Raw genomic sequence first — 144,179 nt, forward strand, 5'->3', positions numbered from 1 at the left:
AAAAAAAGGCTATTTATTAATGTAAGTTAATTTGCCTATTAATCAGTTTAGTTATAGTATATTATGTGTAGGTATAGAAGTTAGAGTGGGGATTATTAGAAGGCTTGCATAAGGCATATGCACATGTTAGTAAGTTCATGTGCATTGGTAAATCATGGAGCATTGAGTTGGCTCCAAAAGCAAACTAAAAGAATAGATATTCGACTCCCAACAATAGGAAAATTAGGTGCAGCACAATCTCTAGTACAACTTTGTCTATTAGCTATTAATATATTTACAATGTTGTAATTGCTTTATAATTACTTAATTATTGATCTATGAGGATCGGATTACATAATTACTACTAAATACTATTACCGGACTCTGGTTCCTCTTTAATTTGAGTCTAATCTAAAGGGTGCAGCTATAACGACTCCTCATTGTTCATAGCTTATCTTCTTCTTATGCCCTATTCAGTACTGCCTGTAAATTTTGCTCCTCATGATACTGCAACCACAAACAAATACAGCACGATGAATTGGTTGTCAAAGATCAATTTTTAATAGCTCCAAACAATGACCCCTACCGAATTATTTGAACCAATCTCAAACAATATCCAAAATTACATGGCTCGAACAAAAATTGACCCAACTCAAGCTAAAAATTAGTAAGTATATCATTGATAACCAATCATAATAATCTACTTATGAAAAAACGAATATGACCTGGGCCAAAATTAAACAAGGTGAGTAAATCACCAAAATTTGCCCCAAAACACTGTGCCTACGCTAATTTCATCCTCTTATAATAAGCAACAATTGCAAGACAAATTATAGGTAGGAACTTTGGTAGTATAAATACACGCTTGAAGAGAAAAAAAACGTTGAATTCAATAGGATACACAAGTTATTAACGGGACCAATCATTCGGAACAAAACCCCATTGTTTATAAATCGTGTCAAGATTAAGTACTTGCTAAAGCTAGGATCTGAGGAAAAAAAAGTATAACTGGTATTGCCAAAAAATAGAATGGACATTATTCACAAAACAATTTGACTACCATTATTATTATTATTATTATTAGAGCACATATTCACAACCAAAAGTATCTAAATTAAAATTGGATCGCGTGAGGCATTATGTTTGATGACAAATTGATAATTCACAGCAACTGCTTACATAAACATTATGCTTAATGAGAGTTCTGTAGTCTGTACAGGGTTAGGCTCATCATTAGCGAACAACATAGCATCATAATCTTCTACTAAGATGAGAGCAAAGAATAAAATTGGGTAATTTGATGACCTTAATTTTTAGACCTTTGCTACTTACTATGTGAGTATGTAGTGTCGAATCCATAAAACTGATTTGAGAAAGTTATATGTTACTACCACTTTCATCAAACACACAGAGAACACTTATACACTCCATATCACTTGCTCTCCCTACCAACTTTACTTCTCTTTCCCCCTACTCTTTCTATCACTCAAGTCTTTATGGTGTTGCAAATTTTAAGTCTTTCAATACTTTTGTTTATTGCTTCCTGGTTATATAATTGACATCCTGAAGTGCTCCTTATCTCTTTGTCTTCTTTCTCTCACATTGTTACTGTCACATATTGGGCCCTATCTCCCTCTACTCCTTTTGTTCCCTCATCATCAGCTCCTCCCTTACCTCCTCTTGCTTCCTATTCTTCTTTCTTCTATTGTGGTCTTGATATTTGAGTTCGTCCTAATTGCTCCCTCACCCTTTCTAGCACCTTTTTTTCATCCCTCCTCTCATTTATCTTATATGCCGTGGTTATTAAAGTTCGTCCTAATTGCTCCCTCATCCTTCCTCATCGCTCCTCTTATTTATCTTATATTATTATTAAGATATTCACTTTTATAATTTATATTTTTGTCATGTCATTAAAAAGATATTATGTTGTATAACAGTCTCCTAAAAAAGCTGTAATTGTCACTACTTTTCTCTGCCTAGTTTCCTTGACGACCTCGATCTTTCTTTAACATCTTAGCCATCCATTTTTTTTTTTGCTCTCTTCCTCATTCCTTTCTCATTCTCTCCCTTTCCTGTTTCTCTTGATCCTTATTCTTCCCCCCCCCCCCCCCCCCGCCCGCTCTTTATCTCTGTCACACTCTTAAATGGTTTTAACATTTTTTTTGTAATCATAGTCCTACGCCCATATCACTTGATTTTGAGAAAGTTATATGTTACTACCACTTTCATCTAGCACACAAAGAACACATATACACTCCATATCACTTGCTCTCCCTACCAGCTTTACTTCTCTTTCCCCGTACTCTTTCTATCACTCAAGTCTTTATGGTAACAAATTTTAAGTCTTTTAATACTTTTGTTAATTGCTTCCTGGTTATATAATTGACCTCCTTAAGTGCTCCTTATATCTTTGTCTTCTTTCTCTCACATTGTCACGGTCACATATTTGAGCCCTATCTCCCTCTACTCCTTTTGTTCCCTCATCATCAGCTACTCCCTTACCTCCTCATCGCTCCCCTTATTTATCTTATATGGTTATTAAGATATTCACTTTTATAATTTATATTTTTGTCATGTCATTAAAAAGATATTATTTTGTATAACAGTCTTCTAAAAAAGCTGTAATTATCACGGCTTTTCTCTCCCTAGTATCCTTGAGGACCTCGATCTTTCTTTAACATCTTAGCCATCACAGTCACCTTTTTTTTTTTTGCTCTCTTCCTTATTCCTTTCTCATTCTCTGCTTTACTGTTTCTCTTGATCCTTATTCTTCTCTCCTCCCCTCTCTCGCCCGCTCTCTATCTCTGTCACACTCTTAAATGGTTATGAATTTTTTTTTTTTTTGTAATCATAGTCCTACGCCCCACCTGACAAATAAATTCAACCTAAGAACACACACACACACACACACACACACACACACACACACACACAAAAAACAAATTAAAATTACCAATAATGGTGCAAAATACTACGAAGAGCAAAAGAAATTGAAAAAATGAAAAGAGTGAAATACTGAAACTGCTCCAACTAAACAAAATGACCTAGAAAATTAAAACATCATATCAATAAAAAAAAGAATCATGCCCACATGAAATTAAACCCACCCAAAAAAAAAAAAAAAAAAAAAAAACAAAAAAAGAAAAGCAAATAAATTCAACCCGAGGGAAGGTAGAACTCTGAGCCCAAACACTTCCATCAATACCCAGAATTGCAGCAGCAATAAGATAGTGGTCATTCAGAATAAATTGTAACTTGTAACTGTGAGCATAAATACAGCTGATTTCCCTCTTTTACAAAATTCACAATCAAGCAGATACTAAACAGAATCCATTAATTAGAGATATTTTTTACACCTCCAAGTCAGCAAACCATGTTAATAGTGTGCATAATAATTTCCTCTGTTCTTTTTTGGTTGCGTTACCCTAAACTCCTGGATTCCTTATACCCAATCTCTCTCCTCAAGGATTATAAATTTCTACCAGTTTCTCTACCACATCACTCAAGGCCATGAAGGCATGATCCAATCCTTAGTACTACCATAATCACCATCCTAACCCACCTGCACCATCAAAGACTAAGAAAATAATCCTCATCACTACCATAATCACCATCCTAACCCACTTGCACAATCAAGAACTGAGAAAAAACTAACATTTCAAAGGATCAATCTCAAATCTTATGAATCATACTAAGGCTTACCTCTAATCAATCATTAAACATAGCAAATTAAAGGATAATCAACTATCATCAAACACTAACATCAACCACAGTCAACAGTTTGACGCCCCAAAATTAAACTAATTTAAAAAATTCAAATGCATAAAGAGATGAGTACCACATTCAGTATACAGAACATATGCTTTTTTATTGGATAAATATCAAGTGTGTTTAGATTTTATTGCTATTTTGGTAAGACTCCTACTACATAATATCCACCAATTGCCCTTAGCACAAAACCAATATGCGGATAAGATTACAAAAGGTGGAGCAGAGAAATGTGACTGAGATTGACAAGACTTACGCTATTTTTATCAACTTCCCTGATAACATCTTCAAGGTAAAGGCCCTGTTCTTGACAGGCTTGTTGGAGCTCATCAATGGTAATACATCCACTGCCATCCTTGTCAAAGTACTGAAGGGCAGCAACAAGATGTCCCTCACGCTCGAGCTTGTTGAGATAAATTGTAGCAACTATAAATTCCCCATAGTCAATCGTACCACTATTGTCAACATCAGCCTGCAGAATATAACATGGTTTAGAAGAATGTACATGTCTAAGAAATAGAAGCTTAAACAAGAAAAGTGATGTCATAATTAAGAACTTGCCTCTCTTCATCGTATCTCAAGCTAAACAAAAGAGATGATTTCGGATAACTTTGTTGATAATACATACAAATATATTGGAAAGGAAGGAGTAATCTTTAAGATTATACACTAATATAGTCAAAATATTATTTTAAGGGATGCCCATGTGAGAGAGCCTAAAGAGAAGCTAATTACACCAGGCTCACCGCTCACACAAAGTAATAAAAAAAGAGTTTTGACCGTAGTCTTAACTCTTCAACACAACATATTTATCAACAGTAGCATCGTTTAACAATACTATTTCTACTACAACTTGTCTTCCGACAATATAACAACAATTTAAGAAATTAATGACAAAATAACAACAATAATCATGAAATCAAATTATACCAAATTCCAATTAATTAAACTAAAATAAAACAAAACAATCAATTTAATTGCAAAAAATACAGGAAATCTCACCCATACCCAGATCTTTGACACTTTAGAGCACTCATATACAGATACCAATCGGAAACCCTCGAATTTTTAATCGAATGGAATTGAAAAATTCCCCAAACTGAATAAAGGAAACCATGGGAATGAAGAGATACCTTAGTAGCAAGTTGCTAAGTAAATTTCCCCAATCAAAATTCAGTAAAAATAAAACCCCAAAAACCCAGAAAAATCAGAACCAGTAAAAAATTTACAAAACTCACATCTCTTCAGGCATCCCAACCATTGTTGGACCCATCATCGTCTTCTTGCTCTAAATTCCAAAATCCACAATCTACAAAATTACACAGCAAAAAAAAATGCAGAAATTAAAGAATCTCAACGATTTTCACACAAAAAATAACGATCAAAGCATAATCTCAAATTGGGAAGAAATAGGGAGAATAGAAACTTGGGTTTTTCGGGCTAAGAATACACTGTGAGCCTTGCTTGAGCTATCACATGTCTCGATCTGCAGCAAAAAAGAAAAATGCAGCACAATGACACACCACACAAACCCACATAAATCAAATTATATCAATCTAAATGCTACCTGATAAATTATTCTGATCTGAAATCAAACAAATGAGGGAAGGATACCTGAAGACCAGCTGTAGGAACAGCAAGAAATGTGAGCCAAAGATTCGTCAGAATTTCACTACTCTTTCATAAAAAATAGTCCAAAAATTACATGTAATCCACCTAAGAACCCTAATTTGACTAAATCAACGATAGAGTGAAATTAAACCCTAGATGGTGAAAATTAAATAAGATTATTGGGAAAAAAAGAAAAAACATTATACCTTAGAAACTGATTCAATGGAGGAGAGAAAACTCAAAGTAGGCTTCAATGGAGAACTCAGAGTGCGCTTTAATGGAGAACTCAGAGTGCGCTTCAATGGAGGAGAGACAGAAATTTGAGGATGCTTATTAGGAGAAGAGTGAAGATGAGAGGACTCAGAGGAGCAAAAGCACGAGAGAGAAATGGGACAATCCAAAATAGACAAAAGTGAAAGGACAATCCTACCCCTGGAATTTTGGTGCTCCAGCAAGGGAGACAAAGGGCAAAGGCGCCATTTCCCTGTTCCTAATGAATAGTAAAATTGGAAGCAACTTTGGTGCAACAGTAAGTTGCTTTGGGACTTTTATAAGAGTTAAGGATTTATTTTTTCCTTTTAGTTTGCTTTTTTGCATGTATCGGAGGGGAACGAAGATAGTTCTGCTAGTTCTGCTGTCTCCGATTTGCACGAAATTTGGGATGAATGGGTTACATATGAAAATTCTGGTTGTGATGTTATTGGTGCAAACTTGGTATATATCTTAATTTTTTATATATATTAACTGTTTGATGGTTGTGCTTTATGCTTACTTTTGTTCTATTTTTTCAGGTTTATTTTCTTGTTCTTGTTGATGAACATTATGTGCTGTTTGTGATTGATCATGGCAATGAATTGGTTCATTATGTTGATAATATCATTTGGAGTGATGAGACGATTACATATTTTCAAAATTTGACTTTTTATCTGGTATGTTATTGTCTATTTTAAAGCATATTTCTATTTTAATCTGATTTTTTTGTTGTTTTCAATATTCTGTTTTTTTTCAGTGTTCTGAATTTGGTGATTTTCTTGCACGAAGAAATCATCCAAAGAGTGAAAAAGTCCCTTTTTACAAGTTCAAAATTGCCGATTTAGTGTGGCGGAAGAGTAAGGTTGATAATAATGACTGTGGTGTGTTTATGATGTGTCATATGGAGATTTTGTTGGTGATACATCGTTTTCTGTAGATGAACTTAGAACAGTGAGTGATCTTGAAACTGATCTGAATTAATTCATTTGTTATTGTTTATGCTAATGTTTTATACATATTAATGCGCCTTTTATTTTCTTGTTGTGAGGTTGCTGGGAGGAAATTTTTACGTGCTAAGATTTGTGCGAAACTTGTGTTATGTGACATGAACGAATCAAGATCTGAAGTCTTAGCAGAAGTTGAAAAATTTAATGAGAAGAAGAGCGATCTTGCGTATGTTGCTGAAATTGAAGAAAGGAGGAAGGCTGCAGCAGCGGAGAAGAAAAAGAAGAAATCTGAAACTGCTCCTGCTGTTGACACTGCTCCGAAAGCAAAACGGACTACAAAGGCTACACAGAAGTACACTCCTTCTAAATTTTAGCTAATTTTGGAAGTTGTTATTAGTTAACTACTTTTGGAAGTTGTCATTACTTAACTACTTTTGGAAGTTGAAACTAGTGATAAATATTGACACTTAAACTAGTGTTAATATTTTCAAAATGTTTGTACAAATTTTATTTTATATATATATATATATATATATATATATATATATATGATTAAATGTTGGTAATCTATTGTTCTTATTTTTATTTATTTATATTTCTGATTATAATTTTATAAGTGTATCATATATCATCATACAGAAATATTGTTTATTTAAATGAAAATTTAAATTTTATCATATATATATATATATATATATATATATATATATATATATATATATATATATATATATATATATATATATTACCATTTTATTCATTTTAAAAACGGACACTTTTGTGATTATTATTGTCACTTTTGTGAATATAAATATCACTTTTGTATGTCATACGATTCGATTTACGATTCTACCCGATTCTACATATTTCTCTTAACTAGCGAAAACATTATAAGTTTAAGACATGCCTACAACGTTATTTATAAGTATATATTGTCAATTATTGGTTGTTTAGTGGATAAACAACTATTTTCTATTAATAATTAGGCTTTAAACTTAAAATTTAAAAATTTTCAATTAAATTTGGGTATAACGTCTTGATTATGCATGTCCGTAGAATCTTACGATTCTACGATTCGATTTTACGATTCGATTCTGAGAGGCCCTTCCGATTCAAAGTAGAATCCCGATTTTAATAACCTTGAGTGACATATTTCTTTTGTGAGTAAAAAGTATCACTTTCGTGAGCAGATGCATCACTTTTGTGAGTATTATTGTTACTTTTGCGAGTATTAGTGTTACTTTTCTGTAAATGCATCACTTTTATAAGTGTTAGTGTCACTTTTGTTAGTAAATTCATCACTTTTGCCAGTATATGCATCACTTTTGCGAGTATATGCATTACTTTTTCAAGTATCAGTGTAACATTATATAAATGTTCATAATTCATGAGCAATTCCATATCACAAAAATAAACTCACTACAAAAAATTATGTATGAAAGTCAATAGTAGCATAAAACAAAAATAAACTCACTACAAAAAAGTTTGCAATTGTGTTTCATCCAAACTCACTACAAGTTCAAAAAAGTCGCACATTAGGTGTCTTCGATCCAAACTCTGAATTTGGATCTGGTAATGGTTTTTGCTTTGATTTCTTCCCTTTTTCAAGTGCTCCTTTTGCTCTCTTGCTTCTCCCCTTTGTTACAGCTCTCTTAGGGTCTTATATAGTGGGTATGGTTGTACTTGTTGATGAAGCAGTAGTATTATTGTTACTCTGAGCACTCTCTGCCACATTAGAATTGTCATCACTTGCAGCAACCTCCTCTGTAAAAGCATCAGCCGCAAGTAAGTCTTCCACCATTTTCATACAGCTTTTGAAGTTTTCCTCCATGAATGCTCTTGCCTTTTCATTTTATTAACTCTTTAAGATTAAGTTATAATATTTTCTCATCATTGTATGTCTCCATGGTGTATATGGGAGTTTTGGATCCTTTTTTTCCATTCTATTCCATACTTCAGACTTTGCAAGCTTTGTCCATCTTTTGCTAATGTACTTCTCTGGAATTCTTGTAATAGAATGTAGATGTAAAATTCTGAGGCAGTGATAGCATAGCCAACCAGAAGCTTCAAAATTCTTGCAAGTGCACCATATAGTTTGGCTCTCATGTATGTAACTTACGTGTTGGGAAGACCATGGCTTTTCTTCTAGAGATACTTCATAAAGAATAATGTTTTCTTCAGTTCTCCCTAGAATTTGGACTGTGGTCGCCATTGAGTATCCAAATTCCTCTTCGAAGTCTCTAAACAGAGACAATGTGTAAACCTGTACATTAGAGCAATAACTTACTACCAGTCATGTTCTTTTGCATGTATCATTTTTATATTTGCTTATGTTGTTTGTTTTCAGGTCTTAGATATATGTAATAAAGGAATATAGAAGTACCTGTGCAGCATGCTTTAGCATTCCGGATAGTGGCAATGAAGTAAAGGCTATTGATTTGCTGCAGGTAAACTCATTATACTTCTCATCACTTCTCCATCTTTTTATGGTTCTTACAAAGATGCCATAGAATTCTGTCAGTGTTGTTGATTTATTAACTCTGAATCCTACTGCATGGTTCGTACTTTCACTTCTTTGTGATGAAAGAATTCCTGCCGAGAAGAAATCTTTACTGAGTGCTGGACACCACTTTTCCTTTAGATCGTACACCCTTTGGTACCATGCATGATTAACCAAATCAAATTTTTGTATCATTTCTTTCCATCTTTCTTCAAATTCTGTTTCTGTCACACATCCCTTCAAGCATTTGTTGAATATTTTTTTGAACTCATTATCTCTTTTAAGGGCTCCAAATCGTGTTATTGCATTTTGTTCTAAGTGCCATATGCATAGCATATGCCTTGTGTGTGGCAATACCTGCATTCAGAATGTGATATGTCACTAAACTTGAACACTTATTCTCACTACAATGATATTTTTACTCACAAAAGTAACATTTATACTCACATAAGTGATACTTATATTCATAAAAGTTATGAACACAAAAATGACTCAAAATGAGACTTGAAGCAGTGAATATGATATTCAAATAGAAAAAGTAGTACCTGCTCAATTGCAAGAGCCATAGCCTGGTCTTGGTCAGTGAATATGGAGGTTGCAATTTTGTTCTCCATAGATTTTTAAAGGTTTCAAGCAACCACACAAACGACTCTGTTTTTTCATTGCCTATGAATGCACATGCAAACATCCAATTTTTCCAATGGTTATCTATTCCAACAAAAGGAGCACATATAAGGTTATACTGATTTGTTCTGTATGTTGTATCAAATACAAGAACATCTCCGTATATTTTGTAATCCTCTAACATCATTGCATCTCTCCAAAAAATGTTGGAAATTCTACCTTCTGTGTCGAATTTCACTCTAAAATAGAAGTTAGGATCTTCTTTTTGTTCTTCGATCAGAATGTTCACTAATGTCTGAGCATCTCCGGCCTCTATTTGTTCCATTCTTAGTCTTGAGAAGAAATTGAGGTGATCTACAACACTATGCCCCAAGTTTTCTTCTCCATTAGCTTCTGTACACATGTAATTATATGTGTCCATTGTTGAAAGTCCAGCAGATTTCATTGTTTTAATTGCTTCTGCCTTTTCTATTGTTACTTCTCTCTCAGATCGATGCAAATAATGCCACTGCTTTCTTGTTAGTTCATGATTATGCTGTAACACATGTGACACCACCTTAAATTTTCCATCATCATTCATTTTTGCTCTTAGGCTTGCCTTGCAGTTAGTTCTTGTAATGGAGACTTGTCGTGGTTTTCTTTGTTTTAAATCTTTGTTATCTTCATCAACCATTAGAACCATATTTGTCTTCTTTGCAGCAGTATGTCTTTTTCCTTCCGCAGAACACACATAGTATTTCTCTGTGACTATACGTGTGTGTAAGCGGTACCTTGTTGTATGCTTTCTTATTGAAAATCCCACTGCAGAAGCATGTAGACTGTACAAGTCATAAATTTCTTGATAAGTGTCTCTTTCCACTCCAACTAATGATCCTTCCATATCTAAACCAGTGGTATCTATTGGTTTTGGATTTGTATCTGTGCATTAGTAGAATAAGAGATATTAGTAACTTCTGTATTAATAAAGGTAACATTTGTAAAGATATTAGTAACATTCATGAATGAATACTCTGCAGCCCACCTTGCTCAATGCTAGTGATTCAAAATCTAAAATAATGTCAACCATAGAGTTGCAATTGAATGTAATGTGACTTTTATATCTAAGCACTGTTAGTGATCTTGCATTTGAGAGAAGGCATAATATAAATCAGAGTAGCATCATTAGCATGTAATATTTGTTAAGGAAGACTTCTAAATGCAAGGATTTATCCAATGACAGAACTACAGAAGGTGTTTACTAGAAAATAAGTTCAAGGCTGAGTGATTAATGTTCAGTTGATTCACTTGTTAGATTAATCTGTGTTGGTTGAAGGCAGCATCTTGGATCAATGTGTTTAGCTACGAGGTTCAGTCCTGTCCACTGGTTGACAGTGGCTGTAATGGTGGCTTGTTTATTGTACTGAGTTCTTTTAGTCGATTTATTATTTTATAGAAGAACACAAACTTCCAGGCCTTTGTATGGCAGACTTAAAAGTAGGGGCAGACTTAGAAGTAGAACATGAGCTAGCAATGGGAAAAATTTTCAAATCTTGGCCTTTTGTTTTATATATTTCATGTTACTGCAAGGCATATACTTTGCATTTCATTGATTGTCGTTCAGAAACAACATATGTTTAAGTTTAGCTTCACACCTAGACCACATTTTGGGATAACATAACAGAATTTCTCTTATACTATATTCTTAAGAAGTTTATTGCAGCAGTGAACATCACTTAGGTAAAAGCCTGATTGAAATGATCTTGGCCTTTGATATAGTCAAATGACTTTTCAAAAGAATTTTTCTACCTTTCAGTTCAATAAGAAAATGTCATTGCTTCGCATTGTGAGAATATGCATATAGTCTGTTATGCGTGATGGTTTTGCAATTATTCACAATATATGTAACTTTTGCCATAATATATGTAACTTTTTCCATAATATATGTAACATTTATAGAATTTTACCTTCATCTTCATCTACTGGTTGTCCTTCTTCATCTAATGTGTTCGGAATAACTTGATCTTCATCGTCTAATGTATTTGAAACACCTTGATTTTCAATATCTGCATTAATTATTGAAAATTAAATCAAAAATTTAAGCAAAAACAAACAATAGGTTAGTATTTGTTTAGATTTTTACCTTGTATTTGAATTTCTGGAACTTTTGAGTTTTGAATGTTATCATCATTAAACTGATCGAGATCATCAACGAAATTCTCTGCTTCACCTTCTCTGAATGTTTGATTGAGGTCGAAACTCCATGTTTTCTCTGGATGTTGCGTTAATGGTGGTTGATTTTCTCTTTGTAATTGCAGAAATTCGCGCATTAGGTTTTCGTAATTGGACGATCTGCAGGTTTCCGGCATTGTTGATCGAAAATTGGAGTTTTCTCTCTCCTCCATGGTTGCTTGGTGAAGGAGTTTTGAATCTGGAAAATTGGAGTTTTCTCTCTCCTCCATTGTTGCTTGCTGAAGGAGTTTTGAAGGAGATGTTCGTTATTTTGGAAAAAGGAAAAAAAAAAAAACACTGTTCACACGTGCGAAAATCCGTTGTTTAGTATTTTACTGCACACCGGTTGTATGTAAAAGTTTTTGAACTAGAAAATCGAAACTGTGTTAAATGCTCAAGGGTCAAGCCGAGCCCATGTCCTAATGTTTTGACCTCGAGCTGAGCCCAATATTTCAGGCTCGACGAGCTTCGAGCTCAGCTTGGGCTTACTACAGTCGAGCCCAGCCTACCTCTTTTGCTGAGGTTCCGCTTCAAACTTATACCACTTGTTCCTTGGGAGTCTTTGTTATTTGGTCGATGTGGGAGAAATGTAGTATGTAGGATCGTTTCATCCCCAATCCACAAACATTGTGGACTTTATCAAGTACTACATAACGGAAGTACAGTGGTGGTGGTGGATCGACAACAATGGTAGGGCTGATTTCGTGGGCGTCGGTAGCGATTTGCTAGTCGAAGATCGGGAATCAAAAACTGTAACAAGGAAATTCTTGACGATGTGAATCATGAGATAATGGTTATTAAATCAATAATCAAACCAACAATCAGCAAATTAAGCAGAATTAATTGTGTAGTTCTTATAATCTTCATAAAAGATTGAACAATTTGTATGATATTTTAATTTCGAAAAAATTGATGTTTAACACTGAAATCAGTATAGAAATAAAATACGGAGTATACTAAATTGAAGAACAAAAAACAGAAACAAATAAAATGAGAAACTAGAAAAATTACCCAATTGAATTGGAGATTAAATTGGGAAGGAAGTTGAAGAGAGAAATATTTTAGATGAGGATTTTACGCTGTAATTAGTTACTACTTCCTCCGTCCCCAAAACTTCGACCATTTTAGCCTAATTTTAGTCCCAAAATGATTGACTCATTTGCACTAAAATGTCCACCAATTTACAACAATATTTATGCAAAATTAGCTTCCCCATATCAATCTCGTTGAGTTTTGACCAAATCAATCTCGTGCTCATCTAGGTTACGAGTTTGAAACAAGAAAACTCAAGTTGAGTTTTGACCAAATCAATCTCAATTTGCTCAAGTTAATTAGTATATATTTATTAACATTGATTTGCTTTGAGCAAAATAATAATAATAATAATAATAATAATAATAATAATAATAATAATAATAATAATAGAAGATTTTAATAATAATATGTAACACCCTAGAAATTCTTTTCTTTTAAAATACCCGTTTTGCCCTGTTTAAGACTTTAAATAGGAAAATCTAAGACATTACCGCCACCGTAAAAACGGCTAAGACAACTATCAAAGACACACAACGAAAGACTATTTTTAAAAACATTCAAAACGACTCAACTTAAAAGTCAACCAAAGAAAGTAAAGTAAAACAAAGTCAACCTACAACTTAGAACCATTTTAGGCCCTTAACAAAACCGTACCAATTCAAAACCTTTGCGTTAGTCTCACAAACATAATATAATAAAATAATGAAAGCTATAACACATCATAAACTTATAGAAACTAGCATGATTCGCTCTTCACTCATGCCCATCATGAATATGCTTCATCACCTGAAAAGCTTCTCTCTACTTGTTTCCACTACTCTCCATTAAAAATGGGTCATCATAGGGCCAAGGTAAAGACAAGGTCAACAAACACACAAACACACAATCAGCAAAGCTGAGTACATAAGGGTAGTTAAACACACTAACATGCTTTTACCTATCAACACACAACTTACCTTTTTGCACCTGTTTTCAAACACACAACATACAACAAAACTTCTCAATTAAGTAACTAAATAATTTATTTAGTTTTGATTACGCATCGAACGGGTTTCCCCCCAAACCTGCCCCAATAAAGGGGTACTAACACAGGAGCTAACAGTGCCAGTATAAAAGAACCACTCGTAAGTGGCGGAAATCCTGCGCATAATGATAAAAGGAAAATACAGCGTCCTGTACTCCAAGTAGAAATTATGGTTAAATATAAAACCCCATAACTCCCCTCATATGTTCATACTCAAGGTGTACACGTTCCAAGAGTTTTGGTGCGTAATTTACTTTCACTTTATGTTATTTACATATTGTTAAACTTGGTGATGACTCTCAAACCATAATCATACAATCATAATAATTATTCAAACAATTAAACATTCCAATTTAATTCTTGAATAATTAGTGACCGCATAATATTTAATGTTGAACCCTTTTTAAATCTACCTCAGTGTCAAAGACACCTTAAACGCGTAATGCGCCAAAATTCCTATCCCTCGGTGTTAAAAACACCTTAAGTGCACTAAGACACCAAAATATAATTTATTCCTCGTGTACATAGACACTTACATAGCTCCTTTCATCATGCTTATAGCATCAATAAAAATTATATGAACCATAATAAAATTCCCTTTTAATATTCCAAACCAAATTAAACATTAGTTTAATTAAACATGCTTTCTATCATACCATAAATAAAAGCGTGGTTCATATTCAACATTCCAAACGATTATTTCCAAATCAATAATCCATCACAAATAAATCATGCTTTATAATTCAATCATCAGTAACAACCCAATCACAATTTCCAATCATAGTCTAGCATGATATTACTTGGAATTAATTAATTACATCTAGCATGCCACTATATCATCAAAAATATGCTAAGTACGCGAACGTACCTTGAATACGATCTTAATATCGCCACGACTAATAGAAATCACTCACTTCAAAGTCTCCTACAAATTAAAATCATAATAGAGCATTAAAATCCACTCTACACAAATTTCTAGCAATATATACTCTTATTAAACCACTCATAATTTAATTAAAACAAGCTGAAATTTTATTTAAAACCTCATACTTTAATCCCAATTAATGGGTAATTAAAATTCTTTAAAGAAACTTGATTTTTAGCATTCTACCAAAAATTCCAGCAATATATATTAATAAAAACTTGCTGTAATTATGTTTTAAAACCCTTAAATTAAAGGTTTAAACCACCCTAAATCATAATCCTTCAATAATCAATTATTTATGAATCTAGGGTTTCAAAATTGGGGCTTTTTAAATAGAATTGAAATATGAAAATTAATTTGCACCATATATAATATCAATCATCATAAAATTAACACAAAACCCTTAATTTATAATTAGATCTAGAAGTTAAACAAAAATAAAAACAAAAGATTTAATTATTTTTTTTCGAGAATAGGGGTGGCCGGACAGTAGGCCGGCACCACAGCCGGCTGCTGCTAGCCTGCTGGTGGCGCCGCCGCTACTATCGGCTGGCACTGGTGGTGGCCGGCGGCCCACTGGTGGTGGCCGGCGGCCCACCGGTGGTGGTGGTGGCCGGCGGTGGTGATCCGAAAAAGGGGAAGGGGAAAAAGAAAGAAAAAGAGAGAAAAAATAAAAGGAGAAGGGAGAGAAAGTTTACCTTGGGTTTTCTCCACTCTGGGCAAAGTTTAATTTGCCCAAGTGTTGAATATTTATACCCCTTTCACTAGAAACCCTTCTTATCTAAACTTTTCCTTTTTACTCTTCCTAATCCCTTTCCTAATCAAACTTTATTAAAATAAAACTTTCCTAAATTATATTCCAACTTAATAAAATAATTAATTAAATAAAACTTTCCTTTTATAAAATATTTCCAAACTTGTTTAAAATAAATAATTAAAACATCATAAATAATTCATTTCAAATTATTTATATACCCCCCAAAATACTTATTTTAAATAAAATACGTATAAAAATATGGGGTATTACATAATATTATTAATAACAACAACAACAATAATAATAATAATAATGACACTAATAAAAATAATAATAATAGTAATAACAACAATAATAATATAACAACAACAAGAACAATAATAATAATTATAATAATAGCTAATAATAACAACTTGAGTTGTCTCGTTTCAAAGTCGTAACCAATGGGCACAAGTTTAGCAAGCTTTAAGTAACTCACCTCGTTAATTTTTTTACCATTACTAATACTTAATATCATTAGCAATGACTATCATTACTATCCTCACCTCGTTGAGCGAACTAATGACTATCATTACTAATACTTAATATCTTTACACCACAACTAATATTATTACTAGGGGTTTTAATCGAGTTGTGTAAGTCGAGAACAGCTCGGTCAATGTTCCGTCAAACTTGACTCGATAAGCTCATGAGTAGCTTGATAACTACCAAGATTGTGGTTGGACAATATCTAAACCCTGTCTTATTAGTAATTACCTATGTTGTGGTTGGACATTACCTAAACCCTGTATTCATGGTAATTACCAAGATTGGGGTTGGACATTACCAAGAATGTGCCATGGGAGAATGTTCAACCACAATCTTGATAATTACCATCCAAATCAGACTTTTTCATAACTTGGTAATTACCGTCAATAATCTTGGTAATTACATCAAAACTGGGCTTTTTCGTAGTTTGGCATTAAGTCCAGATCAGACAACTAAAGTTGACTTTAAGGCCAAAATTAACTTGGGCTCAAAATCAATAATTACATCCCATATTAAAATAACTCGAGTCAAGTATTAATGGAGCATTAACCGGGTCCATCTCGATTGACACAACTCGATTAAAACCCGTAGTAATAATATTAGTTACGGTAAAAAGATATTAAGTATTAGTAATGATGCCATTAGCATTCCTACAAAAAAAAAAAAATCGTTTATTCAGGCATTTCAGAACGAAAAAAGGGTTGAGGATGCGTTTCAAAAATTGAAAAAGTGTGCTCACGGAAAATCAAAGCCTAGATTGACTACACAATGTAGAGTTTTAAGCAAGAGTTGAATATCATTGAGACAATGCTTCGACCATGACATATTAATAATTAAAGTATTATTAATATTTTCAATTATTTTGCAAAGAAACAAAAACCTCAAATGTTTCAGCCTTAGACAAACGAAAGGTCGTGAAAACTAGATTTAGGCAACAGGAGTTGGGTTTAGACAAAGAAAACTGGGTTTAGGTAATGTCCAACCACTATCTTGGCAATTACCATGAAAACTAGATTTAGGTAATGTCCATCCACAATCTTGGTAATTACAAATAAAACTAGGTATTTTCGTAAATTGATATATAGCTAAAATAAAAAAGACTTGATAATGTCTTAAGTTAAAGCCCAAACAAACTTGGGGCCAAACTTATTAAATATAGCCAATATTTAAATAACTCAAGCCTTAAATAAAAGCTAAATTATTCATACTATTAAAAGAGAGGTTAAGTTTCTCATTTTATAACCTCCCCATGTCAATACTCTCTATTTCCTTTTAATGTGGGAATTTTGCAAATCTTTTTGCTCAACAAAATTACTATATGTTAATAGTTTTTTCTTCCTCTTTTTTCCCATTACATTGTTTTATTTTTCAACCTTAATCATTCTTGTCTACCTTATACAAAAATATTTCATCATCTATAATTATTTCACTCAAAATTTAAAATTTGTTCGTTGTGGACATAAGTAATAGCTTCTCTCTATAAAGGTACCACATTGTTTTTTAATTATATATGCCTCTTTTTTCACAATTAATCAAAATAGTTATGGAGGTTCTCACGAGCTTATCGAGCCAAGTTATAAATTGCTCGACTAGTTCTTGTAAAGGTTACGACGAGTCGAAACAACTCGAGTCGAGTTTTGATCGAATGTTGACCGAGCCGATTTGTCAATCAAAAGATGCTCAACTCAATTAGCACCCTTAGTAATAATATTAGTTGCTTTAAATTTTTTCTAAAGTATGTATTTGTAATGTTAGTCATTAGTTAATTAACATTTTGCTTGAATAAAGTATTAACGTAACATGAATGCTTACTAGATAATTATTATCTAAACAATAAAATGTATAAAATTATTTTAATTAAGTTGATAGTTATCCACTTATCCCAAACGCTTTGCTAATCAATTTTAGATGTTAATATCCTTTATTTTTCTATCTCATCTTCTTATTACATTATTTCACTAGATTTTTCTATCTCATCTTCTCATTATATTATTTCATTAGGTTAATCTTAATCAATATTGCATACTTTGTACAAAGTATTTCATCACCATTTAAATTTCTCTTTGAACTTAAAATGGGGTGACTCATGTACATAACTAACATAAGTACTAATTAATAACTTCTCTCTAAAGAAATACAAAATTATTTGATATGATTTTTTATTTTCATAATAAATAATAAAATTAGTGAGCTATTCACGAACTTATTGAGTCGAGTTATAACTTACTCAACTCATGCTCATTAAGATTAACAGTTTGAGTCGAGACAACTTAAGTCAAGTTTTGACCAAGCGTTGTCCAAGTTGACCTCGAGTTGCTCATCTCGATTAAACCCCTAATGATAATATTAGTTACTTCAAAAAAACATTATAAAGTATCATTTATGTTAGTCACTAATTACAATTATAGGGTAAAGTATTAACATATAATTACAATTCTTATTACTAAACCATTATCTAAACAATAAAATGTATAAAATTTTGATAAATAATTTAAATTGAAGTTTATTAGTTATCCCAAAAGCTTTGCTAATCAATTTTGAACATAATATCCATATTAAATAAGTTCATGTAAAAAAAAAACACTAATTTTAATAACAACAGTATCAACTTTCTTCAATAATAATAATAATAATAATAATAATTACATCAACTTTCTTCCGAAAGAAATAAGTAAATAACAATAATAACATCAATAATAATAACAAATCTAATAATAATTATTCAAGCTTATGTAAAAAAAAACACAATAATTTTTTCAAAAAAAAAAAACAATATAATTACTTTCTCTTAAAAAAAAAATTAAATAAATAACAATAACACCAATAATAACTATTGAAATTTTAAAAATACCATGACCATAACCATAACCATGAGTCCATGACAACAACAACAACAATAATAATAATTAATAATAATAAGTAAATAACAATAATAACATCAATAATAATAATAACAAATCTAATAATAATTATTCAAGCTTATGTAAAATAAAAAACACTATAATTTTTTCAAAAAAAAAAAACAATATAATTACTTTCTCTTAAAAAAAATTAATAAATAACAATAACACCAATAATAACTATTGAAATTTTAAAAATACCATGACCATAACCATAACCATGAGTCCATGACGACGACAACAACAACAACAATAATAATTAATAATAATAAGTAAATAACAATAATAACATCAATAATAATAACAAATCTAATAATAATTATTCAAGCTTATGTAAAAAAAAAAAACACTATAATTTTTTCAAAAAAGAACAATATAATTACTTTCTCTTTAAAAAAAATTAAATAAATAACAATAACACCAATAATAACTATTGGAATTTTAAAAATACCATGTCCATAACCATAACCATAACCATAACCATGAGTCCATGACGACGACGACGACAACAACAACAATAATAATAATAATTAATAATAATAAGTAAATAACAATAATAACAAATCTAATAATAATTATTCAAGTTTATGTAAAAAAAAAACACTATAATTTTTTCAAAAAAAAAACAATATAATTACTTTCTCTTAAAAAAAAATTAAATAAATAACAATAACACCAATAATAACTATTGGAATTTTAAAAATACCATGATCATAACCATGAGTCCATGACTTTAGGCTAATCCGAATTCGGAATTAATTTTAGGTGGTTAGGTTCCAATTCCCTCCTAATTGTTGTTGAGGGGGATCGAACACGGGTCCTTCCTACCAAGTGTAGTCCCAATAACCACTACACCAACAGACAATTGATACAATAACTACTCTCTTAACCATAACTAAAGTTCCCAAAATTAAAAAAAAAAAACCACTAGCACAAAGCCACAAACACCAGGACATCACCGGTCAGCAACTCCTTCCCCTCCCCTTCGCCGCCCATATTATTCCCTAATCGCCGGCCGACACACTCCCTCCCTTCCCCTGGCTGATTACGGTTAGAATTTTCACTTCCCCACCAAACACATCCACTATTCTATTTCCACTAGATTTTTGTATAGAAAACGGCAGTACGGCACCTAACCTCCCTTATTCACCTTCACCTAACCTCATAGTCCTCAATCCTCATACACCAAAAATTTCACAATCCAAAAAGATTTCACCTTTTTCAATTTCCTCCATTGTAGCAGCTTCCGAGGTAAAGATGTTATCTTTAATTAATCACCGAATATCAAGTGTTAATCGTTTATTATATCTTCAGTATATTCAATTTAGGTTCTTCTAAGGTAGATTATTGAGTATAAAATGCTGATAATTGTTTTTCTGGGTTTCACTTAGAAATCTTGAATCTTCAAATGGGGGAATACATTGGAAGAAATCCGACATTGATATGTGTACCCATTATGAATGATACCCCGGATCAAATGTTGGTTCAAGTTAACAAAGCTAAGGAACAAGGGGCTGATTTGGTTGAGCTTCGATTAGATTTTTTGAAGAATTTCAACCCAGATCATGATCTTCAGCTTTTGATTGAAAACAGTTCTTTGCCTACTCTGATCACTTTCAGGTAATTTTAAATCTTTTGTCTGGGTGTATCTTCGATTTCGTGACGACTATTGAGTGAAATTTTTAGAAAACTTGGCTTGAATTTTAATATTTAAAGTATGAATTTGGGCGTTATGTAATTCTGTTTTAGTTGGTTAGGTTGGTTCATGAAGCATGGGTTATATATATGATGCTTTAAGATTTGGGTAGTGAGAATTTTGTTCTGATGACAATTAGAGTATTGTATATTGTAGTGAGAATTTTGTTCTGAATTATATATATAATTCATGAAGCATAAATTATATATATGACTCTTTAAGAGTATTGTATAATGGGTTGCATATTTCAGTATATTCCACAACCCATTACAATATAAGATATTCATCTAAGCTGGATTTAAATAAGGGGTTCTCTTCCTATGAAGAGTAAAGGTGATAGTTGTGTTATGATGGATTATGCCAAGGGGTAATATTTTGGGTGATTTCGGATGCATGACTGAGAAATAAAATTAAGGATTGTTATCAATTCACTTATATGGAAGGAAATATTTTCCGTACCTCCCACCTAGAAATTGTTCTCCTTTCCACTCCCTCCATCCTCCTTACCCATCAATCTCCGCCCTTCCCAAGATTCCAACAACACTGCTTCCTCTCAATCCAGCGTCTCACTTCCACTAGAAGCAATCTCCCAAAGCAATTCAAATAGTTTTCAACAATTTTGACACCAAAAGTGCTGTCACCGGCAACAAGATTCTAGAACAGTCTCCAAAGGATGCAAGCCCTATCTAAACTTTTGTTTCTAAGATGTCTAAGGGTGTAAGAAAGTTGGAGATCGTGTAAGTGAATTTGGATTTCAGAAAGGATAATGGTCAAGGAGATGTAGAGAACAGAGGGAGACAAAAATAAGCAACTGGACATGGAATCGGTTGGTAAAGTTACGATGCTAATGTGGTGAGCAGTGATAGAATGAGAACAGAGGGGATAAAAGTAATCTATGGCTGTCCACCAAACTAACAGAATTAGAGAATTTTCCCTGGATTATTAGCCTAGAAAGTCCCCCCGTAAATTTTACCCCTTGAAGTTTATACTTACTTTGCCTCCAATAATGCCATTAGTCGTTTCTCTCTACCTCCTTAGTCTCTCTAAGAGTGTGAAAGAATCTCCATATATCAACAAAAGAAATAAGGGCACGTGCAGAAATTTTCCAAGCTCAAAATTTCAAGAAAAAAACTACATTATATTGACTATTTGCAGTATTTAAAACAAAACAAAACAAAATACAAAAAAAAAAAAAAAAAAAAAAAGTCATGGTACCTGGCAAAACCTACTTAGTTAGAAATGAAACCAATATTCTAACCCCACAGATATTCTAGCAAGAACAGAACTAAGCACTCCGTGAAAAAAAAAATTTTGAACTCACCGAATCGTCAATTCTTAATAGATGCGCTTCAATTCTGGCAACGATGGAATATTAGCAGGGGCCTCTTCTACAATGGCATCACCTTACTTAGGTTTTTTCTTTTCTTTTGAAGGATCAATATCAAAAACTCTGGGACTGATTTTTCTGGAAAGGATTTGAGCCCGAACATAATCTTTACGGTCTAAGAAAAGGCAAACCTGATAAAAAGAAAATTTTCCAAATTTTAACTCATCATCAACAGTTAAACACGACTAAAATAATAAAGTAGAAACATTTATCTCCAACAGTAAACAATTACTTCCAGGAGAAGAGATAATGGAACCAACAAAGCTCGAGAAATGGGACATACTTGCTCAAGAATAAACACAATCTTTTCGGTTTTTGCCATTGCACCAAAGGTTTCAACCTGCAGTATCACAAATATGTGTAATGATGATCAATTACACAACTTTTACCAAAAAACCAGAGTAGTCCTAAAATATATTTTATGAAATACAAGTAATCATATATGTAAGCAACCACACTTATCGCTATCTCTTGCATCAATTCAGCAGCCTCGTCGATAAGCCCTTGTTCTTCCTTAAAATTAGCAAGGGTCTTGATCAACCATGCCCTTTCTATTTCAACATATATCTGTAACAAACATAATATAAGACATGAAATGTATGAAGCATAATCTAACAAAAGACAAGCTCAACACAATAATATCTGGTTACCTTCCCAGCAGATACACTATTCAATGCTTTAATGAGCTCTGTACGAGTATCAAGATCAGGTGTTTGACCAATGTAACCCATAGCTTGCTGCACCATCGCTGTCACGGCCTATAAATAAAGGAACCTCCTGATTAAATGCTTCATGAAGGAATGATGACTCCAAGATTACAAAACAATTGTGCTGTTTGATTTCTGTCTGGGGAACCCTGAACCATAATATGGATTATTAATCCAAACAAATTACTCAATTTCCTTAAAAATTCCAAGAATATCAACATAAGCACAATAGAAACAAGTCATTACTCCAAACCAAGCTAGGCATACAGTGGTGATGACCTAATACCATTTAAGTCTGTCTGACTCACTGCATTGCTCATTTAAAGCACAGATTGACAGATTTACGTAACCGCAGCTGCTTCAATCATGATAAAATTCACTGAAGTATAATATACATTAAGCTAACAGCTAGAAAAATGATCCTCATCATTATGAGTGCACCATAACATCAAAATTACCAACGTGTACCTGCTTGAGCTGGCCTCGGCGCTTTGACAGAACAACAATCTGACCATTCAAGGTTTTCCAGGCTTTAGCTTCAAAGCATAACTGGAGAATGTCACACGCAACTTTTCTAGTTCCAGCAACATCTCCAGCAAGTCTCATTTGCTTTTCAACATTCAATAATGCATCTATTTGTGCTTCCAGATTGCTTTTATTGTCCTGCAAAATGAAGTCCAAGAAAGAGCACTGGTCAAAAGGTTAACGAGGAGAATGAAACAAAAAAGGCAGCATGATAAATTTCATTTTCCTGAAACGAAGGGAACCAAAATCCAATAAACAAAACTTTGATTTTGGGAAAAGAATGTAATTAAGTGCATTAAAGCTCATTTTTAGCATCATTGTTGTAGACTGATTTTCTGGTTTAAGATGAAAGTTTGGAATTTCGATTAGTAATGGCAGAATCTCATACAAAAGTGATAGATTAATAGCTTTAAGCTATTACTCTCTTGATAACTTTAGGTTATCATTCTCCTAGTAACTTGAGGTTACCATTCTCTCAACATATTTTCCTCACAATTCACATAATGTCCTACTGCATATACTATCCCCTATTTATACCAAGGCCAAGGACTACTAACCTAAAAGTATTAGACTTCCCAAATTGCCCTTCCTAATGTTAGTCTATTACAATCATCAAGGCTTCATTGTAGAAGTTTGGGATACGCTATGTTTTTTTTAACTTTCATGTCCTTATGCAAACCAAAACCAATGAGGTAAGCGCTACTTGGACTGAATTTCAAAGATGAGATGATTTAAGGGATCCAAAGAGTATTTTCCCAGACTTCAACGAACCATTGTCAAATGTTCTAAACCCCTTCGTAATAGTGTTCAATGCATAAAAAGAGTTCAAGGTGCACTAAGGAGGAGGAGATGGAGGACTTGGTGCAGAGGCAATTAAAAAAAATTGGTATAATAATGAAAGATGTGTGCCTCAATTGCACCTCTTTAAATGCACTTCGCCTAGCTTAATTAAAGCAATGTACCCCCATTTGCATAGCACCTAGGTGAGTTTTTTTATACCCTGCCAGTAATATAGTGCTTGAGAGTAGAGATATACAAAGTGAGATGATGCTTTGGGGAGGGGAGGCATTCCCAATATGCAATCTTGTAAAGTTAGGATTGTCAAAGAATGTCATTCTTGAATTAGAGAGGGATAATTATTTACATTCGGCGAATAGTGATAATTGATTATGGTTGGTTAAGTCTTTGATGATATGTATGTGCAAGCTTTAGGGAGGGAAGGCATACCCGATATGCAATCTTGTAAAGTTTGGATTGTCAAAGGATGTCATTCTTGAATTAGGGAGAGATAATTATTTACATTTGGTGAATACTGATAATTGATTATTGTTGGTTAAGTCTTTGATGGTGTGTATGTGCAATCTATGTAGGATCTCTACCTTTATTTTCATAAATGAAACCTGCCATGCCAATTATTATGGAGTTTGCAAACTAATCGTTTCAATAGAGTGGTGAAGATGCATGCTTAGATGAGACAGATGCTATCCTTTATTCAGCCTATATGCCTTTGACAATTTCATTAAAGCGACGTGAAATAACTAGTTCTAATTTAATTACATTGTGTTTGGATGTGTAGTGTGCTTTTCTTTTTTTGTTTTCTTGAATATGGAATCATAAACCAATTAATAAAATATAAACTACATTTTCATAAACATTTATGAGTGTTCATATGGTTTATAGACCTACATGGGAAGGTGGTCAGTATGACGGTGATGAAAGCAATCGAAGGAGTGCATTGTACAGAGCCATGGAACTAGGAGCTGACTATATAGATGTCGAGCTTAAGGTTATACTATCCTTTGTCTTTTGTTTATTGTAGATCTAAATTTGTATTATATAAGTTTTCATGTTGTTGACATGTTGATGTGGGAGGTATGTTTAGCTGATTTGAGTAATTGAAAGCAACAAAACGTAAAAGATGTTTATATATGAACAACAGAGTTGCATACTTAGTACTTTATATACCTCATTGCTCTAGTCTTAAAGATAATGTAAGAGACTTGAGCATCTTTGGCTAGGATACAAGGATAAAGATGAACAACAATGTTTTAGATAGATGATGCCATCTGCCCCATAAATTATGTACTCCCCATTTGGCCATTATCATTTCAGTTTTTACCTAAATAAGGTGTTGTTTCTGATGTGGTTTGGTTTGACTAAACTTAAACCATATTTTGGCTCTAATTTCTGAGAAAAGCATTATCATGTGGGGTCTTTATAGGTTTGTCTCTATGTGTATTTTTCATATCTAACTAGTTTAGCTCCCGTACGATGTGCGGTTTAACAAAAAGATCACAAATTGATTAATAATTACAAATTTAAAAGCATCACAATTTCTTACAATTAATTGAAATACTTTTAAAAATAAAACAATTGTATTGCATTGAGTATTAATCAAAATTATAAAATAAAAGAATCAATAACTGCACACATTAAAAAATAAACGAAAATTTAAATATTGAAATAATGATGGAAGCATAAAAAATTAAAAAAAAAGGCGACAAAACAACACAATTGAGGAAGAAGAAAAGCAGTCTAGTTTCAATAATTGGGGGGAATGGGAATAGTCCTTAATTTTAGATTGGTAAATATCTAATACTTCATAGTATTTTCTAGGCATAATAGATGGATGAATTTAGCACAAAAGAAAATAAAATCAATAAAATGATGTCATCAATACATTTAGGCGGAAAATTTTTTTATGAGAGCATGACATGTGTACAATTTCGGAAGGGAATGATGTTAGTGGTTTCTACTTTAGTATTAGTTATAGATTTTACTAATACACTATTAAATAAATCTGTACCAAGTAAACAATAATAAGTAGATATGACCTAATTTGGATCTTTGTGGCTTAGTATGGTTTGTTTCTAATAAGATTAAATAAAACTCTGGCTAATTTTTTCCATTGTTTTAACTTTCATGGTTCGCAAGTTGCCATCTCACAACTTTGACCATTAGTATATTTGATTATATATAAGAAAAATTTATAAAAACTTGATACTTTGAAAATATAAATCGAGACTAATTTAACAAGATATTACTTAAATATGTATTCTTTACGTATAAATTACAAACATTGGTTAGGATGAGTATGTGAATAATGCAAATAGGCAAAGTTTGTAGATTGAAAAGAAAAAAAAAAAAAAAATTGGAGGTAGTAAGTTCCTAAAATAAGGTAAGGAACTAAGGACATTACAAGGTCAATGTATTTATATTTATTTATTTATTTATTGATTTGTATTTCCCTATTGAGAACCATGATACACATTTGAAACCTAAAAGGACATGTAGAAATAGAATGAATTTATTTCTTGGATCTCTAATATTGTGATTATCTTTACATAAAGCAAGAAAAGGGAATTATACACTTTATCTGACTTTACGTGCTGTATGGCACTATATTTATGGAAGAGAAGCTGATAATTCTTATGAAGTACTCATTAGTAGGGTATTTTAAAATAATGTTTATCAAAGAGCTATCGTGTTCCTTTAGCTCTTGAATCAAGTCTCACCAATTACCAATAGGATTTGAATAGAATGAATCTTAGGATTTTTTATTACACATGGATGACAATTATGAATATCATTAATTTACATGGGATATTTGTTTCCCTATGTTGTTTGTATTTAGATGATGGACTTTGAATTTTTGAAAATCAAGCTTGTAAAGAATTCTTTCTAAAGAAAAATTGTCTCATTATTTTCCCCTTGTAGGTAGTAGATGAGTTCTTTGACTCTTTTGGTGGAAAAAAGCCTACAAGAACCGCAATTATTGTTTCCTCTCATAACTATCAAAGCACACCATCAGTTGAAGAGATAGGAAATCTTGTATCAAGGATACAAGCAACTGGAGCTGACATTGTAAAGATTGCAACAACCGCTACAGATATTACAGATTGTGCACGTATTCTTCAAGTACTAACACATTCTCAGGTGTGTTACAAAGAGCAGATTATTTATGTAATATCTATCATATAATTAGGAAGGAGAACACTGGTCCTACTTACATCTTTTAACATGATGCCTTAAGTTCGATTTTCATATATTTGATTTTTATTATCCTGTTGAGTGTTTGATTGAATTTTACCTTTACATTTACAGGTTCCAATGATCGGACTTGTTATGCGCGAGAAAGGATTGATGTCAAGGATACTTTGTGCCAAATTTGGTGGATATCTTACTTTTGGTACCCTTGAGGAAGGAGCAATTTCAGCTCCTGGCCAACCTACTATAAAAGACCTCTTGGATTTGTATAATTTCAGACGTATAGGGCCTGATACTAAAGTATTTGGAGTCATTGGAAATCCTGTTGGCCATAGTAAGAGTCCGCATATGTTTAACGCAGCATTTAAGTCTGTTGGCTTCGATGGAATCTATTTGCCTCTGTTGGTAGACAGTTTACCTAACTTTTTGAAGACCTATTCGTCTACTGATTTTGTTGGATACAGGTACCACTACCTTTCAAATTACTCATTGACTACTATCATAGTTTATGTAAGTTCCAAAACTCCTAACCCCACATCTCATGTACCCTTGGGAAAGCTAATTTGTAGATGTCTATTTCCCATAAAATTCTTACGAGATTTTCTAATTAACTTGACTATGAACTCTAAAAATAAATCATATCTCTGCACACCATTTGTGATAATTTGTGACGTGGCTGATGTCAACACTAGACAATGTAAAGTTGGTCATTTAATTGACTTATGACATTATGTCATCCTTTTGCAATTAGAAATGGCATATTTAATGAATCACTACATTTTCTAGATAACAAATAAACAAAGTTCTTTTGTTGTATCATACTATGCTACATTTTCATCCAATGATGCATATTGTGCAGTGTCACAATACCTCATAAGATGGCTGCACTTGAGTGCTCTGAAGAGGTTGATCCCATAGCCAAGGTATACCAAGCCTCTTTTGCTTTGATTTTGTGAATAAATTCTGTTCGTACTAGAACTTCCATGGTCGTTGCTTGGAAACTTTAAGAGCTTCAGAGTGGACGAGCTTCTCCTTTCCTCTTCTCATGTCCTTACCTCTTTAGTGTCTATCTGGTTGTCAGTGTGCAATTGTCTGGCTATTTTATGATCTACTAAGTTACAATTTTTATTCTAGGGAGGGTAAATACTAAATATAGGTGAGGGGCTACATAGATTCATCATTTCAAAATCTGATTTGGTGTAGGGTTGTAGGCACTAGGCTGTGTTCTCTCCACCTAAGTTTCACTCATTTTATCTTATCTTATTTTATTAATCCTGAACTTATTTTATTTGAACTAAATAACCCTTGTATTATTTTATCTGAATTTATCAACCCTAATCTTATTTTATCTTATCTTATTGCCCTTATATAATCTTATCTTATACTTCCTTCGTTTTCCTAAGTGTTACTTTCCATTTTCAACCTTTTCTTAAAGCTCTACCCACTTTTACTTTATTCCTTTTATGGCAATCTTTTATTCATTTTTTAATCACCTACAACCCCACTTTGTGGACCCAGTTTTATTTAATAAATCCCTTACTCTCCATCTCTCTCCTCTTTAAAGCAAATGTACGCACGTGCATGGTCTCCATTTTTCACTTTTCCTTGGTAAGCGTTGCTACAATAATTGAGTAACAATCAGCAAAACAGAGGGAATATGGAGTATAAAATTATTATTAGTTCTTATCTTATCACGTTAATCTGAATTTATTAACTCTTATTTTATCATAACTAATTTGAACTTATTAAAGCTAAAGTAAGTGAAAATAGGTGAAGAGAACAGAACCGTAGTATTTTGTCTTTACACTCCATGCTTGTCGCTTAAAAGAAAAAAATTAATGGTTTATTGGTTGAAACTGATTTCCTCAAATTCTATAGGCAATTGAAGCCGTAAATTGCTTGGTCAAAAGACCAAGCGATGGGAAATTGGCAGGTTACAATTTTGATTATGTGGGAGCTATTGAAGCTATTGAAGAAGGATTACAAGGTTTGTTAATCAGTTACTTTATATGTATCCCCTTAAATACTTTCCTCACGCTATCATATAACAAAATTGTTCCTTTTGCAAGTCTAGAAGGTGGAAGTATTGCACCAAGATCACCCTTGGCAGATAAAGTTTTTGTTGTTATTGGAGCTGGTGGTGCAGGAAAGGCACTTGCCTATGGTGGAAAAGCTAAAGGAGCTAAGGTGGTCATAGCGAATCGCACACTTGGTAAATATTTTCCTTAATGCATTACATTGGCTGACAAACTCAGTTACATAATTTTTTTATTGTTACTCTTACTGCAGTAAACACAGTGGTTTACTGGTAATCTAGGCATGTAATTAATGTGTATGTGGGCTTCAAACTTGTAGAGGAAACAATATACTTTTGATGCCATTCTTTGGTTAGAGACTTAAAGATACTAGACATCGTCTCTCTTGCAGAAAAAGAAAGGAATTCATAAATTTTTTGTCACTGGTTTTTTTTACTGGTAATCTAAGCTCTCTGTTTGTGTTGCACACTTGCACTGATGAAATAATGCCATTTAACTATCACAACCTTTGTTTTTTGTATTTTCTTTTAGACTATATTGACAAGGGGTTCCTGCTTTCTTATTGTTTGCTATCAGCAAGTGCTGTGGATTTAGCTAGTAACGTTGGAGGAAAAGCTATCAGTCTTGATGAATTAGATGACTTTGCTCCAGAAGAAGGGATGATTCTTGTAAATACTACATCTGTTGGAATGAAACCAAAAATAGCCGAAACACCTATTTCTAAGGTTCAGCCCTCTCTTTTTTTCTTATGCATATATACATTTTATTACATATGCTATTTTCAAGTATTGTTAAATGCAATAATTTCTACCTATGCTCTGCTGGAACTTTTATTGTTTCAACAGTAAATTATTTAGTCTGCTGTTGGGATACAAAAACCCCTCCCTGTTTATTTGATTTCTGTGGGAATCATGGTAGTCTATGCTGCTAGGATACAAAATGATTTCTGCGATTATCATAGTAGTTTGTTGTATCACAGCCCATGACCAGTAGACTTTTTATCATAATCAAGAGCATCATGCAACTATTAACAGTTTAGTTGATTTGTTTTAGATGGTGCCCTCCTCCAATCTTATCCTTAAGTATAGCCATTGTTTACTATATCTGGATTTAATTTAGGGAGTAAAACAATCATCAATATGGATGCTACAAACTACTCATTTAGGGAGTAAAACAATCATCAATTTAGTCGGCCCTATTGTTTAAAAACTCATCTCTTATTGTTAATCAACTTATCTCTAACCATAAAGCTGAAATATAGTAAACTGAGTGGTTTTGGAACTTCATCACTATAATATATGGATCACCAGATGGAAGAGTATGATATGATATTGAAATCTTCTTTTGTGTACCACCCTGGTAAATTCTTACATTAACCTCAACAATAAGTCAGTTTTGGAGGAGACATGGAGGTCGTTTGTTTTTATTTATCTTATTTTTCCTATTTAAAAATTTGCAGCATTGGCAATCCTCATTATAAATCTGACGTAAATGTGGTTATGCCTCATATAGTAGCAATGTGAAAGCTGGGATAGCTGTACATAAATATTGCTTTGTCTCATGCTCTCCAGTAATGTGAACATTTTACATTTGTTCATGCTCAGTTTTGATTCAACATCAACTTGAACTATGTTCCTTTCCTGTATGTTCTTCCACAGAAAGCTTTGAAGAACTATGCTCTTGTTTTTGATGCGGTTTATACACCAAAATTATCCAGACTCTTAAAAGAAGCTCAAGAATCAGGAGCCATTATTGTATATGGAACAGAAATGCTTGCTAATCAAGCCTTCAGACAGTATGAAAAGTTCACTGGTTTGCCTGGTAAGATTCATAACTGGATATGCTTGCTTCTCTTAACTTATTCCATTGACGATTATTTGAGGGAGGGAAAGCAAGATTATATTATTGATTCTGGCAAAGTTAACCAAAATATCAATCCCATATTAAAGCAACACCCTTTATGAATGCTTTGATTCCACTCGATTGATTAACATTATTGTTATGTTTCTGCTGATCATCTTATCTGTTTCTTCTGCCCTTGCTGACTTCTGTATTGCCTATAAATACAGCCCCAAAGGAACTAATGAAGGAAGTCCTGGAAAAGAGCACACAATGACGGATTTATTAGGTATTTCCATTATATTTCCAAGTGATTCTTTTGTACCAAATTGTGTAATTTATTATGTAAGCACAGTGAACCTGTAAATGTTTTTTTTTATTTTTTTTATCAAATGGCACGAGGCTACAAAACTGGAGGCTGCTTTTGTAGAGCAAAGCCGTTATAGAGGGCCTATAGGCCAATGTATCTTATTTTTACAGGGGGCGACCAATGCTCTTGGTTTATACCCTTGTTTATGTTCCTGATTTTCCCTCCAGTATAGAATAAGTTCTGTATCATTATATTCCCTGCAATGGTGAGAAGTTTCTGGTTGCAACTTACTGCACATCACACCATTATTTATTAAACCTGTATTACTGTTGACAGTAACATTATTAAGGCCGCTTGCTCTCAAGTTAGCATTTGTGGTTTGGAAGTAATCAAAAACTACGGGTCATATAATTGCTTGTGGTGAGGATTAAGGAGTGGAGGGACGGTTAGTCCCTCCTCATCTCCCCCAGGAGTGATCCTCACCCCAACCTTCTTGTGATAGAACTCCCACCTTCTGAACTCGTGGTCTCAGTATCGCGGCTACAATGAGCCGTGTCAAAATAAATATATATAATTTCACGTTGTATCAAAAAGCAGTTTTAGTAGCTAAAAGCCTAAAAGAGCTCTGTTACATGCCTACATAACGAGCTTTACATTTAAGATCGAAATCCAAATTTAGGTGCTGCAAGGTGAATGGAGTAATAGAACTCCCACCTTCTGAACTCGTGGTCTCAGTATCGCGGCTACAATGAGCCGTGTTTAATAACCTGGGATAAGTGAGCTTAGACCCAATCCAATATGTACCTGACCCAACAAATATGTTATAAGAACCGTTGTGCAACATCATACAAATTCGCTTACTCGTAATTATTACCTACAAATACTTATTCTTGTACTAACAGATCAGATTTTACCAAATAAATTCTGATTGAATTTTATCAGAACATTACTTCTTATTACCATTTGTTTCTAGTTGATCTTTAATTTTGTATTAATAAAATTATCTGAAATTTGAATATTTAAGAGATTCACATTGTGACGAACTTATCAAGGTTTCGTTTAATAAGATCTCAAGCATAAGTTGTACTGTATTGTTATATTAGGACCACCATTTCTAAACTTTTCCGGTTTTAATGACAAGTACTGGACTAATTCGTTGTTAGTTTTAAACTGTGTAAATTTTTTCTGGCATTGATTTTATTTTGCTCTAAGACTCTTTACTACGGAGTACGTAGCTAATAAAGCATAGGAACATTATTTATTGTTAATTAACCTTGTAAATGTTGATCTCGAGGATGAATTAGGAGTAGATGATTATAGAACTATTGACCAATTGATAAATGTCTATGTATAAGGTTGTCTTAAATATTTTAGGGGCTTTGTATAGGGTCGTCTTAAATATATTAGGAGCTTTGTACTATTGAGCAATTGATAAATGTCTATGAATTGATCATCGTAAAATATTTCCTAAATTGTGAATATGTACATAGCAAAATAGCTTTATTAATTTATTTGAACACGACATTTTTATAGTTATGTCCTCTGAACACACCATGAACTTGATGGATTGGACGTTGGAGAAATGAAACTAGGAAAGATATGGTCGTTTTTAGACAAAATAAAAGCAAATCTACTTAAGGGTCTGTTCTCTTCAACTTATTTTCAATTTAATTCAGTTTAGCTCCAATCAGTTCAGTTTAATTCTTAATTTTCTTCTCTCATAAAATATTCAGTTCAGTGATAACACCAACAATAATTAAAAAATATGATAACAATATTAGCAATAATAGCAACACAACTAAGAACAACTATAATAAAATAATAACTATAATAACAATAATAACTATAATAACAATAACAATAACAATAACAATAATAACAATAAAAATAATAACAATAATAATAACTAATAATAATAATAATAACTATAATAATAACTATAGTAATACGAATAGTAATAGTAATAATAATAGTAATAATAATAATAATAATAACTATAATAATAATAGTAATAGTAATAATAACTATAATAATAATAGTAATAATAATAATAACTATAATAATAATAGTAATAGTAATAGTAATAGTAATAATAATAATGAGTAGTACGTAGAGTAGTAGTAGCAATAGTAAGACATTATCAAAATAATGATAATAACACTAATAACATGAATTGTAGTAGTACTTATTTTAGTAGTAGTAGTATTATGTATAGTGTAGTTGTTTGATATGATTTAATCAAGATAACAATACTTAATAATAATAGATTATCATTAGTATGTATGTAGTACTAGTAGGTGTACAGTAGTAGTATCAATATGACCCAAGAATGAAGAGGAACAACAACAACAACAACAATGTAGTATTAATATAATGTTGGAAGCTTAGATAATCAAGCAAGGGAGGAAGGTGGAGGTACTACCTATGGGTGGAAGCGGCGGAAACGGTAGGAGGGCAACAGCAAGGTGGTCGGAGTGGTGGTGGTGTTCACGGCCAAAGAGGAAATAAAGGAAGAATTAGAAGAAGGAAGGAGGAGATGGAGGATGAAGAGAGTAGTTTGGGGAAGATGAATGTGGGAAATGTGACTGATTTTCATGGCTATTTATAGCCTCAATTAGGCACTATTTCAGCTATCTCCATTAATGCAAGAGCAAGTGGGAACCTTGGTTTAATTTTTGCCGACATGAAGAGGTTCTAGAAGCAAGAAAACGAGCTTCTGTTCGGCAGCCATAACTTTTGATCTATAGCATCAAACGACAATCTCACCGTTGAAATTAAACCTTTGGATATCTCGAACAAGGTGTCAAAATTTCAACAAAATTGGACCAAGGGTAGACCTTGATCGAAGGTGTATTCCGAGACTGCTCAAGTTTGAAACGAAAACAAGAATGAGTGGTGTATAATAGTGTTACGTGGAGAATTTTTGTGGAAGCTTAGAGTTGACTTTAGCAAGGAGGAGATTAAATGTTTTTGGCACTTTGTAGTTTGGCTCGGGAACAAAATATTTGGCTCGGGAACAAAGAGCCTAAGGTAGAAAATCCGGTTTTTGGGTACAATAATTTTAACTTGACTAGTAAAATTAAACTCATTATAAAACGTAATTATAAAATTATCATTTATATATAATGACTAAAATAAATGATTTGTATAATAATAACATAATATTTGAAATATCATGGAAAGATACATAATTAATAATTAGTAAACGGGTTTAAAAATACGGGGTATTACAATAGGGGGGAGGGGAGATGGGTCGCCGGCGCGGGAGAAGGTTGTTTGGGCGGCAACGGAGGTGGGGGCGGGCTGGGTTGTTGGAATGGTGAAGGCTGGGCCTTCTGGGATGGTGGTGGCCGTTGGAAATTTTGTTTTTTTTTTAATTATTTTAAAATATAATTTAATTAATTTTAAAATTAAAAAACCTTAGGTTAACCATTTTAATTATAAAAGTTTGCCATGAAACTAAAAAAAGGACACTATACTTACTTTTGCAAAACCAGAGGGCCACTTGAGAGAGTTGGAAAAAAGTTTGTCTTCCACGTAGAAAAATTGAAACTTAGAGGCCACCATGTAGAATTTCTCTTAAAAATTAATCATACGAAAATTATTTGTCATATTTAACGTGCCAAAAATTTTCATATTACGTACTCCGTATTAATTTGACAAATAGAGATATGAAAAAAAAATGCAGGGTTGCACTTTGACTGGGAAGAGTTTGATATTTTTTCCCGTCACGAGAAATAGTTAGACCTACTATGTTGGTGTTTCTCGATTACCGACTATCTCCAACCTTGATTCTATCAGAAGTGGGGTAAAAAAGTGAAACTATCCAAACAAGAACTTTTGGATAATTTGGGGTGTGCGGAGAATTTTAGAAACGCTTATCCTTATCCCATCTTGTTTGCTTTCCTATGGATACAAGTAAATGGAATCAGCTTAGACAAGAACTATAAACCTTTTACTGGCACTAAAGGAACTCCCGGTAAAAAGTCCTATCCAAGAGTAAAAATTAGTTCGGTGCAAGAGGAGTGGTATGAGGAAAATAGAGTGCTTTCGAAATTATCCAAGCAACCAGTTATTGCCTATATCGATGTTAATGTCGACGACACCTTTCGGTGCATTAACGATGGGATCACGTCGTACATCGTCATGTTGAGAACCTCGAGGTTTGTTATTTTTTAATCTTTTTTCCAATTTTAATATTTGTCTAGATTCGTCTTCTCTCATCTTTCTAAATGATTTAACTTTTTTTACTCACAAACTACATAAGCACATACTCTTAAATCGCCTCCAACGATCGTCATAAGGAGCAGAAATCGCATCTTTGTAGTCATAGAAGAATCTAATGGTATCAGGTGATTTAGGTTAGTTAGAGATCACGTCGCGTCAATATCGTATTAACCCTTATATTTATTTGCTCTTTTAATTGATTATCTCAAAACCTTCATAGCCTGTTATTTATTATTATTATTATTATTATTATTATTATTATTATTATTATTATTACATATTATATAAGATTAATATTAATATTATTATTATTATTATTATTATGTAATTTGTTTCATGTAATGTAAATGTGTCATGTTATTTGTACGAGTTTATAGAAGTATAGAAATTGACAACGATCCTGATATCATTAAGCATAAACATTCATCCAATACAACGGGCAGGATAAAATCATAAACATATATATGTTGTAGTTCAAAAGAGTAATACAAACTTGTGATTGTTGACGTTCGTGTTTTCTTGAGGTAAATCTTGTATGCTGGTCTTTTTGCAACAGACTGCGTGCTCAAGTGAGGAATTTAGATGAGAAAATAGGAAAATAGGTTAAATGATGATAGTTAAAGGCTTTCAATGTTACAAACTAAACTAATGGCTTTAGGCCACACTCTCTAATAAGCCAATACAATTTTCTGAATAGTTCTTTCTCCTCTACTTCTTGCTATTTAAACTACTAGATAAAGTACCGAAATAACCTTAGCCTTAATTGTTACAACTATTATATTTGTCTTCTTCCATGTGTTGCCAAAATTAAGCATATGCTCCCCTGCAGCCTTAGTGTCTTGTTATTGCTTGCTGTAATACCCCGTATTTTTGAAACGTATTTCTAATTAATTAACTAGTATTCTCTTAAAAAGGGTATTTTAGTAATTTATTTTACTATTTGAATTTTGGAGCCAAAATGATATTTGAATTTTGGCGCCAAAATTATATTTTAAATCGCAATTATTATTTTTGGATTTTCGATAAGATTTATTATCCATTTATTTTATTTTAAAAACCGGATTATTTATATATATTTCGGATATTTTAACTAATCAAAATTATATTTTAATTATTTAATTAGGAGGTCTGAATTCCCTAAATAATAAACTATAATTTTTGGATTTTCTAAGTGTAGAAAATCTGATTTTCTTATTGAATTTATTTAGTGAATAATTGGTATTTTCTTAATTAATTATTTTATACAATATATTTTATTTACACAATTATTTTTAATTCCTTAAAACTAGCAAATTAATTCCCTAAATATCTAAAGGGAGGTCTGAAAACATGAGATTAGGAAAGCTCAAATTTTCAACCACCGTGACTTTTGGGTGATTTATTTTGGTAAATTGTATTTTCAATTATCTCCTTAAAATCTCTTATTTTCCTTAATTTTATTTTCCATCTCACAAAGATTTGATCATCTAATTTCCTTACCTTATTTCATCCTTAATTATTCCCCAAGTAACTCTTTTGCCATATTATTTTTCATGACAACACATTTTCCTTAATTCTATTATTCTTAATCACGCCCAAGTCTTGATTTATTAGTGACAAGCAATGTTTAATATTGAATCATTTAACTACCTCGGTGTATGAACACCTTAAGTGAATAAGGCACATCAAATCCTTAACCTCGTCTTATAAGACTTTAATTTTTCCTTTACTCATTCCATTTCAAAAATATGAACGAGTAATAAAATAATTTATTCCACATATTCACGTACCTTTGCCTCTAATCTCATCTTGCAAATTTAACACATAAATAATACTTACAAGATAAATGAATACACAATCCTCATACTTGAATCAAAACCAACCATCACACCAAGCATTAATCACAATTACTACCATACAATTTCAACTAGTCAACAAGTTCCTAATATGGTTCTAAGTTTTCCAAGTCCTTAAACATGCTCCTAAAGTCAAGGTTTCCGTATCCTTGTACATACCTTGAGTAAATGAGTTGGTAGGCCACTTTACCAACTAAAACTCGCCTTCTATGAAGTCTTCTCCTAAACCAAGTAACAAAACTCAATCAATACCCGAGCAATAAAATTTACAGCAATACTAACTTACTTTAAAACCTTCAAAATCCAATTAAACAACACTTTAAAACCTTCCCTTTAGTTAAAATTAAAGGTTTATATATAGTTCTTTAAATTTTCTTCATAAAAACCTTAAAATACACTCTTATACATGAAATTACAACAAGTTTAAAGTTTAATAAAAAAATCTGAAAATTTATTTTATACATGAAATCTCAAAATTATAGTAATCTTTGAAACTACCGACATTATATATTAAGTTAATAGACTTTAAACACAAAAATTCACCAATTCAATGCATTTAGAGGCTTCAAAACAATAACTTAAAATCTGAAAATTTATTCTTGCAATCAAACTTTAAAGTTCCCAACTTTATAATCACAAAATACCCAAAACCTTTGTTTAATGAAATTAGAGACTTGAAACACATTAAATCAATACAATTTAAACCCAAGATTAAAAGTATACTAATTTGAAAAATAGTTTTAATCATCAAAGATATAATTTCAACATAATATAATCACTATATATTTAAGTAACTTGACTAAAACGTTTTTAAGCCCTAAAATCATGAAAACCAAGATTTAAACCCTTATTTCTTAATTAAATCAAATCTGAAATTTTATTCAATAAATTAAGGGAAATTCTACATGGTTGCCTCCAGTTTTCAATTTTTCTACATGGAAGACAAACTTTTTTCCAAGTCTCTCAAGTGGCACTCTGGTTTTGCAAAATTTAGTTTAGTGTCTCTTTTTTGGTTTTAGGGCTAACTTTTATATTAAAATGGTTAACCTAAGGTTTTTAGTTTAAAAATTAATTAAATTATATTTTAACATAATAAAATTAAAAAAAAAAAAAAACAGCCTCCAACCCACGACCACCCTCCCCACCACCATCCACAACCCTAACCGGAACCCCTACACACCGTCGTAACCCACAAATCCTTTAACCACGTCGGCACCAACGACCCCGTCCCCTTACCCACTGACCCACCACCTAAAAACCCCATGTCCCCAACCCGAAATCCCCAAATCCCCAACCCAAAAACCCCTAAAAAAAGCCCTCCACCACCACTTTAAACTCTAAATAAGGCCCTCCCCTAGACTTGAAACTCCGTCGCCTAGGATTTCGAGGGTGAAAGAGGGCCAGATTTGGGGTTTAACGTGGTGGGGGGGTTTATAGAGGTTTTTGGTTGGTTATTTGGGGTTTCGGGTGTGGGATTAGTGGGTAGGTGTAACACCCCCAAATTACTCTCTAATATTAACAATAATAATCTAACTTTATGGAGTAACTTGGGAGTATTAGCGCCACGTGATTACCTAAGGCTTAATAGAGTTTTGCAGCAGAAAAAAGCACTTATCTTATATTAATAATAATAATAATAATAATAATAATAATAATAATAATAATAATAATAGTTCAAAACATTTCCAGAATAACTAAATACTTAGACTAAGCTTCAACATTAAATTAAACTAGGTGATCACCGCCCATCATCCCCAATGTAGCATTTAGTCCACGTCGTCCGGTCATCATCACCTAACTACTCATCATTAATGATAAGTAGGGCAAAGCCAAAACAAAACAAATACGTATCAGCCAAAATGCTAAGTACATACAAATGCTAGACATGTAAATCAGTTTAGTTAATTAAACATGCTTTCGAAAAGATTCGACTTCAATAAATCATAATTTATCCAAACCACTCATGAATAGAAATTCATGTATTAAAACTTGTCAAAAAAACCAATTTCCGAAATAACCAACTTTCCAAAGATAATTCTGAATAGGATGGATTAATCCACAATTTCATAAATCATTTTCCCACCTAAGTGTGCACATCCCCCCAAGCTAGTAACTCCTTTACATAGTGCTATCAAGGGGAAAGACTAGGTCATACAAAGTTCATAGTCTTCAACTGACTCCGCATAGTGGGAGTTAAAAATCAAAGATCCAAGAAATAAATCCTAATAAATCAACTTTCCAATATCCCATACACAGGAAGATTAAAAATCAGGTAAAAATACATTTTACAATATCCCATACACGGGATGATTTAAAATCCAACAAATACATTCTCCAACATCCCATACCCGGGATGATAATAAGATCTCTGTTTAAACCACTTGAAAATCAATGTAAGTTTATAAACAAGTTTATAAAACATTTTGAATATCTCAAACGGTAATTAAAACATGCTCCACCAAAATACATTTCATAATCATTCAAACATTGTTCGTAAACATTCATGTATAAATCAATTTGGGATCTAGCCACGTGTACGTACCTTGATCCTTGCAAACAAGCACGAAGTTCCTAATTACGAACTTGAAATCCCTACTACAATAAACACAAGATCCTAACAATAATAATAACAATAGTAATAATAGTAATAGTAATAATAACAATAATAATAACAAGTTTATAAAATCAATGTAAGTTTATAAAACATTTTGAATATCTCAAACGGTAATTAAAACATGCTCCACCAAAATACATTTCATAATCATTCAAAAATTGTTCGTAAACATTCGCGTATAAATCAATTTGCATAAAAATCACTTTATAAAAGATTTAGCCACGTGTACGTACCTTGATCCTTGCAAACAAGCACGAAGTTCCTAATTACGAACCTGAAATCCCTACTACAATAAACACAAGGTCCTAACAGTAATAATAACAATAATAATAATAATAATAGTAATAATAGTAATAGTAATAATAGTAATAATAATAACAAGTTTATAAAATCAATGTAAGTTTATAAAACATTTTGAATATCTCAAACGGTAATTAAAACATGCTCCACCAAAATACATTTCATAATCATTCAAAAATTGTTCGTAAACATTCACGTATAAATCAATTTGCATAAAAATCACTTTATAAAAAATCTAGCCACGTGTATGTACCTTGATCCTTGCAAACAAGCACGATGTTTCTAATTACGAACTTGAAATCTCTACTACAATAAACACAAGGTCCTAACAATAATAATAACAATAAGAATAACAATAATAACAATAAGAACAACAAGAATAATAAGAATAAGAATAACAATAATAATAACAATAACAATAAGAAAAACAATAAGAATAATAACAATAATAATAATAATGGTTTTGGGCTATTTTGGCACAAGATTTCTAGACAATGGAGATGAACCTCACACAACAAAGCCGAACGGTCAGCCAAATTAAATGCATTCTGGAAATCCACCGGCAACATAGATTGATCTTTGGTCGTTGTATTATTATTCCAATTGATCTTTGGTCTTTGATCTTTGGTCGTTGTATCCTTATTTCAATTGGCCCAAGATTTTTGTTGTAAAGTGGTTAGAGCAACCCCCTTAGATAAACATAGTTTAAATGAAATATTAATTAATTAATTAAAAAAAAAAGAGTCAACTACATCTTTATACATATCTAAATTAGGTTATGCTCACTTCACCTTAAAAAATAATAATAAGTAAAAATAATTTCAGGTTCAATAAAAATAATTTTAGTTCAATAAGTCCAGTTCAATAAAAATAATTTTAGTTCATTAAATATAATTTCAATTCAGCATAATTCAGTAACTTTATTTCAATTCAGTAAAAATAATTTCAGTTTGGCAAAAATAATTTAAGTCAATAAAATGAATTTGAGTTCAGCAAAAATAATTTCATTTCAATATAAATAATTTCAGTTCATCAAAAATAAGGTGAAGTGAACGAGGCCTTACAGAGATAATTTCATCCTAAATATTTAATCTTTGTATTTCATTTTTCATACATACTTATAACTAGCCTAGAAACCCATATTTAATATGCAATCAAATATCCCCAAGGCGGACTTTGAAAATAGAATCAACGTGCCTAAAACACAGGAAGATGAAATACAAAGTTAAAATTCACAAAAATGTGGCTATTACTTAAGTACAGCATCAAAATACACGTCTCATGTAGTCAGGTTTGTTAGCAGCACCCTTAACACTAAAGTATGAGCTAAAGCTAAGTTCATTCACTCCAACGTTAACAAAACTACAGAATACAGATGAACAGGTCAGGTAAAAATAGAATCTTTAAGAGCAACCATGCAGGTCAGAGGTGGGCTACAACATCTGAGATACACCTAAAATCATGTAGCCTAAACATATTTCCCTCGATATTTGGGCTTCGATTCTTTGGAGAAATTCAATTCCCCATTTTCTCCCTTCTTGCAGCTAGTTGGAGCTGGAGCAAAGACAGCAGAATGAAGGTTGCCTTCATCTAACCACTTCAAATGGTTTGCCTTAAAATCTAAATGCATAACTTTAGCAGCGTCAGCAATTTTTTCAGTATATGATTCTACCTTCACCATCGTCAATAATACCCTGCTGTAACGAAAACTAAGTATTTGCTCAGATACAGCAACCAGTTTGAAACATGGATGTTCTGGAAAAGTGGGATCAGGTGAATCCTCCTCTCTTAGCACAGGATAGAAGTAAACAAGCCTTCCGCCCATCACAAGCATCCTAGCAGCTAGATCAAGCAGATCATGGACACATTCAACCAAGCTATATGCTGCAGTCGATGGTATGTGGCCCGCTCTTTTGTCGTCAGGAACTGTGTAAGGGCCCACCACACCCTTGAGCAACTTTCTACCACCAGATTTACGTCCCCCAGCACGAACACCATAAGGTGGATCGCAAATTATTGCATCAAACATCTTGCAAAGGAGCCATAGCATCAGATTATTTGGAATGCCAAAAAAAATATCAAATTGAAGGGTGGGGAGCAAATAGGACAAAACTATGAGCTATACTAAAACTATGAGCTATACTCCTTTTACTTTTAGGCAACAATATAATGTGAAGATAAAAGGCATACTTGGAAAAATTTCTCAAAGTTTCTTCATCCCTTTTCCCTCCCTTTCATTCTTGTTCTAGAATAGGGTCAAATTACATAAATCCTTATGTTACCTAATTTGTAGTACACTGCCATGCAGAAAGGGTACATGAAAGCAATTTGCTACCTAAATGTGTTAAAATAGTCCAAAAGTGTACCACTGTACCAATCAGTTTTTTAAGTCGTAGCTTGCAGAAAGATTAGCAAAGCAGGTAACAGTGCAACACCATTCCTCGTATCGTCATAGGATACATTTACACATTTTTTTATCAAAAGAGGAACAAACTTTTATCTTCACAGAATGATGGAAAAGAATAAGTACTTTGTTAGGGCATTATCAGGTACTGTATACTATTGAGCATTGACATATTCAGCTTTTGAAAAGTATTCACAGCTTGACAAACAGATTAAACTTCCATACACAGTATGTCAAAGATGTCCACATGGGTATATTTACCCTCGAGAGCCGCCTAGAAAAGCAATTAACATGCTCAGAAAATAAGGTTACCACTTATGACCCTGACAATTACTAATGCATCAAAATTTAAGCAGAATATTCACTTTACCCTGATCAAGAATTTCAAGAGGAATATGGAGATAAATATTCACATTAGCTGCTTCATGACATAAATATTGAGCTGGCAGCGCTCAGAAAATAAGGTTACCACTTATGACCCTGACAATTACTAATGCATCAAATTTTAAGCAGAATATTCACTTTACCCTGATCAAGAATTTCAAGAGGAATATGGAGATAAATATTCACATTAGCTGCTTCGTGACATAAATATTGAGCTGGCAGCAAGATACTAGGGTCATTGGGGATGCTATTTCTCAGCCAGAAAACAAACATCAGCCATGATCAGTTGTATACCAATTCAAGACAATAGAAAGACTGGAGAAAAAAGACATTGGCTTTATGATTACTGACATAACATGCTCATTATGCTAATACAAACAGTACAATAGCCCAAAATCCAATGTAGGCTAGAGCTAGAAATTCCAATCAATAACATTAAATTATCAGGTTTTATTTGTCTGTACATGTCCGAGTGTTCACACTGATATAAGAAATGCACATCATATAAGAGTAAGAAAGCACCTCTTTAAGTCCAGCACGCCATGGAGGAAGGTTATTATCGGCCCTCAAAAGGGATATCGGTTCTTGCAAGCCATACTGCATAAATTACATGAATCATAGTCATAAAAAAAAGTGCCAGCACAGAAAGCAGGACTCAAACTACCTTTAGATTTTATATTAAAATAAAAAGCATAAAGAGAGATTTAGATCGAATAAACAATCCCGTGGCTTCAAATTCTAGCTTGCCAAATACAATGGTAACTTAAACATTTTGAACAGTGAGCACGAGATCTTTTGATGCATGCAAAAAAATGACTACTGCTGGTTATCTTTGACATATCCAAATATTTTTCTAGTAACTTTAAGAATAGGAAGTTGTGATTACCTGCTTAAAATTACTCCAGACATTACGGTCAGGTCCTCGTCCATCACGAACCACCCTTATATCTATGTCTGCACCCTAAAATTTACATCAGTGTCCTTGCCAGATAGCCATAATATATGTAACAGAGAAAAAAAAACAAAAAAACACACACACAAAACTGCTACCCAAAAAAAAAAAAACTCTCAAGTGCAAAAAGGACCAACCATTGTCATTGCACCAAAATGTGCAGCAGCAACTAGGACACTCCCAGTGCCAACAAATGGATCATAAACAAGCTTCCCAGGGGCAGCAAGTCCTTGGTTGGCCATTAGAAATGCCATTTCAGCATCCATTGCAGTTGGTCCTATGTAAACTCGGCTTTTTAGCTGATATGTAGGCAAGAGTTTTCTGTCTGCTGCACCAATCTCTCGCCCAAAGAAAATTCTCTTTTCAACAATAGGTGGCAGACCATTATTAGCTTCGTACTTATCAATCTCTATGAACCAAAAATTATGATCTGGATTTCGAAGATCCACTCGACCCTGAAATAGAAATTCAACATCTAACGTAAGTGGTACATCTTAAAAATCAGCTCTCTCTAAGGATAATATTAAAAGACCAGAAGATAGCGACAAAATTAAATCTTATATTGAATTATGAGGGCATAAAATATATCAGATATTCTATATGCTTAAAAAAAAAATATATGGATGTTAGTGAGCAAAGAACTGTAACAATGTACCGGAACAAATCAATCAATCAGAGCCTTAATCTCATAAGTGGGGTCGGAAACATGAACCAAAAGCGATTAATCCGTCTAGTCATCGACGAAAATCTTCCTCCATCCCTTACTATCAAATGCCTCATTCTCATGCGAAACCATATACTTCAAATCCTTCCTAACTCCTTCTAAACAAGTCATTTTCGGTCTCCCTCTCCCTCGTTTAACCCCTCCATGGTCCCACTCCTCCACTCTACGTACCAATGCACCCTCGGGTACAAAAAATCAACTAAAACATAAGAAGTTTGAAAGGGGGTTTTCAACACTTCATTTCCCGTCTAGGTGGGGGGTCAATAACCACTGATAAAGTTAGAAATAGTATCTAAACAAATGGACTTATAAATTTCAAACAGCAATACAGCATCCTGAAAACTTCCTATCAAAATTACAAAATAATTCCTATACTGCTAAGATTACATTGATAATGGCATACATAGTACAAGATGTGGTACATGGACCTGATACTAGGATAAACTGATAAAGCCACCAAAGAATTTACTCAAATTTGCATGGTCCGAGTCATATTACTCATATAGGCTGAATAACACTAGAAACATGATTGTGCATTACTAAGCACAGCTGAAATTTTTAACTATATTAATCGTTCGGTCATTCCTCAACATGAAACTTACACTGGCCAAGTAAAAATGAGGATCATCTTTTGATAGTGATACGAGCAACTATGACAACTAGTATATATACAAGTAATTGATATTTATCGGTGTAACTGCCTGGAGCAGGGGTATATTCTCTCTTTGTTTGGTCAACAAGAAGGGGGTGAGGGTTAAGAAGGGATGCTTTTACAATTAAGATCAGCACTAGCTACCCAAATGTGCAAGGCTGCAAGCTACATATGAGAAAAGGGAAATAATGAACCTCCAACTTAGTTTGACTTTCATGTTTGACAATGCACAACATTGACCATTAATATCTTTAGTTACCTACAAGTAAAAATAATAAAAAGTTGATTTTTGAAAGTACATGTCAAGGTGAATCTAACAAGATCTCACATGACTATATTTTTCCTTACATAGATCACAAAACATGGTCAAAGAGGTGTGTGAGAAAAGCATTGAAATGAACAATGAGTAAACTAAAACAGGAAAGGGCAGTATAAATGAGATCATTTGTTTTCTGATAACTGAGAAGGGCAGAACAGCCAATCAAAAAATATAAAACTAAAGTCATGGCAAAGTGTGGCCTCAAAATCATAGAGTATATCTCCGGTTTTACTTTTTTCACTTGGTGAAACATAAGGTAAGAAAGGAGTCAAGGAGATCATATAAATAGACCATTATGCTCCAATATGAAATTTTACAAAGACTTTGAATTGAGAAACTCTTTCAGCCTAATATTATTTTTCAAGTCTGTTTCCTTGTATCTCGCTTTAGTTCGGAGAAAACCTTAAATATTCTCAATAGGAAAGGCAGATTGCAAATTTGTAGGTCACAAAAACTATGACACCATTTGTCCTGTGGTTTTAATGGTGACAGCGCAAGCACCATTACTTAACATTGCAACAAGCTACTCAGTTTCACGGGTAGTGTGGCTGGCATGGTTGAGTCATATACTATTTTAGAAAATTGCAAATTTCCAGTAGGAGTGCTAAGAGGCGTAAAAAGAGATTCTATGGCAGGCACACAGGACAGCTCTGTAGCTATTTTGAGAACCCTATGGTAAAATAGGAACAACAAAAGTTTTGAGATCATGCTTCTCGTCAATTACTTTCTAGGAACATATTATGGAAGTCCATGGTTAAATGAAAACAACAAAATTTCTGAGATCATGCTTCTCGTCAATTATTTTCGAGGGACAAATCCTTTTACTTGGAACCACATCAGATTTTCAACTCATGCTTACAGGCTTTACCCTGGAATGCCTCTAAAAGATTTGCAGACTATCTGGGAGTCTAACTTTGTAGCTTCTCTAAAATAGGGAAGCTTTCAAATTTATACCCTTCTCAATTTGATTGATTACTAAATTTTTCAATTTCTAAAGGGTTCCAAATCTTGTCATTGTGTTAAAAGGTTTATGACACTGCCATTCCATTAAAATAGGGAAGTTTGCAAATTTATACCCTTCTCAATTTGATTGATAACTAAATTTTTCAATTTCTTATTCCAGGGAAAGGGTTGCAAATCTTGTCATCGTGTTAAAAGGTTTATGACACTGCCATTCCATTAATTTACCAGTCCAACAAAAAAGAGCTTAGAATTACATGATGGACATAGATAAAAACTTCTATTCCATAATATTTTTTTATAGCTATCACAGAGAAAAAATTGATAGACCATCTATTTCTTCAAAATGTAAAGTCAAAGGCCAAACAGTGAATAAACAATTTAGTGTTTTGTCTTTGAAATTCAAAGGGGTGAATGGCTTCAATTACAAGATTAATATCAACATTACAAGATAATATATATTGCAGCCTTTATCAATATCAATTCTAAATTGATATTCACCTAAATTCACTACATTATTAATACTTCATTGTGACATCGAAAGAAGAAATGCAGGCACAAATAACACTACACTTGAATGCCCTAATATACAAATGACAAGTATGAATAATTGTGATAAAATATACCTTAAAAGGAATGAAAGCTAGCTTCTGGAGGAGTTCTTTCTGCTCTTGTGTAGAAAAGGTCTTGCCAAAGCTGTCAATATTTATCTTGAAAGAATTTTCAGACGTCAAGTATGGCAACTTCCTCTCATCAGGATAGGCATTCACAGCCTCCTCTAGCTGATCATAGCTAGTTCCTTCCCCCCATATCTCATACATTCCTTTTACAAGTATGCCTGCAAATTTTTGGTAGATAAAAGTGAAAACTAGCATAGCTTTTACTGACAGAGCTGAAAATTCTCAAAAGATTCAAGTACATTTGACATTACAACACCCTTTCTTTCACCTAACAAAACTGTTAGACTGCTTTGAAGAGAAGAACGTATTGATGGTATTCCTAATATGTTGCAAGTACAAACACATCCTATATATAAAGTGAAAGGGGGTTTTGGGTGATAAATTTCACTTTCCCAAAATACCCCTCTCAATTTTGTCTTTCTTTTTTTCCAAAAAAATAAAAATAAAACTACCACCTAAAAAAACCACCATCTATTTGAAAAGAAAAAAAAAAACTTCCATCCGAAAAAAAAAAAAAAAAGAGAATCGAGCCTGATATATTCACACACACGAATTTTCATGTGTCGCTTAGCTTGTATAATTAATGTCATAGGTAGGTAACTGCATTTTTAATTTCTTTGTTATAACTTCAAATGGCACATAATTAAAACCATTTTTCATAGAAAAACTAGCTATAGACTGTGTGGGTAATTGCATGTAATATGAAATAAAAAGATTTTTTTGTTGTATATTTAATGCAATTATAATAAGTGGGGACAAATGATTTTATCATTTTGATGAGTTGTAAAAAAATATAATTGATGATAGTTTATGAATGCAACAACAAAAATCAGTCTTAATTCCAAATATGGAATTGGCTACATGAACCAAGATTATCTTTTGTACACCCTAACCATGATCCCCTCCTCTTATTCCATTCTGTCTAAAGTCATATGCTCCTGTAAACCCAACTTCTTCATGTCCTTCTCAACTCCTTCCATACAAGTCATCTTTGGTTTGCCCTTCTCTAAGATCCCCTTGATCCCAAACCTTGACTTTTCTTATAAATGTGTCTTCCAACATTCGTCTAGCATGCCCAAACCAAACACAATCAGCTCTCCCTTATTTTATCCTTTATTTACACAGCTCTAACTTTCCTTCTAATATCTTCATTTCTAATTCTATACTTAAAGTTGGTCCAACACATCCATCTCAAACATACGCATCTCTGCTACTGCCATCTTCCTATAACGATCTTTCTGAATGCAACATTCAAACCCATATAACAACGGTGGTCTAGTAACCATGATAGAATTTCCTTTTTAACTTTAAAGGTAAGCTACGGTTACAATGTTTACAATACCCTAGTTGTTGCTCTCCTTTTGAGCCAATGGGTTACATCTTGGTCAATTTCTCCAATCTTTTACAAAATCGACCCAAGTTATTTAAAACAACAGCTCATGGGCACTTCCTTACCATCCAATGTTACCCATTGAATTTTGTTCACCTTTGGACAGAACAAATAAATTTGCATATATCAGATAGTAATTACTTTTCTTTTCAAGTGAAAGGTCGTGGGTTTGAGTCTTAATTGATTGATACATATTTAATGTGAGGATCATTTGAGTTGAGAGATTGTTATAGAAAAGGCATCGACATATGCCAAAATAGCATTTCTTTGTCTCGGATTTAAGTAATAGCATAGATATGTTGAAAAGCACAAAATTCCTCAAAAAATTTCAAATGATATTCTCTAAATGGTCAAGAAACTTCAATCATCCAATAATGAACAAAGTTAGTCACAGTTTAGTTTTGACTTGATCATCAACGAATTCATCTACTACATGAAATGGACAATAGCCAATATCACATTCAACCTAATCTTCGTTGTATACTATACTAAACATTTTTCCCCAAGGACCCAACACATATAAAGTATTTCTTTCAATCTAGAAATTTAGGACATGAGCTTCTTAATTCTCGGCGAAAAATACTCCAAGAACCACAGAATTGGAATCGAAATCCTAAGGACAAAAGAAGGTTGTTTTGTAACTAGACATTCATTTTGGGTTTTTCCCCAATTGCCAATAATCTAACAACCAGTTTTATCACACTTGCAATCAACAAAATGGCACCAATATTCCAAAAAACACTGAATAGCATACAAATCATAACAATCTCTACAAAACAAACCCATGAACAAAATTCAATTCTTGAAAAGCTAAAGTACCCAATAAATGAAATCAAAACCAGAAAATTGTCAATAGCTTAAACCCCACCAAAAAAAATAAAAATAAAATTCCTGCTTACTTCGTTTGGCGATGTTGTGAGCAATATCCTCAGATGGGATATTGACGAAATGAAAGGGGTTATCAGGATGGAAGTTATCTGGTAGTTTCCACTCAATTGAGTGGATTTCGCCATTGTTGTCCTCTGCAAAAGCTCCAAAAAGCTCAGCAAGAGCTTCAACTTCAGGCTTGCGATAATCTAATAATCTATGGAAGAATACGCACATATACCACATTTTTAACTCTCCTTCTCTCTGTTCTCTGATTCTCTCACACTCCTCTTTTTCTGGCGATTTCAATGGTGGTTATTGAGGTTCAAATAAGGGTTTTAGAGTGTAGTGACTATTTTCATTCCTAAAACCCAAATTTACTTCATTTATCAAAGGGTTAAAATTGTAATACAGAGTATATGGGCAAAATCGCTACTTTTTTTTGGGGTAAAAATTGCTTCTTGATTCGGAGTAAAACTACAATTATACCTTCGATGAAACACAATTTTTTGTATGCGGCCCTTCTATACCGTGTGGCAGATATTACTCAAGTTTTTTTGTCATGGGTTACTTGAGTTATCGGGGTTACTTCAGTTTCTCAATTAGGGGTTACTCGAGTTGGTGGGGTTACTCGATTTTCTCGGTTAGGGGTTACTTGAGTTACTCGTGACCTAGTAACTCCTGACCGAGTAACTGCTCGAGTAATCCCTGACCAAATCCCTCGAGTAACCCCTGACCGAACCCCTTGTGTAACTCCTGACCGAGTAACCCTTCAAGTAAGCCCTGATCGAAGTCCTTAAGTAACCCCTGACCAAACTCCTTAGTGTGTTTGGATTGAAGGAAATGGAGGGAAAAGAAGGGAAGGACAATGGAGGAAGGTAATATCTTCCATTTGGATAGCAAATTAGGGATGAAAGGAATTGGAAGGAATAGAAATGGAGGGATTAAATTCTAAGAAAATGATCCCTCTAACAATGGAGAGATTTAGAAGGAAAATTCTCCATTCTTCCTTCCCCTTCACCTCTCCTTCACCTCCCTCCCCTTCTTTTCCTTCCCTTAACTTTACCCAAACAAGTTGTGAGTAACCCATGACCGAGTAACCCTTCGAGTAACCCCTAACCGAGTAACTCGAGTAACCCCTGACCGAGTAACCCTTGACCAAGTGAACCCTTCGAGTGACCTCTGACCGAGTAACCCCTCGAGTAACCCTTGACCGAGTGAACTCTTCGAATAACCCCTGTCCGAACCCCTCAAGTAACCATGACCGAGTAACTCGAGTAACTCCTAACTAAATAGCTCGGGTAACCCCTGACAAAAAAAACTCAGGTAACCCCTAACAAAAAAACTTGGATAACCCTTGCCGCATGGTGTGGCCTGCTGCACCAAAAATTATTGATGAGGAAAAAAGATAGATTTATTTACGTCTTGGTCATTTGAAAAACATTTTGTTTATCAATAAGAGAAACTTGAAATTTCTCCATGGTTACTACCTCTAATTTAATTGACGGGTAAAATTGTGAATTTGTGATTAGAGGGTTAGAGGCGTCAATTCAAGTATATGGGTCGTGTTCAATGAGATCAAATCGAGTCAAATCGAGTCTATTTTAAAGTTAAATCATGCTTAATTATTGTATTCATATGAGTTGAAATTGAATTGGGTTTTTTATGGGTCCGATCAAATCAATCAGGTGGGTCAGATTTTGACACTTTTATTGCGAGCCTATTTATCATCGTTTTTTTTATTGGTGAGTTTCTAAAATAAACATGATTGGTATAGGTTTGATAAGAAATATTAACTAGTTTTAGGCCGCCCTGAGTATAGCATGACTATTTCTATATTATTATGATTGATTTTTGTTTATTATGCTCGGAGTATCTATTTTGTTTGCAATAAAAGCCATGTATTATGACATATCTCAAAGCTTAGGGTTCATTTGACATTGTTGTGGTTTTCTGTTTTTTGGTTTTTTGTTGTATAAAAGTATATGATATATGTCACATAATGAATCAAAAATTATTTAAACTTATTAAAATCATAATAATTTTGAAAACTGACAACAAAAAAGTGAAAACACCTTTTTCTTGTTTCCTGTTTTTGGTTTTTAGTTTTCAAAAAAACAGGAAACTAAAAACCAAAAATGATACCAAACAAACCCTTAAGTTTTCGATGTTTACAAGTGGATTTGATTCAAAGCGCTGTTTAATATTTCGTTCGATTCAATAAGATGATAAATTTTGACTATTGATACTATATTATTCATAGGATCTTGCTAACGAGCGCCCCATGGCAATAGATAAGGAGTAATTATATTGGTTGAAATGATATTAATTTAGGAATGCATGACAAAATCACGCGTCATTCGGTGTAATTAATGTTAATTTTACTCTAATATTTGCACTTTAATTCTCTTATCTAACGCCTCGGGGGCGCTCATTAGCTTTTGCCTTATTCATAAACTTTACTTTGACTAACATTTGTGATTTATTGATAGGAATATTTACCAATCACTACTGTATATTAATGTCATTTTGAAAATTACTAGCGCAAATTGAAAACTTATAAATCAGTACCGTAAAAAAAAAATTTAAATTTTATTTTATTACCATACTTTAGACCATTTATGACGTCACTTTTTCCCCTTAACCCACATTTAACCCTTAGTTAAGCATTTAAACGACACAAAAGAAAAAAAAAACCCCTAATCCATGGTTATCACAGCTTTTTTTTTCTTTTTTTTCTTTAAAAAAAAAATCCCAGCTAAACTATAACCCTCTTTCATTTCTTTCTCTCTCTTAAGTCACTTGGACCCTCTGACCTTCAACCTCAACTAAAGAACACTCTACAAATTGACGCCACGAATCTTTTGCTCTGCAATGAATTCTATACTTTACAAAATTGGCCAGTAATTCGAGCAATGAAGGAAAAAAGAGGGATCACTGAAGGAGGAGGACCGAAAAAGAATCAATTTAAATTTAATCTTCTACTTTGCAATGAATGTGTACTTAAGTTAAATTCTTTTGTGAGAGTGAGATATGGCTCTGATAATTAGAGTTTCCCTCCTGGTTCCATGAGATCTTGGGATCGATTCTTATCACCTGCCCTTTTGGCTCTCTAAACAAAAAAAAAAATAGTTTTATTTTTAGTACTTTTGTACAATAGTATAATTAAAGATATTTTTGAATGAATTTTGCATTGGCAAAGGTGATAAAAGAAGCGGCGTGTGAACTAATTTGGAATAAAGGAAGTACATATATTATAGATTTAATATTCTATTTAAATCTTATGAAAACTTAAATCATAAAATAAGGGCTTGTTTGACATCATTTTTTTGTTTTCAATTTTCAAAATTTTCATCTATTGTCATTTTTCAAAATTTTCATGATTTTAATAAATTTGACTTTATTTTTAAAAAAAAGTTTGACTAATTTTTTATTTGTTATATGAAATATATCATATGATTTTGAAAAACAAAAAACCAAAAAATAGAAAACCACAGCAATGTCAAACAAACCAAAATGTAGTATTAAAATTTGATTATGAAGTTGTAGGGAATATTTCAAGCATCCCACACTTGAACCCCACTGTGATCATACACTTAGGCATGGTGGTGTCCAAAGGGAAGGAAGTTAGCGCAAAAGAATCGCCAACAAGTTTTAGGAACTTGTAAACCGTTTACAGGGTAAAGGTTACACCCTTTCACGATCTTAGAGAACGCTAACTCCATAGTGGTCTGGAACCATGACTGGATATTCGGGATGAAGGTACGAATCCAACCTAAAAGAGATTGAACCCGCCCTAAAAATAGGTCTCTACTTTATTCTTCTCATATTCATGTGCGCTTTCTAACTAACATACAATCATTAGGTTATCCCTAAACCCGTTTATTCTATGTTGGTTGATTATTAATGCACAAACAAATCTATTATTAGCGATCACTGAATTAAAATCATATTAGCCTAAATCAAATTATTAATTATCTTATTAGGCGTGATTTCAAGTACAAATTCCCTTTAAACTTGCAGAAAATACGTGATCAAGCAATAACAATAATAACACGCAACATAATAATAATGACACAACAATCATCATCATCATAATCTCAATAAAGCATAATAATATTAGCAAGATCCTAGGCATGATACTAACATGACTAATAACAAATCCTAACATGTCACTAAACAGATTAAAGATCAAAGTTTTATCCCTAACATGATAGAAGAAATAGGAAGCAACCTAAATATGATACACCCTCCGTCCCCTTTTAATAGTCACTTTTGGTAGAAAATCACGGGAACTAATAAACATAAATAAGAAGTAGCAAAAGTACATTGAAAAAGTAAATTTACATTGGGTATGTAAGAAAGTAATTAAAGTACATGGGAAAGCACAATTTACATGGGAAAATTAAATTTGCACAAATATTTTTGCAAATGGAAGAGAATTTTGGTAAAAATATAAACATTTTGGGTCACCAAAAATGGCATAAGTGACTATCAAAAGGGGACGGAGAGAGTACTAGAAAGCAATAGAAGCATCCTAACATGATACTAGGAATTAATAAAATAATCTAAGCATGCTTTTTATAGAATAGAGTAATGAAATTACTCACTTTGTTGTCTCGTATCTCTTTCTATTAAAAGAATACACACGTTATTAAACTTCAATAAAATATTAAATCAAACAATTAAATTAAATAAAATAGGGATTTGGGACCAAACCCTCAGAAATTATCAACCTTTCACGTCTAGGGCGAAGGCAATGTCGAGCTTAGCTAGGTATGTCTAAGACTCGTGAATGCGGAATTGTGTTTGTAAAAAGGTTAGGCTAGAAAGCTTGAGGGAGAAAGAATAAGCTTCGCTTAAGAGATAGGAAGAGAAATGAGAGTTGTTAGTGATTTGAAAATGGGGAATAACGCCCTTATTTATAGAGAAAATTGTCCGAAAAAGATTAGAAAAGAGCTAGAATTCGAATCGGAATAAAATTCCTTTTGACGCGACAAGATAAAAAGTATCTTGGTGCGATAGGACTATTGTGACACGATAAGATTATTGCAGCGCGATAGAATTATCACGTCGCGATAGAAACAATCTTTTTGCGGATTTTGTGTTTATCATAACTTTTGATCCAAAAGTCCAAATAAGGCATATAATATGTCGTTGGAAAGCTCTTGAAGTCTACTTTCCAACCCAATTAGAATCATATTAAGATCTTTTGTAGAATAAAAGATATGGCCGAAATAGTGGGACGGTGTCAGTTTTGGCAGAAAGACTTGTGTGGACCTGGTCCACAATAATATTATTGTGGACTCGAGATTTATACACACGCAACTGACATTACACTGAACATAGTGACCCTTATTTTTAACATAGTAACCTTTATTAAAACTTGTATAACGTTTAATATTATTGTGAACTTGAATACGATGTTATGACCTTAATTTTAACATAGTGACCTTTGTTATTCATTAACCAGTATATAAAATATTTCATTAAAAAAATTAACCTCTTATAGCCTATGCGTTACCAAAATGACTTTTATTTCAACATAGTGACCTTATTTTTACATCTATTTCATCAAATGCCACTGAGCACTTTAAAAATTCACCAAATGCCATCGGGCTTTTCATAATTCACCAAATGCCACCCTGTTTTTTAAAAATTCACCGAGTGCCATTAATGACTAACGGCCGTTAACTCCATTAGTCATTAGGGTTTAATCATGACACATGTCATGATATGATTGGACCATTTATCTTAATTCATAAAAGTTAAAAAAAACCTCAAAATTTTCCCAGCCACCTACCCACCACCGCCAAACCCTAGCCCCTCCTTTTATCTCGTCGGAAAACGGTCGGCCACCCCCTTAACCACCAACAATCGGCTGGCCGGCCCTTTAGCACCCAACCTGACCAACCGCCGACCCCCCAAACCTCCCACACAAACTGCCCCGACCCTTTTTGATAAATTGGTCAAATTATGCATGCAAATACTGAGTATCCTACATTTTACATGATTTTGTTTTTTTTACTAATCACGCGCTGAGTTGCTGACACATGTCTACCAACTTGTTATAACAGGTTAGGTGACCGATTAGGACCAATAAAAGCGAATACCCCCCCCCCCCCTAAAGTTCATATTATTTAAAAATAATTCAAATTTGGGATTATTCAAGGGAACCAACCAAAGTCGGGATTATTTTTACCTATATTTCCAAATAAAAATTGGTTTTTCTTTTTGATGCAAAAGGGGGTGAGAACCCATTTATTCAAAGCAAACGAAACTCAGACTACAAAACGTGGCCATGCCACACCAACAACATCCTCCCTAAGAAGATTATTTATTTCGATCGGAGGTGAATCGAAGTAAGTAATCCTCTCCTCGTGGATGACTCCCATATTGGCAAGTCGATCCGCTACTTTATTACCCTCCCTAAAACAATGAACTAAGCTAATACAAGAAAAGGATTTAATTAAACTACGGCAAGTAGAATGAATGTGAACACATTCTCCTCCTTGGATTGCAACATTGCTAATCGCCTCTACACAAGCTTTATTGTCCATCTGTAAAATCAACTTAGTAACACCTAAATTTCTAGCCATCTGCAGACCCAACTCTGCTGCCATTAGCTCAGCCTTATATGCATTGCAAATCCCAAAGTTAGCGATGAAATTTTTTATAAATGCTCCCCTTCAGTCACGAAGAATTCCACCTCCACCTACAAAACCTGGTGACCCCTTGGCTACCCCATTAGTGTTAAGGCAAGCCCAGCCCATAAGGGGGGCTGACCAACAGATAAGCACCTCCTTCCTTGGATTGTTCCCACGTCCAGCAGACAAAGTAGAGCTGCTACCTGATAGTGCATCCCAGGTTGCATCAGCTTGAGCCCTTATGAAGGCTCCCACATCAACTGGAATATTATTAACATTCCCAAACTCATGGCAATTACGTCATCTCCAAATCCACCATAATGCAGAAGCAAAGCAGGTAAGCAACTTTTCTGAGTGGATTAGTTCACTTCCCTTCAAGTTTCTTATTAACCAATTTTCCAAGTTACCTGTGTAAAAAGGTGGATAAAAGGCTGTTCCACCTAAACTTTTCCATATATCTCTTGCTGTTGGACAGTCACGGAGCAAATGGAGTAGGGTCTCATCCATATCTTTTGCATCTGGGGTCATCAGTGAGGTGCCTTAGCTTCTTGTTAGCATTGTAAAGTACACGATCATGGAAAAAAATCCATAGAAAAACTCTTATGCGTTGCTGCACAGGAGCTAACCAATCTAATTCCCATTTTGTGTCTGTAGGAGTCATATCATCCTCCTTCATTATACTCATTGCATATTTGATTGAAAATTTCCCTGAATTAGACCCTTTCCAGTAACGCAATTCACCTAAATCCGGGTCCTCGGTTATTTTGTGAGCTGCTATACGTTTCAGAACAGAGGATGGAAGGATATTAGCAATTGAATCCCACCTCCAACCTGAATTCGTGTCCCAAAGTTCTTCAACAATTGCTCCTTCCATTGAGCTAGGAATAGGACCAGTAGTCAGCTCACAGAGAGGCACATTAGATGCCCAGCAGTGATCCAAAAAAGCATAGAACGACTGTTCCCAACAGTTATAGCCGAGCCTTTTTTCAGCCACTCCACATTGTCAGTAATCCCACGCCAAATGTTTGACATATTTTACGTAGGAACGAACATGTCTATATCACATCTACCTTTACAGTATTTGTGACGAAGGACCCTTGACCATGATGAATTTGGTTCCGTGAGAACTCTCCAGCCGAGTTTGGTAAGAAAAGCTGAGTTTGCTTACCTGGAAGAACGGATACCAATTCCACCCTTATCATGAGGTGATTTCAGTGTTTCCCATGATAATAGATGGTTCCGGCTCTTCTCTTCATCACCTCTACAAATAAACCTTCGAACTTTTTGATCAATACTATCACAAATTGACCTAGGAATTTTGGCAGATTGCATGGAGTAGTTGGCTATGGAAGTTACAGTAGATTTGGCAAAGTTAATACGCCCTGCAAGTGATTAATATTTCGATTTCCACCCAGTCAAGTGCCTATCTATATTTTCACAAAGGTGCGCAAAGGTCTACGTTGTCACTCTACTGGTCAAAGTCGGCATCCCTAAAGGCCCAAATCATCAGTGACTTCCATCCCCAAAGTCTCACTTATGTTTCCCTGCTCTTCCAAAATGATATTGCGAGAGAAATAAACTCGTGATTTTTGCAAGCTTACTCGTTGTCCAGAGGCAGCACAGAAACGGTCCAAGCAACTCTTGATGATTCCTGCCTGTAGACACCCATTTGTGTCTCCCCAAAAACAAACCCAGTGATGAATACCTTTTGCGTCGAATGATAATTGAACGAGGTGAAAGTGTGAAAGGTCCGGTGTTGCGGTTGGTTTTTATTAAATTCTTTCTTTCTGTTTTTGAAAAACAACTCTATTTTATGAAAACATCCAATCCAGTTTAGTTTGGTCCACGATAGGATTCCAATAATAGTGTGGTTGGATGGGTCTTGCAAAGAGCTTTCCAACGATATATTATAAGCCCAATTCCGATGAATAATGAGGAAGTTATGGCCAAAATACTAAACTGGGCCTGGTTTGATCTTTACATGTGGCCCGATGATCTAAGGGAGAGCCCAATGTTAATTATTATTCCTAAAGTTATTAGAATTAGTTATAGTCTTCTAGAATTCTCTAGAAGGTTCTTTTAAGTCCTAATAAAATTAGAATTAATAATTATATTTTGATAAGTTTTACTTGGAATAAAATATTATTTTATGAAAAATACGATTTCAATTTTCATACGGACTTTACAAGTCAATTTTGATTGATAAGTGAACTCCGTGTTTGAAAGCGCGTAGGAATCCAGGCTGCTGCCACGCGACAAGCCTTGTTGCCACGCGACAGAGCTTGTCGCTAGGCGACAAGGTCGATTTTGCGGCGACAGAGTGTAGTTTTATTCCTTATCAAATTCTACCTATTTCCGGTCTGTTTTCTTATAAATAGGTCCTGAACCTCCGTTTTCATCAACAATCATCAAAAATCATCAACAATCATTAATTATCATCAATCAATCTATTTTCTAAATTCTCTCTAATGCTCTCATCTCTCTAGCTTTTCACAAACAAAATTCCTCATACACGAGATCTAGAAACACCTAGCCAAGTTCGAAGTTGCCTTCGCCCTAGACGTGAAAGGTTATAATTTCTGAGGGTTTGGTCCCAAATCTCTCTTTCAATTATTTAATTTAATTGTTTGATTTTATATTTTCCTTGAAGTTACTAACGGGTGTATTTTGTTATTAGAAAGAGGTACGAGGCATCAAAGTATGTAATCTTGTTGCTCTATTTTTGTAGAAAGCATGTTTAAATTTGTTTAATTCCTAGTATCATGTTAGGATGTTATTATTGCTTTCTAGTATTATGTTTAGGGTGCTTCCTATGCTTTCTAATATCATGTTAGTATCATGTTAGGGCTAAAGCTTTGATTTTTATTGCTTAGTGACATGCTAGGGTTTGTTATTAATCTTGTTAGTATCATGCCTAGGATCTTGCTATTATTATGCTTTAGCGTTATTATGATTGTGATTATTATTATGATTATGATTATGGTGATTGTTATCATTATTGTGATTATTATGTTGCTTGATATTTATTATTTATTGTTATTGCTTGATCACGCCCTCTCTTGCAGGTTTAAAGGGAATTTGTACTTGTAATCACGCTTAATAAGATAATTAATAATCTTGTTTAGGGCTAATATGATTATAATTCAAGTGATCGCCAATAATAGTTTTATTTGTGCATTAAATTCAACCAACATAGATAAACAGGTTTAGGGTAAATCTATTGATTGCATGTTAGTCAAAAAGCGCACATGAATACGAGAAGAATGAAGTAGAGGCCTTTTTAGGGCAGGTTCAATCTCTTTTAGATTGGATTTGTACCTTCATCCCCGAACCCTAATTGGTTCAAGACCTTTTGGAGTTGACGATCTCTTGGATCGTTAAGGGGTGTAATCTTCACCTTGTGAACGGTTTACAAGTTCCTAAAACTTGTTGGCGACTCTTTTGCTCTAGCTTCCTTCCCTTTGGACGCCACCATACTTAAGTGTATGATCACAATGGGGTTCAAGCTTGGGGTTAATTGCTTGAAATATTCCCTATAGTTTTTGGCGACTCCACTGGGAGGATTTCTATTTTAATTCCTGAAATTTATTTCGGCAATGATTTAGAATGAGTGGATGAGACTCGAAAAGTTCTAAGTATTTCATGTGCGTAATTTTGATTAACATTATTGTCATATGCATAAAAAAAGGTCCTCATTGGATAGACCATCCGAAATGAGTCAAAAACATAGGATTTTTACACGTAGGAAATTTGAGAAATATATTTCACAACTAGAATTGTAATAATACTGCGAAATCTGGAAAATTCTAAGAACGTAGATACCTGCTGAGGCATGTAGGAACTAGCGTCTAGAAAACAGGGCTTGTCGCCTGTAAAGTGCTTCTGTCGCCTGGCGACAGTTCTGTCACTTGGCGACAAGGGTACTTTTGCGGCGACAGTCCCTGTAGTCTGGCGCCAAGTTCTTCCAATACCGAGCCAGAACTCTGCCTTCTTGTTTTGACCATTTCTAGCACTGTTGGCTCGATTCTGCTTCCTAATTGAGTTTTTCTCTATTTTCTGAAACCCATATGTGTTCTACATATGGACATAACCCTCTGGGGGTTCACGCTCCATCTACCCAATCGAACGCTCCTGGCAACGACGGGTACATCCGAGTTTGTGAATCCACCAAACTGTGGAAGCAAGTTTTTAACTTGCGGGGTCCCATCCATATGTGCCAACCCTTCCAAAGGTAAGGCTTCCGCGCGATGCATCCGGACTCATAACCATGGACCCTCTTTGACTAACCCATATCCTTGAACTTTAGAGAACTAGATCCATGGTTAGGTTGCAAACTCATTGCATCATATTGTGACTATTTGAACTATTTGTGCATTCTTTGCTTGTGCATACCCTATATGTGCTAACCGTTTGTTTGACTTGTGTTTAAGTCTAAATAAACTAATTAATGACTAAAAAGGACTTTGTCTAAATAATTAATTAATTAATTTGACTAATTAAAGACTAATTAAGTAATTAATCTGACTTAGTACGACTGTAGGCATGTCCCCTTAGAGTAAGCTTACTGGAAACGGTCCCAGATTAATGTTCCAGCAATGGCGCAGGACTTTGGGCTGTGGCGCCGCAGTTTACTGCTTGTCGCCTGGCGACAAATTTGTCGTTTGGCGACAAGCTTCAAACTGTGGCGACAGTTCTGTTGTTCCAGCGACAGTCTAGATTTTTACTCGAGTCATCACGACGAGTCTAACTAAACAGTCTGCTAATCAGTTTAACTAATTTGTTAATAGCTTTAGCCATATTTAAGTCCTTAATTGAGTCTAGGCACTTACTCCGATGGTCATACACAGTAGTCAAAGCATGTCACTTGCACTCATTTATAAAGCACACACGTAACATGTATGTCACACCTTGACCATGTCTAGAGAATCTTGAATGCGTGTTTTCCGTCATTTTTTTAGGGGGGTAAGTCGGATATTAATCCTCCAATTAAACCACTTGTTTGAACCCATTCCCAAAAAATATGCACCCTATTTTTGCTTTTTTTAAACCATAAAAATCAAAGTCAATTTGAGTCAAGTCATTAAAACAAATATGGTTTAATCTACAGCGCGTGGTTAAGAAAGGAAGGGCGTTTAATTAAGGACAACACTTTCGTTCAAATCTCAGTTTTTGATAAGCCAATCGGTCGAAAAAGGAAAGCTAAGAAGATAATGGCAAGTCAGGAAGAAGTCAACGAACTCAAGGGACAAGTAGCTAACATGGCTGAAATGTTGAAGAATCTGACTCTTCAAATCAATGACCCTGTGAGACAACAGCAAATGGAGCTCATCCAGGAAAGTTTGAGCAGACTATCCAATGACTATAGATTCCAGGGCATTAGCTCACAAGGGGTCTCGGTGGACAAGGATCTTCTTCCGTAGAAGTTCAATGCCAACGACATCCCGAAATTCAAAGCAATGGATAACCCTTATTTTCATTTAAGAGCCTTTGAAACTGTAATGAATATTAAGGGAATAGACAAGAAAGCTTTTCATTCTGTGTTTTCTCTATCTTTAGAAACCGTTTGTCAGCAATGATACTTTTCTCTTGATAAAGAGAAAACCTCTACTTGGGAGTCAATTGTAAACGCTTTCATTGATAGATATAAATGCAATATTCAAGTTGAAACTGATCATAGGGAACTTGAAATACTTAAGCAGAAAGAGAATGAAGGATTTACTTCTTTCTTTAATAAATGGAGGGAAACTTCTGCAAAAATGGTTGAGGTGCCTAGTGAGAAAGAATCTGTGAGAATGTTCATCAAGAACCTCCAAGAAAAATATTCTAAGCATCTCAAATACCAAAATAACTTGCACACTTTCAAGGCCGTCTATGACATTGGTATCAATATTGAAGACGACCTAGCTAAACAAAAAGCTGCTAACAACAATAACTCTAATAGTGGCTGGAAAGGCAAGAAGAACGACAATCCTTCTTCTTCCAAATCTACCCACTCAAATAATGTTAGCACCTTTAATTTGAATGAAGTCCTCGCTATGAATAATCAAGGACAAAAGAAACCATTTAGGAGGAACTTTACTCCTATTGGTATGAGTTATGACACCGCATTCGATCGTTTACATGCAAAAGGTTTTATAACTCCCATTAGACCGTTTGGGGACCCACCTGTCGAAAAGAGAACGGCTAGCTGGAACCCCAATGCACGTTGCAAGTATCATCAGGGTAGTGGCCATCTCACGGAAAATTGTTGGAAGCTAAAGGAAGCAATCCAAGATTTAATTGATAACAACAAACTTCCATTGCCCCCTGTAAGCAAGAAGCCAAATATCAATAATGCACCACTGTCGGATTCCTTGGCTATTTTCGATGAGGAAAATCAGGTTGACCCCGCGAATTTCATTAATCCCGTCGAAGCTATTGAAGAAGAGGAGGAAATCTTCGAGGATGCCGAGGATCATTTTCCTTGTGGAAAAGAACCTGCGACAAAACAAGAAGTGTGTATCCTTATTCAGGTTGTATTGGAAGCAAGAGAATTGTTACGCGAGGCCATGGAGGTTATAAAAGAACGAAACGAACTACTCAAAAGTAGATCTCTACTTAAAAAGAAGAAATCGTTCTCCCTCCAAGTAATTGACACACCCAAAAAGAGCAATAGGCCATACACTCCAATTGGGACTTTTTATGCAAATATGTTCAAAATGCTCTCCGAGAATGGTAAAATTCAACCTCTCAAACCGAGACCATTTGAATCACTAAAAAGGACAGATAGGTACTACTGTCCATATCATCAATCGGGAGGACATACTATAGAAAATTGCTTCAAGTTCAAAGACTTGGTCCAAAGATTGATTGATAACAAGAAACTAGTTCAAATCCCACAAGAACAAGATGCTACCATTAATGGGGTTTGGGATAGTGATGACGAGGATGTCTACCTCAAGGACGTCGAAGAAACTCCACTTTCGACAACATATCCAGTAGGAGACATTTGGGATGAAGAGGATTCACCCATAGATGTCCTCACAAGATCCGGGAGAATGCAACCTCCCATTACTACACAACCTATTCCCACTACTCAACAAGTTCCCATACCAATCATAGAAGACAACGGTATTTTCAAACAATTAAAAAAGACTAAGGTCAAAATGAACGTATGGAAACTTCTAGCTACATCCCGAGAACATAGAATTGCAGTCATGGATGCCTTAGCTAAAGTAGGGATAGATTCGGACACCACTCTTGAGAGGTTGGCTAATTTCCTCACGAGTGATCTCCCGAGTCCTATTAATTTGATCACTTTTTCCGACAAAGATCTACCGCCGGAAGGTGACAAGCACAACAAAGCTCTCAACCTCACAGTAATTTGCAAGAGAATGAACGTCCCCATGACTCTTGTAGATAATGGATCGACAATTAACGTTTTCCCACTTAGAACTGCGAGGATGTTAGGAATAAGAGATGAAGACTTATCTCCATCAACACAAGGAATAAGAGCCTACGATAACTCACGTCGCCAAGCATTAGGCACAATTACTATGAACATAACGGCGGGAGTAATTGAACATGCCACCACATTCCAAGTGGTAGATATTAAGGCCTCGTTCAACTTAGTGTTGGGACGCCCTTGGCTTCATGACCTAAAGGTCGTCCCTTCATCTCTTCACCAACAAGTGAAAGCCATAGTTGGAGGAGTACCAATTACAATCGATGCTTCACCTATGAGGATCAAAACAGTAGAAAATCCACTAATCAATGTGGAGCACGATGAGAATGACGAAGACCTGTGGGGCTTTAATGAAGAGGTCTCCTTAATCGAGGAAGATGAAAAGACCCCTCTTCGCTATGACCTCCACTCTAACATGATAACCAATGCTATCCTGAGAAAACAAGGACACTTCCCTGGAATGACTCTAGGAAAGAAGAAAGGGATAGCAAAACAGATGGGACTACCTGGCCTCCCTAAATTAGATACTTTCGGACTTGATTTCAAACCGACTCTTGAAGATCTAAAGCGAGCCCGAGAAAGATCAAAAGCACATAGAAATGCTCGCGCACAAAAGAAAGTAATCCCAATGGATCATTACCCTCTTACTTTAAATGGACAGTTCATAAGAGAGGGAGAAGATTATCCATGTTATGAATTTCCAAAACCCTTTGTTGTAAACGGCATAAGATAACCTGGATTCGAAATATTTCTGGATTGTTGCTTTCTAGATGAAATCCCAACTCCTATCCATAAAGAAAAAGCACCCCCATGCTTTGACTTTAATGTCATGGGACTTCTCTTTGGGCAAGAAAAGAATGAGCCAAGATATATAGAGGATAATTCTTCACTCATTCAAATAGTCCTACAAAGCGAGAACTTTGATCCCTCTAAGCTCATCACTCCAGCAGAGGATTTAGTACGAGGATGGCGCAAGACAGTGAAGGTAACTACTGCAAGCGGAAAAAAGATCTCAATAACTACAAGACAAGGGCCAATGTTCGAAGAATCGTCTGAGTCAGAGTCTTCCCCTATCGAGTCCTCTAAATCTCTAGTTGTAGCATCTCCCTCTAGCTCTTTGATTTCAGCATCTACTCCTAGGATAGTTAGCAATCAAGTCCCAACAGACATTTCTTTATTCGATGTAATGATTTCTAAGTTTAATAATATGTCTTCTTCCCCTTATTCCTCGTGTCTTTCTTTAACTCAAGATGACGAGTATTGCTTAACTAACGATGAAAATGACAAAGAAATTATTAAAGCAATGGAAACACTTGAAAATAAGACACCAATAATTGAGGATACTGAAATGGTTGATATCTCAAAAGATCCAACCGTTAAAAGAGAAATTTAAATCGGATTCACGCTAAACAAAGATGAAAGAACCGATTTGATTAATCTACTTAAAGAATTCATCGATGTATTCGCCTAGTCATATGAAGATATGCCAGGTATTAACAGAGAAATATCTCAGCACACTATACCACTAATCCCAGGAATGAAACCTGTAAAACAAAAGTTGCGTCGAATGAAACCCGACGTAGCTCTTAAAATAAAAGAAGAAATACAAAAACAAATAACTACAGGTTTTATTAGGGTATCCAAATACCCCGAATGGGTTGCAAATGTAGTCCCAGTTCCAAAAAAGGATGGTAGGGTTCGAATGTGTGTCGACTATCGAGATCTAAATAAGGCAAGTCCAAAGGACGACTTCCCTTTACCACACATCGATATTTTGGTAGATAATACAACAAATCACGCACTTCTCTCATTCATGGATGGATACGCAGGGTACAACCAGATTCTCATGGCCGAAGAAGACATGGAGAAAACAACATTCATAACACCTTTGGGTACTTACTGTTACACGGTAATGCCATTGGGGTTGAAAAACGCGGGTGCCACTTACCAACGAGCAGCAACTGCCCTACTCCATGACATGATGCACAAAGAAGTCGAAGTATATGTGGACGACATGATTGTGAAATCTAAAGACCGTCCAGGACATCAAGTGGCGTTAAGAAAATTCTTCGAGAGAATAAGAAAATACAACATGAGGTTGAATCCATCCAAATGTGCTTTTGGAGTAACCTCAGGCAAACTCTTGGGATATGTCATAAGCTCTAGAGGAATAGAGATAGACCCAACCAAGATCAAAGCAATCATGTCAATGCCACCGCCCAAAACCGAGAAGCAAATTCGAGGATTTATTGGCTGGTTGCAATATATAAGTAGGTTCATATCTAAGCTAACAACAATATGTGAACCAATATTCAAGAAGCTTAAGAAAAACGTGCCAGTAATATGGGACGACGAGTGTCAAAAAGCCTTTGAGAAGATCAAATCCTATCTCGCCAATCCTCCCGTATTAGCCCCAGCACTTCCAGGAATTCCTCTACGGTTGTACTTAACAGTCACCAAAGAAATAATGGGAGCTATGCTCGCACAAGAGGTAGAAGGAAAAGAAAACGCCATCTACTACCTAAGCAAAAAGATGCTCGAATATGAAGCACGCTATACACCACTTGAGAAATTGTGCCTCGCATTGGTATGAGCCACAACCAAGTTAAGACACTACATGCTGGTTCACACAGTCTTTGTAGTATCACGAATGGATCCTCTCAAGTACTTATTCGAGAAATCCACGCTTAACGGACGCATCTCAAGGTGGATAGTCAACCTAGCCCAGTTTGATGTAAGATTCATGCCTCAAAAGGCTATTAAAGGATCTGTAGTCTCGGACTTCTTAGCGGACTTTCCAATAGAAGATTCGACACCAATACACGACAATGAATTTCCAGATGAATACTTGATGGTCACGGAAGATGATACCTGGACTTTATACTTCGATGGAGCCTCGAACCAAAAGGGATGTGGCGTAGGAGTCCTATTAGTATCACTTAAAGAAGAACATGTTCCAATTTCAATAAAGTTAGATTTCGACGTTACCAACAACGCTGCAGAATATGAAGCATGCGTAGGAGGCCTCGAAACAGCTTTAGCATTGGGTGTAAAGAAACTTCGAATATTCGGAGATTCTTCCTTGATCATCAACCAAATCTCCAAAAGATGGAAAGTAAGGAGCGAAAGCTTAGCCCCTTACCAAACCTATCTGGAAACTGTCACCGGTCAACTGGAAAAGGTAGAATACACATATCTACCTAGAGAAGAAAACCAATTTGCCGATGCCTTGGCAAGACTAGCCTCAATGGTTAGGATTCCTAAGGAAATTGAGCAAATGCCTCTAACTATAGAGAAAAGACACAAACCAGCATACATTCAAGCTATAGAGGATGATGAAACAATCCAAGAAGAAGAAGAAGAAGAAGAACCATGGTATACCGATATACTCAATTATGTCACCAAAGGAGAATACCCTCCTCATGCTGACAAAAGAGCAAAACAAGCTTTAAGACTTTTGGCTTCCCAATACGTACTCATAAATGATGAGTTACACAAAAGGGTACCTAAAGGTCGAGCCCTATTATGTGTAGGCAAGAAGGACGCTCAAAGAACTATGAGAATAGTCCACGAAGGAGTATGTGGAACGCATGTTAATGGCAAAATGCTAGTCCAAAAGATAATGCGAGAATGGTATTATTAGACTACCATGAATAGGGATTGTCATCAATATGTAAAAAGATGCCCTAAGTGCCAAATTTATGCAAATTTGCAACATATTCCTCCATCTCTTCTCTACACCTACACCTCACCATGGCCATTCTCAACATGGGGAATCGATATAATCGGAAAAATCATACCTCCTGGAACAGGAGGTCACGAGTACATCTTGGTAGCGATCGATTACTTTACAAAGTGGGTTGAAGCACAATCATATGCTAAACTCACTGCAAAACATGTAGCACTCTTTATCGAAAGAAACATAATTTGTCGATACGGAGTCCCACATGAGATGATAAGTGACAATGGAACTCACTTTCAAGCCGAATGCGAAGAATTGTTACAAAAGTATGGTATTCAACATCACCATTCTTCCCCTTACAGACCTTAAGCAAATGGAGCAGTTGAGGCAGCTAACAAAAATTTAAAGACTATCATCGAGAAAATGACAGAAAATTTCAAGGATTGGCCTGACAAACTCCATTTTGCACTTTGGGGTTATCGCACGTCGATTCGAACGTCAACAGGAAACACGCCATTCGCCCTATTCTATGGAATGGATGCCGTGCACCCTGTAGAACTAGAAATACCTTCTCTACGCATTGCGTTAGAAAGTAAACTCGATGAAGTTGAATGGACTAGAGCACGGTATGAAGAGTTAATTCTACTTGATGAAAAACGACTAGAAGCTCTACATCATACCCAATGCTACCAAACTCGTATGGCTAGACACTTTAACAAGAAGGTCAAGACAAGAAACATCAAGGTTGGAGACTTGGTACTAAAAGCACTAAGGAAAAATGTTTTGGATCTAAGAGGCAAATTCAGGCCCAATTGGTCCGGACCATACATTGTCAAGACAATCTTGTCAGGAGGTGCAACTCAATTAACTGACATGGACGGCAATGAATTCTCAAACATGACCAATCTTGACCAACTTAAGAAGTACTACCCATAATTACTTGAGCAGGACACTCAAGAGAGCTACGTTTGGCCTGATTCCTTAAGAAAGGATACGTAGGCAACCCTTTAAAGGGTGCAACCACTTTAATTATTAAGAATTTCGCGTCCCAGCATCGACAAAAACATAAGCGCCAAAAAAAAAGGACCTTGTCGCCAAACGACAAGTCTGTCGCCAGGCGACAAGATGAAAAGTCTGGCGACAGACTCATATGAGCAGCGCCAATTTTCTGCATACATCTGGACAACTTTGGTGCATTCTGGAAAATTTTTTCGACTTCCGTACTCGAAGAAATTTTTCGGGAAAAAAAAAATATTTTCAGTTGTTTTCATTGCTTTAAATAATCAAATGTAAAGTTAATTTAATTAAAAAGCTGAAATTGCATTAATAAATAAAGAATTACATTATTGATGGAATTTAAATAAAGCTTAAAAAATTAAAATTAACTTAAATTGTCTAATAAATTGAAGGAAAAGCAATACTCTAATCTTTCTTTTCTTTCTTAATCCTTTTCCAATTCTTGTCAGAAGCTTCCTCTTCATCCATCACTTTTGCTAAGAGACATCCATTAGAGGCTCTACATTCGATTTTAGTATGGATAGTCTCTCCCACAGCTAAAACTCCGTGCTTTTTCTCTACCCAAACCTTCTTTTCTGTAGAGTCCACCTTTCTTTTTCCTTTTTCTTTATTAGCACTCTTCTTCTTAGGCGTCACAGGAGTCTTAAACTCAACTCTTCCACCTAGGCGTTCCTTAGCAGGAATTTTCTTGTCACCAAGGCGAGTCTTCACATTGGTCTTCTCTACTTTGGTTCGGTCCTTTTGAGATCTACCAGTCAACCATTGCTTCACATCATTGGACAAAGAAGGTGGAACCTTTTGGGTAATCACTTCCCATAAAGGCCTAGCACACCAATACTTGTCAAATCGTTCAACTTCTTGTGAAACGGGGAATTCATAAGGGCGACGAAGATCTCCCGTAGGAATGGTTTGCGCAATCCCATATTGCCTCTTTACTCTGCAGGGATAATAAAAGGTCAATTTTGACAAACTAGGAAGACGACAAAAGGGTTGGGTATTACAACCAATCATCTTTTCAAGCTTCCACCAGGGAACGACCCATTTAATGGAGAAGTTACAACAGGCAAAAACTTTGCCCCACTCACGGTGACCCATCTTCAAGGAGAAACGTTTCTTTCGTCAAACAAAGCAATTGGGGGTATATTTGTCAATATTATCAGGAGGACTAATTAAATCTAGTCTCTCCATGAGCCACATCTGTAAAATTCAATGCACATAATCAGTATTGCTATACAAAAACATGAAATTAAGAATATTATTTTTCTACCTGTAATAAAATTGGAGAGCCTCGAAGAGGTGTTTCTGGATTCTTTTTCAATTCATCAAGACTAAGCATAGTCTCTCCAACGATTAATGGCATTGGATTTCTCCCAGATTCGATTTGTTCTAGCACAGATATTATAATTGCTTGACCATCATTATTTTTACCGTTAGTAAGAAAATATTGGCTAAGCATGCAAAAGAGGAAAGCTCTTCTCCTGTAAACATGAAAAGATTCAGAGCGTGGTCTATCAAAATAAAAACGTGCAAATTCTTTTAAATCAACATTATTACCATGCACTATGTTTTTTAGATCTTTACCCCTAAGGTCAAGGAAACGCTCATAATCTTTGTAATAATACTCACTCACCCTAGGCATTACCACAAGATTTAATGAAGGAAAGCCTAGAATGGCACCAAACTCTTCTAGTAAAGGGCAAATTTCATCATAGCCTAATCTAAAGCAATGAGTATTAGGATCCCAATATTCTAAGGTGGTATGAATGAATTCTATATCAAGATCTACCCCCTTTATGCCATAAATACCCCCCATATGGAAAAAATCAAGTTCTCTTCTCTCCTTCGTTGTTAAAGAAAGACACCACTCACGAGTGAAATCACAAAACTCTTCTTAATTAAAGCCATGATTAATTTTGAGTTCATCTGTTTGAATTATACAGAAATCATCAGATTTGGGGGCTATTTATAAACAATTTTTGGCATATTTCGAATTCTGAAAGGATTTGGAAAAACAAGTCCATCGCCAAACGACAAGCTTGTCGTGTGGCGACCACGTCTGTCGCATGGCGATAAAGAAAAACACGTGGCGACAACGCGACAATTACGCGTCATACAAACCGTGTTTTTCTGACTTTGATTCGACTTTGATTTTGCATATTACACCCCGTTATTCAATACCCCTATATACAATTCCAATCCATATTGCTTTTTTTTTTCTTTTGATTAAATTGGGCTTAGGCTTATTTTTAGTCGAAATCATTTTATTTTTCATTTTTTTCTTTTGGGGGAGAAAGTCGGATACCCTCCATTGATAATAAAAATGACGGAAATTTTTGCGCAAAAATTAAGTCACAATTTGCACACACTCACATACACATAAAATGAAAAATAAAATGCAAAGATAAAACAGGCTTAATATAAAAAGTTTGTATATACAATATGTCTAATATGTGAGCCATATAATACAACGGACAAAGTCCTATGAAGTCAAATAAATAAATAAGCACAGGTACAAACTGTGGTGCCGGAGGCCGTAGATGATCAGGTACGCCCATCATATCAAAGAACGTTGTAGTCCGGGGAGTATGCCCCTCACCATCTCCTGACCCGCCAGTCGGCGGAAACCTCAGCTCAGAGCCAGTCCACCCAGGCTCACCAATCGACAACGGCTGAGGCTGCAAGGGCTGCCGCGATGACGAGCCAACCTCGTACGTCCCACCACCCATCGAAGGAGCCGATGTCACGCCTCCTTGGCCCGACGGCCCAGCAAAGACATCCTCAGGCGAAGAAACCGAGTCCTCGGTTGGAGCAGCCTCAGACCGGCTACCTCGGCCGCCCTCAGAAGTGCGGCGACGCCTTGAGCCAGATCTAGTCGGCTCTCTCCTAGCCTCGGGTCTCGACCGAGTGCGGGGTGAAGGAATAGGCTGTCCCTGCAAAGGTAAGTCAAGTCAGATACCAAGTAAAGAATATAATAAAAGGTGATACAAAAGAAAGACAAGAGAGATACCTCCTCAACGTCATTTCTCCGACAGGTAGCCCGGTTCCGTAACCTCACGAGCTGGCTGCGAAAGGCGTCTATACACCTCGCCATGGCTGTCACCACCTCGCGCGAAAACTGTCAAAGGAATAAAGTCAGTGACAATACAGAACAAATACAAAAGCAAGAAAATAGATAAGCTCACCCGAGTCTGGTGACGAGGAATGGAGCGCTCCACAAAACGTTGATCCTTGGGGGCTGGAGGAATCATCTCCTCAATCGGTCCGAACGTACCCTGGTAATAGATAGACATCCTCAGAGGGACGAACTCCCTAGGCCCAGCCTGATAAAATAAAATTTGAATGATCAGAATTCACTTGGGGGCTACCTAATGAAAAATAAAAAGTAAAGCATACCGCTGCCTCCTCAGACAAAACAGGGGCCGGCGCTAGCAAAGGCAGCAAGTCATCCTCGTAACTCTGCTCCAAATGGACGTGAGACCGCCAGGGAGTGCCAGGAGACGACCGACTCGCAGAGTCACGCATCAACGCCTCATGAAACATATGTTGAGGCAGGCAAGTGAGGACGACGAAAACATCCGAGGAGTGCTGAATAGCTACTCTCTCACCAAGATACACTGTAGCGTCATACGTCCCCTGAAAATAATGACGCTCGATAGTATACTGCACGGCCAGCGCAGGTATAGCCAAATCAGCCCATGGTTGGTATACCACGCCAGGCTCCTACAAAACAGTTAAGTAAGATAAAAGCTCTCAAAAGATTAATATCAAAAAATAAGTGTTGACGAGAATCTACCGAGAGGATTAGATCTCGAATACGTGTAGTCTCGACCTGGCCAGTACGACCTCCCTAACCAGCGCCAACGGGAAGCTCGCGAGGTGAAGGTCTTACCAGCGTAAGCGAGGGGAAGTACTCGTAGAACCAAATCTACATAGATAAGAGAAAGTCAGCAAATGCTTGCGCAAGTCTAGAGCTAATTTCAAAAGGATAGAAATATACCACTACGACCCTCCAGAAACTAGAAAGTGCGATCTCTCCAGACAAGACCCTGTGACGGCAGGAACGTCACAAGCCCAGAAGAAAGTCAGCATAGGCCAAGCTGACCCAGTCATACGTCCCAACCAGGTGAAGGTCGCGAACAGCTCACAGGTAGTAGAGGAGTACTCGACTACCCTTGTCAGGAGAAAAGGTCCCTGACAGCAAAATAAGAACAAAGATGCGCACCCGCTGCTCGCGAGTGGTCACATCATCCTCAAAAGCCGCTACTAAGGTGGAACGGCGGATGCATTGGGAACTAAGCTGTCCCGGCTGAGCCTCAGCACGGGCCCGAATAGCAATCGGACCCAATAACTCCAAAACCATCGGTGAGTAGACAGTAATATTACTGTCAAATGGCAGTTGAGAAGAACGAAACTCCAAACCTGTGATGAGACTAAAGTCGGCAGGAGTGACCGTCATCTCACCCAAGGGAAAGTGAAAGGTGTTGGTGGTGTCCCAAAAGAACTCCACCAAATCTCGAACGACGAGGTTACCCCCATCATAGGAGTACATGGCCTGAGTAGCCCAAAAGAGGGGAGTCAACCCACAGGACTCCCACAGCTGTCGCAACGCCTCGTCTCTGCTGAAGTACGCTTTTATATAGCGTACCGATGACGTTGTTGCCAGAACCATGACTGCGAGTCCTCCCGCTGATGAGCCCGCGTCGCACCCGCTCAGAAATATGGTGCTCAGGAGAAAAGAAGAGAGTGTGCTCATCCCACTCTGGGAGAGGTCCAAATCTAGTAGAGGGATCCTCACCCTCGCCGACAGGCTCATCCTCCCGGCGTGTGTCCCTCGACTGAGAACCAGCGTCGCGTTGCCTAACCATGCTATATTATGCAAATAATAAAGATTAAGGCTCTATAGTATCTAAGGTTCGCCTAGCCGCATGGTACTATGTTCGCAAAAAAATGGAGTACGTAGTACTAAAACAGAGCACAAATTCAATTTGAGCATAATTAGCATTTTCGAGCAACCAAACAATTTCTTGCAATACTATGACAAATATTGTGACAAATTGTACAAGAAGAACTTGGAAAAATCACAAAGAACGGATCACATTGTTCTTCACGACCTCAAGAGGTCCAACAATGGTGAATTGCTCATTTCTTCACCAAATTGAGTCAAACAAGTCTCAAAACACTCCCAAGGCAATGCATAAGCATAATCAAGCAAGTTCAAGGCATAAAATTCAACAAAAGAAGCAAATTGAGCAAGAACATATTCGAATTTTCGGAAAAGTCGCGAACAAAGAATGCATAATTCAGCAAAAACCGAGTTGAGTTTGAGTAAAACTTACATGGATCGGGAAAATAGATGAAATAAGCTTTGATTTGCAACAAGTTTGAGCGAATTCGGTTGAGAATTGAGCGAGAACGAGAAGATCGAAGTTTTGAGCAAATGCGAAAAAACAGGACAGCAGCAGCGAAAAATGAAGAAGAAAGGGGGGGTATTTAAAAAACCCGACCCTGTCGCCAAACGACAAGTTTGTCGCGTGGCGACAAAGCCTGTCGCTTGGCGACAAGCAGTTCCGACTAGCGCTGGAGCGGCGATAGAGTACAGGGCTCCATAACATGGTTATGTGAACCTCGTGCAGCAATTTCGGGTTCCTTGGTACGCCAGTTAGCCCTTCTAAGAAACTTGACATGATTTAACAATTGGCTCGATTACGATTAAATTAAGTGATCGACCTGACAAAAGATCGTCTCACTTAGCTTAAAGCGCCTAAACATTGGCTCATCGCAAGACACCAACATACTGGTTCATAAACAGCAAAGGCACCGACATAATGGTTTACAAGCAAGCAAAAGCGCCAATGTACTGGCACAGCGGAAGCAAAGTTCAAGCGAACTTTAAAAGATCGACAAGCGTTGGTCTTCGATAATTTTCTTCGGAATATTATCATGAAAACTGAAGATGGCTACAAGCAAAGTTATCTTCGATCGTGTTCCCTAGGATGTGGAAGATGGTCACAAGCGGCGGAGAATGACTACAAGCAGAGTCATCTTCGATAAAGTAGGAGGCAGCTACAAGCAGAGCGGTCTTCAACAAAAACAAAATGCAGCAAATCGGTTACCTCCAGAGACGTGTGCTCGACGGTGCAAGATACGCGTTTCTTAACTCTTTTATCTGTATTAACTAACGCTAGTTTGCAGGTATTGGCGTTACAAGAATGATTTAGGATCGCAGAACGTTCTGAATCATTCTCCGTCCCTATCGATACTTTGACTTTCGTCTTCGAAACTTGCGTCTTCGAAACTTGCGTTTCTCCAAACTCAGTTAAAGTGGGGGCTTCTGTAGACACCCATTTGTGTCTCCCCAAAACCAAACCCAGTGATGAATACCTTTTGCGTCGAATGATAATCGAACGAGGTGAAAGTGTGAAAGGTCCGGTGTTACGGTTGGTATTTATTAAACTCTTTCTTTCTGTTTTCGAAAAACAACTCTATTTTATGAAAACAGTCAATCCAGTTTAGTTTGGTCCACGAAAAGGGTCCAATAATAGTGTGGTTGGATGGGGCTTGCAAAGAGCTTTCCAACAATATATTATAAGCCCAATTCCGATGAATAAGGAGGAAGTTATGGCCAAAATACTAAACTGGGCCCGGTTTGATCTTTACATGTGGCCCGATGATCTAAGGGAGAGCCTAATGTTAATTATTATTCCTAAAGTTATTAGAATTAATTATAGTCTTCTAGAATTTTCTAGAAGGTTCTTTTAAGTCCTAATAAAATTAGAATTAATAATTATGTTTTGATAAGTTTTACTTGGAATAAAATATTATTTTATGAAAAATACGATTTCAGTTTTCATACGGACTTTACAAGTCAATTTTGATTGATAAGTGGACTCCGTGTTTGAAAGCGCGTAGGAATCCAGGCTGTCGCCACGCGACAAGCCTTGTTGCCACGCGACAGAGCTTGTCGCCAGGCGACAAGGTCGGTTTTGCGGCGACAGAGTCGAGTTTTATTCCTTATCAAATTCTACCTATTTCCGGTCTGTTTTCTTATAAATAGGTCCTGAACCTCCGTTTTCATCAACAATCATCAACAATCATTAATTATCATCAATCAATCTATTTTCTAAATTCTCTCTAATGCTCTCATCTCTCTAGCTTTTCACAAACAAAATTCCTCATACACGAGATCTAGAAACACCTAGCCAAGTTCGAAGTTGCCTTCGCCCTAGACGTGAAAGGTTATAATTTCTGAGGGTTTGGTCCCAAATCTCTCTTTCAATTATTTAATTTAATTGTTTGATTTTATATTTTCCTTGAAGTTATTAACGGGTGTATTTTGTTATTAGAAAGAGGTACGAGGCATCAAAGTATGTAATCTTGTTGCTCTATTTTTGTAAAAAGCATGTTTAAATTTGTTTAATTCCTAGTATCATGTTAGGATGTTATTATTGCTTTCTAGTATTATGTTTAGGGTGCTTCCTATGCTTTCTAATATCATGTTAGTATCATGTTAGGGCTAAAGCTTTGATTTTTATTGCTTAGTGACATGCTAGGGTTTGTTATTAATCTTGTTAGTATCATGCCTAGGATCTTGCTATTATTATGCTTTAGCGTTATTATGATTGTGATTATTATTATGATTATGATTATGATTATGGTGATTGTTATCATTATCATGATTATTATGTTGATTGATATTTATTATTTATTGTTATTGCTTGATCACGCCCTCTTTTGCAGGTTTAGAGGGAATTTGTACTTGTAATCACGCTTAATAAGATAATTAATAATCTTGTTTAGGGCTAATATGATTATAATTCAAGTGATCGCCAATAATAGTTTTATTTGTGCATTAAATTCAACCAACATAGATAAACAGGTTTAGGGTAAATCTATTGATTGCATGTTAGTCAGAAAGCGCACATGAATACGAGAAGAATGAAGTAGAGGCCTTTATAGGGCAGGTTCAATCTCTTTTAGATTGGATTTGTACCTTCATCCCCGAACCCTATTTGGTTCAAGACCTTTTGGAGTTGACGATCTCCTGGATCGTTAAGGGGTGTAATCTTCACCTTGTGAACGGTTTACAAGTTCCTAAAACTTGTTGGCGACTCTTTTGCTCTAGCTTCCTTCCCTTTGGACGCCACCATACTTAAGTGTATGATCACAGTGGGGTTCAAGCTTGGGGTTAATGGCTTGAAATATTCCCTACACTGCCTGATCAGATGTAGCCTCGGCAAAGGGATCAATTTGTCAGTGAAAAAAAGGTTCGATAACAAAGGACCTCCCTTGCTTGCATATATTGGCTTCCATTTGTTAGCCATGATCGATTCTTCGATTACTTGATTCAATCTCTCCATACACATAACGAAGAGATACAGAGACAAAGGATCTCCTTGTCTAATGCCTCGAGAAGGGTAAAACACCTCAGTCTTTTCACCATTCCATAACACACTCATTGAAGGAGAACTAACACATTCCATGATGACCTCAATTAGTCTGATTGGGAAATTCATTTCCAAGAGGGTATCACGGATAAACAACCATTTTAAACGATCATACGCCTTCTCAAAGTCAATCTTGATCGTCATATAGCCCTTTCCACCCTGCTTTCTTTTCGTAGTATGAAGAACTTCCTGGACAATTACGATATTGTCAGTAATCTGTCGGCCTGGCACAAAGATGGACTGAGAATTTGCAATCAATTACGGCAGGAAAGGTTTAATATGGTTCACGATGCCTTAGTGATTATCTTTAGGCTACGTTGCAAAGCCCTATAAGGCGGAATTGATTGGCAGATTCCGGATTATCTATCTTTGGGATCAGGACAATATATGTTTCATTCAAAGAACCAGGAATCCCCTTCCCTTCAAGCACACTTTTCACTAAGGCATACATATTGGGAGCTGCTGTATCCCAATTCTTTTGATAAAAAAGCGCTTGAAAATCGTCAGGCTCGGGAGCCTTAAGAGAACCCATATTCTTCACGGCATACTCAATGTTACAATTAGTAAAAGGCCTATTTAGAGTATTCCAGTCAGATAGTGAAAATGCAGGGCACATACCTGATGGAATGTCAAAAGCGTCCCCTTGTCCTTCATCTGTATAGAGCTTGGTAAAGTACGAGACCACCTGATTTTTCACTTGAGTTTGATCATGTAACCAGTTTCTTGTTTCATCCTTGATGGCCACGATTTTATTTCTCCACCTTCTAAGCACGGTACTTAAATGGAAAAAGATGGTGCTGCAGTCTCCGTTTTGAATCCAATCAATTCTCGCTTTTTGATACCACGGTAGCTCCTCTTGATGTAAAACTAAATCAAGCTCCCTTCTTAATTTCGCTTCAAGTTTTAACAAACCCGATTTTCTGCAACTTCAGAGCTCGGATTGGATGCCTTTAATGCGTTCCATGAGGGTTTTATTTTCTCTAAATATATTGTAGAACACATCCCTGTTCCACTCTTGTAAGTCAGTAGAAAAAGATTTCAACAAGGCCATCAAGGGTTGCTCAGACTTCCACTTATCCAAAAGAAAATCAGTAAATTTCTCATGAGATAGCCACGCAACCTGGAAACAAAATGGATGGTTGATCGCATCTAGAGGAGCAAAGCTATTTGAGGAGATGAGCAAAGGACAATGGTCTGACTGGATCGCTGGAAGGTGCTTGACCCTAGCTTTATGACAGGCTAAAGTCGTAATCACCTGATCAAAAATAATTCCTAAGTCGGGTATAACTCTTATTTGAACGAAGTGAAAAAAATGCGATCTTTGTTGTCTAATAGAACAAACACTAATACCTTAATTGAATCGGTCAAGATCAAATCTGTTTATCAAAGTGCTTCTCCGATTGCTCAAGACATATCTTTTCAAACGAAAAAGAAAAGAGGATCATTTCGTTCTAGTTTTAGTAAAATAGTGAAAAAGATTCCATACAATTAAAGCCGTAGGTGGGTATTCAAATAAAGGGGAACACCTTGCTATCATGAAAACGCCAGCTGTTACCATAGTAGCTGCATGAATCAAAGCGGATACTGGAGTGGGACCCTCCATAGCATCGGGTGACCAAGTATGCGATCCTATCTGTGCAGATTTTCCAACAGCACCGATAAAAACCAGAGAAAGAAATAAGGCTGGCTGTCCTAACGAGGAATGGCACTTCACTGACTTAATCCCTTAGAGCACCTTGTAACATTAAGAGATTTGATACCCCGCACCTATGCACAAAGGAAATCTCTCACACACTACCAGACGCCTAAGAATAAGGAATCAGTAGAGACTGACGTCTAGCCGCTAAGATCAGCCTACGAAAAGACTTCTTAAACTACTACTACTCAACAGAACTAGACTCATGAACTAAGCTAGCAACTCCTTAAGAAGGTATGTAATCGCTTAAGCGAAGCTTTTGGAGAGGAAGCGAACATATGAAATCCAATATCGGCACAAAGATAAGGTTTATAGGCTGGAAATGGTGTAGCATCAGAGTGAATAGTTTCTGTAGCTGGTAACTCATTCACCTCTCCAGCTTCTCCGAGCTATCTATCTGCTTCTCGCTGCGAGCGGCTCCTCGGTGCGGTGGAAGAGTAGAAGCGCTGGTCCCCTTCGGTCAAGTTGCTTGTGCCTGCTGTTACCTACCGTAGGACCTCCGTCCCCGAAGCGAAGAAAGAGGAGCAGGCAATAAGGTGTAATCCCCCGTATTTTTAAATATTTTATAAATGAAAATTTATTTTATTTATAATATTTATTTGTTATTTTTCATAATTTAATTTCAAAAGTTTCAAATTATTAATCTGGGTCGAAAATTATTTGAACAAATTATTTTATGCACCTTTATTCTACAATTTATGTCCAATCATACAAGCCTAACCCATTTGTTTACTTAATCGACCCATTATTTTTATGAGGCCCAATCTTTCTTTTTACCCTACAATAATTCTCTCCTATAAATATCCCATGAATCTCCAAAAATTTCCCACACAAAAAGGTTAGTCTTATTTTCATCCTCCTTTGTTTCATTATTTTGCTTAATGTTAATTTAATTGTTTTGGGTTTTGATTTTAGTATAAAGATTATATTTTTAGTATCAAATTATATTTTAATGGTATAAAGATTATAAATTTCAGATTATATTTATGTTATAAATTTCATATTTTATGAATTATAAACCTAGGGTTTCAATTTATTGAAAATCATGATTTTAGGGTTTTTATGAACAATTGATTTAGGGCTTTTATAGTAATGATGTTTTGAAATTTTGGTGATTATAACTACTGATTAGTTTAACTTAATTCCAGATTATTTTGAACACATAGATTCGTGTTTTAATTTTTAGATTTCCGTTCGTTAATATTAATCCCGTTTTAATCCCGACCAGGTTCTAAACTCATCCGATTTTGACAAAAAAGTAGTGTTTTCCATGTGGAAACCACGTTTTAAGAAAGACTCACTAACTTTGGTAGTGAGCACCACCCTCTTGAGGCCAAATTCAGCCTCTAAATATGATTTTCGGGAAGTTTTTGATTTTAACGAAGTTTTTACATACTTAAAATATTATCCTTGAGTTTGATTAATAAAATTAATTATGTTTAAAGTTAATTAAGCATAAATATATGTTTTTATTGAAGTTTCAAGTGTTGGAAATAGTTTCTAAGTACTACTTTTGATGTTTTATAAAGAGGGTTTAATCACCCATTAAAAAGAGAGATTTTAGGGGTTTTTATATAATTTTCAGATTTTTATTAGACTTTGAACTTGCTGTAATTTCATGTATAAGAGTGTATTTTAAGGTTTTTATGAAGAAAAATTTAAAGAACTATATATAAGCCTTTAATTTTAACAAAAGGGAAGGTTTTAAAGTGTTGTTTGATTTGGATTTTGAAGGTTTTAAAGTAAGTTAGTATTGCTGTAAATTTAATTGATTGGGTATTGATTGAGATGTTATTATTTGGCTTAGGAGAGGAGTTTATTGAAGGTGATTTCTAGTTAGTAAAGTGGCATACCAATTCGTTTGCTCAAGGTACGTACAAGTTACAAAACCTTGCTTTTAGGTGTATGTTTAAGGACGGATCGAGAACTTAGTATCATGTCTAGGGATGACTGGGTTAAATTGTTTGGTTATACATTGTGAATTTCCTTTGACGTGCACTATTCCTTATTGTAATTATTGGTTATGTTCTAATTATGCAAGGTGCGCTTAGAGGCAAAGGTATGTGATTGGTGAAATGACTTAATCATTACTCATTCATGATTTAATGAAATAGGATGAGTAAAGGAATGGTTCATGTCTTATAAGACAAGGTTAAGAGTTTGGGGTGCCTTATGCACTCAAGGTGTTTATACACCGAGGTAGTAAAGGAATAAATAATAAATGTTGCTTGCCACTAATAAATCAAGAATTGAAATTGAAAAGTTGCTTTACTTGATTGAATTGATATTGGATTGATTGTATTGTTATGCATATGAGTCATCACCAAGTCTAAACCTGTAAATCACGTAAAGTGCAAGATGGATGAGCAATAAAACTCTGGATTGGTGCACTTCTGGAGTAATGACAATCAGGGGTTGGGGTACATGGGGTATTAGCCGTGTACTTTTCTCGAGGCCGTCTGATCTACGAGTCTCTTATTTCAAATATTTTTCAAAACTAGGAGTTAGGTGAGATCTCATACTAACTACGGTCACGGAGTCGCGCCCGTGGTCGTTGGATGTTTATTGATGTTTCCGAAAGGAGGCATGGGGTTTTCTTTTATTGATGTTCCAAATGGAGCATGGGTTGGACAACCTTGTCTATTGCGTAATCCAATGAATAAAAATAATGATTTACCTATTATTAATTAATGGAGTCTTAGTAATATAAATAGTTGAGTCGTGTGTTGAGTCTATAATTTAATGATGCATGATGATTGATTATTAGTAGCATGTTATGGAATTCTTAATTTATTTTGCAGCTTGTATGTACTCAGCTTTGCTGATTGCGTGCTTTGTGTGTCTTTCTTTGGTCATGGCCTTCGCCTTTCAATGACCCTGTGACGATCCAATTTTTACACTTGTAATATTGGGGAGCAGAATTACCACAGGTTCTTACACATGCAGCATTCATCAGGGTTGTGGGATCTTGAGTAGAGAGTTGGTTGTTTCATTTTATTTCTTTTGCAAGTTTGAATTTATTTTAATTCGATTTTATTCGACACTATTTCTTTTGGGTTTGAATTTATTTGAACACTGAATTTAATCACTTACTACTTTTATTGGGTTTTGAATAAGGGCCTTAATGGTTCCAAGTTGTATGACTTAATTTGGTTTCATTCGTTGGTTTTGAAACTTATTTATAACTGATTTAGTTTTTCCGCTGCTATTTTCTGATAAAGCCTTAACGTTTGAACACGTGGCGGTAGCACGCCAGTAATGCTCTTGAATATTGTTCAGGGTCCTCAGAGGTTTAAAGAGAGAATTATTGGGGTGTTACAAAGTGGTATCTGGGAGCTTTGGTTCGATTTAATTACCACTAAAGTTACTTTAAAAGTTTTTGGGCGCCTAATGTTTTAAATCTTATGATTCTGGATTTTATGACGTGATTTAAGGTTAAACTTTAATTTCAAAAAAATTATTTTATTTTAATTAAAATAATTCGGCAGTTTAAATAAAATATATGTATTTTTATAAATTACTATGTTATTAATTATTTTTGAAATTAGTTGAATCTGCGTACTTATTTTATTCTTTGATCCTTAGTATTATTTATTTTATTTTATGTGTGAGATTTGGGTAGTCTTAAGAAGGGCATATAGGACAGATGATTTCTTTCTATGTGCATTATAATTTAATTCTTGGTGCCATTTATTTTGAATGTAGTTTTTATGCAAGTTATATTTAATTGTATATGTTTTATATAATCATGCAAATTTGGGTGTTGTGATCACCTAGAATCATGTGTAAGGATTAAAGAATACAATATAGATTAATTTGTGATGATTTGTGCAATGTAATGTGTATGTATGGATGATCATTATATGAAGCATGTAATTATGTGACTATTTGGTTATGCTTATTTAATGATGTTATTTATTATTTATTTGGTGCTTTAGGTTATTGGTAAGATCTATATTTTTATTATTTAATATCTCCTTCAATTTTTGCAACCAATGAGTGTTTATTTGAGAAACCTTATGATCAAATTAGGAATGTACTTGGAGAATTGATGAATATATATATTTGGTGATGATAAACTACGCGAGAGGAGTGTATGAATTTTGCTTTGGTCAAGCCGCATACTTTAAGGAGAGTGGAGACCCTGCTTTTTTGTAGAACTAGGTAGTGAAAGATGAGTTTTTGTTGTTTTGAATTGCCATGAGAATTTGAGGAGCATAACTTTGGTGGAAAGAGAATAGGGATACGATTCGTGAGACAATTGACTTTCGTTAGGAGAATTTGAAAACCAAGCTGGAGAGAAAAAAATTTTGAGGAGCCCATGGATTTATAAACATGGAAATATAAATCAGGCCTTTTGGGTTAATAATGTATTAACAATCATTATGGATTTAATGAATCGAGTATTTCCATGAGTACAGTAATTCGATATATATATGGCTTTATTAATGATATCTTGCTATACTTGAAGAGTGAGGAGAATTATAATAGACATTTGAGGATTCTGTGACATTTTAGGGACGACTTGTAATATGCTCAGTTTTCGAAGTGTGAATTTTTATTAATGAAAGTAAGTTTCATTTTGGGACAAAAAAATTCAAGTGGTGAGTAAGTGGTCTACACCTAACAATGTGACCGATATAAGTTGTTTATTGGGATTAGATGTTTAAAGAGGGCTGTAAAGGACTTTTGAGGATTGTTGTATATACATTGATGAAAGAGAGTTAGTTTGAATGAGATGAGAAGTGTAAACAAGCCTTTTAACTCTTAAAGAACATTTAATCGTTGCACTTGTTTTAGTCTTGCCTAATAGGAGTGGTGGCCTTGAAGTTTTTACTTAATGGATGTGTGTTGCAACAAAATGGAAAAAAATGATAATGCTTCTTGCCAAGGCAAATCTTATGAGACCAATTACCCTACCATGATCTTGAGATTGCGTATATATTGTTTACATTGGAGATTCATTTGAAATACAGTGTCACCTGTAAGATTTTTACAGCTCTTAATAGCCTTTGGTTGTTAGCTAAGGAGAGCTAAAGAGATTATTGAGTGCCTATGATTTGAGCTATTCAAATTTGTGGAAATTATAGAATAACAAGTTATGGATAAATTATTGCAGAAAGAAGAAATGAAAAAGAAATGCCTAATGATATTATTGTGGTGAGTTACGGGGGCGTAACTCTTTTCTTTAAGAGGGGTAGAATGCGATGTAACCATAGGGAAACAAGTTAATTTATTCCTAATTAATTAAGAGTAATCTAAATTATCAAGTAACCAATTTGTTGTTGTAAAAAGAAACTATACTACGGAGATCAAGTTTAAGGAGAAAATCAATAATAAGGAAGCCTAGGGTTACAGGTTCACCAACAATTAATAATCCAAGATAAAACATAACAACCAATAATTAACATTGCACATATAACATGATTAACAGGCTCTCGCAATTTACTAGATCTAAGTTCCTATTGAAAATAGCCTTTAATATCAAATTAACATTTGCTCGATTCATCAATTCAATATTGCTATAATTTTACAATCAAATCATATCTGCTCGATTCATAATCTAATCGTAAAGAATTAAAACAATTCAAAAAGAAATTATCATGCAATGTCAATAATCAACGATAATAAATTAACCCTTCATATTAATTATGGATTCCCTAAAACCCTAGAATTAAACTACTCACACATAATTAAATATAAACTAAACAAAGCAATTAAACAAGTCATGATGAAAGAGAGAGAATAAATACCGAGATTAAAGGAGAAGAAATCGTTACCAAAGTTGAAGGAAACAAGAGATGGAATTAAACAAAGAGTTGTAGAGAGAGAAAATAATACTAGAGTTTAAGAGGAGAGAGAGAAAAGTTAGAGAGAGAAAGAGAGAGAGAGAGTAAGGGAAGGGAGAAAAGAATACTAAACTCGCTTAACAAAAGCGTATAAATACTAAGATAAAAAATCCTAAGTTAAAACAACTTAAACGACGCTTAAACTTCTCCTCATAAACACGCACCCGATCGGGCGAGGCACCGCCTGATCGGGCCGGCCTTTTTTTCTTCGTGGGCTTCTCTTCTCGCGCCCGGTCGGGCGCGCCTTCGGGCGAAGACCCTTGCACCGGGCGGCGACACTTCGGGTTACTTGGACTCCTTGTTTGGGCTTGTAACTCGGCCCAAACCAAATATCCTCCTTGGGGCTTTAATCATTCGGTCCAATGCCTCATCTTCTCATAAGTCGAGCCCTTAATCACCGGTTCGATAACTCTAACCGATCTTGGGCTATGAAAGATGGTCGTGCTCCTCCAATGCTCATAGTCGCTCCATAAAATCCCGGGAAAATGCTCTAAGAGTGCAATTCCCTATAAAACTCAACCAAAACTACGAAAACACTAGAAAACACATATTAGTAATAAAAGTGGCTCTAAAGAGCCAAAAGCACTACTAATTATGACCAAGGGACGGGGGTAAAATACTATATAAAATAGACATATCACTTTATCAAATCGAAGTCCCCATTCTGCATTGCACAAGGTTCTATCAAGGCGCACACTTCTATGAGTTTCCATCGAATTTCCTCGAGCCCATGTATGAGAGGGTCCTGAAAATTCAACCTCGATAAGCTGATTATGCTCCACCCAATGATTGAATCTTTCACTTCTCCTAGTCATCTCAGCACGGCTCGAATTTCTTTCCCACCTAAAACGAGTGTCATTGAAGTCACCTGACAACAGCCACGGTTTGTTGTTTTGTCTAGCAAAATCCGACAGTTCTCTCCACAAATCTTGTCTTTTGGAAAGGTCAAGGTTGGCATACACCGAGGTAAAGTACCAAGGTTCTTCCCCTTGTCTCGTAATTACCATGGTAATATATTGGTTCGATTTGACAATAGTGTCAATTGTAACCAATTCTGGTTTCCAGTAAACTCAGATACCTCCACTAAATCCTTGAGCGTCAACACGAGTGTGACCATTATATCCAAGAATTAAAGCAATTCTTTCAGCTTGATCACCTCCCATATGAGTTTCAACTAAAGCAAAAACAAAGGGTTTGTTTATGCGGATTACTTCACGAAGTGCCATCACAAACTCTAGACTACCAGCTCCTTGAACATTCCAGACCATACATGTGATTGGGAATGCATTGTTACCTGCTAAATGCGTGTTATTCATAGGAAACATTTAATTTGGGAAATTGGACATATAAGCAGCAGAGATGTGCTTAAAAGCGTCTTTAATTTTCCATGGTAACTTCAAAGTCACCACCAGTTGGAGTGTCTCTGGCATCGACACCCTCCATGAGTGTATCTCCATCTCGAGTTGATGGGTCAGGGGGCTTTCTATTCCCAAGTACGGATCTGTGGGGGTTGTTACACATATTATTTTCTCTGGAGGGATAAAGAGTGTGACTGTATTCGGGAGTGGTTGAGACATGAGTGATGGAATCAGTAGACTGGCTTGGTGAATTTGGCTTCTGGGTGCTATCTTGAGAGGGAGTAGTATTGGCGTGGGAAATTGCTTGTGAAGGGCTTATGGTGTTCTCTTTAACTTCAGCTCTGGAATTAGAAGATAAATTTGGAATACGATTTGCCACCTCATTAGATTTATCTTGTAAGATAATTTTAGAAACAAAATTATCTTTTTTCCTCAACTCTTTCCATTGTTTTGAAATTCCTTGATTTCTGCCTTGTGAAAGGGGAATTGAGTTATCGTTGCCTAAGTTAAAGTAGATATTCGTAGCTGGAATATTCTATGCTTGAGAAGATTTGCTTAAATCAACCGTTGCAACATAATTTTCGCCCAAGGTTAAGTCGTTATTCTCCAAAATATCTTCAGTTGCCTTATTTGTCTCCAAATTTTCCTGATTTTTCTCACCAAGGATTGAAAACCTTGAACCTCCTTGGTTAACCTTTTGACCTTGGCTATCCCTTTGACTTTTATCTAGTGGCTGCTTACCCCCTCCTAGATGTTTGACCACCCTTTTCCTTGGTGGTGGTTTTTTCACAAGCATCCAATCACCATAGTTATGTGCCTCTATTGGAGTTTGAACAGGATCTTTGGACAATTGAGGCCCTCCCATCCTATCTTGATCACTAGGATTCATCTCAACAACATGTTTTGGACAATTATCTTCTTGTTGACCAATTTTTCCACATTCAAAACAAATCATACGAAGCCCCTCGTATTGAATTCTCCAAATTTTCCCTTTCAACCAGAATTTCGAAAGGAGAGGTTTGGATAAGTCAAGCTCAACACTTAATCTGGTAAATTGTCCCCTTTGAGCCATAACATTGTTGTTATCAATGCGCACCACCTTGCCAATTTTACTTCCAATTTTATGCAAAAACTCCTTATCAAAGTATTCAACCGCTAAGTGTGGAATATTTACCCAAGCTGTTAAGAATCTTATTAGAGAGTCATCAGGAATAAAATTTGGGATCCATTTACGAATGGTGAGGTAATTGTCATCCAGCATCCAGGGTCCCTGGGTAAGCACATGATTGTAATCTCCCAAATTTGAGAAACGAGCAATGAAAAAGTCATGGCCTATGTTTGTCAAGACAAGTCCACTTGATAATTCCCATTTCTTCTTTAATCTTTTCATCAAAGACATGTAGCCAATCTTACTATCATACATTTTAATGATTAATGTATGCTTCCAGGGTTTACGAATGTACCTTTTCTTCTCTTTAGAGAGAAGGATAGCAGGGCATTTAGGATCTTCCAAAACCTCTAAAGGGGGTTCATCATCATTAGAGATATCATCCTCTTCCTCCGATTCAGCCAATATGGGGGTAATGCCATTGAGCTTATCATCGCAACCATATCTCTGAAAGATAAGGAGTTCTGCGCCTTTTGATTAGGTGAGGAATTAGGCAACAATGGAAAGTCTTCTGAATACGCAGCTTTACTGTGACTATTGTCATTCTCTTTATTGAATATCAAATGAGTAATTTTTCTCTTAGGTTTTTTTTATTGGAACGAGAGATCTGATCTCTTTCTTCAGTAGAAGGTTGTTGATTTTTGGTTTTTTCCGCCATAGCAGAGAAGAGCATCAAGAGAGATTTAAATTTATATTTTGAAAAATTGGTAAATATTGAAAAAAATACATTAGAAAAAGTCATAACTACACATTTATCAAAACAAACATATGCTTTCACACAAATTAGAATTAAATAAAAAGAGGGACAAATTGAGTTGATCGAGTGAATAAATAGTGAAATAAATTCTAAGTGTGACAAGTATATATGGATAAATGAATTAATTTTGATTAAATAGTGAAATAAATTCAAAGTGTGACAAGTATATATATGGATAAATGAATTATTTTTATTATTAATTGTTTAACAATTACTCCTTATGATCGTGATTACAATTTTTTTTTTGCACACCTTTGGTATGGGCGATAATCTTATGATCAAAAGAATTAAATGTGCATCACAATTTGCAAGGTGGGAATCAAGATTTCAATCTCAAAGCTAAGGACCCTTCATTCATGGAGAGACAACAATTGACAATAGTGATAAGGTCTATGGGTACCTCATATAGTAATAGAAGGATAGTAGAGATAGTTTAATCCTAAACAACCCTTTATTTACTAACTTTAGTGCCAATATCCATAATTAAGGAATTATATTTAATTAAAACTACTAATATAAGTGAATATCCTCAAATAAAACTAACATAATATAAAAATTAAACCATAATTTAGATAAAGTGTTTCTAATAGATAGAAATCAAATAAACTTATAGAAGAATAATTTAGTTTCAAATTTTAGGTCTTAAACCAATAAACAAAGTTCCCAATAAATTCTACCTTTCATGGTATAGGGAGATAGTAGCTCAAATAAACATGTCAAATGATACATTTTATAGCATGAACAATATTGTTAACCATTTTAATAGCCATTGATAGCTTATCACTCACATTGTTTGTATTAAATGAGTTGTTTGGCGGCATCTGTAAGGCCACTGTAATCAAGGAGCCACCTGAACCTGAGCTGCTAGTATCGGATGAAGTTGCATCTCTTCCATTGAGAACATTAGGTGTGATTGTTAAACCAGAGGCAAGAATTGGAACATTTGAACTATTCATGCCATTTGTTAATTCTATCACATTTTGTACATCAATTGGTGCGTACACTATCAATGACTCATATTGTCCCGTTATGACTTCTTGAAAGATCATTTTATTGCTCTCATTAGGATTCAGAGGCTGCATGACACATCAAGATAACTTGTTGCAATTTATCACTAGAATGATAAAATAAATAATAATAAAATAAAAAATAGTCACACAAGTAATAATTGTAAGTAAATTATTATTTTCAAAGGTCATTCTAGTCTAGTTAAAATATGATTGTAGTTATTATGTTCATAATTTCATCACTTTAACATAATTAAGCATATAATTTTATAAATATATACTTTATGTTTTTTTTGTAACTGAGAAACACATTCGTACATCCATAACGTATGTATCGATTCCTCACATTTCTGGTTATAAAAATAATTACAAGATGTGAAATTCTAATTACTAAATGATGCGTCGGCTAAGAAAATGCAAATTTGTAGTAAAAAAAGTATACTCAAATTGGATACTATAGACACCTGATTGTGTCTCCCCAAAAACCAAACCCATTGATGACTATCTTCGTCACTGATTATCGAATAAGGTGAAGTGTTGAAGAGTCTCGTGAATTTCCCTGTTTCTAAAATATTTTTGATTCAAAATAATTCATTTCGTATTTGTAAAATCACTCATTTCGTGTCCTATTTATAAAAAGCGTCCAATCCAATTTGTTTTGGTCCATAATCTGGGTCCAATAATTATGTAATAGGATGTAGTTTGAAAAGAGCTTTCCACGATATATTATAAGCTCAACTCCGAGTTATAACGAGGAGTTATGACCAAAATACTAAATTGGGCCCAAATTGAGCTTTATGTGCGGACTTAATGATCATTTGGAGGTTGTTTATCTTAATATTAATTATATTTCTAAAACCATTAGGATTTATCTTAAGCTTCTAAAATTATCTAGAAGGTTGTTTTAAGTTCTAAAGGCATTAGGATTGATTATTATCTTCTAGAAGGTTCTAATTTATCCTATTTTTGAAAAGATAATGATTAAAAATTTTATGTCGGATAAAACAAGTGTTTTTAATAGATTTAATTCTGATTTAATAATGATAAGTACGGATATTTGACTAACCCAATTTGATTTGAAATCGGATTTCGTAAGAATCATATCTTTCGAAAATCATCGTGCAGCGATGGATCCATCACACAACAATGGAAATATCGCGACACAATGAATCATCGCCGCCGCGATGAAACTTGTTTTACTCTGGATAGGATTCGTCACGTTTTCTGATCGTTTTCGGTCGTTTTTCCTATTGGGACGATTTCCTCCATTTCGGGGACGAACAACCAACAATAATCATCATCTCTTTCTCTCTTTAAGCTAAAGCTTATTCTTTCTCTCGCCCTCTTGAATTTCTAAACTTTTTCACAAACACACACCATTCCTTGTTTACGAGTCTCGAATACACCTAGCCAAGCTCGAAGTTGTCTTAAACCTCGACGTGAAAGGTTGATAGTTCTCAAGGTTTGGTCCCAAATATATATTTCAATTATTATTTGATTATTGTTTGATTTAATATTTTATTGAATTTTACTAACGTGTGTATTCTTTTGATCGAAACAGGTACGAGGCTTTACAGTGAGTAATTTAATTGCTCTATTTTTGTAGAAATCATGCTTATAATATTTTATATTTTTTCTAGTACCATGTTAGGATGCTTTTATTGCTTTCTAGTGTCATGTTTAGGATAAAGTTTTGATTTTTAGGATTTATTATTAATCATGTTAGTATTATGCTTTGAGGACATAATGATGATGATTTGTTGTGTCAATAATAATAGATTCTTGATTTATTATTATTGTTATTGCTTGATCAAGCCCTCTCTTGCAGGTTTAAAGGGAATTTGTACTTGAAATCACGCTTAATAAGATACCAACGTAGATTAAATATGCTTAGGATTAATTTTATTGATTGTATGTTGATCGAAAACACACATGAATATGAGAAAAAAAGTAGAGGCCTATTTTGGGCGGGTTCAATCTCTTTTAGGTTGGATTCGTACCATCATCCCCGAATATCCAGTCATGGTTCAGGACCACTATGGAGTTTTAGCGATCTATGTTATCGTGAATGAAGTGTAACCTTCATACCCGTGGGCGGTTTACAAGTTCCTAAAACTAATTGACGACTCTTTTGCTCTAGCTTCCTTCCCTTTGAATGCCACCATACTTAAATACATGATCACACACTAGTAGAAATTTACAAATGGGCACCGAGTAATGCCCACTGGTGGGGAAAAAAATGGGCGGGATTGGGTAAGAGCTAATTGGCACCGATTCAAACAAAACCGGTGCCATAATCATTAAAGGCCACCGGTTCAAACCAGTGGCAATTCCAAAAAAAACCCGCCCTAGCTTCTCCCCCTTTTCCTTCTCTTTCTTCGTTCCTTCCCCATTTTCATTTTCATTTCTTTCCCTCCTTTATTCCCTCCTTCGACCCTTCACCACTGCCCTCCTTTATTCCACTACTGCCGTCGACACTTCACCAGCGACTCTCTTTCACCGGCGGCCACCCTCCTTCCCCTTCTCCTTCTCCTTCTCTTTCTCTTTCTCTTTCACTTTATTTGGTGTTGAAAACACCATCCAGCAGCAAGCCTTAGACACCTAAGACTAGGTAATATTGACATGTTATGAGAATAAAATAGTTCATTTGATAAGAAATGTAGGAAATGGGCAAAGTAGAAGTAATATATACCATATTTGGGCCATTTTTGATAAAATGCATCTTAAAACTTATTAAAATGCTTTTTTGATGTGATTTCAAGCCTTAAATACCTAAGACTAGGTAATATTGACATGTTATGAGAAAGAAATAGTTCATTTGATAAGAAATGTAGAAAATAGGCAAAGTAGAAGTCATATAGGTCATATTTGGGCCATTTTGGATAAAATGCATCCTAAAACTTAGTAAAATGCTCTTTCGATGTCATTTCAAGCCTTAGACACCTAAGACTAGGTAACATTGACATGTTATGAGAAAGAAATAGTTCATTTGATAAAAAATGTAGTAAATGGGCAAAGTAGAAGTCATATAGGCCATATTTGGGCCATTATTTTTGATAAAATGCGTCTTAAAACTTAGTCAAATGCTCTTTTGATGCGATTTCAAGCCTTAGAAAGCTAAGACTAGGTAACATTGACATGTTATGAGAAAGAAATAGTTCATTTGATAAGAAATATAGAAAATGGACAAATTAGAAGTTAGTTGGACCATTTTGGATAAAATACGTCGTAAAACTTAATAAAATGCTCTTTTGATGTGATTTCAAGCCTTAAACACCTTAAACTAGGTAACATTGACATGTTATGAGAAATAAATAGTTCATTTGATAAGAAATGTAGTAAATGGGCAAAGTAGAAGTCATATAGGCCATATTTGGGCCATTTTTGATAAAATGTGTCTTAAAACTTAGTCAAATGCTCTTTTGATGTGATTTCAAGCCTTAAACACCTTAAACTAGGTAACATTGACATGTTATGAGAAACAAATAGTTCATACATAATGTTTAACCTAATTAATTAATTCTTACATAATTTTTATGTATTCCAAGTTTTGCAAGGTACAAAAAGAAAGTCCGTTGACAAGCAAGGAATTTAATGAAGTTCGAGACATGTTGGTGTCTTTCATCAACTTTAATTTGTAAATGTCACTTCTATTTGAATTTATATTTTGTTAACTTTTTTACTACATTATTAAATAATTAGTATTGTTTGTATATATGTATATGACACTTTTTATTTATTGTATTGCATTTGGGATTTTATATATATATATATATTATTGTTCTTATTTCAATTTAAGAAATTATTCTTATTGTAATTATTATTAATTATAGTTAATTATAATTATTTAATATCCGATTTACAGGGTTTATTATTATTATTATTATTATTATTATTATTATTATTATTATTATTATTATTGCAGGAAAAAAAATACATGTAATGGCACCGGATAACTGGTGTCAATTAAATTTAATACCAAAAAAAAATAAACGGGAAGATTTTTGCCACTGGTTAACCGGTGGAAATGTAATTTATTCCCACCGGTTTGGAACCGGTGACTTTTTATTGAAGAATTTTCATCCCTCAAATGCTCAACGGTTCAAAACCGGTGGCATTGAGGGGTTTTGAACCGATGCCAATCTTTTTTTTTTCTACTAGTGACAGTGGGGCTCAAAGTTAATGTTTGAAATATTCCCTACAGATACGTACTAATCTTGGTGGTTTCTTATTATTCCCTTTTCTGAATGTAATTTTCACACTTTTCTTTTAGATTCATTTCAATTATCTAATTGCCAGACTTCCTTCTATGATATGAACTCAATAATATGTAATCACTTTTTTTTTCCTACTACCAAAAAGTTATGATGTCACACCCTTACTCATTCAATTGAATTTCTTTGTAATGTCCTATTACAGGTAGGGGCGTTCGCGGTGCGGTTTGTAGTTTTTTCAAACCGTACTTCTAACCAAACCGCACTGCAAAATGCAGTTTAGTGCGGTACGGTTTGCGGTTTAGCCATATTTTTCGAAATTATAAGTATTTTCTATAACAAAAACTTTTATTTAATTTTGTGATTATTAAATTATAATTAACATATTAAACTATTTTTTAACCTTTAATTTGCTAATAGCTAGTCAAAGATTAGCTCATATTTTTTTAGTTCTTTTATATACTTTTTAATTAAAATAGAGTATAAAAATCACAAACCACATCAAAGTGCTGTTTGCGGTGCAGTTTATTCTAAATTTTTTTTAAAAACCGCACCAAACTGCGGTTTGGTCATTTTCAAAAACCACACCACAATTTTCAAACCGGAAAATTGCTATTTGGTTCGGTCTAGACTAAACTCTGAACAACCTTAATCGCACGCACTTTTCTATTAAAAATAACATATACATACAAAAATTACATTATTTCATTATAATTTGGAGAACAGTTGTGTGACCATCACATTGGTATAGAAGAATTGACAATTGAAGACATATGAATACTGTTAAATACGTAATACTCCCTTTGTTTTTCTTGATGTTGCATGCACGTGAGATTTTGCACTATTCATATGTTACTTTCAACTTAATTGTTTTTGGAAAAATTGCCATGAATAATACGAACTTTCACCACCAGTCTTCCAAAAATTTACAACCTTTTGATTATTTCGAAATAAAACGAAATTTGATATTCATCTTCTATAAATAGCATGACCTGTTGGTAACATGTTTTATAAGTTAAGTGTGACATGTGTCGCTTTCTAATTGGTATTTTTTTTGTTTTTATTTTATTTTATTTATTTATTTTTTTTTACAATTTTCTTACTACAAAAAATTGATTTAATTTTACAGAAATAAAAAAATAAATAAATAAAAAAAAAATAACCGCCCACAACAATTCTTCACCTCCTTGAACAATCCCCACCCCATCAACAACTAAGACCATCGCATCTCCCATGTCACCCTTAACCCCATCAGCCACAAAACCTCCACCTAATCCCCCCGCCCCACCATTGTCGAAAACCCCAACCATAGCCTTACCATAACCAAAAATCCCTACACTATCCCCACCATTGCCGAAGCCTCCACCACATCCTATTTATGAGCCCGAAATCCCCACTATAGCCCCACTATCACTAAAAACCCCCATCCTCTGGTTGACTAGCCATGATTGGTGTTTTATTGGGGAATTCGAGGGGGGGTGGGGGTAGTAATAGCAAAATTGAGTGGTGGTTGGATTGCGCTATGAGAATGAAGGGGAGTGGGCTGGGTAGCGTGGAGGGAAAGGAAAGGTTGGAAGGGTCTAGAATTCTGGATGGTGTTGCGGGAAGGAGGGGAGAAAGCTGGGAACTAGGAAGGGGGTGGGGGTGCTAAACAAGGGGTGTTGATCGGGGAAGGGGTTGGAGGGAATTGTTTTTTTAATTAAGTAATTAAAAAATTAATATCATTCTTTTATGGAAAATTTGCTAAAAAAAATCTTTTAAATGCCCTATTTTGCGAAAAAAACCTTTTAAAGCTTTATCGTAAAAGAAAACCCGAAGTTAATTTTTTTTTTCTGTTGAAAACAACCCGGTACCACTAATTTACTTAATTAACCTTTAATTTCTTCTAATTACCCTCTTAAATCTTAATTAACTATTTAATAATTAAATTAACTTATAAATTTAAAATAAAATAAAAACCACCACCCTCACCACCAGCCCAGCCACCACCCTCCTTTTCCCCTATCCCTTGGTAGCAGCCCCCATCCCCAACCGCCGCCTTGAACCCCCCAACCCGGACGACCCAACCGCTGCCTTGAACCCCCCAATCGGATGACCCAACTCAATCGTCATCCGACCCTCTCCTTTAATTCCCCCTTACCCCTGACGCCAACCATTGACCTTTGTTTAGCATCAACACCAACACCACCATCCTCAATTGACGTTGAAATGAACTAAACAAGAAATCTGAAGCAAGACATGAGTTCTCGAGCAAGAATAGGTATTTGGGGCCGAGGAGAGATAGTAGGTCTGCAATTGTGGTTTTGGGAGGTGGAGAAGAAGGGCTACGAGAGGAGAAAGAAAATGGTTTAGGTTTGCAACTGAGGGAAGAGACAAAGGGAAATGGGGTCGGCTGACGGTGGAGGTGAGTAGCCGGAGGTGGAGGATTCAAGGCGGCGGTCTGTTGGGGGTGGGGCTACTACCAGCAGAAGGAAGAAAAGGAGGGCAGTGGCTAAGCTGATGTGGGGGTGGTGATTTTTATTTATATTTTAATTTATAATTTAAATTAATTATTGAATAATTAATTAAGAAATAGAGGGTAATTAGAAGAAATTAAAGGTTAATTAAGTAGATTAGTGGTATTGGGTTGTCTTCAACAAAAAAAATAAAAAAAAATTAAAAAATAACTTCGGGTTTTCTTTTACCATAAAGGTTTTAAAAGAGTTTTTTTTTTCCCAAATGGGGCATTTAAAAGTTTTTTTTTGGGCAAATTTTCCTTCTTTTATAGAAAATTTTTTACAAAAAAAAAAAGGAAAAATTGAAATAAATAATCCCACCTTTGGCTCATCTTCTCAAAATAATCCCATCTTTGCATATTCCAGTTTTAATTCCACCTTTATATCCCATATTCTCAAAACGAACCTTTTTACCTACAGCCTGTTTTACAAGTTAATTTTTTTTATTTTGATTTTTTTCCTTTAATCTTTCTTCTTCTACCTCACCCTTTCATCCATGTCAACCACCATGACCATCCCTTGCCACCTGAGCAACCCCAGCCCCGCCCCTTGCCGCCTGAGCCACCCCCACCCACATTTCAAAACCCTCCTAAACAGCCACTATCCCCACCCCTCACATGATATCTCCTATCCCGAAACCCCCTAAACCCAACCCTTCACCAAACACCACAGCCACCCACGAAACCCTTTCCACCTTGCTTTGCTTCCCCTCAAGCAATTACATTTCATCTGTAACACCCTAGAAATTCCTTTCTTTTAAAATACATGTTTAAAACTTTAATTAGGAATATCTAAGACATTACCGCCACCGTGATAACGACTAAGGCAACTATCAAAGACACACATCGGAAGACTAATTTCAAACCCTTTCAAAACAAGTCAACTTAAAAGTCAATCAACGAAAGTAAAGTCAAACCAAAGTCAAACGAAGTAAAATAAAATCAACCTACAACTTGGAACCATTATAGGCCCTTATTAAAACCAAACCAAATTCAAAACCTCTTTGTTAGTTACGCATAATAATATTATCATAAATAATTAAAGCGATAAGCACATCATAAACTTATGGAAACTAGCATGATACGCTCTTCACTCATGCCCATTCATGAATATGCTTCACCACCTGAAAAGCTTATTTCTACCTATTTCCACTACTCTCCATTATAAATGGGTCATCATAGGGCCAAGATAAAGACAAGGCCAACAAACACACAAACACACAATCAGCAAAGCTGAGTACATAAGCGTAATTAACACACTAACATGCAATTTCCTTTCAACACACAACTTACCTTGTTGCACCTGTTTTTCAAGCATACAACACTCAATAAAATTCCTACTAGACACTAAATAATTTATTTAGCATTGATTACGCATCAAACAGGTTTCCCCCTAGCCTCCCCCAATAAATTGAGGTTACTGACACGGGAGCTAATCGTGCTAGCATCAAAAACCACACATAGGTGGCGGAATCCCTACGCATAATAATAATAAAAAGGAATATACAGCGTCCTGTACTCCATTAGAAGTTATGGTTAAATATAAAACCCCATAACTCCCCCCATATGTTCATACTCGAGGTATATACGTTCCAAGAGTTTTGGTGCGTAATCTCTTTCACTTTACGTTATTTACCGATTATTAAACTTGGTGATGACTCTCAAACCATAATCATTCAATCAACAATAATTATTCAAACAATCAAATATATCAATTTAATTCTTGAATAATTAGTGACCACATAATATTTAATGTTGAACCCCTTTTTAATTCTACATCGGTGCCAATGACACCTTAAACGCATAAAGCGCCACAAATCCTATCCCTCGGTGTTAAAAACACCTTAAGTGCACTAAGGCACCAACATACAATTTATTCCTCGTGTACATAGACACTTATATAGCTCCTTTCCTCATGCTTAAAGCATCAATAAAAATTATATGAACCATAATAAAATTCCTTTTCAATATTCCAAACCAAATTAAACATTTAGTTTAATTAAACATGCTCTCTATCATGCCACAAATAAATATGTGGTTCATAAATAATATTCCAAGCTATTATTTTTCATTGAATAATCCATCACAAATAAATCATGCTTCATAATCCAATCACCAATAACATCCAAATCATAATTTCCAATCCAAACCTAGCATGATACTACTTGTAATCAATCAAACACATTTAGCATGCTATTACATCAACATAATTATGCTAAGTACGCGAACGTACCTCAATAAGCCCTTAAAATAGCCGATTACACTACAACAATTCTCGAATCAAGTCTCCTACATAAAGGGACAATAATATTATATTAATTCTCCTTGTATACACAATTTCCAGCAACTTAAATTTACTTTAGACTACTTAAAAAAATCTGAAAATTATTTAAAAACCCCTAATTAAACTCCTTTTTAATGGGTAATTACACCCTTTCATTAAAATCACAATTATACTACTTTAAATAAAATTCCAGCATTTTAAACTAATCAAAAACCCTTTAAAACTCAAGGATAAAATTTAAAGCATAAAAAAAACTTCGTTAAAAATCAAAAACTGCCCGAAAATCATATTTAGAGGCTGAATTTGGCCACGAGAGGGTGGTGCTTACTACCAAAGGTAGTGAGTCTTTCTTAAAACATTGTTTCCACATGGAAAACACTACTTTTTTTTTATCAAAATCGGATGAGTTCAGAACCTAATCGGGATTAAAACGGGATTAATATTAACGAATGGAAATCTAAGAATTAAAACACGAATTTACGTGTTCAAAATATTCTGGGATTAAGTTAAACTAATCAGTAGTTATAATCACCAAAATTTCAAACATCATTACTATAAAAGCCCAAAATCAATTGTTCGTAAAAACCCTAAAATCGTGATTTTCAAAAATTAAAAACGCTAGGTTATAAAATTTACAAAATCTAAAAATTATGACATTTATAAAATCTGAAATTATAAAGTTTAATCATCAAAATACAACTTGATACTAATTAAATTAATTTCAAACAATAAAATCAAAACCCATAAATCAATAATTATAATTACACAAATTAATAAAACAAAGGAGAAAATAAGACTAACCTTTTTGTGTGGGAAATTTTTGGGGATTCATGGTGTATTTATAGAGTAGAGAGCGTAGGGTTAAATTTGGGCTTATAAAGATGTGGGCTTAAGTTATGGGTTTTGGAATGGGTTATTCCAATAAGAGTATGTAGGAATAATTTACATTGCCCAATAATTAATAAACGTTTGGCCCAAAATATATTTTACTTTATAAAACCTTATATTTAAAATACTTTAACCCTTTAAAATATTTAATTAAAATACTTGAGCCCTTAACAATACATTTTATTAATACTTAAATACTTTATAAAAATACATAAAAATACGGGGTATTACATCATCAATGTATTCAATTGATGAACAACCACCTGATTCGAACAAATTGAGGGGTATCGACGGAGAGAACGAAGCGATGGAGACAGAGGAAAAAGAAAGCGATGGTCGGAGAGAGAAAACGGGGCTGCGAAGGTGAGTGAAGGAGGTGTTGGCTGATTTGTGGGCTAAGCATTGGGGTCGGTTGATTTCCGATGGCGAGTGAGGGAACTGTTGTGGTCGTGGCTCGATGGTCAAATAGTATTTGGGCTGGTGGGTTTCATTCCTGGTGGTGGCCTGGCTAGGTCGAATGGGGTCGGGTCTGGTGGTAGCTGGGTAGTGGGTACCATGGCTGCAAGCAAATTGGAGGTGGTTGATTATTTTTTTTTCGGTGTGAGGGTGGTTGGATGTGGTGGTGGTGAATTGGGTAGGAGGGAATCAAGGAGGGCGGCTGGGTCTGGCTTCTCCGGCGGACGGCTGGGATGTGTTGGTAGGCGGTGACTGATCCGACGAGATAGAGGGGCTCTGGCAGGGGAAGGAAGAGATTCAGCCAAATAAGAAAAATGTTCACATGTTCTCTGAAGTGTCATGATCCATCTTTTTGCACCAAATCCTAATGTGCTTTTCACAAAATCTTTATAAATAGGATGAACTTGGAAGTCATGATCAACTTCTACATGTTCTATAAATGTTACCTGTAAAATTGAAATGTTTTGATAATTGATTAAGATACAATAAAAAATCTCCAATAAACAGAAAGTGTAACATCGCGACCCCAAACAAATTAGGAAGGGACTTATTGTCACGAAATGCGCTTTAAGGGCCGACAACTTGATGAATCACATTTATATAAGATTTGTAGGCACATTTATGCTAGTTTTATAGTTGCTTTTTAGGTCTTTTAGTCGCTTTTTAGGTCGCAAATGCATAAGTTGTCCATTTTGTGCTCTATTACGCTCTGTTCGTGTATTTCTTAATGTTTCAAGTGATTTCATAGTCATTTGGACGCTTTCGTAGTGTTTGGAGTTGATTCGGATGATATTTGGATGGAAGTCAATGAATTGAGTTTATAAATCGAAGATCTTATGTTTGTGGATGTTGACTCTGAGGATTTTATGCATGAGAAATGAAAATAACATTCTCAATGATCGTTAGGCACTTTTCGGAATTGAATTTGAGCTAGAAACGAAGGAAAACGAAGGTTTGCAAAGTGTCAAAACAGACCTTTGGTCACTCTTTTGATCATAACTTGATTTCTATACATCGGATAGAAGAGATTCAAATTGCCTTGGAAACTAGACTTAAAGAGTTTTCCAACGATAGGTCACATGACTTTATACAATCTCTAGAATAAAAGTTACAGCCTCTACAAATCTTCCCTGCGAACCAGCGGACGACCAGCGCCCGCAGCTCGATACGCCCGGCCACGAGCAGCTACTGGTCTGGCCGATGGATACCCAGTGGGCACTGGTTTGGCCGTGGCTGGCAGCTCGTGATGGGCCTCGTTTTCCCACCTTCGCAAGCTTCCTTGACGATTCCACTTGTCGCCTTAGTCGACCAATCATAATACGACTTATGTGATTGCTATTTTTCTTATTTTATTTTATTTATTTATCTTTAGATTAGTTTTAGGATAATATAAATACTCAAGGGATATTATTTTTCCCTTATGCCTTTTATATCTTTTATTATTTTACATTCTTTTTAGTTTTCTCTAGCCCTAGTTTCTCATGGACAATTCCATGGATTCCTCCATGGTTTTGTTTTTTAGTTTGTTACTTTAATTTATAGAGGTAATTTTATTTCTTTACTTTAATTATGTTTTCTTTATTAGATTTAGTTTTTATTATTTATTTCATGCTAGAGTAGTTTATTTCTAGGGTTTGGGAATCCATGTTTATATTATGAATCTTGTTTGATGTTTTATTGATTTCTCTAATTGATAGTGTTTTATTTTTAATCTTGCAACCTGATCAGTTGTTTGATTAATTATTGTTAATAAGAGTTTGAATCGAAAGATCTTACTTTTAAAGGCTTACCTACAATTAGCAATTCTGATTATGTTAGCGACCGAACTGCATATATTGAATTGAGAGCGTTAAAACCCAATAGGCTTAGCAATTGCTCTAGATAATTGATTGAATTGTTATTGTTTTTTGATAGATTTAGAACTATAAACATGGTGAACCATAACCCTAGGTCTTTTTATTAATTGTTTTATTCCTATTTTAATTTAGACTACTTTTCCATCCCAATTTCGTGACATAGTTTAGTTTCTCCATACCTTGAAAGCTAGATTGAATAGCCATCTCTCTGTGGATTCGATCCTATAAGTCATTCTGGCACATTTTGTGCTCACTCATGCGCACACCGAAAAAACTTCCCAAAACGTCACCTATCCCAAGATTACTTCCAGTCAAGCACACTTAACTGGGAAGTATCTTAGCATATGAGCTCCTTAAAAGGAAGATGCACCTTATTGATATGAGTAGTATATCAAAGTATATGAGGTCACTTTGGCATGTTCATAAGATAAGAATCACTTAAATTTAAGAACAATATAAACCTAGCTAGATTTTTTTATTCTTTAAGTACTACGTATAAGTAGTGAGGATTTCAATTTCAGCCCAATTATATATTTACATTGTTAGTCGCACAATCACTAAATATTTATAAATTTAAAACTATTACCTTAGAGAATCCATTAGGTAGTTCCTCAATCATCCAACCAGATGGATGCTTCCAATAATAAGTCGAAGAATAACTACGATCAGAACCTTCAAACTTATTATAGGAAACATTTATAATCACCCATATACCTATCTTAATCTGTTGGCAATGCTGAAGCAAAATATACTCTCTTGGCGAGATTATTGGTGATAGAATATGCATCTTCTGGTATATCTGCATTAATTCCTCAGATATAGTTATAAAGAAATTAAATCATACATTAATTTTCTTAGAATTAAGTTACTATACAGTAATGACCCACTTCGACTTTCCAATAAACCAGCTTCTAGTACACGTAAGATTTCTGCTTTTGAAATAATCGTTGGAAAGTTGTCAACCCACTTATCCTACAAAATTACAACGATAACTAAAATTAGTACTACAGTAATAAGATCAATTTGATTTTTATGTACTCCCTCCATTCCTGAAAGTTCAACTCACTTTGCATTTGAGCGGTCTCCAATGAACACATGAATATCTTCCGCTATGTATAAGTGAAAATTATAAAAAGAAATTGATATTTGAAAATTTTATAATAAGGAGAGTCTAATAAGATCTCTCGTGCTAATTTAAATCTATTGTATATATAAATCATAACATGTGGTCAAAGTTATTTTATTTTGACCACCTGAAAAGTAAGTGAGTCGAAGTTTCAGGAACGGAGGTAATATATAGAGCACAAGGAAAGGTTTTCGAATTTACTGCATCTAAGATGAGATCCACTAACGATTTCGAATTCATAGCAACTATGTCTGTATACTTTGAGGATTCCATTCTCGAGTTTTGAAATCTATGTTTCTTAAGCCCATCATAAACCTTTTCAAAACTGTCAAAATCAAGATTATAATGCCCATTTGTTTGACACTTTATCCAAAAGGAATTATCATCTCTCAAATGAAAATTTAACACATCCATGGCACTTGCAACAATCTGAACCATAAGCATCATTTCCAACTCTGGATGAGGATTCATCATGTTATTTGAATTAAGATTATCATCATTGACATCACCAGCCAAATTATCAACTTCAGAGGTAAGTTTTTCGTTGCCTACCAACCTATCTTCTGGTATGTTGCATGCTAACCACGACGAAGGTCTACTCATCATGTTTTCCAGAAGATCAATTACACTTCCAAACTGCATAGAATAACGAAAATGTTAAAAGTTTCAGTCTACTTTTGCATGATAGGTTTCTTAATGGAGTAAGTTTACTTCCAAAGTCAAACATCAAGATTTTCCAAAGCTAGAGCTAAAGGTGATTATTGGGCAGGCCGGGTCGAAGCAAAAAAAAAAAAAGCTCACTTCTCGGGCCGGTTTGGGTCGGGCCAAGCTTCGGGCCAGATTTTTTTGTGCCCAAACACACGCAAAATGGTGGGCCTGTGCGGACTTTTCGGGTCATTTTTGAGTCGGCCTAAAAAATCAACTAAATATGCATAAAAACGCATTCTCAAACCCGCCCAAAAATATAAATTTTCCGGCTGGGCCCGATCCGATTTTGGCCAAAAAATCTTCCCAAAACTGGGACAAAATCGAAACGAGTCAGGTCGGACTAACTTTGATCACCTCTAGGCCTAGAGCTTACAAGGCCTTGTTATATAATCAAAACTAGGTAAGACAAGAAGCAAGACATTTTTTTTAAAACAAAATATGGTGTTATCAAACCAATTTCGTTCTGGTAGAAAATCCCCATACTTATTATAAGTATTATAACAATTGTTTTCTTCCATTTTTAATATTTTTTTTAAGGATTAGTAGCATACATGAAACACGACAATATGATTTTTTTCGCTATAGCTAGTGTTCCTTGTGTTTTGAAAGCGTACACTACTAAAATTCGGTCAAATTACGACCATTTTTTTACGACCGTCATTTAAACGGTCGCAAAATATAATATTTGCGACCGTTTTATAAGGCGGTCGCAGATTTGCGACCGTTTTCAAGGCGGTCGCAGATTTGCGACCGTTTTTAGGCTATTTAACGGTCGCATAAGTATTTAAAAATGTCTTAAAAATAATATACATGTTAAAAATAATTCTAAATTAAAACAATTCTATTGCGACCGTAAAAAACGGTCGCAAATTGCGACATTTACGACCGTTATAGAAACGGTCGCAATTTTGACCATTTGCGATCGCCACAACCGGTCGCAAATTGAGACCATTACGACCGTCATAGAAACGGTCGCAATTTGCGACCATTTGCGACCGCTAAGAGCGGTCATAATAAAGTAATGATTTTTTTTTAATAAAATGGAGTATAAAAGTGCTGCGCAACCCACCCTAACCCTATTTTTGTTGGAGCAGCCGTTTCTTCTCATTATTTTCTCTCTCCTCATTTTCTCATCTTCTCCTTCCCTCTCCCTTCTCACGCCCTACTTCCTTCTCCCTTCTCATGCCCTCCTTTCTCTTCATCTCCTCTTTCTCTTCTCCTCTTTCTTTCTTTCTCATCTCCTCTTTCTTTCTCTTCATCTCCTTTCTTCATTAAGCCATCACATCAAGCCCCACCGTCACAAGCAAGCAACGAATGAACGAGCTGCGCCGCCACCATCCTTTTCAAGAATTTCGGTTTTCATGGTCAAATTCGACCATGAAAACTTCAGATCTGGAGTTTTCATGGTCGAATTTGACCATATAAACCCCATGAGGAAGAAACATTAGGAAAGGTATGTTGATTTTCTGATTTTTTTTTTAAAAAAAATTTGTTTTATTTTCGATTTTTGTTGTTTCATTTTAGTTTTTGTTCGAATTTCTGTTTGAATTTTGGTTCGAAGTTTTTTTTTGAATTTTGTTGATTTGTTTTTCGAATATTGGTTCGAATTTTGTTCGAAATTTTTTGTGATTTTTGTTCGTTGTGGGTTTCAATTTTGTTGGGTTTAATTTTTTTTGTTAAGTTTTTTGGGTTTGATTTTGTTCGATTTTTGTTAGTTTTTGTGGGTTTGATTTTGTTTGATTTTTGTTCAAATTTTAATTAGTTTTTGTGGGTTATATTTTGTTCGAATTTTGATTTAATTTTTGTTCAATTTTCGGTTTGATTTGTGTAATTTTGTTCGAAATTTTGTGGGTATTTTTTTTTTATTTTGGGTTTAATTTTGTGGGTTTAATTTTTTTTGATAAATTTATACAATTTTTGGGTTGAATATGGGTGGTGGTGGTGGTGGTGGTGGGTAAAGGTGGTTAAGGCTGGGCGGTGGCTGGTGGTGTTTTAGGGTGGCCAGTGGTCGTGGGTAAAGAGGGTTTGGGTGGGAAGTTATTGGTAAAGGTGGTTTAGGTTGGCGGTGGTGGTGGGTTCGGTGGTTTCGGGTGAGCGGCGGTGGGTTTACGTGGTTAGGGTGGGCAGAAGTGGTGGGTAAAGGTGGTTTGGGTTGGCAGTGGTGGTGGGTAAAGGTGGTTTCGGTGGTTGGTGAGGCTAGATGTGAAGTACAGTAGTGCGATTTTTCTTTTTTTTTTCTTTTTTTTTTTAAAATTTTAGCAACGGCTTATGGCGGTCGCTAATTCCAAAAATTGCTACCGCTGATTTAACCAGTCGCAATTTTCAATTTTTGCGACCGTTTTCTAAGCAGTCGTTGAAAATAATAAAAACGGTTGCAAAAAATCTGCGACCGTCAAACGGTCGTAATAATGATTTTCTACGACCACGTGAATAACGACCACCACCTTACGACCGTTGACGGTCGCAATTATTAATTACGATCGTTGACGGTCGCAATTATTAATTGCGACCGTTTTTACTATAATCTGCGACCGTCAGAGACGGTCGCTATTTGGCCATATTTTAGTAGTGGTATATAGATGGGAAGAAAAGAGTTGGACTTTGTTTAATAAGAAGTTGACAAATTCATGAACAATGAAGCAACAAAAAGATAAAAAGGCAAAAAGGTGAAAAAGAGCTGAGGAAACATACATAAGGTATCATCAAGAAAACTTCTTGATCCAATATAAGGTCTAGGGGAATTGTACATGATTAGATTTAGAGGTAGGCAACGTGCCGTGCTGGGCCATCGCGGGCCGTGCCTCGCCGTGCATGTTGGTGGCTTGTGTTGTGTCGTGTCGGGCCGGGCCACTATTTAGCACACCCAAGCCCACGGCTCGGCACGGTCCACGTGCCTAGCGTGCCGTGCTGTGTCGGGTACCAGGCTGACCATAATTTTTTTAATTTTTTTTAACAACTTTTAAAATGGATATACTATTTAAATAATTTTATTAATTATGTTTATGTTTTTTTTATTATTATATTGTTATTGTTCTTTTTATTATTATTTATGTTATTTTATGGTCGTGCCTAGTGTGTCGTGCCGGCGGGTCAAACTATCGTGCCGCCCACGGGTTGTGCCGTGCTCATGCCGGATTCTTGAAATCGTGTTCACGGCATGGCCCACGGCCTACTCCTCGGTCATTGTGCCGTGCCATGCCGCTGGCGGGCGCGTGTCGTGTCGGGTCAATCTCGTGTTGGGCCCGTGACGCCCGCGGGCCGGCACGCTCATGCCGACCTCTAATTAGATTAGTTAAACTCGAATAATTGATCTGTGCACCCGGTAAAAATAAAAAAGGTGGAAAGAACATACTAGTGTTTGAAAAAGAACATACATACCTGTATTTGACAAAAGAACACGTTTGTGTTTGACAAAAAACATGGCATTACAAAGAGCATATAGTCTTTACAAAAGAACACATTAATATTTTCATCAAATTAGCCATTGAAAAAGAAACTCTTTTGTTCATTCATTCTCGTCATAGTTACTCAGGTGGTTGAGGCCAATTCTTCAACCCCACCTCCTCCTCCTCCTCCTCCTCCTCCTCCTCCTCCTCCTCCTTCCTCTTCTTCTTCATCTTAATCTTCTCTTGATCACGTTCTAAAAACTCGGACTTTAATTTGTGCTTTTAATATTCTCTCTCATGATCATTCGATCTTCCTTCCGACCTTACCTCGACGACGATGGTGATGTTGATGAGGTTGTTTCGCCTTCCCGGTGATGCTCAGGTGATTCTTCCCCTAAATCGAATTAAGTGAGGATTATTTTATTTATTGTTTTAGAATTTTAATGGGTTTTGTTTGAATTTTAATTTTGTAGTGAATTTGGGGTGTTTTGTTGGGATTTTTTTTTCCTTTTTGATTTGATTGTTTAAGTGATTGTTCTATTGATTTTTCGGGGTTTTCTTTGATGGGTTTTGTTCAATTTGTAATTTTGAGTTGAATTTAAATTTTTTTTTAATGTACATACATTAAAGAACATACTTTATAATGTAAAGAACATATGATTCAAACTCAAAGAATATATCATGCTCGCGTTCTTTATAAATGTCTATAATGTTCTTTTTCCGCCCATGTTCTTTAAAATATACATAATATTCTTTCCGCGTGCACCATGCACCATGCACATGGTGCACCCGGGTGTACCATAAAAATTTCACTTAAACTCCCCTATAATTATCAACACTCTATCTTCTCACAATACTTTACAACCTCCACTTGGCCACGACCACATCAAGCAAAGCAACAACCATCACCTTACCACCATGCTGCCGCCACCACCACCACCGCCCGAAAGGAAAGTGGAGGCGGTGGGCATACGGTGGAGTGTGGTGGGGTAAGTGGAGAGAGAAGGGATGATAATTTTTTAACCATAGTTTATTGACAAAAAAATAAAAACACTTATTGGGGTTGTAAGTTCGAATAAAATTTAATTAGGTCCAATTTTAATTTTTTTAAAAAGGTGGAGGGGATTACCAATCTAAGTAGCAAAAGTTAAGGGCTAACATATGAAATTTCCCTAAGACTTATGCAAGGTATGTTTCATACTTGTATTTGTCATCGATCTTCACAATGCTATTTAACAAATGTACGTAAACCTTGTTCTAATAATCCTCTTACACATTATATATATTTCTTTCCTAGGGTTATTTATACATTGTTGGTACTTGGTAAACTATTTTCGTGTATATTGTCTCACTAAAATTCTAGCCATACGTATAACTTAAATGGAAATCATCAAGTATCAACATTGATGGTTAATATAGTACAATAATTTAGCATAAAGTTACTAGAACTTTGAAAGTAACTAAGATATGATAAGGAAAATTTTCAGCATAACATTGCAAATATTTCTTACAAGACATAAAACAATATAAAAGAAAAATTAATGACAAATTTAATCAGGGTAAAAAAAAAAATTAAAGTTTACAGTACCTTATGCTTAAGTTCTCTATTTTCCAATTGCAATTTCTGAATAATTTTTTTGTTATTATCCCGTAAAGCATTGTTCTCAAATTGAATGCGATCATGTTTAGAGCGCAAAGAATTATACTCATATTGCAAAGAATCATAGTCAGAACGCAAATAACTATAAGTAGAACGCTCATTTTGCACCTAGCAAAAAAAAATGTAAGGGATCTTTAAACTAAGAAAATCTACACACATAATAAAAAAAATCCAATCCAAAATAAAGATGAATGTTTTTAAGCAGTGTTAACCTTTATTTGTGTTCTTTTGTTCTGGAACCAAAATTTTATTTTTAGAGGCTCCAAACCTAACTCCATCCCTAGCTGGAGTTGTTGATCTCTATCTGGATGTGGGCATTCCTTGTAAAATCTGATTTGACACAATTATTAAAATAAATAGTTAATTATTGTTAATTAATCTTGCTACATAATAATTTAGATAACTTCTACTACCCAGGTTACGAAAACAATTATCCTTATTATTTGAGGATGTGATGTACCCTGAAGTTAATTAAAATCAAAAGACAAACACTTATTTTAATTTTATTTGATATTATTCATTATTTTCCATAAAATGGAATTAATCTTTCATAGTCAGTTAAACACACACATATAACAAAAGTCATCAAGCTCTTATTTACCTAAGAAAATCAACAATAATAAAATCTTAAGCCTTCTAATTGTTATTCTACAAAGGTTAAGGATACACATTGGGTTATTTTTTATGATTTAATATAATCAAGCAAGACTAAAGCAAGAGAACTAGAAATTTTGTTTCAAAAAATGAAAATTACTTTGATCAGCCTATGCGCAAGTCACAATCTAAAAATAATTAAATAGAGTAATATGTAGCAAACTGGGGTAAAAAAAAAAAGGGGGAGGGGTGCTGACTTTCCCAAAGAAGTGGTCGGTTTTACTTAATACCTTCTTTTGCCCCTTCTAAAAAATTTTCTTTTTGGAAAAATAAATTAAAGAAACTTTTAATTATATGCTTTTTTCAATTCAAATTATGAGTTAATTGATAAAGCATATATGTGCCTACCGTGTTGGGTAGTTTATTATATTTTCAGAACAAATATAACTAAAATAAAAATTAAAACATCTTATTTCACAAAGATAAATAAAATTAATAAAGCGAACAGGAGAATGAGTTAGATTGATATGTATTTTCCGTTAAGTAGCATTGAAAAGACTCATTTATTGAATGGAAGTATTAACACTAAATAATTATTGATCGTCTCAAAACATTCAAAATAAAAAAATGCTTGCTTGTATCCTCAAGAAGAGGATCAAACATACGGATTTCACTTTAAAGGATTCAAATGTGACAAGAAAGCTCCAACTAAATCCATTCCAATCAAATTTTAAGGTGGATATCTCAAGCTTAAAACATATTGGCCTTACATCATTTAGAATCAACCCCTCTTGGCCTACTTATTGTATATTATTTGAAAATAGATAATTTATATTTTCTTTTTATTGAAATAATATAATCTCAATTAACCAACAATATCAAAGAAATGAGAAGAGTTGGGGAATTCATAACTATACTTTCTCTATCGATAATTGCTATTAAAAGATGTACAAATTCTATTATAAAGAAGAATTGATAGTAGATTTGGAATTAAAGAATTCATAGATGGACCTAATTCTAGTAAATAAATAGACATTCAACCAATATAATCCAAGGAAGAGGAAACTAAAATTCACTCTCCAACTTATACAATAGTTAAAGAAGAAAGGAGATGCCAATCACCATTCTAGGATAACAAAAGCAAACTTTAAACCAATGTAATGGAAAACAAAGAAGATGAAAAGTTCAAAATTGAAAACTATTGCTTGGACGGAGTAAAGATTGCTTACTCTTCTAGCCTCTTAGTTTGCTCAGGCGTATGTCTATGTATGATTTTCTTCCCATGGTGAGAATCGGAACCTTCACAGTTCTCAGTGCAACCACTTACACCGTCGTGATTACCCCAATTCCTCACCTGGTTTACCATCATTCTTCTTTTATTACGATAACCTAAATAAATACAAAAAAAAAAGAAAAAAAAATTATTACAAGATTATTACTTTGATTAATTGTATAACTTATTGTTGAGGTGAATTTCACACAAAGCAAATTGAAAATCACTCAAGACTTAACTCAATTTTGATTTTGCATTTTATTTGATTTACTTTTATATTGATTTGAACAAATAATTATAAACTGAATCCGACAAAATATTTTTAATGTGCCACAAAATTTTCTTCTTTATGAACAATCTAATAGGTAACAAATCAAAAGAAAAATCTTTTCGAATCAATAATATCTGCCATCATAAGGAAATAAATCATTTTTAAAAATGGGCTAACTTCCATGGTAATTTAATTAATCTCACTCTAACCCATACAATCATATCCGTTTTGAGTTCTTACACTATTTTGGTAAATGAAAGTCAATACATTACTATGGGCTATGGCGTAAGGGGGAGATTGGGGTTAGGGGGGGTTGGGTGGGTCGGCCAGCAGAGGGCGAGCAAGCCGGCGTCAGCCGACCTATTCCTGGGTTTGGATGGGGGGCTCGGCGCAGGGGACCCAGGGAGGGGGAAAGTCGGAGAGGTGGTGGTGGCAAGGTGGTATCAGGTTGGATTTTTTTTAAAATTAAAATTTTAATTTTTTTTTTTAAGTTTACAACCAATTACACGACGACACGTGTTATAATAACCTATTCAACATGTTACAAGTTTTTTTGTAGGTCTAAATTCAACGCCTCCAAAGGTTGTACGGAGTAATATTCAAAGGTTGTATGATTAAAAAAGAACAGGCTAAAGATTTAGCATTTTTTGCAATTTTTCCTATTAGAATTAACTTTTTTTTTTTTTTTTTGTAAGATTCTATTAGAATTAACTATTTTAAGTAACACTAGATAAAATAACAAATGAGTTTTGAAACTTTCAATCATCAAAAATTAAACAATACTTATTATCTATAAAGAAAATAACTTTAGAATATACTCCCTCCGTTCCAAATTGATAGTCTTATTTCCTCTTTTCAAGTACCATTAATATTAAATTTTTACCAAAATTCCCTTCAATATGCAAACAATATTGTGCAGATTTAACTTTTTCATATAAATTTTGTTTTTCCATGTATTTTTATTTCTTTTTCTCTCTACTTTTTTGCATACCTGATGTAAATTTACTTTTTCGATATACTTTTACTACTTTTATTTATGTTTATTAATTCTCGTGAAAATTGCCCATAAGGGACGGAGGGACTATTATCACGCTTGTTAACACATGTTTTTAACGATTAATATCTCTAATTATCAACATTGTAAAATAATAAAAACTGGATATTAATAAAATATACATTGAAACAATTCAAACAAGATCCCACATGTATATGTTTTATTGTATTTATAAACCATAAAAGCAAGTCAAAGCGTGTTGTGTGAATAGTGTAAGAGTCAAAAGGTGTCAATTAAAAAAAAAAAAAACGACACATATTCTTATATGTGGCTGGCTACACCGTGTAGCCAGCTATTGTGGGAATTACTTCGTTAATATTACTCGGTCAGTGTTATAGGTATTACTTTGTTTTTTACAAACGGCCACACGGTGTGGCCAATCGCACACCAAACACGCAATAAAAAAATAAATGAATAAAATTATAAATTTTATCATATAAGTATGTAAAATGTTACACGGGCATAAACCTAGTTCATTTCAACATTTGAATGAAAAATGCACAAATCAATAATGATACGCTAATTGAACTTCAAACTAGTTAGTAATGGCTGCCTATACATGGGTATAGCTAAAACTTTACATTTGCATTTGCATTTGCATTTGCATTGCACTTGCCTGAATAGCTTAGCTTTGGACTTTGGTGGACAGCCAAATAATTTAGATGGAAGACGAAGAGCCTTAGACAGTGAGACTAACCAAAACAAACTCCTGCACGTCTAAAGTCCGATTCTATAAATGGCAGGTAGTTGCCTCTAATCTGTCTTAGAATACTGTTAGTTTGAACTTCTTCGAATATTTGTAGTTGGAGTTGTTGCTGTCACGGAATCTTAAGGATGACTCTTCAAATAACCATAGCTAGAGCTGTTGCTGACACATAATCTTAAGGGCGGCTCCTTCAATAATCTCAGTAAATTGTTAGACTTTCCAAGTCTGACAGACGGAACAAATGCATCATCCAGAAACTCCAGGAGATGAAGCTGGTTTGCCTGTTTGTATGGGTGTAACTTGGAGTACTGAGTGTTGGCTGCTGATGATAATAGCATTTCCAAAATAATTGAGCCCGCTGGTCATCAGACTAATAAGGACCCTGACAGCTTCGTAGCACCAATAACACCACAGAGAGCCAATAACGAGATGAGATTAGGCATCATAAAAGATGAGTTTTCGAAGTGTATCTTGTGACGATTGCTATCACCTCGAAAACCTCGAACAATCATGGCCTGCAAAATTGGAAAATCAATTACTACCAGGAAGTTCAGGACAACAGCAGAAGCGGTAACTATCTCCCACAGCCTCGGGTCATCAAATTGTCTTCAGATTTACAAATGACCCATACATCTTGGAAAACCACTAGGAGATGACCTTTCACTTTCCTATAACTCTACCGAATCTGATGAAGATGAAGCCTCCATACCTTACGTACTTACCATACAAACCGAGACGAGCAATTCTTTTACTACATTCAAACTGCCATACTATCTCTTAAGAAGAATGTGAGTGATTTGAAGATAGATGTGTATGTTCCTTTCTTTTTAAAGGTACATGAACTAATCAGCTAACTGAACTAGTAACAAAGGGAAAGACAATACCAGAAAGTAGTGAATGCCTCATTCAAGAAATGGATATCACTTGTTCACAATGTAAACAGACTAAACAGTACAGCCGTGCAGGAACACAGCAGCAAATAATATCCCAGCCTTTTTATTTATTTATTTATTTTATTTTTACCACCAAATTCCTGAGGGAGTAAGATTTGCCGCAACTAAAGCACTTGTGTTCATTTCTATAATATATTTCTTTGTTATAAAGGAACCTTCTTCAGATAATTCAGCACATATAATATCTAAGCAATTTCTAGCACCAGACCACATTTAAAATCTTTCTACTATCAACACCCCTTCCACCCCTAGACCAATCGGACAACCTCATTTCCTAAACATAAAACCAGGGACCTAAGCACTTCAGCAGATTCGGTTCCGAGTTCTAGCTACCTTGTACAAGTTGCTTTTTCAGTTTTACATGTCTATGACTACTTGACTCCACTTGTCAACAACCACAAACAGAGCATTCTCAGAAATATTCATGAAGTGAAAATAAAACTAAACAGGTTGTCTAATTAAAAGGTATCGGCCTCCCAAAGAGAAAAAATGTGGCAATTAGGAGGTGGGCTTGCAAATGGATCACATACCAAAAATTAGCTATTTTCAACAAATTGTCTAGTTAAGAACTACATACACAACTGTACAAAATATAATCACCACAACAACCTGACAAGGGAAATAAAAACTTGGGTAAGTCAAAAATCAAAAGTTGCGTACTTGCATTCGGTTTCAAACACACTGGAAAACTATCCTCAATTCCTCGTTGAAAACTTCTAGTATAGTTTGTGTGAAGTGGGTAGCACAAGTTTTGTGTTAGATACTCCACACTCTAAGTTAGTCCATATCACAGGTTATGGCACTTTAATCCTATAGCTGATGTACAGTGACACTATTCCTGTTGGATACTTCCAGCCAAGTTTATGTAGCACAGGTTTATACATCAAATAAATTAATTTTAAAATATTCTCACATTCTGAGCAGCATCAAATTTTTCATAAAGGACAAAAAAAAATTTTATAATACATAAAAAATAATAATAAAAAAAGACAAAAAGAAAAGAAAGGTCCAAAAGAGAGAGGTCTTAGGAAAGTGTGTAGAACCTGTGATATTTGCTCAGCATGGCTAAAAATATTCTTAAAGATTCGCCTGATGTACATCACGAAGACTGCATGTCAAAAAATAAAAACATTTCATTAGGAGCTGAGCTCTTACAAAGTTACAACAATGAACAAAGTGAAAGATAATGAGAAGGGGAACAGCACTTCCTCAGAGCACCACATGTACACAATGTACAATCCAACAAAAATAAAGAAAAGCAATGGAATAGTTTGGTGATGAAAGAGAGGTAAACATGGTCCTACAAAGTGTGAACCAGGAAGGCAATGGAAGTAAAGGATGAAATAGCTACAGCCGAAATAGGGCCACCACAAACGAGCTCTACAGGAATATAATAAACAGATTACCCAACTTATTGCATAAAAGCGAAAAAAAAAAAATTTTAATTGTTGTCTCACATGGGGGAGAAAAGGGTATTGGAGAGGGAAGAAATTTGAGTATAAGAAAGAAAGAAAGAGAAGCCAACAACACATGCTTCACAAGATACAGGAAAAGGAAGGATTTGACCAACTTCCTTGGCCATATAATGTGCTAAATTTCCCAGTAAACCAGAAAGTGAGATAAAGAGAGAAGTTGGGAAGAAAGACAGATATTAAAATAGAGAGGGATCAGAATGAGAGGCCAATGACACCAATTCATGGGATTTATAGAGAATAAGGGAGGATTTTATCAATTTCCATGACCACGGATTGTGGCAGCATTTTCCCAGTAAACAAGAAAATGTAAGACTTGATACAGTTGCTTGGCTGGAAACTGAGAGCTACACCTTGCATATACATTTGACTTGTGTTATAAAAGATCCAGTAATCAAGCACAGAATATTCATAATCTAATATTATAATGAAGTCCTGCACATACCATCAACTTTCTCCAGGAGTGTCAGATCCTGCCAATCAATTCTACGAGAGAGGATTCCAAGAGCAACGTTCCGGACCTACCAGACACAAGTTACATGAGAAGAATATGCGGACTTAACATTATGATTACTGGTTAGAAGCAGCTAATAATAAAATGCCTTCAGAGGAAGTGAAAGTAGTTAGAAAACCGACAACACGACCCTGTATTAAACTGACCTATAAGGAAAAAGAAGCACAGAAAAATAAATAAGAATTACCTCATCAAAAATAAGATTTATGAACCTTAACGAAAGCATCAAAGTAAGAACAATTTCATCCACTGGAACACCAATATGTGCTAAAGGGAGCAGGAACCACCGTAACGCTGATGCAAGTTGCTCCGGGGGAGTTGTCGACAAACAGAGGCTAGCACTTTGAAATATCTGTCAAGATAGTAGACACTCACTTCTGCGAACAGTTTAACTTGCAATAACTTAAATTTGAGCATACAAGACCACTGGGGTTAAAGATAGATTATTCTATCTACAAAGGAAATAAGAATGCAAACAGAAAAGAGGTACTAAGGAGATATATGGCTACAAACTTACAAAATAGGTGATGTTAATTCATGAACACATGCACTGAGGATGGATATACAGTTCAGCAGAGAAACTATAGGACCTTAGAGATCATAATATAGAACAACCAACTTCAAAAGCACACCAGTAAATAAAACTTACAGTGAACGTAAGGCATGCAGATGTACTTGCAACCGAGAGTCCTTTCCTTGTCATCTGTAAAGGTCCAAACTTAAAAAGCACATATGTATAATTTTTAAATGATGAAGGAATACTTGGAAGTCCAGTTAAAGATGGTGTTGGGGTCCTCTGAGAGACACTGGGAAGAACAGTATCAGCAGTCATTCCCAGCACTATAAATAAAATAATGGACAGCAATGTCACTCTGCCCAATTGATCCTGCCAAAGGGACATAAAAAACTCAAGTGAATTTCTAAAGAAGCTTACATACTTGAACCAGAATATCTTTGCAGTAAAAAATATGTTACTCATTCCTGGAGGTCCACATAGAATGAGTTGCAAATATAAAGAAAGATTACACCCAATTTGTATTATTTGACAACAAAATGTGAGTGATGTGCACAGTATGTGTTAACTTAAAAGAGAACCCTTATTTTATTGGGGTCTTCAGAGTTTATTAGTTTAAGATATGTGTGTAATGGACTGAGATCAGTCACACAGCAAAATCAATGTAATAGCAAGAATTTCTGATTTAAACTAGCAAATTAATAAAGATTGAAGCTTTAATATTGATAGATAATGGTGGAAAGGTTACAAAAGGATAGGTTAATAGCTTTAGGCTATCAATCTCAAACAATGGCTCGAGGTCATAACTCTCTAGGTTTCCCAATACTAATTTCTGCCTATCTTTTCTTTCTTCCACTCTCTTTATTTATACTAACTTACTAAGGCTAAAGGCTCTAACCTAATAATACTAGACTACCAATATTGCCCTTCCTTAGGTTAGTCTATTACAATGTGCAAACTCACTTCAAACCAGTTTTAAGACAAATATGAGGGTAGGCACTAAAAATCCATAATAATAACATATTCTTTCTTACTGTTATAATATAGCTTTATAGATAACCAAAACATATACCAATATATGAAGTTGTTTCAAAATTCCAAGCTAAACTTCAGTGTTCTCACTAAGAAAAATTCCAATGATGACTGATGAATCCTTTTGGCTTTATACATGGTTTTATATATTCGCTGGGATAGGGTCAATCAGGGGCTCTATGTTGAAAAGTGATGTGTTCATTTCATACTATATATTTTCCCTGATTGACACCACATTCAGAATGAGATAACTCAAATACTTCTCAATATTAAAATAGAAAAGAATTCCTTCATCCCAACTCCACGCATCAAGGACACCACATTCACTACAAAAATCACAATTTCACATTGATTACCCCCCTCTCCAAAAAAATTTACTTCACTGCAATTATACAATAAATAAATACATAAATAAAGCTAAGTAATAACGAAATAAAGATGTAAACTGTCAAAAAGTAAACAGCTAAGGTTGATAGATAATAATTTGGTGCAGATATATGCAAGCTCTGACAAAACCATTACCCAAAAAACCTACTTATTATAGGTAGCTCCACAAAATACAAAATAAAAGAATTTACCTTCCACACATCAGTTGGGAGTATCCAAGTGGACAAAAGAGCAAGAGAAAGGACAATCCCAAAGCGCATGTAGATATGGGAGCGAGCGGGCAAAAAAACTAACACTATAAGCCACACCTGCAAAGTTAACGTATGTCTTAACTGTCAGAGATATAAGTTCCCAGATGAGAAAAACAAAAGAGAAGCAAATAATCAGTTTTGTTTAGAACAATATAGTGAAGACCATGTCACCTCAATGTGCTTAAAAACTTTGCATATCTAAGGCACGAACTAGAAATCTACATCATAAGTCAAATAATAAGGGGACTAAAAATTTATAACTGTCACACTAGCAGAATGTCAAAATTCTTTCAAGCAACATACTCCATAACATTCGTGTCAAAATTTTAAAAAAAATAATAGAAAGAAAGGAGGAGGGAAAAAAAAAAAAAAAAAAAAAAAACACCATATACTCTGTAATATTCTAGGACAATGATATACATGCATAATTATACACATGTTCCACCCAATTACCAAAGCATACGTAATTATTGTTTCAGCCCATATAAAATAGTCATAATGTCCCCAAAAACAATTCAAATAGCTGCAGAACAATGAAGATAACTGAGATTTGAGGCTAGAAGTTCACTATTTACTTTGCATATTTCATTGATACAAAAATTTTTACATTACAGAACCAGGGAACTGAACCCCTGAAGTGCACTCTACAAATAGGATTACATTGCTTGATGAATTGAATAAAAAGAAGACTAAACAAGATTCATAATTTCAAAAAAAATTCATACAACCTAATCTCTAGGTGAAGTACTTCAAAACTACAGCATATGCTAATTAAAATAAACAAATAGGGACCTTATCATCCAATTAGTATTCAACTTCACAAAAAAGAGCTATTGACTGCTAAAAGGTATAGTGCAAGTCAATTGTAAAAGTTAAGTGAATGAAAAGAGGCCATACAAGCATTTATGTTTTCATCTAATGATGAAGATATTGAAGAAAGAATGAAAAGCAGCATACGTGGCACACGAGAAAGAAGAGGCGCACTACATAGAATGAGTCAGCAAGGCAGAGGGATAAAGCAGCTTGGAGTTGGTTGCAGTATAACTAACTTTCCTAATTTTCAGGAAATCTGTTAGAACCCCAGAACTCTGTAAAGTCTGTAATAAATAGGACATTTTAGATTTACTGTATTTTCATTTCAGAAAAATTGTAGAGAGATTTTTCCTCCCAAACTTTCAGTTTTTCATCTTCAATAATATCTTAGTTCTAGTTTTGCCAGAGCTCAGAATCTAAGGATAGAGCAATGATGGCTTAAATCAATGTGTTCTTAGCTTTGTTCATGTTTTTTTTATTATTTACTGCTGATTAGTTCATCTGATTTCTGCTGCAAAACTTTGATATGGTATCAGAGCCACTGTTTACGATCTTGAAGAAGTTTTTGATGATCAACTTCATCAGCTTTAGTTCACAAGAGCATCAATCAAAGGTACACTAAATTGTTGATCAAGTTATGTAGTTTCTAGAGCATATTTAGTTCAATAATTGGTTCAATTTAGTTCGGATAGTTTTGATTGATTCAAGATTTAAGTTGATCTGTAATTAAGCTTTTCTATCTGTCATGGAAGCAACAAATGAATCACAAAATCCTAATTTACCTTACTATCAGCATCCTAGTGATAATCCTGGTCAGAAACTTGCCAATTTCAAGTTTGATGATAATTGCTATAGATTTGGAAACAATCTGTGTTAATCAGCTTATCCGCTAAGTACAAGTCAGTTTTGTAGATGGAAGTCTAGTTAAACCAGCTCCAAACAGTCTTGTGGGAGATAAGCAGTAGCAAGATAATCTCCTGGCTGTAAGCTTATCTCCCACTAGACTGTATTTTGACACTGCAAGAGAGATATGGCTGAGATTAGAAGAGAAATTTGGTCAGTCATCCGGAGCTATGTTGTATTCTCAACAGTAAGCTTTACATGATATTAGGCAGGGACAAAACAGTGTATCAGGATATTACACTAAGATTAAGATGCTTTGGGATCGGTTAGATGCAGTTGATCCACTTCCTATGTGTGGTTAGGCTGTACAAATTGCAACTGTAATGTTACTTAGAGACTGCTTAAATCACAACAAGATAGAAGGCTGGTTGAATATTTGATGAAGCTGAATGAAGGATTTGAAGTGGTCAGAGGTAGCACATTGATGCTGAGTCCTTTGCCAAATATTTCACATACTTAGACTTTTGATGCAAGAAGAGAAACACAAACAACTGAGACAGCAGCTACTACTGAGAATATGGCTTTTGCTGCAAAATATAGGAGGCCTTATGAGCATGATAAGTACAGACAGAACAAGGATCAAAGAACGGCGAACTGTTAATGTGATCATTGCCATTTGCCAGAGCAAAATATACAGGGATGCTACAAAGCCAATGGTTATCCTCAGAAGTCAGAACAATTATGCCGATAAGGAGAAGAAAATGGAATCAAAAGTTCAATTTGAAGAGTTTACTGAGTCAGCAGCATAATGAGGTTACATTAAGCAATGAGCAATACCAGAGAGATTCTTTCTTGAAGTATGAGATGAGTCAGCAGAAAATAGTGAAGGTCAATCATCCAGTGCTCATGATGCATCTACCAGCTCCTGTAGGTAAATTCTGTTTGGATTCTTATGCAAAAATAAAATGGATAGTTGACAGGGGACTGATCATATATGTTTTGATGCATCTTTATTTGATACATTTAGTCAATTCACTGGTCCAGAAAATCATATTAATATGGTGAAAGCAACATTTAAAAAGCACACCAAGTTACAACTCTTGTCAGTGGCCGAGACAAAGTTTGAAAGTGATCCGTGCCATTTATGGCACCTTTAGGCTATGTTTTCTTTATATTTCTATGCTTTTTTTTAGCCTTTTATTTCGTTTTTTCACGTAATAAAGCTTGATTTGCGTGCTTTTGTATTATTTTAGAGAAATGCGCACTTTTAATGTTTTTCTTACTATTTTGTTCATTTCTCGGCTATTTCTCTTGCTTCTCCGTTTCTTTGTCTTGTTTTGTAGGTACGTCGCGGGCTATATGCATGGGAATTGAAAATAGCACCCACTAGGATCAATATGCACTTTTCGGAATTGAATTTGAGTTTGAAACAAAGGAAAACGAAGGATTGCAAAGTATCAAATAGGACCTTTGTGCATTGTTTTAGTCATATCTCAAGTTCTACAGATCGGATTAGGGTGATTCAAGTTGGGTTGGAAACTAGACTTGAAGATCTTTACAACGATAGGTCGCACGCCTTCATACGATTCTTAGATCGGAAGTTACAGCCTTCTGAAGTTGGCCAGGAAAACTGCCGCGGGCGCGGGGTTGCTGCTGCTCCAAAACTGCCGTATTTGGCAGTAAGCACCCGCGGTTGTCCCGAGGGCGCGGGCCTTGGCCCCGCGGGCGCGGCTATCGGGGTGTCCGTTCCCCTCCGCAGGCGCGGCCGATTTCTCCGCGGGCGCGGGTTTCTGGGTCTTTTACGATTTTAAGCTTCTTTTCTCCTTTTGTTTATATAGTTTTTGGTTTCCTTTATTCTTCATTCATGTAATTCTTTAGTTTTAGAATAGTTTTCTCTCTCTTAGGATGAGAGCTTCTCTCTCTAGATTAGGCTAGATTAGGAGTAGTTTTAGAGAGAGAAAGTGAGGAATTTCAATGGTGATTGAGAGATTGAAGATGCAAGTGTGACAATTTTGTGTTGGAGATCTTCTTAACTATCAATGAGCATTTCTAAACTCTATCTCATTCAATTGCTTTGTTTAATTTGATGTTTGTTTGGTTTGATTTTGATATTTGATGTTTGATTAGAGTAATTGTTCTTGATATTTTGTTGATTCTTGTTCTCTATAGTTGATAGTGGATTTGATCATGTTTCTTGAGTAGTTTACTTGCTAGGGTTTGGGTAAACATGTGTGATTGATGAATTGAGATTGATTGGGGAATTTGAGTAGTCCTTGTGTTGTGATTAAATTGATTCATAGAGGTTTGCAAGTTGCATATGTTTGATTGGAGTAGCTAACCATGATTGCTAGCATTGATTGCATGATTGAATTGATTGACATGACCACTTGATATAGGTTTGATCATAATTAGTTGAGTATTTGATTATGTTTCTTCATATTGTTTAGCACTAGAGAAATCTATGTTAGAGAGTGTGAGGATGATTAGTTGAATGCCCCTAATTGCTCCTACTATTTGTCTTTGCATTGCTTGGATTGCTTGACTCCCTAATTAGCTTGATTATCATGAATGCATGTTGATCCCCACTCCCTAGTGTTTCATTTGTTTGGTTCTTGATTTAGGAAGTAGAATAATGTTACCTTTCACTTAGACTTCGACCTAGCTTAGGCGTTAATTAGAAACACTTGAACATAACCGTTCCTAGTGGTTCGACCCTTGACTTACCTCTATACATGTATTTAGGTTAGTTGAGTGATTATAAATTTGTTTGACCGTAGGGAGGATTAGTTTAACGACCTAGTTTTCCCCACGTCAAAATGGCGCCGTTGCCGGGGAACGGTGTCTATGTTTGAGTGTTTTTGATTGCTTGAGTCTAGGTCTTTATTTTTACTTTTCTTTTATTTGATTTTTGCTTGTTTTGTAAAAAAAAATGGCATGTCTCTCACTTCCTCAATTTGACAATGAGCCTTTTTGTGAATATTTTAATAGACTAGAGGGATTTCTTGATTGTAATTGTTGTAATATTTGAGAGGCTTGTGAGATTTGTTATTTTGGTTTGAATGAGCAAACTAGGGAAGAAGTTGAATGCATGTATAATGGTGAATTTAGAGCATTGTCAATTGATGATGCTTGGGATTTCTATGTTTGGTTTGCTAGGGATGTTTATAATAGGGGTAATCATGATCCTAATATTGATATGCAATGTGTTGATTCTTCTAACATTAGCATGATTTCTCATGATTTGTCACGTGATCCCATTAGTGAACCTAGAACACATGATTTCAACTCCTTTCCCCTTTTGTTCATAATGATGAAGTACATGCTCAAGTTGATGCTAATGGTGTGTTTCAATATTCTTCATTATTTACTATGCCTTCATGTGATGTGCTTCATTCCCTTAATGATGAATCTCATGTTCTTGATTTTGCCCCCACTCCCCAATGTTATGTATATGCTCATGATCTTAATGTTGATTCTTCCAATCTTGGTTGTATTTCTTCTCCTCTTGTTGAGCCTCAACCTTCTACATCTTTTGAATCTCTTATTGATATATTTGAATCTCAAATTAGGCACATTGAGCTTGATAATGAGTTTGGGCCTAGTAAGGAGATGATTCTTAATTCTATGAGAGGTCAATTAGAGATAATGAAAAAGAATGAGGAGCGTCTTGAGGAGGGAAAGAGAAGAAAAGAAGAGTTAGAAGGCCAATTGTCATCCTTGATGCTTATTTGTGAAAAATCCCAATTTAGTGTGTGTGTTGAGGATGATGATGATGATTTTGAGCAACCAATAGAGTATGAGGATCCCTTTGATGAGCATTTGAGAGATGGTGAAGGAGTTGAGAATGAAGAGAGTGTTGAATTTGATAATCCCAACCCTCTTTCCCATCTTGATGAGTGTCATGTGCATGAATGTGACACTTCTATCCATGAGTATTTGGATTCATTTGAGGTTATGTCCAATTTGTTTATTGAGTGTCAAATGAAAACCCATAGCCTTCTAAGTGAGTTCATTGAGAATGCTTCATGGGAGAGAGACGATTTTGAAATTAATTTGCATCCACTCATGCATGGTTTTGAGACTTTAGGTTTTAAGGAAGTTGAGGGAGTTGTTGTCCATGAATGTAGTGGGGGAGATTATGTGGTTCCTCTTGAGAGTTGGATGTTTGAGGGGGATGGTGATCATGAGTGTTCTTCTTTTGAGGATTCTATGATTGATTTCCATGCTCTTATTGGTGATTTGAGGTATGGTGGTGAGAAAGAGTTCATTTGTGAGTCCGTAACCCCTATTCCCTCCTCTCATGTCCCTTTTTCAAGGAATTTCAACCATATCCCCTACACTCCTATGTCCCTCCCTTCCTTTGTTAATGAGCCTATTGGGGACCCCCTTGTCTATGATGGTTTATATGTTGCTCATTTGTCCCCAATTGAGGAAAGGGGTGATGTTGTCACCCAAAAATATTCTAGTGAGGAGGATTTGCCTTTTTCCTTTTCTTTCCATTCTTTTATTCCCCCTTCTTCTTATTTTCTTATTTTTCCTTTTGATCCCTCTTCTTCTTTCTTTTGGCATCTCCCTTCTCACTTACGTGCAACAATCTTGTTGCACGTTCTTATTCCGTCATTTGCCTACCTTCTATCATATGAAATGTGTAGTAGTACATTTGACAAGCTCTTGCGTGCGTTGAATTATTATTTTCTAGAGCGGTCATGCCTGTACCTTAAGCAAGCCTTTCTCGGGAAGTAACCCGTGTTTTATTTCTTTTATTTTATTTTCTTTTTAGAATAGATTTAATCTCATGGAAATGTTTGTGTGCCTTTTGTTAGGTACATGACTTGATATACTTTGGTGCTTCAATATGGATCAAGAATCAAGGAAGGTTGACTCCTATTTTTGCTAGCATAAGGAAGGCAAATTCAATACTAGAGGTTGTTAGCCTTGAAAGGGTAAAATTGGGTAATTTGCGGGTTTTTACACCCACCTAATATCCGGTAATATCCTTCCTTGCTCTCTCTCTAGTGAATGATGACTTGTTGGACATATGTTGGTTTGATTGGATTGATCTCCTTGTTTTTCCCCTCCCTTGGATTGTTTGATTTATGTTTGAGTGTAATGTCTCATTCAGGGTATTCTATCATGTTTGGTGGGATGTTGATTCATATATGCTATGCACCTTTGTATATGCTTTTCCATGTTCTTATATTTTGAAAAACTTCAAAAAGATTTTTGTTTCTATCAAGGCAAATTTGCAATGTGTTTTGTTTTGTTCTTGCTTTGGACATAATAACATTTGGATTTGTATAATTGAATGCTTTTCTTCCTAAATGGTAGTGGTGTGCACGGTTTGAGATTACGTTTGGTTGATTCTAGGATAAAGCATGCTAAGGTAGTTGTCTAGAACTAGGGGGATCATGAAGCCGGATTCTACTTGTTTGTGGCATGTTTGGTAGTTGCTCCCTATCTTCAATTTGACAACCTTAGTGAGTTTTTGCTACAACCATGTGAGATTTATATTTGTTCAAGCTTTCATCATATTCTTGCATGAGCGGCATGGATCCTTGACTTAGCAAGCCTAATCTATAAAACTTGATGTATGATTCTTAAACCCGAGACCGAGCTATCTAGGGAGGACAAAGGCACCTTTTCGGGGTGGTATTTTTCAATTTTAGGTTAGTTTGTTTCATATTTGTTTTTGAGTTTCCATTTGCCTTCTTACAACCATTTGAGTCTATTTCCTTCTTTTCAAGCCACATCTTTAGTTCTTTGGCCTTTTGTTTCATTTTCTTTCTATTCTTGGTTTTTTGTGAGCAAATAGATCATGTATGATGGAGTTTGTGGTGGATAAGTTGGAAATTTGGTTTTTATGAGTGCTAGTTTGTGATTAAGTCTTCTTTGTGAATAATGGCAAGTGTTTGAGTAAAAGCCGTCCTTAATCATAAAAGGCATTGACTAATAAATTGCATTATAGAAAAAGCCGTCCGAATTTAGCAAAAGGCGAGGACATTGCAAGTTTAAGTAAAAAAAAAAAAATTGATTGAAAAAGTGAAAATTCAAAAATATTTTGATGTATTCTTTTCTCCTTCTAAGCATTGAGGACAATGCTTCATTTAAGCTTGGGGGAGAAGCGTTTACGCTTTTTGTATATATTTCTTGTGAGTATAGCTTCAAATAAGCTTGGGAGTGTTGCTTTTGTTTGGTGATTTCTTGATCGTGTTGTTAAGGATTGGTCACCCTTTTGCTTCACTTTTTAGAAAAACCGCCAAATTTTAAAAAATTTAGCCTACCTTCACCCTTTATGCTTTACGTCACAACCTTGGGGAAAGACCTTTCGACCTAGAAAGTTGAGTCACTATTCGGGGGAGTGAATCATGGGTCATTGCCTAAGGAAAGGGGATGCGAAGTCAAGATGTCGAGTAGCCCAAAAATTTGATCTTTTTCCGGTTCCTTTGCGGAATCTATGAGATGCTTACTAAGGGGATATATGAGATTAGTAGGGGGAACGCGGTAAGACCGTTTGGGATGAAAGTGGAGTGTGATAACTAGTTCCTATGCTTAGCATATTTATGTTTCAATCAACCTTAGGTATCTTATAGTGTGCACTCTTTTACTTGTTTAGAAAGATTTGCATTCATTTGTGCTTGAACATTTGGAAAAGTCCTTTCATGAACATGTGTTTGTTTTGCTTTTCTCTTGATTTCTTTTCATGCTTTGCCTTGTTTGTTTTATTATGAGAGTTATGGGTTAAACTCTTAGGATACCCTTACGAGAGCATCACTCGTCCTCTAGGGCGATCTAGGGGTTTAAATGGCTTGTCTTTAGTTGCTAAAATTGACCGTGATTCCTACGAAAGTGAGTTACTGTATATTCCCTTCTTCTCTAGTTCTCTTGTTTCTTTTTTTGCTTGAATAATGTCATCATTTTTCCCTTGGGCTGGATTTTGTTTTGCTCGAGGACGAGCAAAAGTTTAGCTTGGGGGAATTTGATCCGTGCCATTTATGGCACCTTTAGGCTATGTTTTCTTTATATTTCTATGCTTTTTTTTAGCCTTTTATTTCGTTTTTTCACGTAATAAAGCTTGATTTGCGTGCTTTTGTATTATTTTAGAGAAATGCGCACTTTTAATGTTTTTCTTACTATTTTGTTCATTTCTCGGCTATTTCTCTTGCTTCTCCGTTTCTTTGTCTTGTTTTGTAGGTACGTCGCGGGCTATATGCATGGGAATTGAAAATAGCACCCACTAGGATCAATATGCACTTTTCGGAATTGAATTTGAGTTTGAAACAAAGGAAAACGAAGGATTGCAAAGTATCAAATAGGACCTTTGTGCATTGTTTTAGTCATATCTCAAGTTCTACAGATCGGATTAGGGTGATTCAAGTTGGGTTGGAAACTAGACGTCTAGACTTGAAGAGCTTTCCAATGATAGGTCGCACGCCTTCATACGATTCTTAGATCGGAAGTTAAAGCCTTCTGAAGTTGGCCCAGGAAAACTGCCGCGGGCGCGGGGTTGCTGCTGCTCCAAAACTGCCGTATTTGGGCAGTAAGCACCCGCGGTTGTCCCGAGGGCTCCCCGAGGGCGCGGGCCTTGGCCCCGCAGGCGCGGCAATCGGGGTGTCCGTTCCCCTCCGCGGGCGCGACCGATTTCTCCGCGGGCGCGGGTTTCTGGGTCTTTTACGATTTTAAGCTTCTTTTCTCCTTTTGTTTATATAGTTTTTGGTTTCCTTTATTCTTCATTCATGTAATTCTTTAGTTTTAGAATAGTTTTCTCTCTCTTATGATGAGAGCTTCTCTCTCTAGATTAGGCTAGATTGGGAGTAGTTTTAGAGAGAGAAAGTGAGGAATTTCAATGGTGATTGAGAGATTGAAGATGCAAGTGTGACAATTTTGTGTTGGAGATCTTCTTAACTATCAATGAGCATTTCTAAACTCTATCTCATTCAATTGCTTTGTTTAATTTGATGTTTGTTTGGTTTGATTTTGATATTTGATGTTTGATTAGAGTAATTGTTCTTGATATTTTGTTGATTCTTGTTCTCTATAGTTGATAGTGGATTTGATCATGTTTCTTGAGTAGTTTACTTGCTAGGGTTTGGATAAACATGTGTGATTGATGAATTGAGATTGATCGGGGAATTTGAGTAGTTCTTGTGTTGTGATTAAATTGATTCATAGAGGTTTGCAAGTTGCATAAGTTTGATTGGAGTAGCTAACCATGATTGCTAGCATTGATTGCATGATTGAATTGATTGACATGACCACTTGATATAGGTTTGATCATAATTAGTTGAGTATTTGATTATGTTTCTTCATATTGTTTAGCACTAGAGAAATCTATGTTAGAGAGTGTGAGGATGATTAGTTGAATGCCCCTAATTGCTCCTACTATTTGTCTTTGTATTGCTTGGATTGCTTGACTCCCTAATTAGCTTGATTATCATGAATGCATGTTGATCCCCACTCCCTAGTGTTTCATTTGTTTGGTTCTTGATTTAGGAAGTAGAATAATGTTACCTTTCACTTAGACTTCAACCTAGCTTAGGCGTTAATTAGAAACACTTGAACATAACAGTTCCTAGTGGTTCGACCCTTGACTTACCTCTATACATGTATTTAGGTTAGTTGAGTGATTATAAATTTGTTTGACCGTAGGGAGGATTAGTTTAACGACCTAGTTTTCCCCACGTCAGTAAGCCATTATGTTGTTGCTGAGCGTATGAAACAAGTGAAAGATGCACTTGAACAAATGGTGATGGAGTCAGAATTCAGGGCTTTATTAAGAACAACCAAAAATCCCATTGATATAAAAGCTCGTGAATATAAAGATAAAACTCTAAGTGACACTTGGTGGGATAATGTGGAATATATTCTGAAGTTTGCAGAGCCTATTTATGAATTGATTAGGATTGAAGATAAAGATGCCTCCGTTTCGCATCTTGTTTATGACATGTGGGATTCAAGGATTGAAAGAGTTAAAATTATTGTCTATGAACATGAGGAGAAAGATATTTACTTGGTCCCCGTATAAGCCAAATGAGAATTTTGGCCCTTCAAAAATAATCTTCTGGTTTTGTTGTCCATTGGGGTTCTCCCGTTGTTGCAACATTATGTTAGAGCATACGCTTTCACAAGCACCAAATAGATTGTCTATTCTCAATGCTTAGATATAATGAAAGCATTGCCAAATGAATTTACTTCTTAGCTACAGTAAGCAAACTATAAAGTTAGTTATCACAAAGGACCATTGCATACAACAACAAAATCATTACCCCATTGCTTCTAAAGAAATTACTGCTCTTACTACGGTAAGAGCGGTCTCGGATGTATATAGCCTTATCCCTCCGCGTCGTGACAGCAAAAGAGCAATCACAAAATCACATACAGTATCAATGAATATCAAAATCACAGCTTCAAGTAAAACTTAAATTCACTCCAACAACCCACAAACATTATCACAACTCAAAACCATCTTCTCATATAGGCATACTTAACATAACCCAATTTCATATAATAAAAAGGGAGTCATTCATACAGTTTACATGAAAGCGATTGTTTCAAACATTTGAAAAAATACCCTAAAACAAAATCAATAACTCAAATCAAAGCAAAAAAAAGAGGGTAATTACCAATTTAATTCTAGAATCAACACAGTGCAAGAAAGTTGTAGGAGAGGTAATGAACTGACAAATTGGACTTGAGGTTGCACCAGCAATTGATTGAAGAACTTTATCAGGCCCAAAATCAATTCTTTTGGGCACCCATTTCTTCCAATTAAAAGCTTCTCCATCACTGTTAACTGCTATTGAACACTGAATTTTGTGGGGCCTCAAATTCCATGGTTTTAAGGTTGAAGGTAAGAAAACAGTTGGTTTAAGCTGGGTGTGAAGATTTTGAAGTGGGGTTTTGAAGTGAGGGGGGGAAAGTAGGATTAGGGTGTGAGAAATGATCATGATTTCATTGATTTTGAGAATGGAATTGGGTTGAAATTCAGGGGTTAGTGGGTGCGCAAATGCACACCATTAACACCCTTTTGGTCTGATTAACGCATTCAACTTCAGCAGAATAACAAATGGAGCAGTGTAGAATATGCTCAACTGCTCAAGGACCGAAGAGAAGTTAGCGCGGATAGGCCTATAAGCCTATTGATGTAAGGGTTTGTTCTCTTCGGCTTAATTTCAATTCAGTTCAGTTTAGTTTTCATTTTAACTCTGTTCAGTTGAGCTCAGTTGTATAAATCAGAACAAGCCCTAAGTATGGGGTGAGCAAAAAAATTTGGACACTCGAAACTTGGAATAGGATCTAGTGATTTTAAAATAAAAAGTTATTAATATAGAACTTGTGCAATTGCACGGTTTTAAAGTTCAAATACGTACTAAATCTTTCAAAATTTAAAACTAAAGTTATTAATTAATCCACAATAATAAATGTGTATATTATACTAGGAAATATTATGTAGAACTACTATAAAGATAGAGTCATTTATGAATAACTATCCATTTTTTTTATTTGTTTAGAACTATCCGCAAGTTTGAAAACGTTTGGGTAGCACTACCTAATAACGTTTTTCGTCCAATTAAAACATTACTTTGGCCCAATTTTTCACTTTTGTCAATTACAATGGCTCAATTAATACTAAAATAAGCAAAAACCCGAATTCAATAACCCCCAAACCTTAGAAATCAAAATCCCCAAATAATACTAAACTCATGAACCCTAAAATGAATCCTAATTAAAACCTAATTAGGTTAATTAGGGTAAATTAAAACCTTTAAACAAATTGGGGGAGTTAATTGGGTGGCAAAAGTGAAAAAAGTGGGTTCCAATAACGTTTTAATTGGACGGAAAATGTTATTGGGTAGTGTTATCCAAACGTTTTCAAACTTATGGGTAGTTCCAAACAAATAAAAAAAATAGGTAATTGTTCACAAATGACCCTATCTTTAGAGTAGTTTTACACAAAATTTCCATTGTATTATTCATTATTTCATAACAATAATGTGTATTCATTTATCACAGTACTCAATAATAATGTGTACCCATTTATTCAAGGAAAATTTGGTAAAAATAATCTAATTTTGGTTGCTTGCTCAAAATAATGTCAACTTTGAATTATTGTTACATAATCTGATCTTTGGGGTTATTTGCTCAAAATGGTCTCAAGTTATCAGTAACCTGTTAAAGAGGTACTCTAATTGTTTTGTTTAAGTAATATGTGTCACCACGAGATTGGTTGAAAATAAAAAATAATAATAATAAAAACAGAAAACCTAACCCCTAACCCACGACAGCCCCACCGACCACCAGCCACCTCTGACATCCCTACTCCTCCCACCAGACCAACCCAAGTCCCCAGCCCCCACCTTGTTGCGCCCAGACTCTCTCCTCCGCACTGACACCGCCCTCCCCGGCTCCCTTTCTCCCAAAACAACCAAACCCCCACCTCGAAATCCTTAAAAACTCCCTCCCCCACCGCATAAAACCCCCAGTCGCCCCTTCCCCCAACTTTCAAGGGTAAAGTGGCAGTAAGTAGCAAGACAAATGTATCCCAAAACATAATCAAATGATGTCATTTTGTTTTTAAGATTTAAGTCATGTCAATCAAGTTATGAAAAGATAATAATTTATTATATCCATTGATAATAATATTAATACTATTATCATAAATATAGATATAATTAAAAAAAATGTGTTTAATATGTTTAATTAATAATTTAATATTGCTATCATAAATTAATAATTATATTTTCCTAAAAAAAATTAAAAATTATATATATTAAAATAAATTTGTTTATTAAGCGTATAATATATAAATGGTTAATTGATATAAATTTTGTTTTGCAACATGAATATCGTTCTCAAAAGATCAAATTTTTGGTATATATTCTGTTACCATAATCTTCTAATATCTAGTTTGACAAAATATTTTGATAGTCATTACTCATTTATAGCTAACGAAAAAGTATTAAAATTTCCTTACTTATTTAATTTCTCATGATCCATTAATAATATGATATTTTTACATTAAAGTTTTTTTTTAATTATTTTTTTTAAGGCAGTAAAGTCTTTTACTTAAGGGTGGGAAAGAAGCGGATCTCTTTTTTTAACGTTAAGGTGACAGGGTTGTATGTTGACTATAATTTACAGCAAATGTATGTTTTATCAACAATATGTCAACATACGACATATCAACCTTTATTTTATCATTAATTTTTTTAAGGTGAAATGAACAGGACCTTATTATAAAAATTATCTTACATATAAACAATATTTAAAAAATCATATACTTCATATATGACATGACTAAATATAATTCATGAGCACCTGTAAATTAAAGGCTGTAATATATATTTATAAATTGTAGATAGATTTCATTATTTTGAAATTATAAAAATCATATTGACATAATCATATAGGGCACTAAATATTTCATATTTTTTCAAAAAATATATTCGCCAAGATGCAAAAGATATGTGCCCATGACCATGTTAGTCGAACATTCTATGGTAAAATAGTATCTTGCTTTCACATCTTGATGTTTTTTGGCAGGGATGTAGATTGTAGCATTAATAGTAAATTGTAGATATTGCATGAACAAAAAATCCTATACTACTCCATATTATAATAGAATATTGCATTTTGTAAGAAAGGGTAGAATTACAAAAAAACTTACCGTACATGATTTTTTTTTTTTAAATAAAATATAATCATACTTACTGAAATGAACCAAAAGATGTAATAGATATTATTCTAATAAAATATAATCATACTTACCCAAATGAGCCAAAAGATGTGAAAGATATTATTCTAAGATAAAAACAATAATAAAATGGAATAAATGGTGTAAAATATATTGCAATAATAATTAAAAGATATTATAAAAATTTCTTTATTTAGGAGTTTGTAAATAGGCGGGAAAATATTGAATAATTTAGTGACATGTGTCATTTTTGCATCAAAATGCCCTTTGTTTTAGTATAGTTATATATTTATTTAAAATTTTGTCATTTGATAAACATATTTTGTTTATTAAGGAGATAAACTTGTATTTTCTTGTTTTGAAACTAGGAATTTCAATAGGACCTGTGGTTTTGAAGTCGGATAATAAAATCAAAGAACCTAAGAGCGATTCCAACGGCAAGCTAATTTGAAAATTAGTTTGCGCATGCCACATAAGATTTTAAGCTAGCTAATTGTCATTGTAGCTCCTTTGAACTCCAATGGCTAGCTATTAGCTTACAATTTAAATGAATTTCACCTCCTTAATTAACTTTTTATATTTCATTTTATTTATCCTATCTTTTATCTTATTTTTTTTGGTAAGTTTTTCTCCAAGCAAATTAGCTTGACTAATTGCATTTCTAGCTCCAATGGTCAAGCTATAGCTAGGGATTATTTAATATTGGAAGCAAGTCCCTAGCTACAACCATTGGAGTTGCTCTAAACCAAGAGAATTGAATGTAAATAGTCCGGGTTCCTAATTTTTAGGAGTCATAACTGATCAAGTATTAGAAGTGATGTAAGAAAAAAAAACGAAGGATGTATTAAAAAAAATGCTAAAATCATAAATAAACTAACAAATACTATTATAAAAATCATAATAAGATTAAATTGAACAAAATAATTATAGAGTTTGTGTAATTTTGTAAATTAATTAAAGGTATATGTACATATGAAGGGGTAACCCGAAATAGAAACTTATACCCGATCGTTCTTAGTCCAATTCCCAAATTTTAGGAACCAATTAAACCAATTTCGATTTCGGTTTTCAAAATTAGAAACAAGTTTCAAGTGGTACAAATTTTAAAAAGGTATTCGATTGTGCTCACCCCTAAATTTAAGTATTACTCCTTGTCCATTAAAATTTGTTATACTATCCTTTAATTTTTAGGCTTTGTTCTTTGGTCTGAATTCAATTTAGTTGAGCTAAATTCAGTTCAGTTGAACTGAAATAATATGAACTAAACTGAATTGAAGTGAAGATAACGCACCACATAACGTATCAGAAAAAATAAAAGAAAAAGAAAAAGAAAATTTACTATTTACAACTTATATCGTGATGAGCTCATATAAAGTGACCAAGCGAGTCAACAAAATCTGCTACTTGGTTTGTTTCTCGGTAAAATAAACTAGGCTTCACAATTAAAAAATTAATGAGAATGAACATAATATCACCAAACATATGCAGGATCTTCCACAGACTAATTTTGGGAGTTTTCTAGATATTGATTACAAACTTATAGTCTTGTGACACGGTTTTCTAACTTTGTGTAGCTTTCTATATCAAAAATAAAAATAAATCTAAAACGGACAAATACCAAGTTACAAACTAATATGATCTCAATATAGTGTGATCGTATTGGTCCTTTCTGATCAAGGAAAAGAAAAGAAAATGTTGGATCAAAATTATAATGCTAAGAGATAAGATGTGATTCGAATTCGGCCACACCCGAAGCTTGTTGCAGCCCTACTACGTGCTTTGGTCAGTAGTTTAGTGATCTTCAAGTTGTGTACGTAGTAGAGTAGATTATACTGATGTTCCCAATATTTTGAGGGAGATGTAAACCAAAATTATATATATAATTAATTCAATCCTAAATCAGTTTATCTAAATTTGGTTTACTTCAAATTCAACCAGAGATCGAAATGACGGGTGATGAAAATCGATTCCAGGATCCCTTTAAATTGAAAAAGAACTTCTAAGTTCTAACCAACTGATCTATCGTTTAAGATAATTTCGTTCCCTTTTTTTAGTAATTTCTTATTTATCTAAATTTTCTTGTTTACATATGTCAAAAAAAAAAATTGTCATTTTTTAATAGTAAAACTTCATACGCGTATTAAATCTACAACGAATTGAAAACTAGATCTAACTACATTCTAACAACCAAAAAATATCATGGAAATATGGGGTGTTACAACACTGTGGAATATCTTTCATACATACATCACTTAACTTAATATAAAGTTATAAAAAAAATCATTGAAGTGTACATGCAACATTTTTTAATAGACCATTATTTGTCTGATTAATTATATATATTATAAAATTTTAATTATGTTGCAGTCTGTCGATCCATATAATACTTTATCAACAAACTGAATTTATATTATTATGATCCACCAAGGGAGAATGAACAACTATATAGAAAAACAAAGACTTCGACAAAGGAAGCTAAGGGTTTCCACGATAGGAAGAATGAATGATGAATTTCACTCATTAATGTCCAAATTTTAGACTATAAAGACAAAACTGAATTTGAAGGATGAAGCTAGATGGCTTTTCTGTATTATATAATTGTAGGGTGGAGGGAGTGATCTCCGATCCACCTAAAATTCTCGATATGTTTCTACAATTTCACTAAAAATATATCGATGAGTCGATAACAAACAACTATAAAAATCAAATTTATATAATGTATCATTAAACACAATAATGACAATATCTATTAATCTATACAAAGTTAGCCTTATCTAATGTGTCTAACCAAAGAAAAACAAAATAATAAATTGAACAAAAAAAAAAAAAAAAAAAGTGATTTCTAAATAATTTCGACCTAAACATCCAATAATATTAAAAACCTAATAAGAAGATGAATATATTTTTGCAAATCATGGATCAAATCATATTTGCTTTCACCACTAAGTTTTTAGTTGTCCTAACAATAATCTAAACAAGCTTTAACAATTAAAATTAACTAATTATATCTCAAAAGAATTAGTGTTAATTAACTACATAATTATGTTATATTTGTGATCGATCATGTGAATGCCTGAATGTTAGATTTCGAAGAAACCCGCCGAAATTCGTTAACCACCAAGGTCTAATATCTCAATGACAGTTAGCGGCAGGTAATGCATCGAATCGAACAATACCACGTGGATTTCCTTTGTCAGATTCCCAAGATAGGACAAAATGAAAGTATAGGATCTTATATTATTTTATTATAATATTAATTACCTCATGTTGTTCATATTTCATAACACACTTACATTATATTAAAACTAATTATATATAAATTCCATACAAAATACTACGTAGGAAAGAAGAAAAATTAATTAGATTAAAGAGCTTCAATTAAACGATAACCGGAATCATAATTAGATGGGAAAAGAGGCAAAGCTAAAATATCAAAATAATAATTTAAATATTATTAAAAAATAATTAAAAGAAATAAATATCAAAAATTAAAATTAAAAAATTTAAAAGAAATAAAAGTAGGGTGGGGGAGACATAGGGGGGCCCTTTATCTTTTTGTAATTTCTTTTTGTTTTATTGGTGCTTATATAATTGGCTTGTTAAGTTTCCTTTTTTATACCAAACACTACCTTAACATTTTTGGTCTCCTCAAACTTGTTCTTTTTTCTCTTTTGAGTCTTCATCTTCTCTTAGCTTATCTCAAGAGAAAAGCAAGCTCAAGAGAAAAAGACGACAAAGAAGAAGAAGAACAACAACAACTGGGTTGATCATATATGGCGCCTGTTGCATTGCCACCTGGTTTTCGGTTTCATCCAACCGATGAAGAATTGGTGGCTTACTATCTTAAGAGGAAGATCAATGGTCGTCAGATTGATCTAGAGGTCATTGCTGAAGTTGATCTCTATAAATGTGAACCCTGGGACTTGCCAAGTACGTCTTTCGTTCTTGCATAACTTAGCTAGATTTTTTTTTTTAATTGTGCATTTTTTAAGTTCGAAATTTTTCATTAACTGTTATATTTAAATTATTAAAGGAATTGAAATCATTAGTACGTTTTGGTTTCATTCTTCAAGAGTTTTAGTTTGCATGCGATGGTTAAGTTGTATAAACTCAATTTATTTCAATATTTTTTTTTCATTTGATAATAGTAGTTTTCTTATTTTAACAACAAATGGATAATCATACTTCTTTTCTTCATTCATTTATTGAAATCATTTAGAGATAATCATAGTTATGTAACTACTATCAATAAAAAGGTATATATGTGGCAGATATATTTAGGATGTATGATATATATACTTCAATTCATATATTTTTGTATATAAATAATTTCAAGTTATAATATGTTTCTGTTATTCAGTATTTAGGATCCTATGCAATTAAAAAAAATAAAAAATCTTGGGAACTAAGTCTTGCATGGAAAAATGCGTTTTAAGATTAAGAAAAACTAGTACTTCACATAATCTATGTCTTTTTTGAAAGGGGGTCCAATTTATGTCTAAACAAACGTTGTCTTTTATTGTTTTAATACATAAATTAAATTCTAGAATGACATTTACATAAAAATGGATAATAGAAGTAAGATATAACAGAAGAAACTTGAAACTTGTTGGAGGATTAATCGTTTACTAGTCAAAAAGAAATCCTTTGCTTTATAGGGTTTCCTTTCTTTTTAGGGCTTTGCAATAATTGTTCTTTTAATTTCTAGGTTCTACTTACATTATATGCTTTTCTTTTAAAGCACTTCCCTTCAGCTTAATTAAATTCTTTTTTTCCTTTTTTCCTGCATTTCTTTTTGCACAATCAAGGTCGAAAATATCATGAAATTAATCGAATCACAAAAATAGTACCGATGGCTTTTCCAATTTCCAAGAGATTCATTTTCATTAGCTTGTTTAATTTGTAACGTTTAGCAAGTTTATAATAAGAGATATCTTATACTTATATTTCAAGTATTATTAATTAGTTATTATTTCATGGCAATATTAGAGAAAATTAAGGTTTTATTGATTTTTCATATTGAAGGTAAATCGCTATTGCCAAGCAAGGATTTGGAGTGGTATTTCTTTAGCCCTAGGGATCGCAAGTACCCTAATGGCTCGAGGACTAACCGTGCAACAAAGGCGGGTTATTGGAAGGCTACAGGAAAGGACCGAAAGGTGAACTCACAATTGCGAGCTGTAGGGATGAAGAAAACGTTGGTTTACTATCGAGGAAGAGCACCTCATGGACATCGAACTGGTTGGGTTATGCACGAGTATCGCCTTGATGAGCGGGAGTGTGAAGTTGTTTCTGGCTTACAGGTTTGTACATATATTCTCAAGATGAACATGATTTATTAGTAAAATTGCAAAGCATTTCATTTTATTAAGAGTAGTAAATAATGTCCTAAGATCATAAGGTCATGTAACTTATTTCTATAACATACATTAATTTGTCGTTTTTATGACAAACTATGGAAAGCATATAAGTAAATAGCTAGATAAATAATTTAATTTGAAATAAAGAACATGATAATCTAATCTAATCTTGTAAAAATTTCATTTATAAATGATGCTTGTTATTCTAAGATTTATCATACTTTTAATCATTATATATGTAACTACCCTAAATGATTTAAAATTTTTAACCATACTTATTATCTTATAGTATTGAACTTACTTATTTTATTTTCCTATTGTTATTTGCCTCATTTTCCTTCTTGTTTTGTTGTATAATCTAGGATGCATATGCGCTATGTCGAATATTCAAGAAAACAACACCACCAACACCACCCAAGATTGCACCACAATATGGTTACACCACAAATATGGCTCAAATGTCAAGTGATCAACAATCTTCAAGCATAGATATCTACTCCGAGGGTAGATGTGATGACTTCGAAAGCTCTGCCTACTCGGTTCCTATTGAAAGATCATGTACAACTAACATCTTTGCTCAAGGCCATGCATCATCTTCTACGTCTCATCGCAATATGGGTGATGGACAATGGTTGCAATATCTCAATGATCAAGATGATTTTAGCTTCCCTACCCCGGCGTTTCATAATAGCGGCTCCCTTCCTTATCCCCCCTCTAAGGTAAATAAGACTTTATTCTCTTTACTTTATTTTTGCTGAATTAATCTCATATTTATATTTATCCAAAAAAATAAAAAATAAAAAAAATAATAAAATTAAAAAAAAACTTATTTTTACTACAAGAAAATTTATTGTTGTTGAATCTTTTTTTAAAAAAAGTCTAGCTAGGAGAACAAATTCTAAGTTTTTTGTTTTCTCACTTGATATAATATGCATGTCGTCAGATAACATGAAAATTTATAGTGGTCGATTGAAATATAACTACCATAATGTTTAAAATGATTATGCAGTTTATGACTGACTTATTTTACTTATCATGACTTATTGCGTGCTAGCATCAAACATTGTTCTAATTTGTTGTTCATTTTCAATTTTGAAGGTTGACATTGCAATCGAATGCGCGAGATTGCAACATCGTTTCACCTTGCCTCCTTTAGAAGTAGAAGGATCATCAAATTATGGGGGAACAAACCTCTCTAATATGGGAATGTGTTATGACAATGGCGGTACAAGTACCGGAGGTGATATCCTAGATGAAATACTATCAGTAGCTCAAGCTCAACAAGACCTTATAAGTCACCCCAACACCATGATAGGAGGACAAAGCTACAACAATAACAACTATGGTGATGCAATGAATAATCAAGCGAATTCGATGAGGCCGATAATGGAGAATTCATGGGAGGATAATATGAATACGAGCTTGGTTGGAATGGGAAATGTAGATGAGTTGAAATCAGAAAGGATGGTGGATTTTTCTGATTTGGTTGTTTTTGATGAAAGAAATTCAGAGAAGGTAATTATTATAGAGATTTTTTACACTAAATTTATTACAAATATTTATTTTTAAAATAATTTTTCTAATTTTCTCTTGTAATTTGATGTCATGCAGGACACTAGGGGAGAATATGGCATGGTTCCTATAGAAAACACTTCAACATTGTTCCATGGGGTAGATGATATTGAAGGTATTTTATCTCTTCGAATCTTCAATAAATTATTACTTTGACAAATTTTTATTTCTTACAAAATCGTACCATAATGTATGCAGATGAACTTAACAAGAACTTCATAAACGACAATGATATTGACAACTTCTCAAACACTCCGAATTTTGAAGTGTTTGAGGAGGTTGAGGTGAACCAAAGCCTATATATTTCATCTCAATGGTTAGCTGAAACGCGATTCCACCATGTACAACCTACTAAAACCGTTCAAGTGTACTTGCAACGTGCCATAGGATTGCGCAACAACATGAAAAAAGATGATTTGTTTGAAGAAGTTGAAATGAGTAACAAGATTAAATCTTCATTTTTCGACAAATTGGCAGGATTTGCGAGGAATAGTATTGAGAAATCTACACCTAAAATGTTCGCCAAAAATAGGGCTTGTTGCTACGCTAACAAGGTAGAGCGGTTCGCGTCAAGTTGGTTAGCGAATAGGGTTTGGCCTTCACTAACTGTTGTTTTGGCTCTTTGTATGTACCATATGGGCTAACCATGTTACACCCTCGATCAACAACCTAGACCACAACTAATTTAATTTATTAAGTTTTCAACGTATACATTTTAGATTATTTATTAATGATTCAAGTAAGGTAATAGTCTACCTTTGCTAGGATCTAATTGTAATTTTTCTAAGATCATTGAGATCAAATGCAGGATAATCAAACTATTTGATTCTTATACAAGTAACATTAAATTAATTATAATCACAATGTCATTGTGTCACTCAAATGTATGTATTAACTATTATGCGAACTATTCATCATTTTGTGTTTTCTATATGATTTACATTGTTTCATAATTACACATTGTCACCCAAGTAAAATTTATTTTTTTTTCTTTGATCTTTAACACAATGCAGTCACTGGTTGTGTTACATAATCCGTATAAATGTATAAACATCAATAATTTTGTTTGTCTGAGTCAATAATTGTGTTCTTGATGATAATAGTCCATCTTATCCATGTTACAGCCAAGACATTATGTAAAAATTGAATAGACTTGTGATTTCATTTTGATAGGAAATGTCCATAGAAATTGAGTAACAATTTCAACAAACTTCATAACTTACATGGCTTAATTGCGGTCTCTTGCACAATCTGGAAAATAATGGAGGTTAGTGTTGGGGTTTGGTGAGTCCGACTCACCGCGGAAACAAACCCAAAAACAAGACCGCACTCGCAATAAATAAAATCATAAACATAATTAACTTAATGAAAAGATTAAGATAATAATTATACCTTTGACGCGTGCTTCACCCGACCTCGAGGGGCTCTTACTTTGAAAGCTAGCCTCAAAATTACGATGACCTCTAACGGAAGTCCACCCACAACTCGAACACCGACAAGGATCCAATGCCTTGGAGTTAGCAAGGCCCGACCAAAACCCGAGAAATTAAGTTCAAAGGTTTTCAAAATGGTGATGCCTTTTTCAACTCTTGAGTTCAAAGGTTTTCACATATAGTGATGCCTTTTCCAACTCTTACTCAAGTGCTTTTTCCAATACCCCAAGTTGGGTATTTATAGGGAAATGCAAGAGTGTGAAAAGCTCTCCCATCAATGTGGGAGAATTTGATTTTCCCATTTTATTTTAAAGCTAAAATAAAATTAATAATCAAACTAATAATAAATCAACAAGTGGCAAGCTCATAAGAAAGAGTAGGTGAGGACCATTTGGAGGGGGGGGGGGACCAAACTTGCCCCCCACTCTTACTCCCATAACCGACCACCTCCCCTTTTAGCCTTCCAATTAGCTTCGGCCACGTGGCAGCTCACTTGGGCACCCATGGCACCCTTGTGGACTGCCACGGTGCTGCTGTGATGCTTCGACCCAGCACACCACACACCCAAATGTGCGGGCTGCTGGTGCCTCGGCCTAGCAAGCCACGCACCAAGTGTGCGGGCTGCTAGCTGCCGTATGCTAACACAGCCACGCACACTAGTACGAGCTGCTAGCTGCGGTATGCTAGCCTAGCTCTGCACTTGGTGCGGGCTGCTAGCATTTGCCGCGCCCCTAGTACTCGGTTTTCCGATGCTAGGGGTATTTTGGTCATTGTTGATTTATTATTATTTTCACGTCTCGTCCTTTACTATTTTCGACGCTCGGTTTCGACGCTCCAAGCTCGATTTTCCAACGTCTAAATATTAATTACTCGGTCGACTTATTAATTAATTACTAATTAATTCGTCGCTTCGGCTCGTTAGTTGCTTGGGTATGACCCGAAGGGTTCAGTCAAGATTAATATGTACTGATCGGAAGCGGCCTCCACTCAGGCATTCCGATCACTTGACCTCACTGAAAAATTAGCTTTATAATAATTCCGAACCCCCTATCGGAATAATACACTTGTTCGAAGGACACCATTTCTTTCAATCTCCCACTTGTCCTTCCGGACAAGTGTGCTTTTAGTGTATAGCCCTTTTCCTATGTCGCTTAATGCCTCTTCATGAACTATAAGGTAAGATTTATTTGTCATCCTTATTACGTCCAAAAGTGTTTCTCGATTCCGAGTCCGACTGTTAATAAACAGATGATTTCTAAAATCCATCCGAGCACGGCCATGCATTTTACAGTCTCGCTCTACGAGAGGCCTTGTAAACAACAAAGACATCTTCCCTATTTTTTATAGGGGGACATTTCCAGTCTTGTAATGCAGTTTCTCTTACTGAGAGGACCTAGCCGCCCGAGTGAAGCCGTTATAATCCCCTATTACGGCAGTCGTTTGACAATCATCAAAGCGGACTAGTACTCAAACAAGAAATCACAAAATACTCATGGTCGAGGAAAAAGGTTCCGATAGCAATAATGAGATGTATACTTATGACGATTTTTAATCTCTTAAAGTATTCTCATAGGTCGATCTAGTATGGTTCTAGATCAATACCTGTGCAAATGATTCATGACGATCATGTCCTTGTAGCACACGAAACGGTGCTATAAATCAAACTAGACACTAATCTCAAATGGTCATTAATCGTCCATTGTTTAAATGACCTCGATTAGGGATAATTTTCGATCATAATATTCAATGTTCACTTAATAGGTGTTTCTTTACCAAGACTGGTCTTGATACCCTATTTTGAGTATTCCAAGAATCGAATGGACTCATTATTTAATTCTAAACCACAATTAAATAGTCAACGGAGTGATTTAAATCGCATAAAAATTTAATTACTCCAAAACCGAATGGTTCATCATAGTGCTTTACATTAAAATTGTCCAAAATATTAATTAAAACACTGAAATAAGGAAATCAAAGCCAATCTCTGATGTGCCTGATTCCCATTGCCTCAACGTGCTTGTTGTGCTTCACTTAAGACAAAGGTTTAGTCAGTGGATCGGCTACATTGTCATCAGTTCTAACTTTACAAATTCTGATTTCACCTTCTGATTTCCATTCTCGAATCATGTGAAATCGCCGTTTGACATGTTTGACCTTCTGATGTTCTCTTGGCTCTCTGGCCTGAGAAATAGCTCTATTGTTGTCATAATAGAGGTCTATTGGACCCTTGATGGAGGGTACAACACCAAGTTCACCAATGAACTTGCGAATCCAAACTGCCTCCTTAGCTGCCTCAAATGCTGCCAAGTATTCGGCTTCAATTGTAAAATCTGCAGTTGTGCTTTGCTTAGCACTCTTCCAACTAATCCTCCATTGAGACAGAATATGTACCCAGACTGTGACTTGAAGTCGTCTCTGTCTGTCTGGAAGCTTGCGTCGGTATAACCCTCAACAACTAATTCATCTCTGCCACCACAGACCAGGAATTTATCCTTGTTCCTTTTCAGGTACTTTAGGATATTCTTGGCCGCAGTCCAATGCGCCTCTCCTGGGTCTGATTGGTATCAGCTCGTAGTGCTCAAGCCATACGATACATCTGGCCTAGTACATATCATGGCATACATGATCGATCCAATTAGCGAAGCATATGGAATCTGATTCATCCTTTCTCGCTCATTAGGTGTCTTTGGACACTGCTTCTTGCTTAGGGTTATGCCATGTGACATGGGTAGGTGACCTCTCTTGGCTCCTTCCATTTGGAAACGAGCTAGTACCTTATTAATATAAGTACTTTGACTCAATCCTATCATCCTTTTCGATCTATCCCTATAGATCTTGATGCCTACTATGTACTGAGTCTCTCCCAAGTCTTTCATTGAAAAACATTTTCCGAGCCAAGCCTTTACAGACTCTAATAACGGAATGCTGTTTCCAATGAGTAATATGTCATCGACATATAAGACCAGGAAGGCAATGTCACTCCCACTAACCTTCTTGTAAACACAAGACTCATCTGGATTCTTGATAAAACCAAACTTACTGATGGCTTCATCGAATCGCATATTCCAACTTCTGCTTGCTTGCTTTAATCCATAAATGGACTTCTTAAGCTTGCATACTTTTCCAGCGTTGTTTTGGTCGACAAAACCTTTAGGTTGTGTCATATACACAGTTTCTTCCAAAATATCATTTAGGAAGGCGGTTTTGACGTCCATCTGCCATATTTCATAATTGTAATATGCAACAATCGCTAGGAGGATCCAAACGGATTTAAGCATTGCGACTGGAGAAAAGTTTTTATTGTAATCAATACCATGAACTTGTCTATAACCTTTTGCTACCAATCTAGCTTTGTGAATGAATACATTTCCATCTTTGTCGGTTTTCAACTTGAAAATCCACTTACATCCGATAGGTGTGTAACATTCGGGTAAGTCAACCAAGTCCCAGACTTGATTTTCAAATATGGAATCCATTTCAGCTCTCATGGCCTCTTGCCATTTAGCAGAGTCGGTGCTTGCCATCGCTTGCTTGTAGGTTGCCGGTTCATCTCCATCCATGATTAGGATGTCTTGATTCTCGGTTAATACTAAACCAAGATATCTATCAGGTTGAGATCTCAGCCTCTGAGACCTACGTAGGGTAATGAACTGAGCATTTGCATTGTCGATTCGACTTTGCATATTTTGATCACTTTGACTTTTGTCAACAGATGCTGTTTGAGCACTTTGACTGTCATTCTGACTTTGTTGCTCATCCTCACGAACTTCGTCGAGTTCGATTTGCCTCCCACTTGTCTTTTTGGAAAGGTGCCCCTTTTCCAAAAAGACACCATCGCGAGCAACAAACACTTTTGTAATACCCCGTATTTTTGAAACTTATTTTCTAATTAGTATTCTCTTAAAAAGAGTATTTTAGTAATTTATTTTACTATTTGAATTTTGGAGCCAAAATGATATTTGAATTTCGGCGCCTAAAGTATTTTAAAACTTAATTATATATTTTTTTTTGTTTTAGATAAGATTTATTATCCATTTATTTTATTTTAAAAACCGGATTATTTATATATATTTCGGATATTTTAATTAAACAAAATTATATTTTATTATTTATTTAAAAGGGCCGAAAATTCCTAAATTATTAACTATGATTTTCGGATTTTCTATGTATAGAAAATCTAATTTTCTTAGTTATTTTATTTAGTGAATAATTGGAATTTTATTAATTAATTATTTTATACAATAAATATTATTTACACAATTATTTTTAATTCCTTAAAACTAGCAAATTAGTTCCCTAAATATCTAAAGCCACCATAATGGATTTTTGGGTGACTTATTTTGGTAAATTATATTTTTAATTATCTCCTTAAAATCTCTTATTTTCCTTAATTCTAATTCTCCATCTTTTTAATATATAATCATCATATTTTCTTGCCATTCATTCTTCTTA

General features: G+C 34.7%; 5 protein-coding genes and 1 long non-coding RNA gene across 11 annotated transcripts; 2 read left to right on the forward strand and 4 right to left on the reverse strand.

Annotated features, from left to right (window-relative positions):
• Window positions 1-185: 185 nt before the first annotated feature.
• Window positions 186-5,767, reverse strand: LOC145574645 (uncharacterized). 6 transcript variants are annotated; one of them, XR_014098117.1, is made up of 6 exons: window positions 5,565-5,759; window positions 5,362-5,424; window positions 5,174-5,233; window positions 4,986-5,056; window positions 4,004-4,219; window positions 186-486 (listed from the first exon to the last, which is right to left on the reverse strand). It is a non-coding gene; the product is annotated as an uncharacterized LOC145574645 (long non-coding RNA). The 6 variants fall into 6 exon arrangements; XR_014098114.1 differs by having other exon boundaries at window positions 5,315-5,372; window positions 5,565-5,758; XR_014098116.1 differs by having other exon boundaries at window positions 5,174-5,419; window positions 5,565-5,767.
• Window positions 5,768-19,957: 14,190 nt separating this feature from the next.
• LOC145574646 (bifunctional 3-dehydroquinate dehydratase/shikimate dehydrogenase, chloroplastic-like) lies at window positions 19,958-31,757 on the forward strand. The gene is made up of 11 exons (XM_081632485.1): window positions 19,958-20,309; window positions 20,450-20,678; window positions 25,054-25,159; window positions 27,091-27,309; window positions 27,478-27,824; window positions 28,220-28,283; window positions 29,239-29,347; window positions 29,435-29,572; window positions 29,973-30,121; window positions 31,055-31,217; window positions 31,466-31,757. The coding sequence occupies exons 2-11, from the start codon at window positions 20,467-20,469 to the stop codon at window positions 31,510-31,512; spliced, it is 1,554 nt and encodes a 517-aa protein (XP_081488611.1). The 5' UTR covers window positions 19,958-20,309; window positions 20,450-20,466; the 3' UTR covers window positions 31,513-31,757.
• Window positions 31,758-41,746: 9,989 nt separating this feature from the next.
• Window positions 41,747-50,217, reverse strand: LOC145576406 (uncharacterized). Its single transcript, XM_081634175.1, has 6 exons — window positions 49,886-50,217; window positions 47,543-47,754; window positions 44,399-44,716; window positions 44,196-44,270; window positions 43,832-43,906; window positions 41,747-42,550 (listed from the first exon to the last, which is right to left on the reverse strand). Exons 1-6 carry the CDS (start codon window positions 50,097-50,099, stop codon window positions 41,990-41,992), a joined length of 1,455 nt encoding a protein of 484 aa, XP_081490301.1. The 5' UTR covers window positions 50,100-50,217; the 3' UTR covers window positions 41,747-41,989.
• Window positions 50,218-56,542: 6,325 nt separating this feature from the next.
• LOC145575300 (uncharacterized) lies at window positions 56,543-85,639 on the reverse strand. Its single transcript, XM_081633185.1, has 8 exons — window positions 85,274-85,639; window positions 78,643-78,720; window positions 77,404-77,772; window positions 76,983-77,327; window positions 58,035-58,155; window positions 57,669-57,882; window positions 57,017-57,480; window positions 56,543-56,760 (listed from the first exon to the last, which is right to left on the reverse strand). The coding sequence occupies exons 1-8, from the start codon at window positions 85,637-85,639 to the stop codon at window positions 56,543-56,545; spliced, it is 2,175 nt and encodes a 724-aa protein (XP_081489311.1).
• A 25,949-nt stretch (window positions 85,640-111,588) lies between these two features.
• Window positions 111,589-128,755, reverse strand: LOC145576408 (protein ABCI12, chloroplastic-like). The gene is made up of 7 exons (XM_081634176.1): window positions 128,292-128,755; window positions 116,956-117,072; window positions 115,481-115,717; window positions 115,019-115,183; window positions 114,763-114,838; window positions 113,889-113,953; window positions 111,589-112,407 (listed from the first exon to the last, which is right to left on the reverse strand). Exons 1-7 carry the CDS (start codon window positions 128,613-128,615, stop codon window positions 112,258-112,260), a joined length of 1,134 nt encoding a protein of 377 aa, XP_081490302.1. The 5' UTR covers window positions 128,616-128,755; the 3' UTR covers window positions 111,589-112,257.
• A 6,260-nt stretch (window positions 128,756-135,015) lies between these two features.
• On the forward strand, window positions 135,016-139,146 carry LOC145576409 (NAC domain-containing protein 54-like). Its single transcript, XM_081634177.1, has 6 exons — window positions 135,016-135,292; window positions 136,388-136,665; window positions 137,085-137,441; window positions 137,821-138,237; window positions 138,334-138,409; window positions 138,493-139,146. Exons 1-6 carry the CDS (start codon window positions 135,136-135,138, stop codon window positions 138,936-138,938), a joined length of 1,731 nt encoding a protein of 576 aa, XP_081490303.1. The 5' UTR covers window positions 135,016-135,135; the 3' UTR covers window positions 138,939-139,146.
• The last annotated feature ends 5,033 nt before the right edge of the window (window positions 139,147-144,179 follow it).

This window comes from Chenopodium album, chromosome 13, assembly GCF_948465745.1.
Source record: "Chenopodium album chromosome 13, dcCheAlbu1.1, whole genome shotgun sequence".
In the NCBI taxonomy this organism is placed as follows: Eukaryota; Viridiplantae; Streptophyta; class Magnoliopsida; order Caryophyllales; family Amaranthaceae; genus Chenopodium; species Chenopodium album.

Excerpts from the sequence above, each read along its gene's own strand:
- LOC145576408 (XM_081634176.1), bottom strand. The coding sequence starts at position 128,615 with ATGATCATTTCTCACACCCTAATCCTACTTTCCCCCCCTCACTTCAAA. Across the intron at positions 117,073-128,291 it reads TTGATTCTAGAATTAAATTG|GTGTGGCTTATAGTGTTAGT; the intron begins GTAATTACCCTC and ends TTAACTTTGCAG. Across the intron at positions 115,718-116,955 it reads TCCCAACTGATGTGTGGAAG|GATCAATTGGGCAGAGTGAC; the intron begins GTAAATTCTTTT and ends TCCCTTTGGCAG.
- LOC145576406 (XM_081634175.1), bottom strand. The coding sequence starts at position 50,099 with ATGTGGTATATGTGCGTATTCTTCCATAGATTATTAGATTATCGCAAG. Across the intron at positions 44,271-44,398 it reads ATTTTGGTGCAATGACAATG|GGTGCAGACATAGATATAAG; the intron begins GTTGGTCCTTTT and ends TGTAAATTTTAG. Across the intron at positions 43,907-44,195 it reads TCTGGAGTAATTTTAAGCAG|TATGGCTTGCAAGAACCGAT; the intron begins GTAATCACAACT and ends TAATTTATGCAG.
- LOC145574646 (XM_081632485.1), top strand. The coding sequence starts at position 20,467 with ATGGGGGAATACATTGGAAGAAATCCGACATTGATATGTGTACCCATT. Across the intron at positions 20,679-25,053 it reads CCTACTCTGATCACTTTCAG|ACCTACATGGGAAGGTGGTC; the intron begins GTAATTTTAAAT and ends TATGGTTTATAG. Across the intron at positions 29,348-29,434 it reads TATTGAAGAAGGATTACAAG|AAGGTGGAAGTATTGCACCA; the intron begins GTTTGTTAATCA and ends TTGCAAGTCTAG.
- LOC145575300 (XM_081633185.1), bottom strand. The coding sequence starts at position 85,639 with ATGGTAATTACGAGACAAGGGGAAGAACCTTGGTACTTTACCTCGGTG. Across the intron at positions 78,721-85,273 it reads GGGGACTTCGATTTGATAAA|ATAGGATCGCATACTTGGTC; the intron begins GTGATATGTCTA and ends AAATCTGCACAG. Across the intron at positions 56,761-57,016 it reads CCTCACTGATGACCCCAGAT|TTGATGTGGGAGCCTTCATA; the intron begins GCAAAAGATATG and ends ATAATATTCCAG.
- LOC145576409 (XM_081634177.1), top strand. The coding sequence starts at position 135,136 with ATGGCGCCTGTTGCATTGCCACCTGGTTTTCGGTTTCATCCAACCGAT. Across the intron at positions 138,238-138,333 it reads ATGAAAGAAATTCAGAGAAG|GACACTAGGGGAGAATATGG; the intron begins GTAATTATTATA and ends GATGTCATGCAG. Across the intron at positions 138,410-138,492 it reads TGGGGTAGATGATATTGAAG|ATGAACTTAACAAGAACTTC; the intron begins GTATTTTATCTC and ends TAATGTATGCAG.